General features: G+C 43.4%; 1 protein-coding gene across 1 annotated transcript; it reads right to left on the bottom strand.

The window, feature by feature from the left end:
• Positions 1–4,684: 4,684 nt before the first annotated feature.
• LOC143940232 (dehydrogenase/reductase SDR family member 4-like) lies at positions 4,685–80,823 on the bottom strand. The gene is made up of 8 exons (XM_077461404.1): positions 80,710–80,823; positions 78,845–79,022; positions 69,992–70,093; positions 53,866–53,936; positions 52,153–52,204; positions 48,989–49,123; positions 11,855–11,907; positions 4,685–4,849 (listed from the first exon to the last, which is right to left on the bottom strand). The coding sequence occupies exons 1-8, from the start codon at positions 80,805–80,807 to the stop codon at positions 4,735–4,737; spliced, it is 804 nt and encodes a 267-aa protein (XP_077317530.1). The 5' UTR covers positions 80,808–80,823; the 3' UTR covers positions 4,685–4,734.
• Positions 80,824–125,881: the final 45,058 nt, after the last annotated feature.

Genomic DNA, 125,881 nt, shown 5'->3' with positions numbered 1-125,881 from the left:
ATATGCCGGATTCGGAACTATACAGATTTAAGCAAATTTCTCACTATTTAAATTCCATTTGGATCTCTATGCCACTTCCCCCTTCTATAACGCAATACGAACAATGGTGTGCACAGGCTACGGACCAGAGGGGGGGCCATCTCATTAATCTACACAGCTCTTATGAAGACGGATAACAAGCCCCCTTATGCCCGGGCATGGGAAGCTGACTTGGGCTGCACCTGGGAGTTGAAACAATGGTTTGGGGCCTCGATGAGAGCTCACAAAGGTATCCTTAATGTTTCGCTGATCGAGGCAGGTATCAAAGTTTTATTTAGGTGGTACTATGTTCCTTCCAGGCTGGCTAGAATTTTTCCGGGCTCTTCGCCAGTGTGCTTCAGAGGCTGTGGTCTGGAAGGGGACATGTTTCATGTCTGGTGGTCTTGCCCACGCATTCCGCTCTTTCTGGCGGAAAGTATTTTGCACGGCTAGTACCATTACGGGGGTCACTTTAGTACCACACCCTGATATGGCCTTACTAAATCGTGTCATCCCGGCTCTACCCAAACATTTTCAGCAGCTGGCATTTTTTATCTTTCTTGGGGCTAAAGTTACAATAGCCAAGGCCTGGAAGAAGCATACGGTTTCCTTTAAGATGTTTAGAACTAAGGTAACTTGGATTATGGTGCAAGAACAAGTGGTGGCCAAATGGAATGACAAAACGGAGAGATTTCGGTTGATCTGGGAACCTTGGGCAAGGATGTGTAATATTTCTCTTATTCCGGGGGTGCAGCCTGGTAATCTGTCCTCCGAGGCAGGTAGCACTTGAATAGCACATTATACTCTCTCTTCTCTTCCCTCACACGTTTTCTCTCTTTCCTTCTTTGGCACCTCCCTTGGTGTTCCGTGATGTGTCCCTAATGGGGTCCTAAGCAAGACAGCAGCCATGCTATGGGATAGTTAGTCGCCCAAAAATACCTATCGGCATCCCAGGTTGTGTAACCCTGTGGGGATGGGATGGGAGTACCCTGGTTTTAGTGGGCGGGCCCAACCCCTGGTCAGCAGCTTGATCCCATTTGGGGCGCCAGGGGGACTGGGGCCCGAATGCTTCGACTGGACATACTCCTCTTAGAGGAATTGACTAGATGATAGGGGTGCACGACAATACAATTGATGTATCAATATAATGCCTGATTGTTTTACAGGCCTGTTATGTGATGTTATAGTCTAGGTCTATGTTTGTCTAGAATGGCTATATATATGCAAAGGTGGATATTGTCTGTTTGTTTCAAGGAATGTTCATCTTTATGGTTCTGCTGAAAATCTTCAATAAAAATTATTGAAATAAAAGATAAAGCCAGAAAGTGGGGGAAGGGGGGGATTTTTATTTAAAAATTAGTCAGAAAACAATTAAGATCCAGGTCAATATTTAGGCCTGCCAGCTGGAGTGTGTCTACGTTAAAAATCCATTTTGTTTCATTTTGTGACACTTTAACTCTTTTATCTTCCGCCCCCTCCCTCCAGTGTCCTTTAATTTTATCTATTGCATAGAAAGTCATGCACGTTGGGTCCCGGCCACGAAAGTCCCTAAAATGTCTGGAGACACTGTGTTTATTAAACCCATTTTTTATGTTAGTGATATGTTCTCTAATCCTAACATGTAATTGTCGTGTAGTTCTTCCCACGTACTGTTTGTGGCACGGGCACTCTATAACATAAGTGACGTAAGTCCTGTTGCAAGTGATCAACTCGTTAATTTTATATTCGTTTCCATTTGTGATTGATGTAAAGCTTAGTTTATTCTTGTTAGTTTTCTTCCTGGTTTTACATGGAAGGCATTTTCCACATTTAAAAAAAAAAACCTTTCAGACGTTCAAATATTTTAATTTGTTTCGGAGGATCTATAGCATTTTTCACCAATTTGTTCCTCAGAGTTGGTGCTTTTCTATAGATAAATGAAGGTTTATTTGGTAAAATAGTCCTCAGAACACTATCTGAGTGTAGAATGGGCCAATGTTTTTTTATTATGAATTCCAAGGCCTTGTGCTGTCTATTATTATACTAGGTGAGGAAGGCAACATCTAGCTTTTTATTCTTTTTCTTCCTACTTTCTGGTATCCCTTCTGTCAATCCGCTTCTTTCCATCTGTTTTACTTTTTCTTTTAAGGCAAGTAGCTCCTTTTTCTTTATACCCTTTCATTTTGAACCTCTTTATAATCACTTCAGCCTGTTTGTCAAAGTCTATATTATTACTACAATTTCTATACAGCTGCATGAGTTGACCCTTGGGTATATTCCTTATCCATTGAGGATGGTGGCAACTGGTAGTTGGGATATACCCATTGCGGTCTGTGGGTTTAAAGAAAGTGCGTGTGCTCAAAGATCCATTGTGTTTAAATATCTGTAGATCTAGATAATCAATACTTTGTTGGTTCCAATGGCCTGTGAAAGTGATGTCATATATATTTTGTCTGTTTTTCGTCAAAGAAGTTCTGTAGTTCATCAGGTGTACTGCCCCAGATGAGGATGATATCATCTATGTATCTTCGATAGGATTTGAGATTTTCTCTGGGTACACTATATATTTGCTCTTCCTCCCATCGGTTCAAAAACAGGTTTGCTACGCGGGGGGCATATTTAGCCCCCATAGTTACTCCTTTTGTCTGGGTATAATGTCATTGGTCGCAAAAATGTGTCAAAAGTGTCCGATTTGTCCACCACAATGTCGCAGTCATGCTAAAAATCGCAGATTGGTGCAATTGCTAATAATAAAAATGCCTTAAATCTTTCCCCTATTTTGTAGACGCTCTAACTTGTGCGCAAACCAATCAATATGATTTTTTTTTTTTTTTTTTTTTTTTTTTTTTACCAAAAATATGTAGAAGAATACATATTGGTCTAAACTGATAAGGAATTTTTTATTTTTTTGGGGATATTAAAGCAAAAAGTAAAAAATTATTTATTTTTCAAAATGGTCAATCTTTTTTATAAATATAAAAAAATGCAGAGGTGATCAAATGCCACCAAAAGAAAGCTCTATTTGTGGGCGGAAAAAAGGCCCAATTTTGTTTGGGTACACCATTGCAGGACCGCGCAATTGTCAGTTAAAGCTATGCAGTGCCGTATCACAAAAAATGGCCTGTTCATTAAGGGGGAAAATCCTTCCAGTTCTTAAGTGGTTAAAAATACCTTATTGGACCTGTTATAAATGTTTAATAATATATTACACCTTGTTTTGCTGTTTCAACTCAACCTGTATTTCATATACTTTCCACAAGATGTCGCCATTTCAAAATACTGCTGAATAAATGTAAAAAAAATTTTTCTTTATAACAATGCATTCAATTTTGTGTGACTATATTTTATGCATATTTAGGAATTAACACCTAGGGGTTTATTTACTAAAGGCAAATTCACTTTGAAATACAGGGGCTCTGCAAGTGCACTTGGAAGTGCAGTCACTGTAGATCTGAGGGGGGACATGCAAGGGAAAAAAAAAAACAGCATTTTTGCTTGCACATGATTGGATGATAGAAATCAGCAGAGCTTCCCCCTCATTTTGATCTTCCCCTCAGATCTACAGCTACTGCACTTGCAGTGCAAAATGGATTTGCCTTTACATAGTTACATAGTAGGTGAGGTTGAAAAAAGACACAAGTCCATTAAGTCCAAACTATGTGTGTGATTATATGTCAGTATTACGTTGTATATCCCTGTATGTTGCGGTCGTTCTGGTGCTCATCTAATAGATTCTTGAAACTATCGATGCACCCCCGCTGAGACCACTGTCTATGGAAGGAAATTCCATATCCTTGCTGCTCCTATGGTAAAGAACCCTATACGTAGTTTAAGGTTAAACCTCTTTTCTTCTAATTTTAATAAGTGCCCACGAGTCTTGTTAAACTCCCTTGTAAATTATCGGTTTATCTCTGGAATTAATCCCATTTTTAATGCCTGCCAATATTATGTTTGTTCAGATCTTTTTGCAAGGTTTCCACATCCTGCAGAGATGTTATTTCCCTGCTTAGCTTAGAATCGTCCACATATACAGAGATTGAACCTTTTACCCCATCCTCCAGGTCGTTTAGGAAAAAATTAAAAACAGGACTGGTCCCAGCACAGAGCCCTGGGGGACCCCAATACCCACCCCTGACCATTCCGAGTACTCCCCATTTATCACTATCTTCTGAACTTGCCCTTGTAGCCAGTTTTCAATCCATGTACTCACCCTATGGTCCATGCCAACAGACCATATTTTGTACAGTAAACGTTTATGGGGAACCCATCTCTCCTCCGTGTTCTTTGATCCTAAGATTTTATCCCAGTTTGTGCCTTCCAGCAAGGTTTGTAGTTTAGCGAAGTTGGCTCTTTTGAAATTCAGTGTCTTTGTATTCCCCTTATGTTTCCTATCTGTGTGACTTATACTGAAGCCAATTGTCCTGTGTTCGCTGTTAACTACATTGCCCCGTATTTCCACACCCGTGATCAGGTTTTTAGTAAATAAACCCCCTAATCTCTCAAATTGCAATGAGAAGATGTGCATATCAGTCTAGCCATTCCGGCATTCGAGCAAGATCTCTGGAGCAATATACTAAATCTATATAAAATTCAACAAAATGTAATCCTGATGTTTTCTTTTTCTTTATATGATGTAATAGATATGTTTTTTTTATTATTATTATTTTTTTACAAAGTCAGGCAAATACAGATTATAAAAATTTTTATTGCTTCATCATTTTCCCTAAAACACAAGGTTTAAAGCCTTCCAAGCATGCCACCAGTGACGCCAATATTTTCCCCATTGATGTAAGAAGCATCTTCAGAGCATAAAAATGAGGCAATCCCTGCACACTCTTCTGGTTCTCCAAGCCTGAAAAACAAATTATGAAAACACATAATACAGATAACCAGTTAAAAGTAATCTATCACAAAAAATACCAGTTTTGAAAATTCTGATTTAGTATAATTTTTGGGCTGTGCACAATTTGTAAGGTGCTGTCCCTTCTCACTTCACTGTCTTGGAGCTTTGGGGTTCATGAATAGTAAATACTGGGGGGAATGCAATAAAGCACGTATGGCATTTTTGTGGTGGTATGGCCTCTTTAAAAAGGACTTGAGGCAGATTAAATAATCCCTGTAACCAATTTCAGTAGTTTAGAGACATATGAGGCAGATTCAGGTTGTTAATAGCGCTACTATAAAAATTAGCACTATGGCTGCACTAAATTACAAAAGCATTACCCTCAGTTTGAAGATGACAGTAATTGAAACCAACTCTAACTAGGAGTACAGAGGCTGTGCATGTCTCTCTATGCTGTGTAGCAGAGTAGCATGTTTGCCACCTAGTGGGCAGTAATGCTGACAGCGGGAGGAACCTGATGATGGAGAACTAGGACCTGAGCTTCCCCTGCTCCCCATTCTCCTTGTGAGTGACAGCTGGCAGTGGAAGGATTCTACAGCCAATAGCAGGCTGTCTATTGATATGGATCCAACTACTGTCTGCTGTCAACCACAAAAGGGAGCAGAACTGATGGAAATCTACTTACTCCAAATCCTAATCAGGTTCCGCCCAGCCATTGACAAACTTCATTGGCCATAGTTGATCTGAGGATGGAATGTTTCTATGGACACTCTGGAATCAGTGCACCTCCACATGCTTGCCCCAAATTTATGTATCTGCTTCCAAAAGGTACATGAATCTGTCTCTCCAGGTCATAACTGAATTACAAAGAATGTCAAACACTTTTTATGAATTACTGTGATTGTGTTTTAAATTGTTTTCCAATTTGCTGATATGTCGTCTTTTATACACACATAAGAAGTGATGAATGGCAAATAATATTGCCAAGGTATTTTATGATTGGTTATTGAGCTGGTTGTTTTAAAAACTGTTACTCTGTGTATGTTCCTTTTAAATCAGATGAGATATATATATATATATATATATATATATATATATATATAATCTCTAAAAAGAATTTTGTTTAAAAAATGGCAAGTAGGATGTGCTTTTTTTTTTTTTTTTTTTGTTTGGATAAAAGTAAATGCTTCTGTCAAATGTTTTATTGTTGGTCATTACTATTTATGGAAGATTTCTCCTTTCTGTCCCTGTGAAAGCACAAGGAATTAAGGGTCATTTGGCACTGGGACAGGAATTATAACCTGACAGAGGTTTTAAAACTTCCCCATTTTACTGAAAAAAGTGTTATATTGCATTTTGGGTCTTTACTGGAAAGCAATGGCAGTCCGCCCATTTGGGGTGCAAGGGCACCCCTACCCTAATCCATGCACCCGGCCCCTAATCCACATGTAGGGTGCCAGACACATGGATTTCAATAGGGTTTTTTTAAGCATGTGATTAGAGCATGAGGCTCTAATTGACTTAAAAAAAAAAAAAATGTGAGCTCGGGGTGAAGAGCACTGTGCCTGGAGACCACCCAGCTGTGTGACAATAGCGAATTAATATTCACTATTGTCCTGATTCTCCTCCCTGACAATCAGGAAGCTGCTCCTGAGACCGATTGTCATAGGACTCTCGGTTCTCAGGCGGACCCATTTCCTATTCGGCCCTGGAGCAAGGCGCAGCATCGGCCTCCTAAGATAAGGTCACTAATCGCCTCCATCCATCTTTCACGGAGGGGGGGGGGGACTGTTTGCTGCCATCCATCTGCCATGGGGGAGGGTGGAATGATTGCCGCCACCCATCTCCCACATGTTGGGGGGGGGACACTGGCCCCCAAGTTTGTCTCCCGTGGGGGAGGCACCGATCACTGCCGGCTGACTCCTGCGGGGGGGGGGGGTTTGTTTGCCCCCCCCAAATATTAAGCACCACCCTCCACTGCTGGAAAGATATCCTATCTTTTCCTATCTCAATAAGAAAGTGAAGGAGATCTCCCTGGGCTGGGCTTATAATTATTAAGTAATCTGTTAAAAAAAAAGGATAGTAAGGAACAGGACCAGATGTTAGATAATGTATGGAAAAGTACATGAACCATTATGTTTAGTAACTAATAGAACTTCTGTTCTCATCAGGCTTTTTCTGGCACCTTTTGTTTACACGTTAAAACCAGTATTTTTTGCTAGAAAATTACTTATAACACCAAACATTATACAATTTTTTTTTTTTAAACAGAGACTCTATGGTAAATGTTGCAATTTGTTATGTTATTTGCACAGAGATTTTGCAACAGCAATTTTTTGAGAAAAAATACTTAATAAAAAAAGACACTATATTTACCCCAAATTTTTTGAATAATGTCAAAGCTGATGTTATACAGAGTAAATAGATACCTAACATAATACTTTAAAATTGCACATGCTCGTGCAATGGTGACAAACTATGGTACTTAAAAATCTCCATAGGGGACACTTTAAATGCCTTTATAGTTTACCAGTTTAGAGTAACAGAGGAGTTCCAGCACTAGAATTATTGCCCTTACTCTAATGTTTGCCTCGATAACTCACATGTGTGATGCGGATACAGTTTACATATGCTGGCACGACTTTTGTGTGCGCTTGTTTCTGCGTGCAAGCAAGGAGGGATGGGGTGCTTTAAAAATGTTTTTATTTTTACATTGTCCCTTTCTATTTATGTTTTTATTACTTTTATTCCTACTACATCCCTTGTAATAGAAATAAGGATGACAGGTCCTCTTTATGGATAGATCTGGGTTCAAAAAGACCCCAAATATCTTCTTTTCCTTTAAAAGCATAAGATCAAAATATTTTTTTCCTCTTTTTCACTTTAAAAAAAAAAATATATATATATATTTACTCCCAGCCTGGACCGGAAGTAACTGTCCTCCGAGGCCATAGAGTTGATCATAGAGTATCTACTCTCTGATCGCCTATAGGAGGAGGATCATTTTCTGGGGCGAACCGAGGGAAACGATAAGCTCGAGAAACACCACCACTTTGGAAAACTATGAGCCACTCTAAATGGTTTCATTAGAAAGCCGGCTGCTGGCTGCAAAATATGATACCAGGGTTATGGCTGATATCTTCAGCCATAATTCTGGTAAATCACTTGCAAACCGCAAAATATACAGTATATACTGTACACATTGAGGTTGGCAAGTGGTTATAACACTTTTTGTGATCCCAGTGATAAATCCTAACCAGTGATTAGGAGGTATTTTGCCCCATTTCTGCAACTGGTCTCTTTAGTGAGAAAGATCATAACCATATCTGACTAAAAGATCCGACTCACTGACTGAAATAACTGACCTACAATTACATTATTTTAAGATGTAATTTTCTTGCAAGTTCACATTTTTTTGGCCCTGAATTTTTATTTGTTAACTAAAGATATGTAATGTGTTATTTATTTTTATGATCAAAAAAATTTAAAGAGACAGTGTATAAAAAAATGTAAATAAAGTTTTAAAGCACCCCTGTTCCTCTGTGCTTGTGCTCAAAGGAAAATGATAATGGGGTACAAACTACCATTGTACAAAAGACAAGACACGGGGTGTCAGAGAAAGGCCTTGTGTGTCAGAGGGGGACGGGGTCACTCGAGAACGTCACCGTGTGACCCTGTCCTCAGATATATAAGAACTGTCAAAGCGAATAGGTGTCATACGTTGGGTGCCTACCATGGAGGCGGGTCAGTCGCAGCTTTTTTTATTTTTTTTTCAGTCTGTCGGCGGACCAGGAGAAGATGAATGGACTGTATGGGACATTTTTATGGACTTTATGGAATAAAGGACTTGTCCCAAGCTGTGTCTTATCTTTTGTACCATTTTGACACTTTTTGTGAAATGGGAGGGGTACATTGGTACCCCGTTACCATTTCACAGAGGGGGCAGGGTCTGGTGGTCCCCTTGTTAAAGGGGGCTTCCAGATTCCGATAAGCCCCCCGCAGACCCCCACAACCACCAGGCATGGGTTATGAGATTGGGAACCAGGTGCTTTGGGTGGCTACCCCAAAGCACCCTCCCCATGTTTAGGGCATGTGAGCTGGTACAGTTCCCATGCCGTTTTTTTTTTCAGTGACTTATTTTAGCTGTATTGCCGGGACCAACAATTCATTATAGCCGTGAGTACTTTTAAATGACTTTTTTTCCTTTTAGAAATGTCATTTTGTGCAGGGACTGTTCTAAACACGGGAAAAATTTGCCATTTTACAGGCATATTATAGAACCCCCCCCCGGTACAAATTTTGACCACTGGGCACTTAAACACCCTTAATAACCAGACCAATTTTCAGCTTTCGGTGCTCTTGCATTTTGAATGACAATTACTCAGTCATGCAACACTGGACCTATATGAAATTTTTGTCCTTTTTTTCACACAAATAGAGCTTTCTTTTGGTGGTATTTAATCACCGCTCGGTTTTTTATTTTTTGTGCTATAAAAGAAAAAATACAGAAAATTCTGTAAAAAAATGAATTTTTCTTTGTTTCTGTTAGAAAATTTAGCAGATTAGTAATTTTTTCTTCATAAATTTTGGCCAAAATTTATACTACTACATATCTTTGGTAAAAATAAGTACAAATTGGTGGATATTATTTGGTCTTTGTGAAAGTTATAGAGTCCACAAGCTATGGTGCCAATATCTGAAAATTGATCACACCTGAAGTACTGACGGCCTATTTCAATTCTTGAGACCCTAACATGCCAAAAAAGTATAAATACCCCCCAAATGACCCCTTTTTGGAAAGAAGACATTCCAAGGTATTTAGTAAGAGGCATGATGAGTTTTTTGAAGTTGTCATTTTTTCCCAAAATTCTTTGCAAAATCAAGATTTTTTTTACTTTTTTTTTTTCACAAAATTGTCATAATATCAGTTTATTTCTCACACACAGCATATGCATACCACAAATTACACCCCAAAACACATTCTGCTATTACTCCCGAGTATGGCGATACCACATGTGTGAGACTTTTACACAGCGTGGCCACATACAGAGGCCTAACATGCAGGGAGCGCCATCAGGTGTTCTGGAGCACCCAGGACAATTCTGACATTTCTCTCCTACATGTAAAAATCATCATTTATTTGCTAGAAAATTACATAGAACTCCAAAACATTATATATGTTTTTTTTAGCAAACACCCTGGAGAATACAATGGTGGTCTTTGCAACTTTTTATCTCGCACTGTATTTGCGCAGTAATTTTTCGAATGCTTTTTTTTTGGAAAAAAAACAGTTTTGTGCTTAAAAAAAAAAAAAAAACACAGTAAAGTTAGCCCTTTTTTTGCATAATGTGAAAGATGAAGTTACGCTGAGTAAATAGATACCTAATATGTCACTCTTCAAAATTGCACACGCTCGTGGAATGGCGCCAAATGTCGCTACTTAAAAATCCCCATAGGCGACGATTTAAATTTTTTTTTACTGGTTATATGTTTTGAGTTACAGAGGAGGTCTAGGGCTAGAATTATTGCTCTCGCTCTAACGTTCGCAGCGATACCTCACATGTGTGGTTTGAACACCGTTTTCATATGTGGGTGGGACTTACGTATGCGTTTGCTTCTGCATGCGAGCACATGGGGACAGGGGCGCTTTAAAAAAAACATTTTTTTTATTGTTCATTTTACTTTATTTATTTTAGTTTGACATTTTTTTCCCCAAAAATAATTTTTTTGATCACTTTTATTCCTATTACAAGGAATGTAAACATCCCTTGTAATAGAAAAAAAAAAAGATTCTGGCTTTGATCGTATTAGCGATTCGGTAGAAGCACCGGAGGGCGGCGGGAGGGGGGGGGGGGGGGGATGTCTATGGCTGGGTATGGCTGGGTATCACCGGGTATGGCTGGGTATCACCGGGTATGGCTGGGTATCACCGGGTATGGCTGGGTATCACCGGGTATGGCTGGGTATCACCGACTATGGCTGGGTATCACCGACTATGGCTGGGTATCACCGACTATGGCTGGGTATCACCGAGTATTGCGTTGCAGAGCATTGCAAGGTATTGGCGGGAGTTGCAGAGCATTGCAGGGTATTGGCGGGTGTTGCAGAGCATTGCGGAGTGTTGCAGGGTGTTGCAGGGTATTGCAGAGCGTTGCAGGGTATTGCAGAGTAATGGCAGGGTATTGCAGAGTGTTGGCAGGGAATTGAGGGGTTAATTTTCGGTGAGCAGCGATGTGGACACTGCAGATGCAGCCCACATCGCTGCTGACACCGATCTCTTCCCCCTCCGCTGTACCGATCGGTACAGAGAGGGGGAGGGAGGAACCGGCGTCATGTTATGTTAGGTTTGTTTACAAGTGATCACTCCGTCATTTGATGGAGCGATCACGTGGTAAACGGCTGCGATGAGCGGCCGTTTACGGTGATTCGTGATGCGCTGGGTCCACTGGACCCAGCGGTCACAGATGCTCTCGTGTGCGCGCCCCAGGGGGGCGCGCGAGAGCAGAATTCTGGGAGGCCGTTAATTAACGGCCTCTCAGAGTTAAACAACCGCCCTGAAGCCGTTAATCGGCAATGGGCGGTTGTTAAGTGGTTAAAGGTATATTTCACTTTTATTGTTTCACTTTAAGCATTCAAATCACTGCTCCAGAACAAAACGGCTGTTTTGAAAAATAAATAAATAATTCATTGATACATGTCCCCTGGTGCAGGACCCAGGTCCCCAAGCACTTTTTATGACAATAACTTGCATATAAACCTTTAAATTTAACACTTTTGATTTTTGTTAATGTCCCATAGACTTGAATTTGCCCCGAACACCGCATATTGTTCGGTGTTCTGCAAAACAAGTTTGGTCCGAACTTATGCACGGGCTGAACCGTTCGCACATCCCTAGTGCTGAGTGCATTCACTTTCACACTGAAGCTGGTGTTAGGATTTATTTTCTATTAGACATTACTTAGTTATTATATAACTTATTTATATATTAGTTATTATATAAAAAAATATACATACCTGTGAACCCCAAGAGGAATCAGTTTTGACTTTAATTCTGGAGTCTTTAGTATCTGTAAATGTTAAGCAGCTGTTTAGTAAATGTAATCCTTTAACATGTTGTTTGTATAAAAGGCAGCTATCATTAGATATCATTAACCACTTAACCACTTGCCTACTGGGCACTTAAACACCCCTCCTGTCCAGACCAATTTTCAGCTTCGGTGGTCTCACAATTTGAATGACAATTACTCAGTCATGCAACACTGTACCCAAATAAATTTTTTGTCCTTTTTTTTACCATAAATAGAGCTTTCTTTTGGTGGTATTTGATCACCTCTGGGTTTTTTTATTTTTTGCGCTATAAATGAAAAAATAACAAATTGTGAAAAAAAAACGCTTTTTCTTTGTTTCTGTGATAAAATTTTGCAAATTATTAATTTTTCTTCATAAATTTTGGCCACAATTTATACTGCTACATGTCTTTGGTAAAAAATAACCCAAATTAGTGGATATTATTTGGTCTTTGTGAAAGTTAGAGAGTCTACAAGTTGTGGTGCGAATCACACAAAATTGATCACATCTGATGTACTGGTGGCCTAATTTCTTGCGAGCCGAACAAGCCAGGAAAGTACAAATACCCCCCAAAGACCCCTTTTTTGAAAGTAGACATTCCAAGGTATTTAGTAAGAGGAATGGTGAGCTTTTTGATGTTGTCATTTTTTCCCACAATTCTTTCCAAAATTAAGATTTTTTATTTTATTTGAATTTTTTTTCCACAAAATTGTCACTGTAATAGATTATTTCTCTCACATGGCATCTGTATACCACAAATAATGCCCCAAAATAAATTCTACTCTTCCTGAGTATTACGATACCACATATGTGGGACTTTTCCACAGCCTGGCCACAGAGAGGCCCAACATGCAGGGAGCACCGTCACGTGTACTAGGAGCATAAATTACACATCTAACTTGTGGACTACCTATTACACTTTTGAAGGCCCTGGAGCACCAGGACAATGACACGTGACACCAACGTGGCACTGATGACACTGATACATGGCATTGATACCTGGTACTGATGACAGATGCCACTAATACGTGGCACTGATGACACGTGACACATACAGATGGCACTGATATGTGGCACTGATGACAGATGGCACTTATACGTGGCACTGATAACACATGGCACTAATACATGACACTGATGACAGATGGCACTGATACCTGGCATTGATGACACGTGACACTGACACGTGACACTGATGACAGATGGCACTAATATGTGGCACTGATGACACATGACATTGATATGGCACAGATGGCACTATGTGGCACTGATGGCACGTGGCACTGATGTAGCACTGATGGCAGATGGCACTATGTGGCACTGATGACACGTGGCACTGATGTAAGATGGCACTTATACGTGGCACTGGGGACAGGTGGCACTGGGGGCAGATGGCACGGACAGGTGGCAGTGGGGACAGATGGGCACTTTATTTTCATTTTATTTATTTATTTATTTATTTTTTTTACACTAACCGCTGCATCTCTGCAGCGGTTCATCTCTCCCTCCTCACACACTGTCTGTGTGAGGAGGGAAAGCCGGCGATGAGAGATGATCTCATATGTTTACATATGAGATCATCTCTCATTGGGCACGCTGATCACGCTGTAAACGGCCGCTGTGATTGGCCGTTTACAGCGATCTGTGACTGGCTGTGTCCGTGGGACACGGCCAGCACAGAACTTCCCCGATACACGCCCGCAGCGGTGTGCAGAGGGGAAGTTAAAGGGAGGATGTCCAGGGACGCCCTCCCGGCAGATAGCGTCTGCGCTGTAGCCGTCTTTTGGCTATAGCGCGGGCGCGAAGTGGTTAAGGACCAGGCCCTTTTCTGACATTTGTTGTTTACAAATAAAAATCTGTATTTTTTGCTAGAAAATTACTTAGAACTCCCAAATATTATATATAGTAGCTCACAACAGTGAGTACACCCATCACATTTTTGTAAATATTTTATTATATCTTTTCATGTGACACCACTGAAGAAATTACACTTTGCTACAATGTAAAGTAGTGAGTGTTCAGCTTGTATAACCATGTATAGTTGCTGTCCCCTCAAAATAACTCAACATGCAACCATTAATGTCTAAACCACTGGCAACAAAAGTGAATACACCCCCAAGTGAAAATGTCCAAATAGGGCCCAATTAGCCATTTTCCCTCTCCGGTGTCATGTGACTCATTAGTGTTAAAAAGGCTCAGGTGTGAATGGGGAGCAGGTGCATTAAATTTGGTGTTATCGCTCTCACCCTCTCATACTGGTCACTGGAAGCTCAACATGGCACCTCATGGCAAAGGACATTGAGGATCTGAAAAAAAGAATCGTTGCTCTACAGATAGATGGCCTAGACTATAAGAAGATTGCCAAGACTTTGAAAATGAGCTGCAGCATGGTGCCAAAGACCATACAGCGGTTCAACAGTACAGGTTCCACTCAGAACAGGCCTCGCCATGGTCAACCAAAGAAGTTGAGTGCATGTGCTCAGCATCACATCCAGAGGTTATCTTTGGGAAATATACCTATGAGTGCTGCCAGCATTACTGCAGAGGTTGAAAGGGTGGAGGGGGGGGGGGGGGGGGTGGTCAGACAGAGTGCTCAGATCATTCGCCACACACTGCATCAAATTGGTCTGCATGACTGTCATCCCAGAAGGAAGCTTCTTCTAAAGATGATGCACAAGAAAGCCCACAGTTTGCTAAAGACAAACCGACTAAGGACATGGATTACTGGAACCCTGTCCTGTGGTCTGATGAGATCAATATAAACTTATTTGGTTCAGATGGTTTCAAGAGTGTTTGTTGCGGCAAAGAGGTTAGGAGTACAAGGAAAAGTGTGTCTTGGGGGAACCATGAATGCCAACATGTACTGTAACATACTGAAGCAGAGCATGACCCATCTGGGCCACAGGGCAGTATTCAAACACAACCCCAAACATACCTCTAAGATGACCACTGCCTTGCTAGAGAAGCTGAGGGTAAAAATGATGGACTAGCCAAGCATATCTCCAGACCCAAACTCTATGGAGCATCTGTGGGGCATCCTCAAATGGAAGGTGGAGAAGCGCAAGGTCTTCAACATCCACCAGCTCCATGATGTCATTATGGAGGAGTGGAAGAGGACTCCAGTGGCAACCTGTGAAGCTGTGCTGGAAAATGATGATGGCCACACAATATATTGACACTTTGGGCCCAATTTGGAAATTTCCACTCACTTTTGTTGCATTTGGTTTAGGCATTAATGGCTGTGTGTTGAGTTATTTTGAGGGGACAGCAAATTTACACTGCTATACAAGCTGTACACTCACTACTTTACATTGTAGCAAAGTGTTGTGTCTTCAGTGTTGTCACATGAAAAGATACAATAAAGTATTTACAAAAATGTGAGGGGTGTACTCACTTTTGTGAGATATTATATATGATTTTTGCGCAGTGGTTTTTCAAATGCAATTTTTTAGGAGAAAATGTACTTTAATAAATAAAAAAAAATCTATATACCCCATTTTTTTTGTATTGTATAAAAGATGATGTTATTGCTCGGGGGCATGGCTAACCACAGAGAAAAATGGAAGCCTAAACCCACAGCTCCAGCGCTGAACGGAGAAATGATCAGCAGCACTACTAACCAAAGATGTCATCCACTGACCCCCCACACACTCGGACACCACCCCGGATCATCCAGTAAATAGAAAGAATACCGGCATCCGAAGAAATTACCAGATTTCTTCACAGTGCCGCATGGAGGTCGAATCCAAGATTGCGCCCGCGGCTCCTTACAGCACAGTGTTGTCGCTTGCACTGACCTCCCTGATGCAGATTTATATGAAATATCCCCATAAGATGAATCTCCAAACTCCCCTTCAACACCACAACCGTCCTCTGTCAGCAACAGCCCTGCTAAGGAGCGGATGAGCCTGGATTCTGACACACAGCCTCATGAGGTAAGTCCTGCTTTGGAAACTCATTACACAGCAGGCCCAGCCATCCCCCATAGCAGCCTTTCCCACTTCTAATCAACCAGTCCTAGATACCACTATGAAGGAGATGCTTATGTCTCTGCACAGCTCGCTTCATAATGACATATCCTCTATGCTCACAAAATTCAAATCAGAAATTAACTTTATGGATCAGAAAGTATGTCATCTTGAACAACAAATGACTGTCATGACTGAAATTGTAAATGATTAATAGATGTCCACTACTAAATAACCAAGAGGAACAACAATGGGTTAGAGCCAAGATGGCGGACCTGGAGGACAGGTCAAGACAAAATAATGTAAAAGTAAGGGGCATACCTGAAACAATCCTGCCATCTGACCTCAAATCATATATCAGAAAAATAATATCTACACTTCTGCCTGACCTGACACCAATGCAAACCATCATAGACCACACACACTGCCTTCCCAAGCCTACGACCTTCTCGCAGGGTCCCCACAGGATGTTTTGAGGAGAATCCACTTTTACCACACAAAAGACCTACTCCTGGCCAAAGCAAGACATATTGGGCAGTTACCAGACACCATACATGAAGTTACAACTATATGCAGATCTCCACCAGTACACTTGTCAACAGCGACGACAACTGAGCACCATCACTAAACCTCTCAAAAACCACAAAATCCCATAGCAATGGGGATTCCCAACCAAACTTTTAGTAAAAAAAAATGTAGTGAAACAAAATCTAAATACAGTTGAAGAGGACATACATCTGCTATGCACCTGGGGCATTATACCTGACCAGGTGACATCAGAATGGCCACTCCTCAAGGAGAAGGAGCAAGCCTCCGTCCACAGCCGTCATACAACCAACGCCAAGTCAGTACCAGGTTAGTGGTGTCAATACATTTATACCAATGTTGCACTCCATCTTGGTGCCTGCTCGATAGAGTTAGCTCACAAACTTATACCCTCAAACATCCAGCAGTTCCCTTAGACCACTGCTGATCCTTGGTACCCCTTACCCCTACTGTTACTTTTGTCTTAACCACCGACTTATAATTTACCTCCTTACCCACCTTCCTCTCTAAGGCCTGATTCACACCTATGCATTTTCAGTGCTTTTTGCATTTTTCAAATTTTCACTACAGAACGTGTTCCACAGGAAATCATGGTAAATGGATTGTGGTGCAAATCTGCAAAATGCACTAAAAATGCATAGGTGTGAATCAGGCCTTAGAGCACAAGAGGAAGCCCAGCTAAGATCTACTAACAACAGCACAACAAACCCGCCTACCCTAAGGAAGAACAAGTTCAACATCTACTAGACTGAACTGCATACCCACCTAGCTGTAAGTACTGCATAGTTAACACAACTTCAGCATCCTGCTACCCAAGATGCCAAAATTCTTATCGCTTAATGCAAAAGGGCTGAACCACCCAGCTAAAAGAACGGCCATGTGGTGTACAGCACAGGACTCTCACAGAGAAGTCTTATGCATTCAAGAGACTCACTTTAAACTAACTGTGGAACCCTTATGCACCAATAAATACTTCACCCAAATATTCCAAGCGTCTGGTCCCTCAAAGAAAAATGGGGTCATGATAGCCATTAAAAATACAATCGCCTTCACCCTACATAACAGTCTCATGGACACAGAAGGCAGATCTCTCGCACTTGACTGTATCCTAAACACCAGATATATGATAGTAAATATCTAAGCACCCAACTCTAAACAAATCAGATTCCTTTGCAGCAGAACAGGCAAACAATTTGTTCAAACAAGCTAAAGTCTATGGGACACGAACGTGAAAAATCAAAGGGGGGGGGGGGCGTGGCCGGAAGCCAAGGAGGAAGGACACGCTGGAGAGGAGCTCCGCAGATACCTCTCCCTATCCACCTCCATCCGCGCTCGAGGCTCCTCTATAAAGTCCCCAACCCACCCATCCTCCTTGCGGGAGACACCCGCTACATTCTGTGGTGATGCAGCAGAAGGCCCATCGCCCTCATCTTGCGGACCTACCCTCACTCCGTAACCCCCGTACACTAGTGCAGCGGACCCCAACATGGCATTCACCCACCACACGGACCGGAAGATACCCCCGCTTGAGACCAGGAGACTGTGGTCAATCGTAGGCCGGCAAGGAGGCGATCGGAGCACAGGGATCTCAGGTGAGCGCTGGCTGCCATCTTGGTACACCTTTGGCTGGTTGAAAGACTCCTTCCTCAGACTCCTCCAGCCTTAGTACCCCAATATCCTGGGGAAGGATAAGGCCCCCGCCACAACTGGGAACGATTACCCCCGGGAGGGATATCTTCAACCCCACAGCCACCACACCACTCAGGGACTGAGGCCTCGGCCTAGCCGGCGGCCATCTTGGGACTCCCAGGACCCTCTTCCACTCTCAAAGGCCTTCCTTGGCTCTCTCTCCCCCTGCTGATTTACCAAGTCTCCCTGCTGGACAGTGCTTTTGCTCCCGGAGTCTTATCGCACAGCTGCTTATTCTCCACCGCCCCCCCCTTTCCCCCCCTGTTGTCTTATGATCCACATGTTGCAGCTACCACCACTGGGGCCACGCATCGGGTCCCCTAAGATGGAAGCCATGTAACCATTCTACGTTGACCCTTGCCACCTTCCTATGCTCCTCCACAACGCACAATAACCACTTTCGCAAGGGGGGGGCAACGCATGTATCTAACTAATACCTAGTCCCAACACCTCATGGTGAAATACAGGCCAAAGCACCCTTCTTAGTCTCTGTCCCTGGATCTGCGGCCCTCACAGACTCTAGACCGCTTCCTGAGCAGACCTGCATCCCCATCCCTGTCTCCGGGCACCTCCACGTCCACACAGGTGGCCCCCCAAACAGTACAAGCCACTCCACAGACCCTGCTGGATAACCACTCAGACATAATGTCTGCTCCTGTAACAGTAGATGTACTGGATGACAAACCAGGGGCCCTCCTGCAGGATCTGACCAGCAATGTCTCCAAGGAGATGGGAAAACTTGCACACGAACTGCGGGGGGAGCTTGCTCAAATAGGTGAACGTACTGATGTCCTAGAAACTAAATTTGATGATTCGATACAATACGTGCATGTTTTAGAGGAAGACAATGCTGGTTTTAAACAATCTGTCTCCCAGCTTCTGTCCCAACAGGAGGACTTGGAAAACAGGGAATGCCGTCAAAATTTGCGTATCAGAGGAGTCCCTGAGGCCGTCAGCGAAGGGAATATCGGACTGTACTTACTCAGCCTCTTTAACGGCGTGGCCCCTCGGATCCTGGACATAGACTGGAGATTAGATAGAGCTCATAGATCGCTGGCTCCAAAACCCCTTGCAGGAGCTAACCCCAGGGACATTATAGTACGCTTCCATTACTATGATAGCAAAGAAGCTTTGACCGTGGCCACTCGCAATAAATCTCGGCTAGAATTCAAGGGGGCTAAGAGACAGATCTTCAGTGACTTATCTCCAATTACCCTTGCTAAACGTCGCAGCTTTCGTCCTGTGACCATGAGCCTGCAGATTCACCAATTCCCATACCGCTGGGGTTTTCCCTTCTGCCTGTCGGCCACTAAAGACGGGATCCAATACTCCATGAGAGACCTACAGGAAAGTGAAGCATTCATCCGCAACCTTGGCCTTCCACCGCTACCAGATGAAGATCCCACACCGCTTCTGATGACACCTAAACCCACGTCTATTCCAGGCCGGATTTGGACTCCTGCTCGTCAGAAGTAACAGAAATCCTTCTCCACCCCCAATGAAGTCCGTTCCCCAGACTCCCACCTTGAGGGGAACTCAGCCCCTACACCTGGCTAGATCTGGCTTCGGCCCTTATGTCACCATGTTTCCCCTAATTTGGGGTGTTTACACCCATACTCATGGGTTATCGTTTTTATTTTGCTTTTGGGGACTAAAGTATGACTTTTTTGCTAACTTCAACTGTTACTGGAAGGTGGCGGGGGTCACTCCAGATGATCTGGAACCCCTTGTGTGCCTCCTTATGTACCACAGCTGTGGACTCCTGGGTGGTTTTTACCCCCCAGGCTACTTTTCTTCAGTTTTTTGTTTATTTTTCTTTTTTATAGGCCTTTTTTTGGCTTGTTTTATTCACATTTTTCTCTGGTCTCATTGTTGATGTTGTATGTCACTACATGCTTTTCTTCCCCAGGATACACCATGGAACTCTTTGCTTATCTGGTTTGTACGGGTATCTATGGCCAGTATGTGTTTATTATGGTTACCTTGAGCTAAAGCCACTCTATAACAATGGCTTTACGGGTCCTTACCTACAATGTTAAGGGTTTGAACTCTATCCACAAGCGCTGGTTAGCTTTGAAGGAGTTCAAATCCTCGGCTGCGGACGTGGTCCTAGTCCAGGAGACTCATTTTCGCCCAGGGGGTTCCCTTAAATCCGCTGCTAAACACTTTCCAATTTCCTTCATGGCTTCTGACCCCTCCGTCAAAACAGGGGTCGCAATCCTGATTAAAAAATCCTGTCCGTTGAGGATAAAATCCTCATTTATTGACCCCCGGGCTAGATACATTCTCCTGGACTGCGACTACCTCTCCCGCTGTCTTACTTTGATCAATGTCTATGCTCCCAACTCGGGTCAAATTCAATTTCTCACTGAAGTCCTTGGGAACCTGGGCAAATATACCCAGCCCTTTATGATTATTGGAGGTGATTTTAATATGACCATGTCCTCCAGAAGGGACAGACAAACGCTATTCCCTTCTACCCCCTCATTTAAAACAGAACGTCAATCCACCGCATTCCGCAAACTCATTAGGTCTCACAACTTATTAGATATCTGGAGCATCAAACACCCCCCCACAGGGAATTTTCTTCCTTCTCCCCCCCACACAAGATGTACTCCAGACTAGATTATCTACTTGTAACAGCCCCCTTACTGACATCTGTGGTAGCCTCATAATTGAATCCCATAACGTGGTCAGACCATGCCTCTGTCCAACTTGACCTTGCACTTACCTCCTCCATGCCTAGAACCTGCCACTGGAGACTTAATGACTTCCTCCTACGCGATCCCGTCATTGAAACCCAATTATCCCAAAACTTAACCAAATTTTTCCAATTAAACAAAGGCTCTGTGTGACGGACGTGTCCACCCTCTGGGAGGTTCTTTAGAGGCCTGTGTATCTCAGCCGGCTCCCGCCTGAAGCGGGGCTCGGCAGCTCAGAGAGACTAGACCATCTCACAATTGCGAAAAGCAGAAACTTTTCTTCTGGCCTCCCCTACGCACAGTTACCTCCCTACATGAACGGTTAAAGTCCCTGGATATGCAAAAATGCTCCAAGGCCCTACTCTGGGCAAAACAGAAGTTTTATGAATTCGCCAACAAGCCCCACAGGATGCTGGTGAACCCCGACCATTCCACTCCTATCCTGAATTCCTCCTTCAGGTAGATGGTACTCCAACCCACTGCCCACTAACAATGTCTAAAGTTTTTGGGGAGTTTTATAATAAACTGTACAACTGCCTAGCCTCAGATCCCAAACATCTATTCTCACAAGAGGAATTTGACTCTTTTTGCGCCCCTTTAAAGTTACCTAAATTGTCATTGTCCCAAGTAGATACCCTCAACGCTGCTATCACATCAGAAGAGCTAGCGGCAGTCATGAAAGAATTGCCCTCAGATAAATCTCCAGGTCCCGATGGTTTACCTTATCTCTTATAAAACCTTCCTCCCGATCCTGAGTCCATATTTGCTAAACCTTTTTACTTACCTACAGAAAGGTACTATACCTCACCCTCAGTTTTTACACGCTCATATCACAGTCCTCTCAAAACCGGGCAAATCCCCATCTTTGCCGGACAACTACAGACCCATAGCCCTACTCAATTCTGATTATAAGATCTTTACTAAAATCTTGGCTAACAGACTCTCCTCTATGATTCCTACCCTGGTCCATAGTGACCAGGTAGGTTTTGTTCTAGGTAGACGGGCAGGCGATAACACCAGACGCACCATTGACTTAATAGAATTGCTCTACAAAACATCCCATTCAGCCCTTATCCTCAGCTTAGACGCACAAAAAGCATTCAATAGACTTGGTTGGCCCTACATGTTTGCCACACTTACGTGTTTTGGTTTTTCAGGCTCCTTTATATCGGCCCTCCAAGCCTGCTATTCTCTTCCCACATCCCAGGTACAATTGGCATCTTTTATTTCTCCACTGTTCACACATAGCAATGCACTAGACAGGGATGTCCTCTCTCCCCCTTGCTGTTTATATTATGCATTGAACCCCTAGCTGCAGCCATTAGAGAGAATCCGGAAGTAAGCGGGGTCTCCTTGAGACAGAAGGAATACAAATTGTCTCTTTTCGCAGACGACATACTTCTCACCCTGATGAAACCACACATCTTATTCCCCAAACTCCACTCCATCTTAGACACGTTCGGTTAACTCTCTGGGTATAAAGTTAATACAACCGAGACAGAAGCCCTCCCTATTCATATACCTCCTTCGCTTCTTGCTTCCCTACAAAACAATTTCCCCTATCATTGGTGTCCTGTGTCTCTTAAATACCTTGGCATTCATTTAACGGCATCTTATCACTCCTTGTACCAAGCTAACTTTCTCTCCCTAATCTCGGAAACACACAGCTTGCTCCATAGGTGGATGGACTGTCCTTTGTCCCTCCTGGGTAGGATAAACGTTCTCAAAATGGCTATACTCCCAAAATTCTTATATCTTTTTGAAACCTTGCCCTCCCTATGCTACAACTCAGGAATATTCAACAGGCCTTTACTAAATTCATATGGGGGAACAAATCACATAGAATTGCTCACACAGTAGTCTTCGCCCCACGCTCCCACAGAGGACTAGGAGCACCCAATATTGTAAAGTATTATTATTCTGCCCTCCTCTCGGCAACCATCTCCTGGTCATCATATGTTGCTACGAGTAGATGGTCAGAGCTGGAGATGAGCGTTACCAGCCCTGTCCATCCTTGATCCATGCTGTAGTCTGATTTATCCTCTTCCATGGCACAACTTAAAAGCATAAGCCTAGGACCTGTCACAGGAGGTTCTCTCTCTCTTCTCCATGCCCGCTCCTTTTGAATGTTATTTTCAATCCTGACCTACCAGACAGCCTTTCCTCTGTGAATATGTCTCCATGGTTTAGAGCAGGCATATTTCAACTCCGCCACTTAGTCCATCCGGTGTCCCGCAAACTACTATCCAGACTTTCCAGATCTCCATAACAAATTCGATATACCAAAACAGTTCTTTACTTACCTCCAATTTAAACACTATTTTCACTCCATATCACCTCATCACCCACGTTAGAATCTCATCTCTACATGCGGAGGTGGGCCAAGATTTTACCTACCCCTTTATCTCTTTCTCAATGGCAGGAGATTTGGACTTCCATTTCTAAAGCCTCTAGGTGCATGGAGGAGAGAGAGACGGCCTATAAGGTTTTGATGTTTTGGTACAAAACCCCTGAAGTGTTGCATAAATATGACTCTTCGCTATCCCGATTATGCTTGAGGTGTTTGCGCAATGTGGGTACACATTATCACATCTTTTGTCAATCAGTGTTGGAGACAGATATCCCATTGAACCCTACACACTACTTATTGAGCCTCTCGGTCCCGGTATACCGAAACATGCTAAGAAACTGATGGCATTTATTCTTTTAGCTGCCAAGAGAGTAATACCTACCCACTGGCTGTCTCCTGCTCCCCCTGCGTAATCCCAACTAGTTTCCACCATTGCGCAGATACGCAGGATGGAGCATATGATGGCAGTGGTCCAGGACTCCCTGCCCCAATTTTCTAAGATATGGGATATATGGGACAATTCCTCATTTAACCTAGAATCCGTATCCTGATACACTGCCATGTGCCCCAGGGCAATTTATTGCAGTTTCGTTTCAGTATTTATACCTCCTACCTCCAACGCATTTTTTTTATCCAGACCCCTGGTGTACCTCCACCCTCCCCCTTATTGTTATCTCTACGTGCCTTTCTTATACCTTAGTAACATGAAACTCACTCAAGGTTGATTCCTATGCTGTAATTGTGATGACAATAATGATTGTTTGTAACATATTTGTTTTCTTTATGTTTTGAAAAAACTTTTTCAATAAACACACAAAAAAAAGAAAAACATCAAAAGTGCTAATTTTAAGTGTCAATATACATGGCTTTCCCGGGGTGTCAGAGGGGGTGGGGCCACCTGTTTACGTAAATGGGTGGCCCACCCCCCTCTGACGCCATGAGAAAGCCATTAGGAAGTTCCTGTGCATCAGAGGGGGGGATCACCCGGGTATATCACCATGTGGTCCCTCCCTTATAAAAGAACTGTCACCTGAGAGGACGGTCATTACGCCGGGTGCCGCCCATGGAGGCGGATCGCTGGCGGTGTGCAGGGTTCTTCTTTTTTTTTGGTTCATTGGTGGAGCGAGAGAAGAAGATGAATGGACTTTGTGGGAAATGTTTATTTTTTAATAAAGGACTTGTCCCAAAGCGTGTCTTGTGTTTTTTTTTTAAATTGACATTTTTTTGTGAAATGGTACGGGTACATTACCATTTCAAACAGGGGGGCCAGGATCTGGGGGTCCCCATGTTAAAGGGGGCTTCCAGATTCCAATAAGCCCTCCGCCTGCAGACCCCCACAACCACCGGGCAAGGGTTGTGGGGGATAAGGCTACCCCAAAGCACCCTCCCAATGTTGAGGGCATGTGGCCTGGTACAGTTCAGGAGAGGGGGCGTTCTCCCCCCCCCCCCTCTTTTTCTGGAGCCTGCCAGGTTGCCTGCTTGGATAAGAGTCTGGTATGGATTTTTGAGGGGACCCCATGCCATTTTTCTTATTTTGGTGCGGGGTTTCCCTTAAAATGCATACCGGCCCTGAAGGGTCTGGTATGGATTTTGAGGGGGACCCATATGCCATTTTTTTAAAAACATTTGGTGCAGGGTTCCCCTTAAATATCCATACCAGACCTGAAGGGCCTAGTATGGAATTGGGGGAGACCCCCATGCAATTTTTTTGTTTTGTTTTTCATTTTGTTTTGGGGTTCCCCTTAATATTCATACCAGACCCAAAGAGACTGGTAATGGACTGGGATGATCCCATGCCTTTTTTTTAATGACTTTTATCTGTATTGCCAAGACCCAACAATTCACTATAGCCACTATTATATTATAATACTTTATGCATTATTAAAATCACTGCTCCTGAAAAAACAGACATTTTTAAAACTTTTTTTTGCATTGATACATGTCCCCTGGGGCAGGGCCCGGGTTCCCACTTTTTATGACAATAACTTGCACATTAACCCTTAAAATTAGCACTTTTGTTTTCTCCCATAGACAATTCACTATAGTCGCTATTACTTTTAAATTACTTTTTCCCTTTAGAAATGTCATTTTGTGCAGGGACTGTTCTAAACACGGGAAAAATGTGCCACTTTACAGGCATACTATAGACACCCCCCAGGTACAAAATTTAAAGGAATATTTCACTTTTATTGTTTCACTTTAACCACTTTCTGCCCGCCCTATAGGCAAATGACGGCTGCAAAGTGGTTTCAAAATCCTGACCTGACGTCCTCAGGATTTTGAGCTGCTGAGCGCCCCCGGGGGTGCGCATCGTGGCGATCGTTTTTGCGGGGTGTCAGTCTGACTCCCCGCAACTACGATCTCGGTAAAGAGTCTCCGATGGAGACTCTTTACCACGTGATTAGCCAAAGTGTTAATAGGAAGAGCCGGCGATAGGCTTTTCCTCACTCGCGTCTGTCAGACGCGAGTAGAGGAGAGACAATCGCCTGCTCCTCTGACGGGGGGGTCTGTGCTGATCGATTATCAGCACAGCCCCCCAAGGATAGCCACACTGGACCACCAGGGACGCCACCAGACCACCAGGGATGCCCAGCACCAGGTATGCCACCCTAGACCACCAGGGATGCCAGTCAGTGGCCACAATGGATGCCAATCAGTGCCCACAATGGATGCCAATCAGTGCCCACAATGGGCATCACTGATTGGCATGCATTATTGTTTGGTACTGATTGGCATGCATCAGCACAAAACAATACAATACAATGTCGCCTATCAGTGCCCAATCATGCCACCAATCTGTGCCAGCTATCAGTGCCACCTATCAGTGTCCATCCGTGTCGCCCATCAGTGCCACCTATCAGTGCCCATAAGTACCGCCTATTAGTGCCACATATCAGTGCCCATCAATGCCACCTCATCAGTGCCACTTCATTGGTGCCACCTCATCAGTGCCCATCAGTGCCGCCTTATCAGTGCCCGTCAGTGCAGCCCCATCAGTGGCCATCAGTGAAGGAGAAAACATACTTATTTACAAAGTTTTGAAACTGAAACAAAAAAGAAAACATTTTTTCTCAAAATTTTCAGTCTAAATTTTTGTTTAGAAAAAAATAAAAAGCATAGAGGTGATCAAATACCACCAAAAGAAAGCTGTATTTGTGGGAAAAAAATTATAAAAATGTCATTTGGGTATAGTGTAGCATGACCGCGCAATTGTCATTCAAAGTGCGACAGCGCTGAAAGCTCAACATTGGTCTGGGCAGGAAGGTGTTTAAGTGCCTGGTATTGAGGTGGTTAAGCATTAAAATCATTGCTCCCAAACAAAACGTCAGTTTAAAAAAAAAATATATATATCATTGATACATGTCCCCTGGAGCAGGACCCAGGTCCCCAAGCACTTTTTATGACAGTAACTTGCATATAAGCCTTTAAAATTAACACTTTTCATTTTTCATGTTAATGTCCCATAGACTTTAACAGTGTTCCGGCGGCTTTCGAATTTTTCCCCGAACACCGCATATTGTTCGGTGTTGGATAAAACATCCGAACAACCAAAGTTCGGCCCGAACCATTTGCCGATCCCTAAACACATCTATTAGACTCATTTGAAAAAGCTCAAACATGTTTCAAGGCTAAACATTATTCCACAGTAGGGATGAGCTTCAAGTTCGAGTCGAACTCATGTTCTACTCGAACATTGCCTGTTCGCCTGTTCAGCGAACAGTAAACAATTTGGGCTGTTCGCAGAAAATTCGAAAAGCCGGAACACCCTATACAAGTCTATGGGAGAAATCTAAAGTGCTCATTTTAAAGGGTAATATGCAAGTTACTGTCCTAAAAAGTGTAAGAGGACCCAAGTCCTGCCCCAGGGGACATGGATCAATGCAAAAAATTGTAATGAAAAAATGTAATTGAATTTAAGGGAACCCCCACGCTTTTTTTTTTTTTTTTTCTATCAATGAATGAATCAATTTAGCCGCAAGTGATTTTAAAAGACTTTTTTTCCTGCACAAATGACACTTTGTGCAGGGACAGTTCTAAGCACCAGAAACATGCGCCCCTTCACAGGCATACTATAGATACCCCCCAGCTACGAAATTTAAAGGAATATTACACTTTTATTGTTTCACTTTAATCATTATTAAAATCACTGCTCCTGAAAAAACTGCCATTTTTAAAACTTTTTTTTGCATTGATCCATGTCCCCTGGGGCAGGACCCAGGTCCCCAAACACTTTTTAGGACAGTAACTTGCATATTACCCTCTAAAATGAGCACTTTAGATTGTGAACGTTTGAGTCCCATAGACTTTAATAGGGTTCTAAAGTTCACACAAAGTTTAGGTCTGTTTGCAGGTTCTGGTGCGAACCGAACAGGGGGGTGTTCGGCTCATCCCTATTCCACAGGCAACAAGGCAGGGAAAGCTATGGCCAACAGATTAAAAGGGCACTATACTAAAACTAAAATCACGCATCTATAAAACCCTACCACACAAAATAAATTAGTAGAACCACAAGCTATTGCAGATGCATTCAGTCACTATTATAGTAAACTGTACAACCTAAAAGATTACCCATCTGTCATACAACCATTCACATAGGACATAGAAGCATTCTTACAAGAAATAAATCTTCCTAAATTATGAAAGGAACAACTCACTACACTAAATGCACCATTCTCACCACCAGAAATTATGAATATAATCTCTGCTCTACCATCTAATAAATCCCCAGGACCAGATGGCCTCACTGGCGAGTACTACAAGCAGTTTGGAACAGTGCTAGCACCCCTTTTGTCAAAAGTCTAACAACGCTACCTCTTCCTCCTCTCACCCACCAAAAATGTTTTATGCATTGATTATAACACCCATGCCAGGGAAGGATCCTACCTCACCACAACTTCCGACCCATATCACTTCTTTAATTAGATACAAAAATATAGGCAAAACTCATAGCCACAAGATTGGTAAACTTAATGCCCATATTGATTAATCAAGACCAATCAGGGTTTACAAAAAGGGAGGCAAACATTCAATGCAGCTTAACATAATTTACACTTCTGAGACAACTTGAATGCCTTCTCTGCTCCTATCTCTGGATGCAGAGAAGGCATGCGACAGGATCCACTGGTCTTACCTAAAAGTGAACCTTTGCAAATTTGGATTTCAGGGACACATTCTGTCCGCTATACAAGCGTTATACTCAGCTCCAACTGCCCAAGTTTACACATCTGAGCTGCTATCCAAACCATTCCAAATCACTAATGGCACCCGACAAGGATGCCTATTATCACCACTTATCTTTAACCTCATGATGGAACCCTTAGCAGAACACATGAGATTGAACACTACAATCACAGAATTAAAAAATCGGCACCATAGAACACAAAATTAACCTATTGTGATTAGAGATGTGTTCGACTCGAACACTGGCTGTTCGCCTGTTCGGTGAATCCAGAACTTTGTGGGCCGTTCGCACCATATTCATGTGACGCTCACGGCCCACAATGCACTGCCCCATCTCAGTACATTGCTGGCTCATGATTGACCAAGCATGCACTGTGACCCCGCATGCTTGCCCAATCACAGCGCCGGCAGTAAGGAGAGCCATAATTGGCCACAGGCAGGATGCCTGTAGATGATTATAGCTCAGGGCGGTTTAGTACACGCCCCACACTATATAAGGCCGCCAGCGTGGTGGCCTTGTGTAGTGTATTGCGGCGGTCAGGGAAAGAACACGATAGGCAGGGACAGTGTCTTTGTTGCTTGGGAACCTAGCGCTTGTTCAGTGGGTGTTGTGTGCCTCCTGCACAGTATACACCTGAAGCTACCCCTCATTGCTGGTGTTGTTCTGTTTCTGTAACACAGGCATCTGCAGCAGTTACAGTGGGTGTTGTGTGCCTCCTGCAGAGTATACACCTGAAGCTACCCCTTATTGCCGGTGTAGTTCTTTTTCTGTAACACAGGCAGGCAGCTCCAGTAATTCGTCGGTGTTCTGTGTCATCTACTCAGTGTGCACCTAAAGCTACCCCAATTGCTGGTTTTCCCATCTCCCTGCAGGCCATTACTATGTCTGGAAGGCCAACAAGGAGAGGCAGACAGTCACAAGCCAATAAAAGAGGGCAAGCAGGCTCTGTGTCTAGAGACAACAGTGCCGGTCGTGGATGGGGTGCATCGTCATCAGCACGTGGCCATGGGACATGCTTGTCCTTATTTTCGGCAGCTGGACGTGTTGAGCAGCATCATGCTGAAGACTTGGTAGAGTGGATGACCAAGCCCTCATCATCCTTTCTCACCCAGGCTCAGGGTACTAGCAAAGCAGCTGCCAACGTGTCCTCGTCCCTCGTCTCAATGTCATCAATCAATCCTTCCCTAGACCCACCATGTCCTCCTGAGGAGTCCCCCTAGGGAGAACATGGTGGGTACATGCTCCAGGAGGATGCCCAGCGTTTTGAAGGCTCTGATGATGATACCCAGCTAGAGGAAGACAGTAGTGTGAGCACAGAGAGAGGAGATGCTCAAGAAGGACAGCAATCTGGCAGTCATGTTCCACCAGCTGCAGCATACTGCCAGGTTTGCTCCAGTGATGAATAGGGAGGAGATGATGAGGTCACATCTCCAATGAGGCATAATTCCCTCTGGGGCCAACTTAAGGGCAGCACACCGACTGAATCACACCGCAGAGCTCCGCCTGTGCAGGGTGCTGCCTCTGCGCGTTATTCCAAAATTTCTTTGGTGTGGGCAACAAATGTCTCAAGTGTATCTCGCATGGCCAAAACATCAGCCGCTTAGGCACCACATGCTTGACCAGACATATGTTGACCTGCCATGCAGCTCGTTGGCAAGCATATCTTAAAGACCCACACCAAAGAACAAAGAGGACCTCTCCTTGCTCCTCATCAGCTGGGATCTCCAACCCCACAAGACCTTCAGTCCTCTTCTGAAACCTGCACTGAGAGGAATGAAGGTGTAGAATTAGGTGTGTCACATCCAAGTACTTGCGGGCACTCTGCTAGCAGTAAACCAACGTCCGATTGTAGCAGGAAAATTTCCCTGCTCCAGCTGCTGGACCGTCGAAAGAAGTTCACTCCCAGCCATCCACATGCCCAGCGGTTGAATGTTAGCTTGGCTAAATTGCTAGCACTTCAACTGCTGTTTTTTCAGTTGGTAGACTCGGCCAAATGACACTTTTTCTCACGGAAGGCAATTCCGGGTCTCTACCGGTATGTAGAAGGCAATGTCCATGCCTCGCTGGACAGGGCGGTCAGCGGTAAGCGGTAAGGTGCATATTACCGCTGACTCATGGTCCGTCAGGCATGGACAGGGAAATTATCGGCCCATTGGGTCACTCTTCTGGCAGCTGGGAAGGATGCAGGACAAGGTGCAGTAGTGTGTTGGAGGTTGTTCCGCCACCATGCCTCCAAAATGCTTCTACTGGTTGTGACACACCTCTCTCCTCCACCCCCTCTTCTTCTTCCTCCATGGCCTCTTCCAGTGCTTTGTCCTCGGAACCAGCAGTGCTCTATAGGCGTTCAAGGAACTACACAAGTACGTAGGCAAAAAGATGCCATGCCGTGCTTGCGCTGGTTTGTTTGGGGGGGACAGGAGCCACACTGGGGTAGATATTTTGTCAGCTCTGCAGGGGCAGGCCGAGAGGTGGTTGACGCCATGCCAGCTTAAGCCAGGAATGGTGGTTTGCGACAATGGCACCAACCTCCTCTCGACCCTCTGACAGAGACAACTGACCCATGTGCCCTGTGTGGCTCACATCCTTAAACTGGTGGTGCAGCGGTTCTTGGGCAGGTACCTGGGCTTACGGGATGTCCTGAGGCAGGCCAGGAAAGTCTGTGTGCATTTCCAACGGTGATATAATGCCAGTGCTCAGCTGGCTGAGCTCCAAAAGGAGTTGAACCTGCTCAAGAACTGCCTTATATGTGACATGCCCACCAGGTGGAACTCAACGTTGGCCATGTTGCAGCGGCTTCACGCGCAGCAGATGGCCATCAATGAGTACCTGTGCGACTACGGCACCAAGACAGGGTCAGGAGAGCTTGGTTTTTTCTCACCACACCAGTGGGGCATGATCAGGGATGCATGCACTGTCCTGTCACTATTTAAAGAGGAAGTAAACCCTGATGAGTTTGCTTCCCCTTTCATTCCCTGCAAAGGTAAAGCATAATGGACTACTATGCATCGCATAGTAGTCCATTATGTGTCACTTACCTGACACGGGAGCCAGCGTAGTCACCGCTGTCCCCTGTAGTCCGCCGGATCCATCTTCTCGGTGGGTCTCGCTTCTCCGCCGCTGTCATTCGGCGAAGCCGCGATGACATCACTCCCGCATATGCGTACGGGAGCCGCCACTCGCGGCATATCGCCGTTGACCGCGGTACTCTCAGTGCGCCTGCGCACCGCTGCCCATGGTGCATGCGCCGTAGACAGCGGTGCCTGTCTTTCAGCAAATATCTCCTAAACTGTGTAGGTTTAGGAGATATTTTTTGGACCTACAGGTAAGCCTTAATCTAGGCTTACCTGTAGGTCAAAGTGTGTTGTAAGGGTTTACAATCACTTTAAGGAGGCCACAAGGATGGAGAACAGTGACAGTGCATGCATCAGTGACACTGTACCTCTTGTCCACCTCTTGGAGCATACGCTGCATGGAATAATGGACAGGGCACTTGAGGCAGAACAGAGGCAGGAAGAGGAGGACTTCCTTGCCTCTCAAGGCCCCGTTTATCCAGACAGTGTTCCTGCTGTGCCACCCATCACACAGGAAGAGGATGAGGAGGAGGAGGAGGATTGTGTCAGCATGGAGGTGGAGCCTGGCACTTAGCATCAGCAGCAGCAGTCGTTTAGGGATGATTTACAGTCCCAAGAAACCAGTGGACTTGTTCGTGGCTGGGAGGAGGTGGCTGCGGATCATGTTGTCCTTAGTGACTCAAAGGACTCCGGACCGAGTGCCTCAGCTAACCTATGCTGCATGACCTCCCTGATCCTGCAAAGCCTGCGGAAGGATCCGAAGAATATGAGGGACCATTACTGGCTGGCCACTCTCCTTGATCCACGGTACAAGGGTAAGGTTGCCGACCTTATCTTGCCATCGCAGAGAGAGCAGAGGATGAGACATCTCCAGAAGGCCTTGCAGAAAGGTCTGTGAAACACGTACCCAGAGGCTGGGAGGTTACAAACTCCTGGTCCTGGACAACGTGTTGCTGAGGCATCAGTCAGAAGGAGCAGTGGAGAAAGTGGCTGTCTAATCGATGCGTTGATGACAATTTTTTAGTCCGCAGCCCCAAGATATGATCGGTTCCAGCAACCATCGCCGGCGTCTGTTTTACATGGTGCAGGAATACCTAGGGGCAAGGTCAGACTTGGACACCTTTCCCACTGAAAATCCTCTGCCTTACTGGATCTTGAGGATGGATCACTGGCCAGAGCTTGCACAGTATGCAATTGTGCTACTGGCCTGTCCTGCATCCAGCGTTCTTTTGGAATGCACCTTCAGTGTTGCTGGAGGCTTTGCAACCGATCACAGGGTGCGCCTGTCCACCGATTCAGTTGATTGACTGACCTTCATAAAGATGAATCAGTCTTGGATCACCACCAGCTACCAAGCACCTGAAGCTGATGTAACCGAATAATGTTTTTTGAAATCTCACATCCCTTCAAGACTGCCTGTGCTGATGCTGAGTGACTGTCATGTTATGTTGACTGACTATCCTCTTCCTCAATGATCCTGCTGATAGCTTGGAAGAACATTTTTGGTTCTGGGTGATGCCACCAGTGGCTAAGGCCTAATATTTGAGCCCCTGTTTAACAGGGGCGTGTAAGTACAATTTTTGATGCAATGCTTTGCAGCAGGGCTCATTCCTGCACTCCAACTAAAGTATCTGAGAGAGGTTGCAGTGTCGTGGCACCAGCACCAGTGCCTACGGCCCAATTTTCAGCCCCTGTTTAACGGGGGCATGTAATTACAATTTTTGATGCAATGCTTTACAGCAGGGCTCATTCCTGCACTCCAGCTAGAGTATCTGGGAAAGGTTGCAGTGTCGTGGCACAGCACCAGTGCCTAAGGCCCAATTTTTCAGCACCTGTTTAACAGGTGCATGTAATTACAATTCTTGATATAATATTTCACAGCAGGGCCCTTTTCTGTGCCCACCGAGAGTAACTGTGAGGACTTACAGTGTTGTGGCACCAGCACCACCACCAAAGGCCCATTTTTTCTACCACTGTTCAACAATGGCATGTAATTACAATTCTTGATATAATCGTTCACAGCAGGGTGCTCCAGCGCCCATCAAGAGTCACTTTGAGAGCTTACAGTGTTGAGGCAACACCAACACCTTAGGCCCACATTTCTGCAGAGCATATAGGGCAGACAGGCTTTCAAACATCCAAATTACAAACGGAAGGAGACAACAGGAAGGGAGATGAAAAAAGACGGACGGCAAAAAAAAATATATATATACAGGTGTGATATCCCTTTCCTATGTTTTTCAAAAAGCTTAAAAATAGATTTTTTGACTGGAGCTACACTTTAAAAATGTACCAGTTCAAAATTACAAACAGATTCAACTTAACACAACAAACCTATACACCCTGTCTTGTTTGCACCGCCTGTATACTGCTGTTCTGAGTATATAGGGCCTGGGGGCCCCACGCCTTTCCTTTTTTTAATTTAGGTACGGGGTTCCCCTTAATATCCATACAAGACCCAAAGGGGCTGGTAATGGGCAGGGGGGGCTACCCATGCCATTTTTTTCTCAATGATTTTCATCCGTATTGCCGGAACCAGACATGACATTAAAACCGCAAGCAGTTTTAAATGATTTTCCATTAAATGTCATTTTGTGCAGGGACTGTTCTAAACACAGGAAACACGTGCCACTTCACAGGAATACTATAGACACCCCCAGGCACGATATTTAACCACTTAATAACCGCCCTATAGCCAAATGACGGCTACAGGGCGGTTTCTCTGTCATATGACGTCCTCCCAGAATTCCGCTCTCGCGCGCCCCCTGGGGCGCGCACTCGAGAGCATCTGTGACCGCCGGGTCCACAGGACCCAGGCGCATCACGGATCACGGTAAACGGCCGCTCATAGCGGCCTTTTACCACGTGATCGCTCCGTCAAATGACGGAGTGATCACTTGTAAACAAACCGGCGTCATGTTATGACGCCGGTTCCTCCCTCCCCCTCTCTGTACCGATCGGAACAGCGGAGGGGGAAGAGATCGGTGTCAGCAGTGATGTGGGCTGCATCTGCAGTGCCCACATCGCTGCTCACCGAAAATTAACCCCTCAATTCCCTGCAAATACTCTGCAATACCCTGCCATTACTCTGCATTACTCTGCATTACTCTGCAATACCCTGCAATACTCTGCAATACCCTGCAATACTCTGCAATACCCTGCAATACTCTGCAATACCCTGCAATACTCTGCAATACTCTGCAATACTCTGCAATACTCTGCAATACCCTGCATTACTCTGCAATACCCTGCAATACTCTGCAATACCCTGCATTACTCTGCAATACCCTGCAATACTCTGCAATACACTGCAATACCCTGCAATACCCTGCAATACCCTGCAATACCCTGCAATACCCTGCAATACCCTGCAATACCCTGCAATACTCTGCAATACTCTGCAATACTCTGCAATACTCTGCAATACCCTGCATTACTCTGCAATACCCTGCAATACTCTGCAATACCCTGCAATACTCTGCAATACCCTGCAATACTCTGCAATACACTGCAATACCCTGCAATACTCTGCAATACTCTGCAATACTCTGCAATACCCTGCATTACTCTACATTACTCTGCAATACTCTGCATTACTCTGCAATACACTGCAATACACTGCAATACACTGCAATACTCTGCATTACCCTGCATTACTCTGCAATACCCTGCAATACTCTGCAATACACTGCAATACCCTGCATTACTCTGCAATACCCTGCAATACTCTGCAATACCCTGCAATACTCTGCAATACTCTGCAATACTCTGCAATACCCTGCATTACTCTGCAATACCCTGCAATACTCTGCAATACCCTGCATTACTCTGCAATACCCTGCAATACTCTGCAATACACTGCAATACCCTGCAATACTCTGCAATACTCTGCAATACTCTGCAATACCCTGCATTACTCTACATTACTCTGCATTACTCTGCAATACACTGCAATACACTGCAATACACTGCAATACTCTGCATTACCCTGCAATACCCTGCATTACTCTGCAATACCCTGCAATACTCTGCAATACTCTGCAATACCCTGCAATACCCTGCAATACCCTGCATTACTCTGCAATACTCTGCAATACTCTGCATTACTCTGCATTACTCTGCAATACACTGCAATACTCTGCAATACTCTGCAATACTCTGCAATACCCTGCAATACCCTGCAATACTCTGCAATACCCTGCATTACTCTGCAATACCCTGCAATACTCTGCAATACACTGCAATACCCTGCAATACTCTGCAATACTCTGCAATACTCTGCAATACTCTGCAATACCCTGCATTACTCTACATTACTCTGCAATACTCTGCATTACTCTGCAATACACTGCAATACACTGCAATACACTGCAATACTCTGCATTACCCTGCAATACCCTGCAATACCCTGCATTACTCTGCAATACCCTGCAATACTCTGCAATACCCTGCAATACCCTGCAATACCCTGCATTACTCTGCAATACTCTGCAATACTCTGCAATACTCTGCATTACTCTGCATTACTCTGCAATACACTGCAATACTCTGCAATACCCTGCAATACCCTGCATTACTCTGCATTACTCTGCATTACTCTGCAATACCCTGCAATACCCTGCAATACCCTGCAATACTCTGCAACACTCTGCAATACCCTGCAACGCTCTGCAACACCCGCCAATACCCTGCAACACTCTGCAATGCTCTGCAACACTCTGCAATGCTCTGCAACACCCACCAATACCCTGCAACACTCTGCAATGCTCTGCAACACCCGCCAATACCGTGCAACACTCTGCAATGCTCTGCAACACCCTCCAATATCCTGCAATGCTCTGCAACACCATACTCTGAGATACCCAGCCATACTCTGAGATACCCAGCCATAGTCGGTGATACCCTGCAATACCCAGCCATAGACACCCCCCCCCCTCCCGCCGCCCTCCGGTGCTTCTACCGACTCGCCAATACGATCAAATCCAGAATCTTTTTTTTTTTTTCAGGCTTCCCAGCTTAGAGATGAGATGCGGGGTCTTATTGACCCCATATCTCACTGTAAAGAGGACCTGTCATGCCATACTCCTATTACAAGGGATGTTTACATTCCTTGTAATAGGAATAAAAGTGATCAAAAAATTAATTTTTGGGGAAAAAAATGTCAAACTAAAATAAATAAAGTAAAATGAACAATAAAATATATATATTTTTTTAAAGCGCCCCTGTCCCCATGTGCTCGCATGCAGAAGCGAACGCATACGTAAGTCCCGCCCACATATGAAAACGGTGTGTTCAAACCACACATGTGAGGTATCGCTGCGAACGTTAGAGCGAGAGCAATAATTCTAGCCATAGACCTCCTCTGTAACTCAAAACATATAACCAGTAAAAAAAAAAAATATCGTCGCCTATGGGGATTTTTAAGTAGCGACGTTTGGCGTCATTCCACGAGCCTGTGCAATTTTGAAGAGTGACATATTAGGTATCGATTTACTCGGTGTAACTTCATCTTTCACATTATGCAAAAATTGGGCTAACTTTACTGTGTTTTTTTTTTTAAGCACAAAACTGTTTTTTTTTCCCAAAAAAAAGCATTCGAAAAATTGTTGCGCAAATACCGTGTGAGATAAAAAGTTGCAACGACCACCATTGTATTCTCCAGGGTGTTTGCTAAAAAAACATATATAATGTTTTGGGATTCTTTGTAATTTTCTAGCAAATAAATGATGATTTTTACATGTTGGAGAGAAATGTCAGAATTGTCCTGGGTGCTCCAGAATGCCTGATGGCGCTCCATGCATGTTGGGCCCCTGTATGTGGCCACACTGTGTAAAAGTCTCACACATGTGGTATCGCCGTACTCGGGAGTAATAGCAGAATGTGTTTTGGGGTGTAATTTGTGGTATGCATATGCTGTGTGAGAAATAAACTGATAATATGACAATTTTGTGAAAAAAAAAAAAGTAAAAAAAATCTTGATTTTGCAAAGAATTGTGGGAAAAAAATGACAACTTCAAAAAACTCATCATGCCTCTTACTAAATACCTTGGAATGTCTTCTTTCCAAAAAGGGGTCATTTGGGGGGTATTTGTACTTTTCTGGCATGTTAGGGTCTCAAGAATTGAAATAGGCCGTCAGTACTCCAGGTGTGATCAATTTTCAGATATTGGCACCATAGCTTGTGGACTCTATAACTTTCACAAAGACCAAATAATATCCACCAATTTGTACTTATTTTTACCAAAGATATGTAGTGGTATAAATCTTGGCCAAAATTTATGAAGAAAAAATTACTAATCTGCTAAATTTTATAACAGAAACGAAGAAAAATTAATTTTTTTACAGAATTTTCTGTATTTTTTCTTTTATAGCACAAAAAATAAAAAACCCAGCGGTGATTAAATACCACCAAAAGAAAGCTCCATTTGTGTGAAAAAAAGGACAAAAATTTCATATAGCTCCAGTGTTGCATGACTGAGTAATTGTCATTCAAAATGTGAGAGCACCGAAAGCTGAAAATTGGTCTGGTTATTAAGGGTGTTTAAGTGCCCAGTGGTCAAGTGGTTAAAGGAATATTTCACTTTTTTTCACTTTAATCATCATTAAAATCAGTGCTCCCGAAAAAACTGCCGTTTAAAAAAAAAAAATTGCCATTGATCCATGTCCCGACAATATCAAGAACAAGGACAATATCTTGCATATTAGCCTTTAAAATGAGCACTTTTGATTTCAAACGTTCAAGTCCCATAGACTTTAATGGGTTCTAAAGTTGGTACGAATTTTCGGTCAGTTCGAAGGTTCTGGTGCGAACCGAATGGGGGGGGGGGGGGGTTTGGGGTTTTGGCTCATCCCTAATTGTAATAATAATGATTATCAACCCCCTTAATTCCCTGGTTTCGGTACACCTATTGCTACAAAGATCAGTACCATATCCTACTATAAGGTAAATGAAAATAAATCGTACATATTAGACCTAGTATTAGATGCTGTGACCGGCAACTTACTTAGGAATCGCTTCACATATCCATGGACAGACCCTGGAATATCCTATCTAGGAATCACCCTTACTAAATCTACAAGAGGTCTATTCACCAATAATTATACTGAAGTCAAATAAATGCTTACAAGAGAAACAGCCAAACTCTCCAAACACGAACTCTCATTGGTCAGGACGACTGGCAGCATTCAAGATGCTAGTCCTGCTCAAATTGCTTTATCTATTCCGAACATTGCCGCTGCCACTTTCACACTCATATCTCCACTCTCTCCAATCCATCCTAAGCCACTATGTGTGGCAAGGGAAAAAACCCAGGAGCAACCACACAAAACGTATTAAAACCCAGAATCGCAGGTGGGATAGGCTACATTGACCTGAAAGATTACTACCTAGCTACCATACTATCACAACTTAAAGACTGAATGAACACAACACCCACCACACTCTGGGGTGATATAGAAAACATGACACCAGGGAACAACCTTAAAAATTGGTTACTTAGCACTTCGACTAGAAATATACACTTGACCCACTATTCCCCAACCATCTGATCATCTATCAAAGCATGGAAAACATTACACTACACTAAATGTTCACAACTCTTGACCAAAACTGTCCAATACCCTTGCACACAAACAAATTCCTATCTCAGGACTTTAACATACCCTCCTGGTTAACAGAACAGGTGAACCACATATCAGAAATCTGCACCAAGGTGACAAGCAAACCCATCACACAAATTCAAAGAGACTACAATGCACCTCCAAAGACTACTTCATATATTACAGGTTGCAACAATGTCTATCATCGCATCCCCTTTTAGAAAGAACACTGCCTACAAAGATTCGGAACTTCCTTTTCACTGAAAACATGGATTCCAAAGGAATCTTCCCTGTTTTACTCTACACTACAAGAAAAGACTGTTTCACAAATCCAAACCCATTAGTGATTGGGAAGAAGATTTACAAACATGCTACAAAAAGTACTACATCTTCCAATCACCCTTACATACTGCTGGCAACAAAACTCCTAATAACTAGAAGATGGAAGACAAAAGATGTTCCCCAAATTGCAGAAGTAATTGCTCTAGTGCAAACACACTACACATATGAAACCAGGTCCGTCTTTAAGACAGGGCAAAAGGGGCATCTTCCCAGGGCTCCATCACTGTTGTGGGGCCCAAAGCAGTTGCCTCATACTTGTCAACTATCCCAGTTCAAATTCCCTTGTCCCTTGAAGTTTTAGTCCTGTACTGTGTCCCAATTAGGGATGAGCTTCGAATGTTTGAGTCAAACTGCCTTTTCGCCTGTTCGGTGAACAGTGAACAATTTGGGGTGTTCGTGGCGAATTCGAAAAAGCCGCTGAACACCCTGTCCAAGTCCATGGGAGAAATCTAAAGTGCTAATTTTAAAGGCTAATATGCAAGTTACTGTCCTAAAAAGGGTTTGGGGACCTGGGTCCTGCCCCAGGGGACATGTATCAATGCAAAAAAAGTTTTAAAAACTAATGTTTTTTTCAGGAGCACTGATTTTAATAGTGCTTAAAGTGAAACAATAAAAGTATAATATTCCTTTAAATTTCATACCTGGGGGTGTCTATAGTATGCCTATAAAGGGGCGCATGTTTCCCGTGCTAAGAACTGTCCTTGCACAAAGTGTCATTTCTGCAGCAAAAAAAGTCATTTAAAATCACTTGCGGCTATAATGAATTGTCGGCTCCCCGTAATACAGAGAACAGTCATTGAAAGTCACTGATATAAAAAAAAGCGTGGGGTTCCCCCAAATTCAATTAACAGGCCCGGTTATTCAGGTCTGGTATGGATATTAAGGGGAACCCCGTGTAAAATAAAATAAAAAATGACATGGGGTTCTCCCTAAATATCAATACCAGACCCTTCAGGTCTGGTATGGATTTTAAGGGAAACTCCACGCCAATTTTTTTTTTAAAAATGGCGTGGAGATCCCCCTAAAAATCCATACCAGACCCTTTATCCGAGCACGCAACCTGGCAGGCCCCAGGAAAAGATGGGGGGGACGAGAGAGCGCCCCCCCTGTCCTGAACCGTTCCAGGCCACATGCGCTCAACATTAGGAGGATGCTTTGGGGATCACAGACCCCTCAAAGCACCTTCTCCCCATGTTGATGAGGACAAGGGCCTCATCCCCACAACCCTGGCCGGTGGTTGTGGGGGTCTGCTGGCGGGGAGCTTATCAGAATCTGGAAGCCCCTTTAACAAGGGGACCCCCAGATCCCGGCCCCCCGTTTGAAATGGTAAAAGGGTACAAAAGTACCCCTACCATTTCACAAAGAAAGTGTAAAAGAATGTTAGAAAAGACCCTTTTGAAAAAGTCCTTTATTAAAAATAAAAATAAATAAAAAAGATTCCAGTGGTGGTAATCCACTCTTGCTATCCAGCGACAGATGATCATCTCTCTGGGGTCCAGCGATGGCTGATCTGATCCAGGGACAGGTGATCTCTCCCTCCGGTCCAGTGCAGCGCAGTTTATCCATCCTCTGTCTCCACTGGCGGAGACACTGCGAGGATCCCGGCAGCCTGACTTTTCTTATATGAGGAGGGCGGGGCCACCAGTCACCTGACCCCCCCCTCTGACGCAAGTGGGAAAGCCTGGCTTCCCCAATGACGTGGGTGACCCCGCCCCTCTGATGTAACGCAGGTTTCTGTTACATCAGAAGGGGGCGGGGTCACCCACACATCATTCGGACTGCGTTGCGCTGGACTAGAGGGAGAGATCACCCGTCACTCTGTATCAGATCAGCCATCACTGGACCCCGGAGAGATGATCATCCGTCGCTGGATAGCAAGAGTGGAATACCACCGCTGGAATCATTTTACATTTTTTTTTTATTTTTAATAACGGACTTTTTCAAAAGTGTGTTCGTCTTTTTTAACACTCTTTTACACTTTCTTTGTGAAATGGTAGGGATACTTTTGTACCCCCTTACCATTTCAAACAGGGGAGCGGGATCTAGGGGGTCCCCTTGTTAAAGGGGGCTTCCAGATTCTGATAAGCCCCTTGCCCGCAGACACCTGCCAGGGTTGTGAGGATGAGGCCCTTGTCCTCATCAACATGGGGACAAGGTGCTTTGAGGGGTCTGTGACCCCCAAAGCATCCTCCAATGTTGAGGGCATGTGGCCTGGTATGGTTCAGGAGGGGGGTGCCGCTTTCTCGTCCCCCCTCTTTTACTGTGGCCTGCCAGGTTACGTGCTCGGAAAAAGGGTCTGGTATGGATTTTTAGGGGGAACTCCACGCTATTTTATTTTTTTTTGTCGTGGAGTTCCCCTTGAAATCCATACCAGACCTGAAGGGTCTGGTATGGGTATTTAGGGGGAACCCCACGTCAGTTTTTTGTTTTTGACGCGGGGTTCCCCTTAATATCCATAACAGACCTGAAGGGCCTGGTAATTGAATTTTTTTTTATCAATGACTTTCAATGACTGTTCTATGGCCGCGTACACACGCGCGGACTGTTCGCCCAACTTTGTCCGTCAAACAGTTTCGGCAAACAGTCCACTCAAAATTAGCATGGACGGACATGGCCACACATGACGAACGAACAGTTTGCTGAAACCGTGCGCGATGACGTGAACGGCACGTACGATGGGACGAAAAATACGACGTCCTATACACTGCATTATAACTTTCGGCGTGAAAATCCTTTCTGAGCATGCGCGCAACTTTGTTTGACGAACAAGCCTACACACGAGCGGACTGTTCGCTGAAACAAGGTTTCAGCGGACAGTTTTACGGAATTTCCGAAAAACCTTGTTCGTCAAACTGTCCGCTGAAACTGTCCGCTGAAAGCCCACACACGAGCGGACTGTCCGCCCAAACACTGTTCAGCGGACAAAGTTGGGCGAACAGTCCGCCCGTGTGTACGCGGCCTATGTATTACGGGGAGCCGACAATTCATTATAGCCGCGAATGATTTTAAATGACTTTTTTTCCTGCAGAAATTACACTTTGCGCAGGGACAGTTCTTAGCACAGGCAACATGCACCCCTTCACAGGCATACTATAGACACCCCCCAGGTACGAAATTTAGGAATATTACACTTTTATTGTTTCACTTTAAGCATTATTAAAATCAGTGCTCCCGAAAAAACTGACGTTTTTAAAACTTTTTTTTGCATTGATACATGACCCCTGGGGCAGGACCCAGGTCCCCAAACACTTTTTAGGACAATAACTTGCATATTAGCCTTTAAAATTAGCACTTTAGATTTTGAACATTCGAGTCCCTCAGACTTTAATAGGCTTCTAAAGTTCACACAAAGTTTAGGTCTGTTCGCAGGTTCTGGTGCGAACTGAACCAGGGGGTGTTCGGCTCATCCTTAGAGCTGATTCACACAGGGGCAACTCAGATCTGACTTCAGGTCGCCCCTAGTCGCATCAAGTCGCGCTACATGTAAAAATCAATGTAAGTGAATGAGAGCCGTCTTAATGTACACTACTAAAGTCGCTCCGACTTCAGAAAAGGTTCCTGTACTACTTTTATCCGACTTCTAGATGACTGGTACCCATTGATTTCAATGGAAGTCACCTCCAAGTCGGATCTCCATCTATACTGAGGTGACTCTCACAGAATTATCAGCTCTCGAGAGGGAACTCCACGCCAAATTTATTAAAAAAATATGACGTCACGTCCCGGGCATGCTGGGACTATGATGTCATGAAGGGGCGGGGTCACAGCGTGACATCATCTGGTGACCACGCCCCATACCTATATAAGTCGCCGCGCACGTTGCACAAGCCAGTACAGTGGAAGACAGAGCCGGGTCAACATCGGAAGAAGAAAGAAGAGAGAAGAAGGACAGAGGGTGGAGGAGACCGGGCTCCTCCGCTAGTAAAAGAGCTGCAAGAAGACAGTGGAGGAGCCCGGGAGATGTCGTCAGAAGCCCCCCCCCCCCCGACGTTGGAAGAAGACCGCCGGAGCTGCTTAATAAATGACTTTTAAAACTTGTGTTGTGTTTTTTATTGACATTTTTTCCCCAGGTGAATGGGTAGGGGTACGATGTACCCCTTACTCATTCACATAGGGTGGGGGGCCAGGATCTATTAAAGGGGGCTCCCGGACTCCGATAAGCCCCCCACCCACAGACCCTGACAATCAACGATCAGGGTTGTGGGGAAGAGGCCCTTGTCCCCATCAACATGGGGACAAGGTGCTTTGGGGTGGGGGGGCCGCAGGGAGCCCCCTTCTCCCAAAGCACCCACTCCCCTATGTTGAGGGCACGCGGCCTGGTACAGTCCAGAAGGGGGGCCGCCCGCTCATCCCCACCCTCTTCCTGACCAGCCAGGCTTTGTGCTCGGATAAGGGTCTGGTATTGATCTGGGGGGGACCCCCACACCGTTTTTTAGGCGTAGGGTGTTCCCCTTAAAATCCATACCAGACCTAAGGGCCTGGTATTCTCCCGGAGGGGGAACCCACACCGTTTTTTAAAAAAAATATTTGGCGTGGAGTTCCCCCTTGAGAGGTCATTCTCTGATTAGCCATGGCAAAAGTCGCCTGCCCTGGGGCGACTTAAAGTCATGTTGTAAGTCGCCCCACGTCGTATTGACAAGTCGTGTCCAAGTTGCCTCCAAAAGTTGCATTGGAAGTCGTGTTGCCCCTGTGTGAACCGGCTCTTAGTCCCAATATCTCAGTGTGAAATTGTTACTAATGTTGCTCAGCTCTGCCTATTGGTGTGTACAGCTGACTCACCTGCAGACCCTGTGTTTACATGTAAATAACCTGCATTGATATGTAAATAGAAATGGCATTAAATGTACACATAGCCACGGAATGGCTGCATTGAGATGTAAATAGAGTCAGCATTCATATGTATATCATGCCCCCCTGAGGTCATATCCACCATCACTTCTGCTGAATGTTGCCCACCGGGGAGGTTAAGGGGCATGCTTGAAAGTCCTGCCTACAACTGTGATTATTAAGACTAATACCAGCCTTGTCTGCAAAGGTAAGAAAATCAAGGGTGGAACCCTTTTTCAAAATAGCATGGTGCCACAGCCCCCTGAATTTTGGTGCAAGTGAATATGCACATCTCAGCAGATGCATGAGGGTGTCATTAATGATTGATGGCACCGCTGTGTATCTGCTAAAGGGCAGCTCATTACTGTTGTATCAGAAAAGCGATTTTGCATTTATTCCCGACAAACACAAATGTGAATGCAGGCTCAATGTCTCAGTTACATTAGTGGTCAGTGTAAATCTAATCATTACATTGGAGCTTGGCGTACACTCTTTTCATTCATCCACACTAGTGGCCAATGTGAATGTCCCCCTTACATTGATGGTCAGTGTAAATCCCTCCTTACATTAGTGGTTCCTGTAAATGCTCCTTGTTATGCAGTAATCTTCCTCTGTTTGCCTACCTCTCCTCATGTGTTCAGACTAAGAGGCCAGCCACTTCCACCTGGTGGTTTTTATAACCTCTCCTCTAAGCATGGCTCCACCCCAGGCCCTATCAGGGAACCCTATATTAACCTGTGCACTGCAAGCCAGCGGTGCTGATCAACCATTGTGTGTTTGGCTTTCTGTTTCCTGCTTTCCATGTGCTCTATGTTTGTCTCTGTTATTGACCTTGGCGTTTTCTCAACGATTCCTGTCTGCTTGTGACCTTGACCTTTTGGCATGTCCCCGACCATCCCTGTCTGCCTATGACCCTGAACCTTTGGCGTGTACTCTGTTGTTCCTGTCTGCTAGTTGCCCTGACCTCTGCCTTATCCCCTTAGGCCACGTACACACGGGCGGATTGTCTGCCCAACTAAGTTCGGCAGACAATCCGACAGACAGTCCGTTCAAAATTAGCATGAACGGACTTGACCACACACGATGAGCAGACAGTCCGCTGAAAGCGTGCGTGATGACGTGTACAGCACGTACGACGGGACTAGAAAAACGACGTCCTATACACTGCAATGCAACCTTCGGCCGTGTAAACCCTTTCTGAGCATGCGCCATACTTAGTCTGTCCAACTTGCCTACACACGAGCGGACTGTCCGCTGAAACCAAGTTTGGATGGACAAAACCAAGTTTGAACGGACTGTCTTACGGAAATTCCGTAAGACTTTGTTCGTCAGACTGTCCACTGAAAAAGTCCGCTGAAGCCCACACAAGAGCGGATTGTCCACTGAAACACTGTTCAGCGGACTAAGTTGGGCAGACAGTCCGCCCGTGTGTACGCGGCCTTACTATCCTTGTCGTTCCAGCCTGCTGCTTCCTTCTCCTTTAGTCTACTGTGAGCGTGAGACCCTAGGGGTCACAAACTGGAGCCAGACTGCAGCGAAGTCCATCCTCACCACTGGAAGCTCTGGTGAACACCTGCTGGCTCTTAGACTCCTCGCCCTGGGGAATCTATGCTCCAGCTCCCATTGGGATCTGTGTTAGTGATCCTGTACTCCTGTGTCCGGAATCTCCCTGGGTACAATCCGCAGCAGTCAGTCCTAAGGTCCACTACCTAGCGGTGCATTTCCGACTCCTACGGAGTGCATCTGTCACCTGGTCTCAGGTGACCTGACACCCCCATTACATTAGTGGTCAGTGTAAATCCCTGTTACATTAGTGGTGAATGTGAATCCCAGTTACATTGGAGTTTTCTCTCTATTGATGGGTCCCGCTCATTGATGTACAGTAATATCTAGCAACCAAATAAGCAGAAGTCATGTGCTGTAACCTCTAACAAATAATCAGTGAGCCATAATGTGTGCTGTAACCTCTAGCAGCCAGCGGTAATGATTGCATGGGGGAGCCCAATCAATATTAAAGATGGCCCTGTATGAAACTATACTTTCGCGAGGTAAACCCTCACACTCCGGACTTCATGAATTATGGCTCCCTTGGGAACATTGGTAGGTAAAAAGTCATATTTAGAATATTGTGAAAACCCAAATGATTACTTATTACAGTAAATTTAACCTGTTGTGCTCTCTCTTTGCTCTCTTTCTCTCCCTCTCTCTTCCTTCCTCTCCCTCTCTCCCTACCCCCTTGTCCCTTCCCTACTCAACCTCCTCCTCCTCTCCAAAGTAGTATATATCCTACTTTTTATGTTATGCAAAGTTATCTGTATTGTTTATTGCCTTGCATATACCTGATTTTGCATCTGTATCACCAAAAAAAAAACAAAAAAACAATTTGCATTCGCAAAACTATGGAAAACTATGGTACTTAACAATCTCTAGAAGCAACACTTTAAAAATGTATACAGGTTACCATTTTAGAGTTACAGAGGAGGTCTAGTGCTAGAATTATTTCTCTTACTCAGGCATTCATGGCCATACCTCACACGTGTAGTACAAACAGCCATTTGCATATATGGGCGTGACCTACAGCGAGTGAGCATGCAGAGGCGTGTTTACAAGTTAAAATATTTTTTTTTGCTAGAAAATTACTTAGAACCCCCAAACATATACATATTTTTTTCAGATACCCTAGATAATAAAATGGCGGCCGTCGCTATACTTTATGTCATACCGTATTTGCGCAGCGGTCTTAAAAGCACAATTTTTTGGGAAAAAATACACTTTTTTGACTTAAAAAAATAAAACAGTAATGTTAGCCCAATTTTTTTATATTGTGAAAGATAATGTTATGCCGGGTAAATTGATACCCAACATGTCACGCTTTAAAATTGCGCCTGCTTGTGGAATGGTGACAAACTTTTACCCTTAAAATCTCCATAGGCAACGTTTAAAAATTTCTAAAGGTTACAAGATTTAGAGTTACAGAGGAGGTCTAGGGCTAGAATTATTGCTCTTGCTCCAACGATCGCGCCAATACCTCACATGATTGGTTTGAACATAGTTTTCGTATGTGAGCATGACTTACATATGCCCTCTCTCCTGTGCGCAATCTCAGTGAGACGGGGCGCTTCAAATATATATTTTTTTATTATTTATTTTAATTTATTTTTACACTGGCCTAAAAAAAAAAAAAAAAATGGGTCACTTTTATTCCTATTACAAGGAATGTAAACATATTTTGTAATATAAAAAAGCTGAGTGGGGGCCATCTTTCCCTCACTCGGCATCCAGACAATGAGGAGAGCGGACGCAATCGTATCGATTGTGACCGGAGCGAATATTAGTGATCCCCCAAGCCCCCGATAATAGGGATCTTGCGGTGAATCCACTGAGACCACTTTTAACCTAAAGAGGATAGTCCGCCATTTAAAAAAATACCAGGGTTATAGCAGCTAGCTGCTGCCATAACAATGGTATTTAACGTCAAAGTAGTGATGTATAATGACGTCAGCTGGTCCTTAAATAGTTAAAAAAAAAAATATATATATATATATATATATATATATATTTAGATTATTTTTAAATTGTAGTTTAAAAAAAAAAATCACTTTTATTGCTATCGCAAGGATTGTAAACATCCCTTGCAATAACAATACAGCATGACAGGTGCTCTTTATGGAGAAATCTGGGGTCTGAAAGACCTCAAATCTCTCCTCTACCCTTGAAAATCAAAAAAATGACTTGCAATAAGATCTTTTTTATTAATTTTGAAAAAAAGAGAAACATCATTACAAGACAAACTTAAAATAAGAAAACAATACAAGACAAATAATCACATTCCACATGTACACCTAGATTATACATACAGAACATTCTTCGAGCCTGAGATACCTACTAACCACTATTTCACCAGTTCCACCCAAAGGAAGGAGGAAAAGAACAAAAAAAAAGAAAAAAGGAGGGGGGGAGGGGGGTCTTTGAGACTAGTCAAGCAAAACATAGGTTTTGAGTGGCTTATATCACAATTACATCTTTTATTGACTAAGCTCAATAATTGTTTTAGAAATAATTTTAAATTAATACATGAAAGCTTTAGAAAGTTTGCACAGGCATCTGCATTGCACCTAATCCTTGTCATGATTTCAATTTTAGTGCCTGTTAATGGATTAGTAAAAAAAAAAAATGTATATATATATATATATATATATATATATATATATATACATATATATATATATATATATATATATATATATATATATATATAAACAAAATTTAGCACAGCCCTGGAGCCACACTACTTCCAAATGGGTAAATCAACTTTATTGGCCAGCACAAGCACAGACGTTTCACCCAGGATCTTCCATCTAACATGGTTCACCCCATACTGGTGCTTACCCTTTTAGGAATGGTTTTGATATCTCCTGGTTGTGTTACCTATATATGTTCTCTCTTATGGTAGCTATCCATCACTGAGATTTAATTCCTAATTTTGGGAGGATGGATTCAATGACAGATGGGATGCCAGGTGGGAACCTCTTGGATGGTACCTAGGGTCTATCCCCAGGGGCCCTTTCTCCTTGTTAATAGAAGCTAGCCTTGACACTTCAGTGACACGTTCTCTATCTTGTTACAAGCATTAACAGAGAATATATTCCGTTTCAGAAATTAGCACCTGTGATCTGGGAATGGCTTAATCTTTTCTGAGTAACATCCTTTAATCAAACATGAATTGCTCTTTCCCTGTTAACCCAAATTGGTTTATCCAGTATATGAATTATAACATTATTACCATTAAATATTTTTGACTTACCACTTTGCTGAAATTGGTATTGATTACACCCAGTGCCAGGCTATTTACTCTGATGTTCTTGAAACGCAAAGCTTGTGCCAAAATATTGGTTAATCCAAATATCGTTGTCTTAGTTATTGCATATGGACCAATATACTGGAAAATAAATATTACATATTCTTTATTATATATTTCTGTATGTATTTCTATAGAGAGACAGAGGAGAGTTTACACATGGTAACTAATTACAGTGTATGGTCCTCAGATCTTTAGGCCGGGTTCACACTGGTACGACACGACAGTCATACCACTTTGGATCCGACTTTGCCCTGCGACTTGAAGTCCGACATGTGTCCAACTTCAATGAACAGAGATCTGACTTTGATCCCCGACAATGCCAGGCACTGTGTCTGGTATGAATCTTTAGGTGGAGAATATCACGCACATGTAAAATCTAAAATGAAACCAGAGGAAGCTGTTCACATGGCACGAGGCAATGATTTTTGTTTCAAGTGCAGAAAACTTCATGTGGCTTGCAGAGTTGACAGACGACACCACCTGTCAAACTCAGCTATTCAAGTTAATTGGCTGTGCCGCAACTACAAGCCAAATGCTTGGCTCGCATTTACAGCACATTGGCCCTATTATAAAATGGCATTTGGCCTAAAAAAAATAAAAAAATCAGGTATTAGGGAGGCTGCATTCATGACAATGGCTGCTTAGCCGCACTATGAAAAGAAATCCACCGCAAAACCCTTTTCAGAGCATGGGCTAGTGCCACTGTCATTTTTACAAACTGTCATATTTGCTTTAAAAAGTAACTTGATTCTATAAACCATTTTTATATTACCAATGGTACCAGACAGAGGTGTCCTCTGTCTGACATTATATTTGTACTCCTTATCGAACCCCTAGCTGACAAAATTAGATCAGAGCTCCTAATATTGTGTATTTTGTATCAAGGGACTGAACACAAGATCAGTCTCTTTGCAGATGATAGAATTCTAATAGTCACTAACCCTTCCCAATCCCTCCACTCCATTCGATCTATCTTAACCCAATTCGCTGAAGTCTCCTACTACAAACTAAACAAATTGAAAACCTTGATCTTAAACCTCCATATGCCTTCTAAAACACAGGTCACGCTAAGCAAAATGTTTCCATTTGTTTGGGAAAAAAAACTCTATCCCCTACCTGGGCTTCAACCTGACACCTCCCTTCCACTACACAATTGTTCGAGTACAACCATAAACCATTCCTACTATCTCTACCAAAAGATCTATTATTGTTCGGTACCTTTAGTATGTGAAAACTGGGTCAGATCACAGCTATTAAAATGTTTGTACTTTCTAGACTACTGTACCTGTTTAGAATCCTACCCATACCCCTCCCTTCTAAATTTTTCCATAACCTTCAGAGTCAACTAACCCAATATATCTGGGAATTCAAGCACCCTAGATGTTCCTGCCGGCTCCTAATAAACCCACAAAAAAAAAAAAAAAAAAAACGGGGAACTGGTCTTCCAAATATACACCACTACTACAGAGCCATCTTACTTGACCAGATTTATTTCTGGCTACATCCTACTGGGGAAAAAAAACTTGGTCCTTGATAGAATCTTCCCTATTTCACCCACTTACTATGCACAATTTTCTTATCCTGAGCTCGGTATACCCCAAACCCTATACCCCAAAACATCCCTGAATTAAAGCATCCCTCAAGGCTTGGACCTCACTATTGACTTATAAAGTCCAGAGGTCAGGTCTTTCCTGCTACCTATTGACACTCTTAGTGCTTTAATACCCAAGTTAAACATATCACCTTGGAAGCACTGTGAGCTTCATATAGTACAGGACCTCTGCGAGGATGATAATATAATACTCTTTTTATATCATACAAAAGAATTACACTCTACCTCCCGCTGATAGATAGAGATATCTATCTATGTGAATTTGAAACTGTCTATGGGCATGCAAGAACCCTCCCAGCTCTACCCTACCATCCTCTATCCTACAATTTTATGATAATCCTAAATATTTGGGGCATGGGATCTCTAACTTCTATGCCTACCTTATTAACATAGAATTCCCCATGAGAACCCCCTCCTTACATAAATGGGAAACACCATTTAGAGATATTATTTCAGACCTTAGCTGGCAGAAAACCTTTTACGTACACCATTAATGCGTAATTAATGGTGCAATGGTGCTATAATTAGGCTTACCTGTAGCTGCACTGGATATCGCCTAAACCTTTAGGAGATATTTAGGTTTAGGAGATATTCCTGTATTTGCATGTGCCGACGTCATGAGGCACATGCGCACTTAAGCCAACTGAAGCAATGGCACGCACATGCCATTGCTTCAGTTGTACTGTGTCGTTCCCGATGGCTCCCGCTCATGCAATCCAATCACAGTGTTGGAGCCATGATAACCAGAAGTAACCTCCGGGATAGATGTTTTTTCAGGAGGGTTTACAGCCATTTTAATTAGTCACTATTAAGTAGTTTAGAGCATTTACTTTTTGTGATTTAAAAAATTTTCTTGTTATAAAATCAGCACGCTCAATTTCTTTGAAAACATTTTTCGGCACACTGTTTTCAAAAGTTTGCCTACCCCTGGTCTACCCTGACATGGAAAGCTGGTCCACCCTATCTAGAAAGTTGCTTTAAGAAGTCTGCTGTGTATGGATTCCCTGCCTATCATCAATTATTAAGCTTCCATTATAGCTATATATTTTCACAGGTTTAATGAAGAAATTAATCTACTGTGTATCATGTTATGTTTATGTGGCGTGTCCATAATTTTTCTCACCACCCACTATCCCTTTATCATGCATTGTGCAATTCCTTAACATATAATCTCCTTGTGAAGTACGATGAAATCGGATCAATGCTGGAGGCAATTTACAGAACAGGCCAAATTTGGTAACATAAATTATTAATGTGCATTGTACGTTCCTTACTATAGAACATTATGTTCTATCAGGTTGTTATAGGTAAAGTTCTGCTTTAATGTTCATCATTCAGTCATATACAAGAGATAAATCTTTCATCATGAATACATTTTTCTTGTGCATGCACTCCCTTGCATATGTTTGGGTATACAAAGTTCTAAATCATTCCCTTCTAAGTACAATTACAGCGAAATATAGAATTTTTTTTGCATATTGTTTAAATAACTTACTGGTTCAGGTATGTATCCAATGAATGAAGAGCAGATTATTATTGATCCACGCCTAATTGATATAAAACAGAATATTATGTGCAATGCTGCTTGCAAATGTATGATCATTAAGAAATGTATAAATCTTTGTTACTGGTTAAAAATATTTGCAAAATTGGTTAAATAAAATGACTCATATTTGGGGGTGGGCAAACGGTTCGGCCCAAGCTTTGGTCATTCGCTGAACACCCCAATTTGCAGGGTGTTCGTCCGCAACAAATATTCTGCAATGCACTGAGCGCTGCACAGTGCATTGCAGTGCCCTGATTGGGCAAAGCTTTGTCCAATCAGGGTACAGTGTAGGCTGATAGTTAAGGAACGGGGTCGGGAAGCCAGCTGTCCTTACCAACCAATGAGTCATCAGCTGTCAATGGGTTTCTCCACTGAAATCTGAACAATAAAAAAATAAAAAATAAAACGGCATGGGGTCCCCCCCTCAGTCCATACCAGGCCCTTTGGGTCAAAGCCAAAACAATATATATATATATTATGTTAGGCCCCCCTCAAAGTCCATACCAGACCATTATCTGGACATGCAGCCTGGCAGGTCAGGTCACCAGGTCACCCCAACGCACCTTGTCAAGGGCCTCATCCCCACAACCATAGCTGGTGATAGCGGGGGTCAAAAATCCCTCTTTAACAAGGGGGCCCCCAGATCCCGGCCTCCCATGTGAATGAGTATCAGGTACATAATAATCCTACCCATTCACAAAAAAAGTGTCAAAAAGTAATAAACACAAGGGAAACGTTTTGACAATTCCTTTATTAAAAAATAAATAAAAAAAATAGTGTCCCTCGATGTATTCCATCATCCATCACCCCCCCCCCCTTACCTGCCAGGCTGAATGCCCAGATAAGGGTCTGGTATGGATTTTGGGGGGGACCCCATGGCCTTTTTTTTGGCATGAGGTTTCCCTCCAAATTCATACCAGTCTCGGACGGTCTGGTATGGACTGGAGTGGGACCCCACTCCTTTTTTTCTTTATTTTTTCAATAGCCGGGTGCTAGCAATTGACAATCTTTTTTTTTTCTTTAGAAACGTCATTTTTGCTGCAGCATGCTTTATGCGTGCTACAGATGTGCCACTTTACAGGAAAAATAGGGGGACCCGCCCAGGCACTATATTTAAAAGGAATTTTTCATTTTTATTGTTGCACTTTAAGCACAATTAAAATCACTGCTCCTGAACAAAAAACAATAGTTTTTAAAAATATTTTTTTTATTGATACATGTCCCTCAGGGAAGTACCCAGACTTTATAAGCCTTCAAAATAGAAACTTTTTATTTTTCTTATTCAGCTCCTTTAGACTTAAATGGGGTTCGCCATTGGGGTTAAAGCATTTCCCCTATTCGGTTTGCAGCAGAAATCCCGAACAGGGGAGTGTTCCTCCCACGTCTACTCATATTCCAAAAGAAATAAAAATGGCAGACCAAGCAATCGTGCACTGAATAAAATAAATTTGCTTGTTATTTTTCAAACAGGTTATTTGTAAAAATATAGTTAACGTTATAAAACAGAGATGATGATTTTACTGGAGAATTAAATATGATCATATGATAATCTGTTGTATTTAATAGTTACTATGTATATATTCTAATAATAAAACTAAATATATAAACCACAGGTTTTCAAGTGGAATTATTAAAGAAAAGAAAATAATGAAAAATTGTTACCCTTGTTTCTGGATGTGAGGTACAACAAGTTTTATCAAAAGGAATATTGATATTACATTGACATCGAAAACCTAGCAAATGATATAGAGAAACTATCAGTACATTTTCTTTCATGAATTATGTTTAAATTCAATGCAATCTTTACCAATATTAATTATTTCTATAGCCCCAATATTAAAGTAGAAATCCAGGATTTCACCCCCACTACCACCACCAGCACCTGTAATTTTATTAAGCCCCCTTCACATTGGAGCAATTTGACAGGTCAAATAGCATGACAAGTTGCATCCTATTGCCGGAAATGGCAGTGTTAAAATAGATTTGCCGCTGACTTTGCATTGCTGCAGGAATTTGAAAAAGTAGTACCTGCACTACTTTTGGAGATTTAGGGAGCAACTTCAATAGACATTTGTGCATGAAGCCGCACAGATATCTTCAAAGTCGCACAGAAATGGAGCTTTGAAATTGTGCAATTTCAGGTGAAGGTCACACAATTTCAAAGACGCAGTCAATGTGAACTGGGGCTTAAAAGAATAAAATAAAAAACTTTTATTTCTAGTTAGGAAAGGGATGGATTTTAACCCCTTGTTGAGCCTTGCTGTTATCATGGACCCCATTAGAGAGATTTCCCCTTACTTACCTACCCCACCCTATTAGATTGTAAGCTCTTCTGAGCAGGGCCCTCTTAATCCTCTTGTATTTTATTGTATTGTAACTGTATTGTCTCCTTTTATATTGTAAAGCGCTGCGTAAAGTGCTGGCGCTAGGAGTGCGCATGCGTGGGACTTCTGTAACGCCACGCTAGCTGGGAGCTCCGCTCCGCTCCGGTCTTCTATGGCGCCCAGATCGAGCTAACATTGGCAGACAAAGCGGGTGAGACCCCCCACGATCTCCGGACACAGCAGGGAAACCTCCCGCATGTCGGGACCACCTTCTAAAAGAGAAGTTAGCCGGCATCTGAACTTGGGCCTGGTCCCCTCTGACCCTCCCAAGATGGTGGCCGCGCTGAACCCATGCGGAAACACAGCCACAGACTCCATCGCAACGGACCCTCCTGTGACTCCTCATCATCCTGTGAGTACCAGCCAACACCCCTTTTCTTCTCCGGCATCTATGGAGTCACTTTTGGGCAGACTGCAGGCCGGCATGCCTTACTCCCTCAGCAATACACCTGGCAGCATTCCTCACCACAGGCATCCCCCATACAACCTAACTACCCCCCTGACATGGCCGAGCTTTTAAACAGCTTCTCTGACATGCTGGCAGCGGGTCTAGCTCAAAATTCAGCACAGATCACCACCTCAATCAAAGCTGACATTCAGAGCCTGGGGGCCAGGATAGATGCGATTGAGCAAGCTGTTGATGACTCTACTGCACGAACAAATCAGAATTGTGTATTCAATCACTTCAGGACCAACTTGAAACTGCGCAATCCAAACTAGAAGATTTGGAAAATAGGAGCAGACACTACAACTTCCGTGTCAGAGACATCCCCGAATCTACTTTAGACATGCATGACACCGTCAAAGCCCTAATTAAAGAACTCATCCCAGACATTCCAGACCACAGGCTGGAATTGGATAGAGCACATAGAGTTCTTAAAGCTCCTCGCCAAGATGGCCTCCCCCAGGGCATTGTTGTTAAGCCCCATTTCTATGGGGTCAAAGAGGAAATTATGAAGAGATCTCGTAATAAGGACAGCATATCCCTGCACGGCAATAAAATCCAAATCTTCACTGACATCTCCCCTGCCACTATGCAGAAAAGGAGATCCCTCAGACCATTCCTGGATATCCTCTCCCAGAAAATGATCAAGTACAGCTGGGCCTTTCCCTTTCGCCTACAATTCCAGTACAAAGAGAAATCCTACAACTTCACAAATTTCCAAAATGGCGAACGCCTACTTCTCCAACTTGGACTCATCACTCAGGAAAATCGACCACCACCAGATGGAGACCTGCCCAAGTTCGTCCAAGAGACCCCCACCGTCTAGCCTGCTTCCCCCGATGTGGATGAAACAACAATCAAAGAAACACCGCAACTCCATCCCACCAAGATGATCCCCTTGGCCTGCTTTCCCTGAGGGGCATGGTCCCAACCTTCTGATTAGGCCGGATTCCTGGATGGCCCTTTACACACCCAGTCGTTTACAGACTTGCTGAACTCCCCCCCCCCCCGTTTTTTTTCTTTTGTCAGAGACTGGAGGTTATCTGATTGATTCTTTTGCTTTGATGGTCCGCCATTTACAATTGGACCCCTGGGGGTCCCCCCGTGCTATCCTTACGCAAGACGCCTTGCGGCCAGAGCAGAACCTTTTGCCGCTCCTCCTGTTGTAGTCTTGAGGGTTTTATATTCTTCCCTCATGACGCCACCAGTACTGCATCCCTTTTTACGGATGCCCTCTAACTGATCCCTGTACAATTTAGGGAATCGGAGCAGGTGTTGGCCATCCAACCCTGCTGACATGCAGTCCAGGATACTTCCTATCCTGGACTTGCTCTTCTTCTACCCCCTTCTCTTCCTCTTTCCTCTCTAGTTCTCCCTCTCTATCTTTGCTCTTACCCCCTCTCTTCTCCAGGTGCCTTCAAGGGGAGCTCTCCATCTGACCTCTACGTGGTTCCAGGGGCCAGCTTCACATATTTCCACCAAAGGACTCTCCTCAACTGGATCAGGTGAGAAATTCTAGCCTTTATTCGCTTCAACACCCTCTTATCCATGGCTGACGATATCCCCACACTCCCATCCCTCAAAATAGCGACACACAACACGCAGGGCCTGAACTCCCCAATGAAAAGACGCAAAGCTTTTCATAGTTACCACTCGAGAAAAATTGACATCATTCTACTTCAAGAAACCCATTTCCCGAAAAGCTTCAAACCTACCTTTTTACACCGAAACTACCCTACCTTCTTTCTTGCTAATGCAGAGGACAAGAAAAGGGGTGTAGCCATCCTTATCTCCAAACATATTCCTTTTACCCTCTCCAAGATAGTCAGACGGAGAGGGGAGATTTCTCCTGGTCAAGGGTTATGTGAATGGAACATTGTTCTCCTTCATATCTTACTATGCCACAAATAAGGGCTAAGCCCACTTCTTCTCCTCTATGTTAACATCTCTCTCTCCTCACTCCAACGTCACCTTTGACCTTCTCTTGGACATATCATCCCTACACAAAACCCTCCTCATAAGGCCACCCAAACAGAGCCTAAACACAGCTCTTACCTCTAACGCAGAACAGCATCTGCGATGGGTAAGTGGTAGATTCTACCTTAACTCTGATAAATTCGGCCCCCATCTCGTGGCAAAACTTTCCCCAAAATATAGAGTCCATGCTCTACCAAAAATCAAGTCCCTGTCTGGATCACTGACCCAAAATCCCAAACAAATTTTGGAAGCCTTCCACACGTTCTATCCAAACCTCTACTCTGGATCTAGTCCAGGAAGCAGCCAATCAATAAACTCATTTCTTGACAGTATCCCCCTCCCCAAAATCTCTGATGCCCACCGCTTAATTATGGACGCCCCCTTTTCCGAGGAGGAAGCCAGAGGAGTAATTAAGGCTCTTAAAAAAGGCTCTGCCCCTGGCCCTGATGGATTTTCCAATTGTTATTATAAGTCCTTCATGGAGGTCCTATCTCCTTATCTGGCTCGTGCCAAGTGAGCAATTATAGACCCATCTCCCTAATCAACAATGACCTCAAAATAATGACAAAAATCCTCTCTAACAGACTGGGATCTTTTATAGGGTCCTATGTTCACAAAGACCAGGTAGGCTTTTTCCCGGGGAGACAGGGACCAGACCAGATAAGGAGGACGGTGGATATAATCTCTCTGCTTAAGGCTCAGTGGTATGGGAACCGCCCACAGGAGGGTTTCCTCCTATCAGTTGACTTACAGAAAGCCTTCGACACAATTACCTGGCCATACATATTTTGTACCCTGGAGAGATGGGGCTTTGGCACTCATTTTATGACCCTCCTTAGGGCCCTCTATTCCCAACCCAGGGCTCAAGTCAGACTCCAAGAGCACCTCTCTGACCCCTTCCCAATTTCGAAAGGTGCCAGACAGGGCTGCCCTCTATCCCCCCTCCTGTTTGCTATAGGAGTCGAATTGCTAGCAATTGCCATTAGGAATCACCCAGGCATTCATGGAGTCAAATGTGGCCACTCCATACACAAATGTGCATTATTTGCAGACAACGTCCTTCTCTTTGTCACTTCTTCCCTCATATCTACACCTAATATTCTCCATCTCCTTCTTAAATTCAGTCAGGCTTCGGGGGTTACAGGTTAAATTGTCCAAATCCATTGCCCTCAATATCTCCTACCCCCAAGCTCTGGTTGACAGGTTGAAAGAACACTTCCCTTTCTCCTGGAGCTCTACATCCATTCACTATTTAGGCGTCCACCTCACTCCCAACTTCGGCCAACTTTATAAACACAATTATCCCCCCAATAAGATTGACCTTGATCAATGGTCACTTCACAAATTGTTGTGATTGGGTAGGGTCAATGTGGTCAAAATGACCTTCCTTCCTAGGATACTATACCTATTCCGCTCACTCCCCATTTTTGTTCCTAAATCCCACATTCAAAACCTACAATCATCCATTAACCGATTTATCTGGGGTAATTCCAAACATAGACTTCCCAAAAACGCTCTCTTCAGACCCTGACAGAAAGGTGGCTTAGGACTACCTAACCTCCGGTGGTATTACCAAGCTGCTCAATTAAACCAAATATCAGCCATTTATTCGAGAGGACCTAAACCAGACTGGATTGAAATAGAAAGACAGGCAATCCCCAAGTTCACCATTGACTTCCTTCTTTGGTGCCCCCCGAAATCCAGGCCCCCGATCATGTCCCCCACCCTCTCTCACTCCTTTGCGATTTGTGACACTTTATACAAACTAAACAACAACATTACCTCCAGCTGGCATCCCCTAGCCCACATCTTTAATAATCCCTCCTTTCCCCCAGTGTTGAATATCTATCATATAAATGTACTCACCGAGGCCAAGATGCCGAGAGTGGTCGCTGTTGCGACTCGGCGCAGACCACCCCTGAAGGTGGCACAGAGGGTGGTTGCACCAAGAGGCACAAGCTACCAGTAGGACAGTCACTTGCTAGCAGATCAGCAGGCAGCCTGAGCAGAGCTGAAAGGTGATGTCCCGTGGGAAGGTCCAGAAGCAAAGGTAGCAAGTCCGTAAGGCAAAGACAGAATCCAGGAGACAGGCCAGGGGTCAAACACAGTCCAGATCAGAAGACAAGTACCAGGAACGCTGAGACAGAAGGATAATCCAAGACAAGCCGGGGGTTGAACACAGGAGACAGCAGGTAAGTCCAGATGCAGGCTGATGGTCAAACACGTTTAGAAAGCAGGAGTCCAAGATCAAGCCAGAGGTCGGGTCAGGAGAAGATCAGCGAGGTCGATAAGGCAATCCGGGTCACAACGGGTAATACAGATAACAGGAGCAGACGTGGGAATCACAGGAAGCTGAAGACAAACCAGTAGTGTGTTTGGATGACCTCACTTCCTTTATAGGTCAGCGAGGGGTCACACCCTGTGTGTGTGTGCTTGTGTGCTTTCGTTTATTCCTATTGCACACAGCTGTGCACCAGAGCGCTTTACCCGTGCGCATCCTATGACAGTGCCCCCCCCCCCCAGGGGGGCGGCCTCCGGACGCCCAAGCTAGCCATCAATTCCGGATGTTGCTGATGGAATGTCTTTATTAATTTGGGAGCGTGAAGGTTCTTGGATGGTTCCCAGGAGTTATTTTCTGAAGGATACCCCTTCCATTTTACCAGGTATTGTATTTGTCTACCGACTTTCCTGCATCCTAGTAAAGCTTCTACTTCGAATTCATCTTCTCCATCGATCTTGATGGGTGGAGGAGGAGGCACTTCCCTTCCAGGAAAAGGACTAGGAACCAATGGCTTCAAAAGGGAGGCATGGAAAACAGGGTGTATCCTGTATGATTCAGGGAGAGCTAGTTCAAAGGCTACAGGATTTATTACCCTTTTGATTTTGAATGGTCCTATGAATCTGGGACCCAGCTTGCGTGTGGGACAAGGAAGTTTGAGATTAGTGGCAGATAGCCAGACTTCCTCGCCAATTTTAAAGGTAGGGTTCTCCTTCCTTCCCCTATCATGGTATTTCTTGTAATCATCCTGGGCCTTCTGTATGGTTTCCTGGATCCTTTGGAAATTAGATTGGATGGCGGCTATCCGATCTTGGACCGCAGGAACAGTGGATTCTGGGATGGAGTTGGGGAGGAAAGAAGGGTGAAACCCACAGTTGATCCAAAAGGGAGTCTGGTTGGTGGTTGTATGAATTGAATTATTGTAGGCAAATTCTACATATGGTAATAGGGCCGACCAATCATTTTGAGATCCTGAACAAAAGCAGCGAAGATACTGCTCAAGGGTTTGGTTTGTCCGTTCAGTTTGCCCGTTACTTTGGGGATGATATGCCGATGACAAACAGATCTTGATTTCCAGTATCTTGCAGAGTTCTCTCCAAAATCTAGAGGTGAACTGTGGACCTCTATCAGACGTGATACTGCTGGGAACCCCATGGAGCCTGACAACCTCCTTAATAAAGAGATTGGCAGTTTCCAGAGCAGAGGGAGTACCGACCATAGGTAGGAAATGGGCCATCTTTGAAAGACGGTTGACTACTACCAGAATTGTGGTGAAACCTTCCGAGGGCGGTAGCTCCACAATAAAATCCATTGACACGTCTGCCCAAGGTCGGTCAGGAATGGGCAAAGGCCTTAACAGGCCCCAGGGCTTGATCTTGGGACCCTTGCTACGCTGGCACGGTACACAAGAGGCAATGTAAGTTTGGCAGTCCTGTCTCCAACCTGGCCACCAGAAAGAACGAGAGATCAGTTCCGCTGTTTTCTGTGTCCCAAAGTGGCCGGCCAATTTGTGATCATGACAAGTCCTTAGAACTTGAGTCCTAATCTCAAGGGGAACGAAGACCTTGTTTCGGGCCCAAAACAGATTGTCACGTTTTTCCAAGGTAGATAGGACTGGGTCATTGCAATGGACTGAAGCTGTTTTGATGGCCGTAAGTAAGTCAGGCTGTGGGAGTAGAAGGAAGTTGTGAGGAGACAAGATCGTACTAGGCTCCGTTACCTGGGAAGACTCAGGGAACATGCGCGAGAGCGCATCCGCTTTGTTGTTCTTGGATCCGGGCCGGTACGAGATATGGAACTGGAATCTTGAAAAGAAAAGCGTCCAACGGGCTTGACGGGGTCTTAAGCGTTTGGCAGTCCGCAGATATTCAAGATTCTTGCGATCTGTGAATATTGTGATGGGATGAGTGGCTCCTTCCAAGAGGTATCTCCACTCCTCCAGAGCGAACTTGATGGCCAATAGTTCTCAGTCGCCCACGTCATAATTCCTCTCTGGTGGGGTTAGCTTCCGAGATGCGAAAGCCACCGGGTGTAACAAAGCTTTAGGCCCTTGTCGTTGTGAGAGGATGGCTCCTGTGGCTGTCTCGGAGACATCTACTTCCAGTACGAATGGTAATACTGGATCGGGATGCCGTAAAATAGGAGCTGAGGTGAACAAGGTCTTTAGTTTGGTAAAGGCTACTTGGGCTTCTTGAGACCACTGAAATCGGGTGTGTTGGCGGGTCAGCTGAGTAATGGGGGCGGCTATTGAAGAGAACCCGGCGATGAATCTGCGATAAAAGTTAGCGAAGCCTATAAACCTTTGCACGGCTTTCTTATCCCTTGGAGCAGGCCATTCCAAGATTGCCTTGATCTTTTGGGGGTCCATGGAGATGCCCTCAGTAGAAATGATGAATCCTAAGAATTGAACTGTAGTTATCTCAAATTCACATTTCTCCGCCTTAAGGTACAGCCGATGTTGTCGGAGGATGGTGAGGACTTTCCGCACGTGGACCCTGTGGAGTTCAAGAGAAGCAGAGAAAATAAGGATATCATCTAAATATACCACTATAAAATCATCAAGATAGTCTCTGAAGATGTAATTTACTAGATGCTGAAATGTGGCCGGGGCATTGCACAGGCCAAAGGGCATAACAAGATATTCATAGTGGCCAAATCTCGATCTGAAGGCTGTCTTCCATTCATCCCCAGCACGGATTCTAATGAGATTGTAGGCCCCCCGCAAGTCTAGTTTGGAAAATACTTTGGCAGATCCTAAGCGCTGGAATAACTCAGGGATGAGTGGAAGTGGATAGCGATTTTTGATTGTGACTTTATTAAGTTCCCTGTAGTCAACACATGGCCTAAGGGATCCGTCCTTTTTTCCCACTAAGAAAATACCTGCCCCTGCTGGCGAAGAAGATGGGCGAATGAACCCCTTTTCAAGATTTTCATCATTGTAGGCTTTGAGAGCCTTTAGTTCAGTCTCGGATAAGGGGAATATTCGTCCAAAAGGGATCTCAGAGCCAGGTAACAGTTCAATGGGGCACTCATATGGTCTGTGTGGTGGTAGACGGTCAGCCTTCTTTTTATCGAAGACGTCCTTAAACTCGGAATAGACCTGAGGAATGTGCTGAAGGTGATTAGTGGTGGGGGCCACGGTCATACAAGGAGCTGGAACAGAATCAAAACAATGCTGCATACAGTAGGCGGATGTAAAGGACACTTCCTTCTTGTTCCAACTGATCTGGGGATCATGAGCCTGCAACCAAGGAAGTCCCAGGATGATAGGGAACATGGGAGATGATATTAGGTCGAAGCGTAGAAGTTCTCTATGGCCAGAGTCTGTAATAGTGAGCAAAGGTAGTGTCTCCTGTGTTACTGGACCTGAGAGTGACAGATATCCATCTGCTAAATGGACTAGAAGGTGTGTTGCTTTATTCTGACTTGGAATGCGTAGTTGCTGTGCAAGGGAGATGTCCAAAAAGCAACTACATGCCCCTGAATCAATCACGGCTGGGAGTGGGATCTTCTCTTCTGCCAGCTGTAGGGAAACAGAGAGAGTCACATAAGTTTGAGCAGGACCAACACTCTGGTAGTTCATTACACAACGTGGGGGCAACTTACGGGGTCTCACGGGACAGCTGTGAATGAAATGTCCAAGCCCCCCACAGTATAAGCACAGATTGGCTTGGCGTCTTCGTTGTCGCTCTTCTGGGGTGAGACGAGGACGGACCAAACCTAGCTGCATGGGCTCCCCTTCCGAAGCTGAGGGACCCGAAGGAACCGGGATGGGCTGATACGGGACAGTGGCCTTAGGAAGCATCCAACTAGGCCGAGGGGCCTGGAAGCGTTCGGAGCGCCGCTCGCGCATCTGTCTGTCCAGTTTTGTAGCCAACTGGATTAGTTCCTCCAGGGAGGCAGGAGTCTCTACTCGGGCCAACTCGTCCTTTAGGTTCTCGGAGAGCCCTAACCTGTATTGATAACGCAAGGCCGCCTCGTTCCAGCCGGTGTCAGCTGACCACTTGCGAAATTCAACGGTGTAATCCTCCACCGGTCTTCTCCCCTGTGAGAGAGCATGCAGGGTAGCCTCAGCCGTGGCAGTACGCTGAGGGTCATCATATAATTGTCCCATGGCCTCAAAGAAGGTGTCCGTGGAGTTTAACAAGGGGCTTCTCTGTTCCATAAGGCTATGGGCCCAGGCCTGGGGTTCCTCAGCCAAAAGAGAGATAAACCCGACCTTGACAATCTCTGAAGAAAAGGTCCTGGGTTGCAAAGCCAAGTACAAGGAACATGCATTTTTAAAGGCTCTGAATTTCTTTCGGTCGCCTGAAAATCGCTCAGGCGTGAGTACTCGTGGTTCGGGTACTGCCATCATCATACCGGGTGGAGGCTGGACATGAGGTGTGGAGGCATCGCTGACTGAGGCCTGCGTAGGATTTGTGGGTGCCGGAGCTGTGGCTAGTCGCTGAAGCCTGCTGTCGATCTGCGCATAGCCATCCTGTAGTCTCTGTACTGCTTCTGTGAGTGCAGAGACTTGTTGGCACAGGACTTCTGTTGGCCTCTGTCATGGCTGGTTTGTACTATCATATAAATGTACTCACCGAGGCCAAGATGCCGAGAGCGGTCGCTGTTGCGACTCGGCGCAGACCACCCCTGAAGGTGGCACAGAGGGTGGTTGCACCAAGAGGCACAAGCTACCAGTAGGACAGTCACTTGCTAGCAGATCAGCAGGCAGCCTGAGCAGAGCTGAAAGGTGATGTCCCGTGGGAAGGTCCAGAAGCAAAGGTAGCAAGTCCGTAAGGCAAAGACAGAATCCAGGAGACAGGCCAGGGGTCAAACACAGTGCAGATCAGAAGACAAGTACCAGGAACGCTGAGACAGAAGGATAATCCAAGACAAGCCGGGATTTGAACACAGGAGACATCAGGTAAGTCCAGATGCAGGCTGAGGGTCAAACACGTTTAGAAAGCAGGAGTCCAAGATCAAGCCAGAGGTCGGGTCAGGAGAAGATCAGCGAGGTCGATAAGGCAATCCGGGTCACAACGGGTAATACAGATAACAGGAGCAGACGTGGGAATCACAGGAAGCTGAAGACAAACCAGCAGTGTGTTTGGATGACCTCACTTCCTTTATAGGTCAGCGAGGGGTCACACCCTGTGTGTGTGTGCTTGTGTGCTTTCGTTTATTCCTATTGCACACAGCTGTGCGCCAGAGCGCTTTACCCGTGCGCATCCTATGACAATATCAAAGCCTTTCAATGGTGGCTAGATAAAGGCCTTTATAGAATTGGGCACTTTTTCAACCTAAATGGCCCCCTCACATTAAGCCAATGCACCTCACAACTGGACATGCCCTCCTCAGAACAATTCCATTTTCACCAGATAGCCCACTTCTTACATACACTCTCTTCCACAAACTCAGACCCCCTAGCGGTCACCCCCTATGAACAGTGGTGCACGTCAGCCATGGACATGAGGAGAGGAATTTCCCTGATTTATTCGGCTCTGTCCACTCCTTTGGAGAAAACAAGATATATGCAGAACTGGGAACGGGACCTCGATTTTGAGTGGGACTTGGACACCTGGCACTCCTACTTCACGAGGGCCTTCAAAGGGATCTTAAACGTCTCTCTAATCGAAGCAGATATCAAGGTCCTCACCTGTTGGTATTTGGTCCCAACTCGCCTAGCAAAATTTTACCCTCAATCCTCTCCTCTATGCTTTAGAGGTTGTGGCCATCTGGGTTCCCTCCTACACATTCTTTGGGAATGCCCTCGGATCAGAAGCTACTGGAACAAGATCTTCACCCTCATCCGCAAAGTCACTGACATTGTGATTCCCCAAAATCCAACCATAGCCCTCTTGAACCAGACGATCTCTAAAATTCCCAAACACCATCAATGCTTGATCCACTACATACTCATAAGTGCCAAAATGACCATTGCTCGGTCTTGGAAGTCCCCAAGGGCCTCTTTCCCAGCAGCCAAACAAAAAATCTCCTGGATCATGTTCCAAGAAAAAACCTCTAATCTCATCCTTGACAAATCTGAAAAATTCAAAAAAGTATGGGAACCTTGGGCCCACTACATTGCAGTGCTCCTTTAGACCTGGACCTGAACATAGACTTGACGACTAGTCCTGAAGCGAGCCCCCCCCCCTCATTCGGGAGCTCCCCTTGACACAGGAACCTCTCCTACCCCACTCTTCCTCTCCTACCCCCTTCCCCCTCCCCTTTCTCTTACTTGTCTGTCTACCCCTTCCTGATCCACCCCTCCCTTCGACAGTTTTCCTTGGGAGGAAGTGGGTACATGGCACAAGGTCAGAACTTAGCTTGAACACTGGTGCAACTCTTTATTTATCTGTCTGCCATGGCACCGCTAATCTCTTGCCCGTCAGGCTGAGCCTACTCTATACCCCTTGTAGGGGTGCAGAGTTGGCTCCCTTTAGACAAACCATTCAATTTTTCCTCAGGTTGAGCTAAGGAAGTTCCCCCCCCCCCTAGTCTTCCTATTCTAGGATTGATGCACACTAAACTCTTGGAAGGTCTGAGGGTCGGGGGGCTTTGGGTCCCAGGCACAGTTTGAGCCCAATAGGGGTGTCGGGGAGCCAGGTCCTCCGGAGAACCTCTTTTTCTTGTTTGTCCTTCTTTTTGTTGTTGACCCCCCTGTGCATCATTCCTACCTCATTGGTAGGAGCCCTGCACTGTTAGCCTCTGACCGCATGGCAACTATACGCAGGCACTGTTTTCCCTCACTATATTGTCCTGTTTGTACACTATTCCTTTCCTCATTAACCTGTACCTTTAAGCTGGCTCTCCTACGTGAGAGACGCATTTGTTCCATGTACTCTTTTCTTTCAATAAACATTTATTTGAAACTTAAAAAAAAAAAAAGCGTGCCCCCCCCCCCCCCCCTCACAGGGCCCGGTATAGATTCTAAGAGGAATCCCACCCCAAACTTTTTAAAAAAATGGCTTGGGGTCCCCCCAGAGTCCATACCAGACCCTTATCCGAGCATGCAGCCCAGCAGGTCAGGAAAAGAGGGGGGGGTTTAACGAGTGCCCCCCCCTGAACCATACCAGGCCACATGCCCTCAACATGCATGTGGGAAGCCCTTTTTGCTAGGATAAGACAGTAGTTATTGCTGGCATCTATAGCAGCCAGGGGAATCCGGCAGGCTGGTTGTACCCAAGAGGAACGATCAATTTGGTACATTTAGCCTGTCCGTTAATGGTTCGAATCATGTATGGCCAGCCTATGAAACCTCTGTGAATGGGCTTACACAGGCAACAAAAGGGCAGATAGTGAATAAAATTACTAACAGAGAAACCTTGGGAGCAGTTGGACATGAATCATAGCCAAGCCAAGTTTGGCTTGGCTATGATTCATGTTTTCATGACTATTTTAATACATTTTGAGACTACAAAAAAAAATAAAAAATTGCTGGTGCTATGTAAATCCTGAATAATAATAATATTAAACTTACTGTCATAGTGACAACCATTTTTAAATGAAATTGAGAAAAAAAATCTTCAGACACAGACAACAGTACAAAGCTGATAGGGTTTCCTTTCTTCTGATACCCAATTAAAGAAACAATTTTATTTCTAAAGTTAGAGTTGCAGATCTTTCCTTACTGTCTGTCTGTTCTAACCATTGTCACTGGGTCTGAGATGGCAGTACAACTCAAAAGTAGGGATGAGCTTCGAGTTGTAATCAAACTCATATTCGACTCGAACATTGCCTGTTCGTCTGTTCACCGAACAGCAAACAATTTGGGGTGTTCGCGGCAAAATCGAAAAGCTGCATAACACCCTGTACACATCTAGGGGAGAAATCTAAAGTGCTAATTTTAAAGGCTTATATGCAAGTTATTGTCAAAAAAAGTGGTTGGGGACCTGGGTCCTGCCCCAGGGGACATGTATCAATGCAAAAAAAGCTTTAAAAACTGAATTTTTTTCGGGAGCAGTGATTTTAATAATGCTTAAAGTGAAACAATAAAAGTGTAATATCACTTTAAATTTCATACCTGGGGGTGTGTATAGTATGCCTGTGAAGGGGCACATGTTTCCGGTGCCTAGAACTGTCCCTACACAAAGTGTCATTTCTGCAGGAAAAAAAGTCATTTAAAATCACTTGCAGCTAAAATGAATTGTCGGCTCCCCGTAATACAGAGATCAGTCACTACATGTCCCCTGGGGCAGGACCCAGGTTCCCAAACACTTTTTATGACAATAACTTGCAAATTAGCCTTTAAAATTAGCACTTTTGATTTTGAACGTTTGAGTTCCATAGACTTTAATAGGGTTCTAAAGTTTACACGACGAAGGTTCTGATGCGAACTGAACTGGGGGTGTTCGGCTCATCCTTACTCAAAAGGGGTTTAAACCCTTTTCCACTCATAATTTGGGCAAAATACAAATACGATACCTCTTGATTTTTTGCATGTTGGTCTTTTGAGGAGTGTTTAAATGATACAGTATCTCACAAAAATTAGTACACCCTCACATTTTGTAAAGATATTATTTTATCTTTTCATGTGACAAAATTACACTTTGCTACAATGTAAAGTAGTGAGTGTACAGCTTGTATAACAGTGTAAATTTGCTGTCCCCTCAAAATAACTCAAAACACAACCATTAATGTCTAAACTGCTGGCAACAAAAGTGAAAATTTCCAAATTGGGCCCAATTAGCCATTTTCCCACCCCGGTGGCATGTGACTCATTAGTGCTACAAGGTCTCAGGTGTGACTAAGGAGCAGGTGTGTTAAATTGGTGTTATCGGCCTCACTCTCTCATACTGGTCACTAAAAGTTCAACATGGCACCTCATGGCAAAGAGCTCTGAGCATCTGAAAAAAAGAATTGTTGCTCTACATAAAGATGGCCTAGGCTATAAGAAGATTGCCAAGACCCTGAAACTGAGCTGCAGCATGGTGGCCAAGACCATACAGCGGTTTAACAGGATAGGTTCCACTCAGAACAAGCCTCTCCATGGCCGACCAAATAAGTTGAGTGCACGTGCTCAGTGTCATATCTAGAGGTTGTCATTTGAGATAGACAATTGAGTGTTGCCAGCATTGCTGCAGAGGTTGAAGGGGTGGGGGGTCAGCCTGTCAGTGCTCAGACCACACTGCATAAAATTGGTCTGCATTGCTGTCATCCTAGAACGAAGACTCTTCTAAAGAAGAAAGCCCACAAACAGTTTGCTGAAGAAAAGCAGACTAAGGACATGGATTGTAGTCTGTAGTCTGATGAGACCAAGATAAATGTATTTGGTTCAGATGTTGTCAAGTGTGTGTGGCAGCAACCAGGTGAGGAGTACAAAGACAAGGGCGTCTTACCTACAGTCAAGCATGGTGGTGGGAGTGTCATGGTCTGGGGCTACACGAGTGCTTCCGCCACTGGGGAGCTACAGTTCATTGAGAGAACCATGAATGCCAACATGTACTGTGACATACTGAAACAGAGCATGATCCCTTCCCTTCGGAGACTGGGCCACAGGGCAGTATTCCAACATGATAACAACCCCAAACACACCTCCAAGATGACCACTGCCTTGCTGAGAGTAAAGGTGATGGACTGGCCAAGCATGTCTCCAGACCTAAACCCTATTGAGCATCCTCAAATGAAAGGTGGGAAGAGTGCATTGTCTCTAACATCCACCAGCTCCATGATGTCGTCATGGAGGAGTAGAAGAGGACTCCAGGGGCAACCTGTGAAGCTCTGGTAAACTCCATGCCCAGAGGGTTAAGGTAGTGCTGGAAAATAATGGTGCCACACAAAATATTGACACTTTGGGCATTTTCAGTTAGAGGTGTATTCACTTTTGTTGCCAGCGGTTTAGACATTAATGGCTGTGTTTTGAGTTGAGTTATTTTGAAGGGGCAGCAAATTTACACTGTTATACAAGCTGTACACTCATTACTTTACATTGTAGCAAAGTGTAATTTCTTCAGTGTTGTCACATGAAAAGATAATAACATTATTTACAAAAATCCGAGAGGTGTAGTCACTTTTGTGAGATACGATATAGGCCAGTGGATGCTGTCAACTAGCGTGTTTTGTATGCATCGTCGTACCTGCAGATTCGCCATTGCGTGGTGCTCGCTAATGTGTGTGTGCGCGCATTAGCGCGGCCATATTGAATATTGGCATACTTGCCAGGTCTTCTCGGAATTCTTCCCTAACAGCTACTGTCAGCAATGACAGAGAAACGTTTTCCTTGTCACAATCCTCATAGCTGCTGGCAGCTCTGCTTCATCTATCTGACCCTCTGCTGCCCCTCTCAGATGCATACCTCCTAGTGGCTAAGGAGTTGAGGACACTATCACAGTTTTGTGCCTGCTTGAACGCCAATGTAGTTCTGCAAGGCACACCAATTTGTTACACCCTCTGTGACTTAGTGATTCCCTGTGGATTCCTCCTCCTGGCTTCCAAATAGGGGATCTTTTTTTTTTAACTGGCATATGCTGATGTCAATGGGGGTTTAGATACGATTATATCACCCCAGGAACAAGGAAAATGAATATAGTATGACCACCTATACATGGGAAAAGGAAAAGTTTGGTGCAAAGAAATGAGTAGCCCAGAGTTCAGCTTTACATCCAAGCTAGAGAATTTTCTCAAAATTAAAATGGGTGATACCAGACATTCAAACTAAAATATATAAGGACTAATCTTAATGTTACCATTTTAGCCCCAGTCCTTTTTCTTGTCACTCACCTTTTTCCACATTTCCTCAGTAGTTTCAAAAAGTGGACCAACGAAAGGATTCACAGCAGCATTACAGACAAGGATGTCAATTTTCCCATAAGTTACAAGTGCCTTAAATAAACAGGGATATTATGTTGTAAAACATTTATGTTCACTAATAATGAGAAAACTTAAATTTGTAGAAGGTTCATACAAAAAAACAAAAAAACAACAAATACACACCCCTACTAAACCCCAACATAGCACTTTTTTTTTAAATACAAGTTTGCAAGATTTTGTTAAAAGAATGGTTGTATAGCTGGGAACTTCCATGGGGGACTTGTACCAATGCAAAAAAAAAAAAAAAACACTTTTATTATTCATTAACGTTCAATGGAGAGAACATTAAAAAAGGAGAAGCTTTGGGTTTGGATTGAAGATCGGTTTGACTAGAATGCAGCCTATTTGCAGTTTAGCAAAAAGGCAAATTTACCACTTTTGGCAAATTCACCTGCCTGTTTGAAACTCCTGTTGATGCAGCTGGAAGTCTGTCATTTAGCAGCAGTATCACTACTGCCTCTAAATGACAGATACCCACCAGCTTCAGTTTGAGATTCTAATGTCACTTTGGCATTTAGGTTTCCCGATGCCATTGTATCATAGTTGTAGTGGGTTGTCAGTCAATACTCATTATTGATGCTGGATCTACATGGCTTGACATTGGGGAGGGAGGATATTGGGAGGTGTGGGGGGGTTGTTTTGGCGCCCGCTATCATGCCTGAAAAAGGGTGTCTTTTATGAATTTTTGTATTAGTGCACATTCACTGTGATATATTGAAGTGCGTTAGTGCACGTTTACTGCAGTATAATTAAGTGTGTGGGCAGTATAGTACAGTGGGTTAGTGCACGTTTACCATAATATAATAATTATTTAAGATACGCGCAGTGCCACTAATCTCTCACGTGAATAAATATTATCCAAAATTCAAAAATTTTGTGTGCTAATCATATTAAATAATTAATGAATACAATTACATATAATACATCTCCTATTAAATATAGTTCACATATAAAATGAGTGGAAATAAAATTATGTGAATCCTTGATTTTTGCAAGTTCTAATTAATGTAGTATCAAGCGAATTTTCATTGAATATCCTCTAATTGTGTTTTTATTGGGGCATTTTAATAAATATCGCAAACAGAGAGCACTATGTATCTTCTATTTTTTTTGCATGAATTTGGAGCCATATCCTAAGAGGAAATATCGAGCGGTATTGCTGGAGTGAAGGAAGGAGAGAAGTAGCGGGGATTTGTATATGAGAGATCATTATCACGATCCATGGGATTCTTCCGGGAGGCTGCTTATTTGAAAGTGGACACAGAGTAGCAGGTCGGATGTGGAGAAGTGAGAGCATAGCTGAGCGAGTGTAAAGAAATTGTTTCGGAGTCTACCTAACTCATTGTTGAGCAGGCATAACAGCTGGTGTTGGTGTGCACATTTTGCCATTGTCTGTAGAGAACATTAGGAGCACAGTGGTGGATGACACATGAATTAGAACTCACAACACTCAAGGATTCCCAGAATTTTATTTTCACTCATTTATATGTAGTGGATCCCATTTTTAGAGGAATAGAGTATTAGGGGAATATATTGGGTTTTTGTGAGTATAGGTCAGATGAAGGTAAATTTCGGGGGCCTAGTTTGTTTATTTGGGGATGAGAGTGTTAGTATAGAGTGGGGGGTGACCACATACATTTGGACTCAGGGATACCTCTTCTACTGGATAGAGGGCAGGACTACACAGAGAGGAAGGACTGAGGTCTGAGTGGCAGGAAACCCATGTGAAAGAGTGGACCAATGGTTAATTTCCTTGCTCAAAGGGTATCTCATATAAAAAGGGGGAGTCACATGCTCAAGGTTTTGGAAGTTGGAGGCTGAAAGTACTGAGAAAGGAGAGGCGGGCCGGGGGTTCAGAGACCCCGGAGCCACCAGACGGAGGTTTGAAGGCCTGGGGGTTCAGAGACTCAAGACCTAGATAACCAGAAGAGTAGGAGTCCCGGGGACCAACATGCGGGGATACACCGGACCTAAAATGGAGGAAGAAGTAGGAGTCAAGCGGATGGAGAAAACTGGGACATTGGCTTTCTGTGAGTAACATGGACTGTTGATTGGGAGTGAGCAAAGGGAGTGCAACCCAATAGTCCTATTCCGTGAACACATTATATGTCCAAGGACTGCAGTGATACACAAATTCTAGGACTTTACGGAGGAAAGACAGGAAGGATCATGGAAATAGGCAGCGCGGCCTGTGACTGTCGTCTGATTCAACGCATTATTCAGAATGATGCTGGTCAGTCCATACTGGAAGTGTTAAGTGCTAAATGAGCCAAAGTATAAGTACAGGAGGGAGTCACCAGGAGAAAAGATGTAACATGCCAATATGATAAATTAACAGGGCATCTCATACCATCTGCTTCAGCATTCATTTTAATACCCCAGAATAAAGCATTATCAACTTTAAAGTCATCTGGTGTGTAAATTACATGGGGAAGGGGCTAACTGACAAAAAGGTAATGAACAACATTGCAGCTCCCAAGGGAGTAGTGCACTACATATATATGAACTATATTTAAATAGGAGATTTATTATATGTAATTGTATTAATTATATAATATGATTGGTTTATATTTTGCATTTTTGGTAATACTTATTTTTGTTTCAATATTTTTTATGGAATATATCAAATATGAACATGTTACAAATAAGACAAGACAGTTCGATATACACAGTACACATTGGTATAAGAATTTTTGGATAGATTGATAAGAACAAAACATTAGGTAATCAGTTGAGTTGAGCCAAAGCGCAGGATATGCAACATGTCAAAGGACCTTCATGGGCGTTATTGCCGTTAGGCCAATATTTGTCAAATCTGTCGCATTGCATAGACTTGATTGCAATTAGACGCTCAAACGTATAGTTTCTGTGGACTGCTTCCTTAATGTCTGATAAATTTATGTAGTATCAGTATGCGTATTTCTAATAGAATGTGTGAAATAACTGGCCTGAAGTCATGAGGAAGTTCTCTATGCCCAAGTGAAGGATAGTTAATGCTGGGTCCGGAGTGTTTAATATTCCTGTTAGGGAAGAAATCAGTCAGAAAATGTGGTTCCATAGGCTTTTTACGTTTGGGCACAGCCAGGTTTCCTTTTTGCCCACAGTCCCTCCAACAGTATGGTGAGGTTTTTGGGAAATAGCTTGCTATTCTATATGGGGTGTAATGCCACCTCTTTTCCATTTTGATCATTAGTTCCCAGTGCTTGACACAATGTGAAGCTTTATGTATTTCTCTGATTGTGTGTTGCCATCAGTCATCTGAAAAGGATGCGCCTAATTCAGTCTCCCATTTCTCAATAGCTTTAGTTTTCTTAAATATAAACGTTTGTCGTGAATGATGTTATAATAGTAATATTCCTTTTTTGATAGTAATATTTATTCATGTGAGAGATTAACAGTGCTGCACTTATCTTAAGTAAGTATCACTCTGTATGGTGAGGTGGATACACTAGAAGTATACAGCAGCTGCAGTTATTTGGTTGTACTTTTGCAGAGGTACAGTATCTCCCAAAAGTGAGTACACCCCTCACATTTTTGTAAATATTTTCTTCTATCTTTTTATGTGACAACACTGAAGAAATGACACTTTACTACAATGTAAAGTAGTGAGTGTACAGCTTGTATAATAGTGTAAATTAGCTGTCCCCTCAAAATAATTCAAAACACAGCCATTAATGTCTAAACTGTTGGCAACAAAAGTGAGTACATCCCTAAGTGAAAATGTCCAAATTGGGCCCAATTCGCTGTTTTCCCTCCCCAGTGTCATGTGACTCAGTGATACAAGGTCTCAGGTGTGAATGGTGAGCAGGTGTGTTACATTTGGTGTTATCGCTCTCATCTCTCATTCTGGTCACTGGAAGTTCAACATGGCACCTCATGGCAAAGAGTATCTGAAAAAAAAAAGAATTGTTGCTCTACATAAAGATGACCTAGGCTATAAGAAGATTGCCAAGACCCTGAAACTGAGCTGCAGCACAGTGGCCAAGACCATGCAGCGGCTTAACAGGACAGGTTCCACTCAGAACAGGCATCGCCATGGTTGACCAAAGAAGTTGAATGCATATGCTCAGCATCATATCCAGAGGTTGTCTTTGAGAAATAGACGTATGATTGATGCCAGCATTGCTGCAGAGGTTGAAGGAGTGGGGGGGGGGGGGGCTTAGCCTGTCAGTGCTCAGACTATGCGCTGCACACTGCATTGGCTGTCATCCCATAAGGAAGCCTCTTCTAAAGATGATGCACAAGAAAGCCCACAAATAGTTTGCTTAAGACAAGCAGACTAAGGACATGGATTGGTGGAACCATTTCCTGTGATCTGATGAGACCAAGATAAACTTAATTGGTTCAGATGGTGTCAAGTGTGTGTGGTGGCAACCAGGTGAGGAGTACAAAGACAAGTGTGTCTTGCCTACAGCCAAGCATGGTGGTGGGAGTGTCATGGTCTGGGGCTACATGAGTGCTGCCAGCACTGGGGAGCTACACTTTATTGAGTCAACCATGAATACCAACATGTACTGTGACATACTGAAGCAGAGCATGATACCCTTCCTTCGGTAACTGGGCCGCAGGGCAGTATTCCAACATAAGGGCCCCAAACCTCCAAGATGACCACTGCCTTGCTAAAGAAGCTGAAGGTAAAGGTGTGATGGACTGGCCAAGCATGTCTCCAGACCTAAACCATAGTGAGCATCTCTGGGGCATCCTCAAATAGAAGGTGGAGGAGAGCAAGGTCTCTAACATCCACCAGCTCCTTGATGTCTTCATGGAGGAGTGGAAGAGGACTCCAGTGGCGACCTGTAAAGCTCTGGTTAACTTCTTGCCCAAGAGGGTTAAAGCAATGCTGGCTACACAAAATATTGACACTTTAGGCACAATTTGGACAAATAAATAAATATATATATATATATATATATATATATATATATATATATATATATATATATATTAGTAATTTGCACTTAGCACTTTGGTAGGGTGGTGTTCATTGCTTTCTATACATGATAATTTAGTTTACCATAATATATTGCGATGCGCTAGTGCACATTTACTGTGATATAGTGCAGTGCATTAGTGCATGTTTACTGGAGTATATTGCAGTACACTTGTGCACATTTACTGTAGGATAGTGAAGTGTGTTACTGCACATTTACTGTGGTATATTGCAGTGTGTTAGTGCACATTTACTGCAGTATAGTGAAGTGCATTAGTGCACGTTTACTGCAGTATATTGCAATGTGTTAGTGCACATTTATGCAGTATATTGCAGTGCATTAGTGCACGTTTACTGCAGTATAGTGAAGTGTGTTAGTGCACATTTACTGCGGTATAGTTAAGTGCGTTGAGGTAATTTAAGATTTCTTGGATATACTATACAGCACTGAGAGCACTTTACAGCACCTGAATTCAAAGCATTGTGTTAATTGATTTTGACCATTGACAGATTTAGCGTTTAGACACAACACCTTTAATCACTTGATTTCTCATTTTTTTTACTTTGAGATATATTATATATATATATATATATATATATATATATTATTGAATACAAGCAAAGCGCCACATTAATTAGGAACTTTAATTGCTTATTTTATGTGGGGACACATTGCAGATGGGAGCAGCTGCTGAAATGTTTACATTTTTCTCTAGTATACAGTAGCGTATAGGAATTGCCATGCTTTATTTGTGAACAGATATGGAGAATCTTCCAGTTGACAATTCACTGGGTTATTAGGTCATGAGAAAAAAAAAAACACTGGCTAGAACTTGCTCAGTATGCAATTGAGCTGCTGGGCTGCCCTGCATCCAGCATGCTTTCCCAATGGGCATTCAGTTCTGTCAGTTTTTTTGATAGATAAAAGAGTATGTCTGTCCACAGACTCTGTGGACTAGCTGACATTTATCGAAATGAATCAGTCTTGGATTAGCAGCAGCCCCTAATGCAGATGTCACTGATTAAGTGTTTTCTGGATCTGGATCTCTGAAAGACTGTTTAGGCTGTCTAGCTTTGTGGGTGTTCATTTAAGCTGAAATACATTTTTGGTGTAGGTTTCATGGGCACAAATAACACCCCTAGGGCCAATTTTTCCACACCTGATTGACAGGTGCATATCATTTAAATTTTTGACAGCAAGGCCAGTTCTTGCTTTCATCAAGAGTACCTCTATAGGGTTATGGTGTGAAGGCACCACCAACACCCGAAGCACAATTTTTCCATACCTGTTACTTCTATCCACAGTCTGTGAAAGAGACACCAGAATGTATCCAAAAAAAATCTCTACACTTGTTCCGAGCGCACTAAATTGTGGGCTCATCATACAAGCCGGCTCCCCAGGCCATTGTTTATAAAATAAAGAAAGCTTGAAGGGAAAATGTAATTGTGGGTCCCTTTATAAATGCCATTTTTGCTACAGCAGGCTCTGTACACTTTAACTGCTTAAGGACCGCCTCGCGCCGATATACGTTGGCAGAATGGCACAGTTGGGCACAATCACGTACCGGTACGTTATTCTTTAAGTGCCCAGCCATGGGTCGGGAGCGTGCTGCCGGTGCCACGCTCCTGACCCAGTCCTGAGCTCCGTGACCGTGGGACCAGCGGACCCGATCGGCGCTGGTGTTCCGCGTTCGGGTCACAGAGCTGAAGAACGAGGAGAGGTCTGTGTAAGCAAACCTCTCCCCGTGCTTTCCTGTGTGGCTGTCACCGATCGTCTGTTCCCTTTCATAAGGAAGGACGATCAGTGACGTCACATGCCAGACCACGCCCCCTACAATAAAAAAAACACATAACGTCATACATAACACCTACACTGCTCCCTAGTGATTAACTCCTTCACTGCCAGTGTCATTTACACAGGAATCAGTGCATTTGTATAGCACTGATTGCTGTATAAATGACAATGGTCCCAAAAATGTCTCAAAAATGTCCGATGTGTCCGCCATAATGTCGTAGTCACAATAAAAATCGCTGATCGCCGGCATTACTAGTAAAAGAAATATTAATAAAAATGCTATAAAACTATCCCCTATTTTGTAAACGCTATAACTTTTGCGCAAACCAATCAATAATCGCTAATTGCATTTTTTTTTTACCAAAAATATGTAGAAGAATATGTATCGGCCTAAACTGAGGAAAAAATTATTTTTTTTATATATTTTTTGGGGATATTTATTATAGCAAAAAGTTAAAAATATTGAATTTTTCAAAATTGTTGCTCTATTTTTGGTTATAGCGCAAAAAAAACCCGCAGGTGTGGAAAAAAAATGACGCCAATTTTGTTTGGGAGCCACATCGCACGACCGTGCAATTGTCAGTTAAAGCGACGCAGTGCCGAATCGCAAAAAGGGGCCTGGTCCTTTGGCTGCAATTGGTCCGGGGCTTAAGTGGTTAAAGGCATTTTTATTGTTTCACTTTAAGCATTGGTAAATCACTGTTCATTTAAAAATTATGTTTTTTTACAAATGTTTTCTTCATTGATACATGTCCCCTAGGGTAGTACCCATACCCCCATAACCATTGTATGCCCAAATACTTGCATATAAGCCTTCAAAATGGGCTCTTTTGATTTTTCCAGTTCGGATCCCATAGACTTTAATGGGGTCCGTTATTCGGTTACAAATTTCCCGTTGTTCAAAGGTTCTGGCGCAAACCAAACTGGGGGGTGTTTGGCCCATCTCAAATGGGAATAAAAGCTTCATACCCACATCCTGTCCCCCAAACAATGTGAATTCTGAAAGCCCCCTAAAAGAAGGGACCACTAGATATCTCCCCACAAATGTAAAATAATACCCCTTTTTATTAATTTGTAAACAGCAAATAAAACACTAGCAGCAAAAATAAAAACTTCCTTTACTAAAAAGAAAATCCTAGCTTCCAATAAAAGAAATGTCCCACAATATAAATCCAAAGTCAATCGTCTCATCCAGCAAATTGGATGCAGAGTCAATCATGATGGCAATGCCTGAAGACCTGCCGCCACCAGCACACACTGCTATGACAAAGCTGCCAGCATCTACTTCTGCTGCAGATGACTGGTCCCTGTAGCTGCTGGGATGTAAACAACCTCATAAAATCTGGGTGATATCAATAATCAAATATGGTTCGGACTATATTTGATCCACCTGAGATCCCTCCTGGCTTACAATGTGAAATCTAGTGGGAAGTCCCTTACTAATACCACAAATAAAATGACAGACTTCCAGCTGCATCAGCCAGAGGTTCAGGCCGGTGGGAGAACTGACCAAATCTGGACAGATTATTCATCTATATGAGAAATTGTGAACAAGCTGAGTTTGGGTTGAACTCATGTTCAAGCCAAACCCAAAGATCATCCCTACTTTTCACACTAAAAACAGTGAATAATTTGTGGATGTCGGAAAATATTTATAGAATATGCAGTTATTTGTTATTGCATGTGGGTTACACAATGCAGAAAATAGAATATTGCCATAATAAATAAGCTTCTTATATAAAGTGGAAATAAATGTACATTTTGGCATACAAGTAAATTATGAAAATATTTTATACAGTGTTACAAATGTAGATTTTTCTAAAATGACTCTCTAATCCATGCATATAATTGTTCTGAATACCACTTTTATATTCCTGTGTTGCTTTCTAACAATTACATTAAAGCCACATTGTATAAATATTTTTTTTTTTATTTCTGATAACATTCTATACTCGAAAACAGGTTTATGCAACACAGAACATATGACTCATTTAGTAAATCTCTCCTTATTCATTTTTCTACCTTGTATTTCTCTTACCATTGCCACCAATTTCTCCCGATCTTTTTCATTGCCCACATGACATTGAATTCCAGAAATGCTTAGACCTTCTTCTTTCAGCTGTTGGATGGCTTTATCCACATTTTCTGTCTTACGACTACATAAAAGCACGTGAGCCCCATCTTGTGCCAAACGTCTTGCTATAGCAAAGCCAATCCTAAATACAAATAAATAAGGATAGTGAAGGTGACCTTGCAGGTGAATTCACCACTTTAACACATACACCAGGAATGTTCACCTACAGTGAAGGATTAGTGAATGTCACATTATTTGTTTTATGATTATGCCCCCATAGTGTATATTAAAGCTCATACAAAAGTAACATTCCCAAAAAAGATTCTCAGTTAACTAACAACTGATGCAGGTTATAATTCAGGCTGGGTTCACACTAGAGTATGCATCAGGCTCACAGCGGGAGTTTGGTGCATCTCAATTAGACATGTGCACTGCCACAAAATGTGTTCAATTTAGTTTCATTTGTTTTTTTATGGGGTTTTTTTGGGGTTAATCGTTATGTAATCCGTTATTTTGAATAAACGAGCAAATTAGAAAAAAAAAAATCCGAAATAACGAACTAACTACTAATAAATAACTATTAGATTATAGGTATTGGAATTTCCTTTCAAATTTGGCTGTTAATGAATGTAAAGAATACAAATTTATCCGAAATTATGAATTATCTGATAATGCCGCATCTAAATGAATGGAACGTAATCAAATAATAAAAAGTTTTTCATGTTATTAGTATAATTATTTATTAATTCATTATGCTCCATTCATTTAGATGCAGCATTCGTTATTTCGGATAATTTGTAACTTCGGATAAATTTGTATTTGTTACGTTCACTAACAGCCAAATTTGAAAGAAAATTCCAATACTGATAATTTAATAGTTAGGAATAGTTATTATTTAAAATTTTCTAATTTTCAGGTTTTTAAATTTTCGGCTTTTCATTCTTATTTTCTGAATTTAAAATTTTTTGCATTTTTAATTTCGGAATAGTTTGTTAAATGGGTTTCCGTTAATTCTAATATTTCCGAATTACCAGATTTGACGAATTTAGACGAAAAACAAATTGCACATGTCTACTTTCCATTCACCATTTCAGGTAGAATTTCAGCATGAATTTTTGGCTGAATTCGGACCTGCCACAGACCAAAAGAGGCACAGGGCTCCTGTGCAATTTGCACCGAAGCCACTGCAGAGATGTGTGAACCAGCTCGTAACAATCTGCTATGTGAGCCTCTTTCTGTGTGTCCATTGACAAACAGAGTGCTGCTTGGCCCTGCCCCCCAACTTTCTCTTCACTTGCTGTGATTGACAGCAGGAGGAGCCAATGGCCACTGATATCTCTGAGCCAAAGGGGAAGGACAAAGCAGAGGGAGCCACTGCTCTTGTGCACAGCACTGGATCAAGATCAGGCTCAGATAAGTATAGCAGGGGCTGGGGGGAGCTCTTCTCCAAAAGTTTTTTTATCCTAATACAGAGAATGCATTAACGTAAAAAATTAGAACAACTTTAAAGCCCAAATTCAGGCTGCGTTTGAATGTAAAACTGCAGTGGAATTCCCAATGTTAATACAAAATACAATCCATTCCCCTAGCAGGTGGCACTTTCCTCTGCAGTCTGACATTATGGGTTTGTGGATGGGCCCTCTTCAGCCCTTCAACCCTTCTTACAATGCAGGACTTCTGGTCCTGCATTGTATGTGAGGAAATCAGAGAGCTGCGACTGACTCGGGTGCAAAGTGAAGCACCTTCTGGGGGGCTGCTCACATGAAGAGGAGGCCACCCCTTTAATAATAAACTACTGATTGGATATTTTTAGAATGTCTTTAACATACCCATATGTTGACCCAGCAACAATGGCCACTTTATCTTGCAAGGGTTTTTGATTTTTCATACTTGCATTTGATTTGATCACGTAATTTTCTGAAGACATTTGCTAACAGCTGTCAAAATATCTGTAAAAAAAAAAAAAACTGTATCTGCACATCAAACTAGCAAAAAAATATGTTTTGCTTTAGTTATAGCTATAATTTAGGAAAAAAATGTTCTTGGTTTGGTAATCCTATGGTATTTTGGAAAACAGTCATACATAAAAAAAAATAAAAAATTAAATAACCTGTAGTCTTACAATTTTTAACATCACTACACTGTTCTTTATTGTCTTTTTAGCAAAAACGAAACTTAATATACATCACTATTGCAGGTAGAAATAAACATAAATAAAAATAAAACTGAACAATGAAACTAACAATGCATGCTAAAACAACATTATCATGAATAGCAATAAATATTAATCATTTAAAAGTTATATACAGGTACAATACCTTTATGCGTGCATATATTTAGCTCCAGACGTCTTTATTGTTCAAAAAGTAAATGAGAAAATCCCCAGCTGTTTACTTAAGTAGTAAATAAGGAGCTGAATAAAAAAAAAAAGTCTCTTCACCTGCCAAGACGAAATAGCCCACACCCTAACTGTTTCTGTGCCAATTCTGACACTTCTAATCTAATTTTTTTTTTTCCTAGAAAATGACTTGGAACCCCCAAACATTATTTATATTTATTTTTAGCAGAGGCTCTATAGAATAAAATTGTGGATGTTGCAATTGATGTCACACGGTATTCGTGCAACGGTTTTTCAAGCACATTTTTTTGGGAAAAAACAACTTTCATGAATTAAAAAAAAAAAAAAAAACACTAAAGTTAGTCCAATTTTTTTGTATAATGTAAAATATGATGTTACGCTGAGTGAAAAGGTTTATGGGTGATTCCGTGCAGGGGAAAGTACATGCAGATAAACTTTTGAATGAACTGCTCCCCCTACAAAAATACTATCACCTGAGTAAAATACACTAATTGGTTTGGAAAGAGTGTAGGTGTGGTGCTGTTCCAATTAGAAAGCACTAAGGCCTCTTTCACATGAACGATCCGTTCAGGTCCACCTGTCAGTTTTTTAGGCAGACCTCTATGGAGCGTCGGATGTCAGCAGTGAGCAGAGCGGGCTCCGTACACGGACACATCCATGTGAAAGAGCCCTTAGATGTATGACTTTTAAACCTGATAAAGTGGTACTATTGTGTAGCACTAAATGAATAAACCTTTAAGGGAAGAAATTTCCTATAACAAGTATATTTACTGAATTAGTTATTTAATTTACAAATTTTCAGTGTGTTACACCCTCCGCAAGGTACAACACCAAAAAGGAAATGGCCTTTAAGTGTGGAGATGATCTAAACGAGTAGATGTATAAAAAGCCAAGGTAATAAAAGGTAAGAAATGTGACCCCTATAATGGGAGTGTACTACTGTGTTACACCCTCTGTGCAGTACACCTCTGAACCAGTGTAATTGCGTTTGGTATGGTAAAAACATTCCTGTAAGGATTGAAAAACGGGAAAGGTGTGATACTAGAACCTTATTATCAAAGTGCCAATTCTTGAGGTGTTATACCCTTGGCCGGTCTGGCATGTAAATCCGTGATGTGATATATGGCCACCTTAGACAGAGAATAATAAAAACCCTCTGCTGGGTGTGATTGATAATCAATGTAACTGATACCAAATTGCTTCTATAGGTGTGTTACACCCTTTGAAAATGTAGTGCTAAATTATTTATATAATATATATATATATATATATATATGTATGTATGTGTATATATATATATATATATATATATATATGTATATGTGCTAGTACAATTTAATGGGTTTATATGTAAACTAGACATGTGCATTAGTTTTCGTCCAAATGCATTTTCATCCGAATTTCTGGTATTTTTGTTTTCGTTTTGACAAATAATAACGAAAGCGCAGAATCCGAAAAACGAAAGATCCAACATAAATAAATGCTTTATTTTCATTTTCGTTGTTACAACAATTTGATATAGAATAGGAGATTTGACGTGACTCTGACAATAACAATCTATGTCTATTGAACCTGTGGTCGAATGTGCCTAACCTTACCTCTATTAGTCCAAGATTATATAAAGAAAAAATTTGACAGAGAGAAAATATTCTGGAATTGGATGGGGGAAGTAAAATAAAAATAATGATGATGAATGTTATTGGCTGATTGTAACCACTTTCACTTACGATTGCTAGCAGAAAGACACATACACACTGAATTATTTCAGAAGACAGTCAATCTTAGCTGGTCCGTATGAATTGTCACTTGTCAGAGAACCAGAATTATTATTAAGCATAAGCACAGCAGGAGAACAATAGTGAAGCAAGCTACAGTTCAACTTACTGTAGCTTTTTCTTAATAATCTGCTGCTATTGTGTTAGTGTGAGAACCTTATAGTGATACTAGTGTTGCTCCTAGTGTTGTTGTGATAGCCTCAGAGGCTGCCTGTGTTGTGGGGGGGATTTATTATTATAGAATCTTGTTACCTGTCTGATCAGTGATCGCTATCACCAGTTTCCGTTTGAACGAGTAAATTATATATATATATATATATATATATATATATATATATATATACACAAAAACACGTGTAGATGGCCCAGGAACGTCCTCCAATGCCTCCATGTTGCTCTCACAATGGGTTACCGCCATATTTGTTATTATCGGTCACTCACTATCTGACACCTGACACTGAGACTTAGACTATTCATTCAACATGAATGATGGAGATTCGACAAAGCAACGAAAAACACACACGTTTATAGTAATATTCGACGGAGCATCAAATCTGTACAACGCTGCAATCGTACATTTCCGGAGTCAAATGCTCCACCTATAGGCTATATAGAGTTTAGCAGCTCTGTCAAATCTTCTTTATACATTCCACAGACACCATAAGCCTTCAAAAACAGATTTGACCGTAATTCATGTGGATTTTCGGATGAATGCAATTTTTTAATGAAAAACAAAATAAATAAAAACTAATTTCAGGAATAACTAAATAAATGTATTTTCTGGACGAAAACGAAATTCCGAAACAAAATATTTCACTCTGCACATGTCTAATGTAAACCTGTGAACATTTTATTTGTTATTTTGTATGTTGTAACCTCTGGCAGGGCCGCAAATAGGATTTTGACGGCACCCATTTATTTTTCATTTTTTGCTTTAAATCTGCAAAATGCGAAAAGCACAAAAAATCCATAGGTGTGAATCCAGCCTTAAAGGTCATTTCCTTTTTGGTGCTGTACCTTGCAAGGGTGTAACACACCAAAAATTTGTAAATTAAATAACTAATTCAGTAAATATACTTGTTATAGGGAATTTATTGCCTTAAGGGTTTATTAAGGGTTTATTCATTTAGTGCTGCACTCTGCAAGGGGTGCAACACAATAGTACTACCTAATCAGGTTTAAAAGTCATACACTTAAGTGTTTTCTAATTGGAAGAGAGCCATACCTACACTCTTTCCAAACGCTGAGTAAATGGATACCTAAAATGTTACGCTTTAAAATTGCATCTGCCTGTGGAATGGCAGAAAACTATGGTGCTTACATTTTTTCATAGGCATGGCTTTAAACGCCTTTACAGGTTACCAATTTAGACTTGCACAGGAGATCTGTTCTAGAATTATTGCGCTCGCTCAGATGTTCGTGAAAATACCTCACATGTGTGGTGCGATCGCTGTTTACAAACTGTATGCATTGCGGGAGTAACGTATGCATTTGCATTTCCGTGTAAGCATGGTGGAATAGGGGGCACTGTACATTTTATTTTGGTTTTTACACTTTTTTTTTTCTAATTAACTTTATTGCTATCACAAAGGATGAGCAACATCCCTTGTAACAGAATGAGCCATGACAGGTAATTTTTATGAAGAGATCTGGGGTCTATTAGACCCTAAATCTCTCCTCTAGCCTGCCATGCAGCCGATCAGACACAGATCACTGGAGGCCAGGTAAACAAGAAGGCAGAACAGGAAGTGATGAACTGTTTGTCGTTCTTGGTTTCTGGTGAACTATTTGTTGTTCTTGGTTCCTTTCTCTCTATTCGGGTGTTGTTTAGACATTTTGAATGGCTTTTTTCAGGAGACGTGCCTTAATAAGACAGGAATGATACTAATTTCCTCTAAGTAATACTCTAAAATGCACCTAGCTTCCAACAACAAGAAAATTACAGGATTAGCCATCCTCTTTAACCAGTTGCCGACCGCCGCACGCCGATGTACGTCGGTAGAATGGCACGGGCAGGCATAAGGACATACATGTACGTCCCTTGCCTCCCGCGGGTCGGGGGCCCGATCGGGCCCCCGCCCGGTGCCTGCGGCGGTCGGTTTTCGTCCGGGAGCGATCCGGGATGAGGGGGCGGCCATTCATTCATGGCCACCCCCTCGCGATCGCTCCCGACGAATAGAAATCCCCGGTGACATCACTTCCTCTCCTGTAATGTAAACACAGGAGAGGAAGTGATGTATTCTCTCCTCCGTGTCGGTATTTTTTGTTCCGACACGGAGGAGAGCGGATCGGTGAGTTGCACCAACACTCTACACACACAGTAGAACATGCCAGGCACACTCACACCCCCCCTTTACCCCCCGATCACCCCCCCAATTACCCCTGCCCCCCAGTCACAGTGACACCAATGTCATATTTTTTTTTTTTTGCATTGGTGTCATTTGTGACTGTAATAACTGTTAGGGCAGTTAGGGTTAGCCCCCTTTAGTTCTAATGTACCCCCCTAACCCCCCCAATAAAGGTTTAACCCCGTGATCACCCCCCGTCGCCAGTGTCACTAAGGCTGGGTTCACATTGCAGCGGTTTATGAGAACGAATGTGATTCGCACCGCACTGCAGTGCAAATCACATCCGATCTCTGTGCGATTCGAGTTCAGCCATTCGCCGCACCCGCCGCACCCGCCGCACCCGCCTTTTTTTGGCCCGCAGCAGAATCGGATCGCATGGGTGTTCACACCATGCGATCCGAGTTTGCAGATCGCACTGCGATATGCGAACTGATCTGGGGGTGTCAGTAACATTTCACTGACACTCCCAGCAGTTCGCATAGGGCAGTGTGAACTGCCGCCGGGAGGCATGCGATGCGGGAACCCGCCGCGGATTTGCGGCGTTTCCGCATCGCTCCAGTGTGAACCCAGCCTAATAAGCGATCATTTTTCTGATCGCCGTATTAGTGTCACAGGTGACGCTAGTTAGGCAGGTAGGTATTTAGGTTCGCCGCAGCTTTTTATAGCGCCAGGGACCCCCATATACTACCGCATAAAGCCCCCTGATTGCCCCCTAGTTAACCCTTTCACCAGTGATCACCATATAACTGTTACAGGTGACGCTGGTTGGTTAGTTATTTTTTTATAGTTTCAGGGCACCCGCCATTTATTACCTAGTCTCACTAGTGTACCCCTAAATTTAGGGGTGTCTACTTTCCAAAATGGGGTCATTTGGGGGGGGTTTGTGCCATCTTGGCATTTTATGGCCTTCAAAACTGTAACGCCCTTAGAAAGCCTGAAGGCGGTGCTTGGTTTTCGGGGCCCCGTACGCGGCTAGGCTCCCAAAAAGTCCCACATATGTGGTATCCCCGTACTCAGGAGAAGCAGCAGAATTTATTTTGGGGTGTCATTTCACATATGCCCATGGCATGCGTGAGCAATATATCATTTAGTGACAACTTTGTGAAAAAAAAAAAAAAAAAAAAAAAGTTTGTAATTTTCCCGCAACTTGTGGCAAAATATAAAATATTCCATGGACTCAACATGCCTCTCAGCAAATAGCTTGGGGTGTCTACTTTCTAAAATGGGGTCATTTGTGGGGGTTTTGTGCCATCTTGGCATTTTATGGCCTTCAAAACTGTAATAGGTAGTGAGAAGTGAACTCAAAAATTTACGCCCTTAGAAAGCCTGAAGGCAGTGCTTGGTTTTCGGGGCCCCGTACGCGGCTAGGCTCCCAAAAAGTCCCACATATGTGGTATCCCCGTACTCAGGAGAAGCAGCAGAATTTATTTTGGGGTGTCATTTCACATATGCCCATGGCATGCATGAGCAATATATCATTTAGTGACAACTTTGTTAAAAAAAAAAAAAAAAAAAAAAAGTTTGTAATTTTCCCGCAACTTGTGGCAAAATATAAAATATTCCATGAACTCAACATGCCTCTCAGCAAATAGCTTGGGGTGTCTACTTTCTAAAATGGGGTCATTTGTGGGGGTTTTGTGCCATCTTGGCATTTTATGGCCTTCAAAACTGTAATAGGTAGTGAGAAGTGAACTCAAAAATTTACGCCCTTAGAAAGCCTGAAGGCGGTGCTTGGTTTTCGGGGCCCCGTACGCGGCTAGGCTCCCAAAAAGTCCCACATATGTGGTATCCCCGTACTCAGGAGAAGCAGCAGAATTTATTTTGGGGTGTCATTTCACATACGCCCATAGCATGTGTGAGCAATATATCATTTAGTGACAACTTTGTGTAAAAAAAAAAAATAATTTTTTTTTTTGTCATTATTTAATCGCTTGAGGCAAAAAAATAAAATATTCAATGGGCTCAACATGCCTCTTATCAATTTCCTTAGGGGGTCTACTTTCCAAAATGGGGTCATTTGGGGGGGTTTTGTACTGCCCTGCCATTTTAGCACCTCAAGAAATGAGATAGGCAGTCGTAAACTAAAAGCTGTGTAAATTCCAGAAAACGTACCTTAGTTTGTAGATGTGACAACTTTTGCGCAAACCAATAAATATACAATTATTGACTTTTTTTTTACCAAAGACATGTGGCTGAATACATTTTGGCCTAAATGTATGACTAAAATTGAGTTTATTGGATTTTTCTAATAACAAAAAGTAGAAAATATCATTTTTTTAAAAAATTTGCGGTCTTTTTACGTTTATATCGCAAAAAATAAAAATCGCAGAGGCAATCAAATACCATCAAAAGAAAGCTCTATTTGTGGGAAGAAAAGGACGCAAATTTTGTTTGGGTACAACATTGCATGACAGCGCAATTACCAGTTAAAGCAGCGCAGTGCCAAAGTGTAAAAAGACCTCTGGTCATTTACCAGCAAAATGGTCCGGTCTGAAAGTGGTTAAGACAGGTTTCCTTTTCCAGTTAAAGAGCTCCTGCATTGATCTCATGAGCCCCCATATTAATATTAGAAGCACTTGGATATACACCTGTAGGTGGTGCTCCTCTACAGTGGCAATGCAGGTGGGGAGGAAGTCGAGAGTAACCTAGTTTCTTTATGATCACAGAGACGCAGCATCCAATTGGATCAATCCATTGGATGTGACTGCGGTGGCTATCTTGGTCAGGCAGAGTCTATTTAAGAAAGTGGCTCCCAGATTTAGCGAGCATTGCATGTGTGGCTAGAGTAGGGGCAGGTCACTCCTATGTTGGGGACAGTGATTAGCATCATAGTGACATTCCAGATGAGTAGGGAATGTGAAGGGACATGCCATCCTTCCTTGATGCCTTCCCACTTGGGTACAGACCACCCAGGCTATGTGTGGCTACAGTAGAGACAGGTGATTAATCTATCAGGGATAGTGCTTAGCATCAGGGAGAGGTTGCAGACAAGTAGGGCAAGTGCAGGGACACGCCATCCTTCCTGGTAGCCTTCCCACTTCCATACAAACTGGCCAGGCCACATTTGGCCCCTCAAGACAGACACTGTCAGTGCACTTGGGACCTACTGCTATTACTGATCGCTGTACATGCTGTGAGTGTGGGCGGCCAAGTTGTCTTGACGCAGGGTTTATTGTGCATCACTGAACTTCAATTTCAAAACAGTTCTGTTTTTTGCGACTGGACTCTAAGTGTTTACCACAGTGCACCTACCCACACTTGGCAGCAGTCTGCAGGATATATCCCTTCTTGCAGAGGGTGCAGAAGGAGGAGTGGAAACCATCATGGCACCATTAGGATCGGCCTTGGCCCTGGTGCCTTAGTTTAACAGCTCCAACATTTCCCTGGCTGAGTGAGAGGAGAGACTGGGGAGTGCTGCTGCCTGTATCAGGTTCCCCCTGGATGATCACAGGGCTGGCTATCAGCTCCCTGGAGGGTGATGGCGAGTGGTGATGGTGCTACCAAAAGATGACCAGGCCAGCCTGGAACAGATTGTAGCATGCATGGAGGTCAGAATGTGATGGTTTCGGAATTGAGACGGATGTTCTTTGTCTGGAAGAAGCAGGAGGGCAAAAGCCTCACCCACTTTGTGGTAGCACTCCAGAATCTCAGAAAACATCTGGACAAGGATGTACACTGCTGTGCCGATATATCTACCTCAAATCACCAACTGGAGGGACCAGTTTGTGGTGTGAATGAAGGCCAGCCCAGTCAGGTAAGCCCTACAGGAGCGAATCAAAGCGCAACCCGCCATCTCCTTTCAAGACACTGTTGTAGACACGTTTGCTCAGGAGCAGGCAGATGTGGAAGCAAATGTAGCTTTGACAAAAAGGTATGATATACACCTGAAAGGGGAGTCCCCTTCACCTCTGTCGGCCATACAGGAAACTTGCTCCTTGAAACAATAAAATGTCCACATTAAAACAGGGTTCCACCCACTCCACTAAAGGTGAGAATCTATTACATAGGGATCAGGAGTAGGACAGGAAGTGTAGCTGCTTTGGACATGTAGCCAAGAACTGTGGACAGCCTGAATTCACAAGCACACACAGGCCGACGTTTAACTAGTTGCTCCCCTCAAGAGCTAGTTCTGGCCAGCTCAGTAGATTTCTTTAAAAAAGGCCTGGATTCTTTCCTGAATGTCTATAATATAATTGGGTACTAACATTTATAGGTAAAGTTGATCCAGGGAATATCGGAATGCCTCTCAGGAGATCAGGAAGGAATTTTTCCCCTGCTGTAGCAAATTTGATCATGCTTTGCTGGGGTTTTTTCGCCTTGCTCCGACTCAACTGTGGGTATAGGATTGCATATATGGGATTGTATGATTTTATTTTATTTTCTCTTTTATTGGTTGAACTAGATGAACGGGTGTCTTTTTTTTTTTCAACCTGACTAACTTTGTAACCAGTGTAGTAAATGTACATGTCTCACATGCAAACACATCCAGCATGGTCAAAGAGAATGCATCAGCAAAGGCAAAGCCTACAGTATATACAAGAAAAGTTCTATAATGCTCTGTGTGGGACAGACTACTAGAACCCTTATACCGCGTACACACGACCAGACTTTCTGGCAGAAAAGGTCAGATGGAATCATTTCATCGGATATTCCGATCATGTGTGGGCTTCATCTGACTTTTTTTTTTTTATTCTGACGTACCTAGAAATAGAACATGTTTTAAATCTTTCCGATGGAATCAATTCCTATCGACAAAACCATTCGTCTGTATGGTATTCTGACGGACCAAATACGACACAAGGGCAGCTATTGGCTACTGGCTATTGAACTTCCTTTTCTAGTTCCATCGTACGTCATCGCGTTCTAAACTAACGGACTTTGGTGTGATCGTGTGTAGGCTCTTCAGGTCTGGTAAGGATTTTAAGGGGAACCCAGCGCCAAAATAAAATAAAAAATGATGCAGGAAGAAGAAGATGGAGGAAGAAGAAGATGATGATGGAGGAAGAAGAAGATGATGATGGAGGAAAAAGAAGAATATGGAGGAAGAAGAAGAAACACCGAAGGAAGACCAGAAGAAAGAAGATGGAAAAAGAAGAAGAAGAAATTAATAAAGGACTTGTCAAAAACAGTCTCTTGTGTTTTTTTATCCTTTTTGAAACTTTTTTGTGAAATGGTAGGGATACATTTGTACCCCATTACCAATAAACACAGGGGGTCCCCTGGTTAAAAGGGGGCTTCCAGACTCTGATAAGCCCCCTGCCCACAGACCCCCACAACTACCGGGCAAGGGTTGTGGGGGTGAGGCCCTTCTCCCCATCAACATGGGGACAAGGTGCTTTGGCTACCCCAAAGCACCCTCCCAATGTTGAGGGCATGTGGCCTGGTACAGTTCAGGAGGGGGGACGCTCTCTCGTCCCCCCTCTTTTCCTGTGGCCTGCCAGGTTGTGTGCTTGGATAAGAGTCTCGTATAGATTTTTGGGGGGAACCTTACACCATTTTTAAAAAAATGTTGGCACAGGGTTCCCCTTAAAATCTATACCAGACCTGAAGGGTCTGGTTTGGGGTTTCCCTGTGGGGAAATTCCATGCCGTTTTTATCAATGAACTTTTATGTGTATTGTCGGACCAACAATTCATTATAGCCACAAATAGTTTTAAATTACTTTTTTTTTTCCTTTTAGAAATGTAATTTTGCTGTTCTAAACACAGGAAACATGCACCCCTTTACAGGCATACTATAGACAATTTTTGTTTTACAATACTATAGACACCCCCCAGTATGAAATTTAAAGGAATATTACACTTTTATTGTTTCACTTTAAGCATTATTAAAATCACTGCTCCTGAAAAAACAGCTGTTTTAAAAACTTTTTTTTGCATTGACACATGTCCCCTGGGGCAGGACCCAGGTTTCCAAACACTTTTTATGACAATACCATACATATAAGCCTTTAAAATTAGCACTTTTTATTTCTCCTATAGACTTTTAAAGGGTGTTCGACGGCTTTCGAATTTGCTGCAAAAACACCCCAAATTGTTCGCTGTTCAGCGAACAGCCAATGTTCGAGTCTAACACTAACTTGACCCGAACATAAAGCCCATCCCTACCTGCAAAGAACGCTAGCCTGTCAGAGTTACAGATGATAGCCATTGACATTAAATCCACGCTATCAGTAGCAATCACAGACCTCAGAGCTGACATACAGGCTATAGCATCCATGATGGGTACAGTGGAGCAGGCCTCAGCACACCTTTTGGATGCCATCAGGCAAGTTCAAAAATCTTCTGACATGCATCTCTCACACATCATAGAGATCTCGATAATCATGGCCGTCGCCACAATATTTGCATTAGAGGAGTCCCAGAAGCATTGAGGTAAAATTTCAAATGCAGTACTGATTTTCGTTCAAGTGCAACTTCTATCGGTCTGGGTGCCCCTGTGGGAACCTGCTGCGCCCCGAGACTGAGAAAATCAATGTGTCTACACTGAGCATTGTGAGTTATCAGAACAATAGTGTTGGCATACTTTAAAGTTTTTTGTTTTTTTTGGGGCGAAAAGCCAGTGGCGTGTCAAACACACCCAAAAACTCCACCCAGTGGCAAAAAAAGTACACACACATAAAGAGTGAGACACAAAACATGCAACGGGTGTTATACAGTGTTCCACTAGGGAAGGACCTTACCCTGATCCCCCAGGGCGTTAGGCTCCAGATGGGGACTGTTGTACCCTTTCTCTGGAGGGTCTGCAGAAACAGACCCACCCAAGTACTAGGTGGGGCTCTCCCGAAGGGAGACCCCATGAGAGAGAGCGAAACAAGCCAGAAGGCCTATGTCCCCCCCCCCCCCCAAGACTTTCAGGGTAGGCCCAAGGACCCATACCCTAATCATCACACTGTGACAAACGTGAACACCAAACAAAAAATACATAAAAGTGACAACATAGGGATAAATAAAAAGAAAGTGGGGAAGAAGGAAGTGGGAGAAGTGAAAAGTGGCCTTTCGGCCAGGAATCATAAATTCCTCTGGTCCTAGCCAAAAAGCTAGGCCCTAGAGCAGGGGTGCTCAACCTGTGGCTCTCCAGCTGTTGTGAAACTACAAGTCCCATCATGCCTCTGCATTTGGGAGTCATGCTTGTACTTTTCAGCCTTGCCATGCCTCATGGGACTTGTAGTTCCGCAACAGCTGGAGAGCCACAGGTTGAGCACCCCTGCCCTAGAGGCAGGTGTGAAAAAAGTGTGTTTAGTGAAGCGACCAAGGTGCCAAATCTCAAAGTGCCCCCCCCGAAAATTTGTGTGAGCTATGGCAACCCTGGACTGCCACTCCAGGGGCACATTCACCACAGGCTTTTCGTCACAACCCTGACCAACAGCCCAGACCGATACAGCCCCTTTCCCCACCAGAAAGGTATAGAGCTCTGGAAGCTCAGGAAGAGCACTCTTCACTATACTCCCCCCTTGCTCCCATTACACCCACCTAATTATATTCAGGAAGAACCAGCCCAACACCCCCCCCCCAATACTAGTGGGGCTGGCGTGCTCTCCTGAAAAACTGGCAGGTCTAGGGACTGCACCAATTCTAGGCCAGGGACCCAGCCCTTCAGCCGGACCCAGTGGTTCTCCATCCCCATCAGAAGGCTTCCCTTTTGTCTATGAACCACTCCAGGTTAACTTTACACCAGCATGTTTTGCATAGCCACCGCCACCCTTGGTCCACTTTTCCGTAAAACAGGGACAGAAGCAAGCGCCACCCCCTGGTAACTGAAAAGAACAGATTCTACACTTGATCTTAATCAAAAGGCTTTCAAGTTCCATGAGTGATTGAAGTACTCATATTGAGGAGTTAAAATACACTTGGTTTTGTGGTATGGCTATATATAGCCAAAAAAAGATATGTTAGGGAGAGATATAAGCAATATTATAAGGGGGGAACCAGTTAAGTAGAAGGGAGGTTGTAGGGGTAGAAGGGGGGAGGGAGGTGGAGAGACTCATCTTAATAGGGGGTTATCCATCCAGGGCGCAAGATCATCATTTTGAGGTTAGCCTCTCAAGGATTATTCGCCAATGAGAGTCTTTGCTTCCGTTTATCTGAGGTACAGTAATGGCTCCAGATACTCCATAAGGATAATTTAGCATTTTTGTCTGGGGATTTGGCTTGCATTTCCTCCATAACTATAATGTTGTTTATCTCGTCGACCCATTCTATGACGGATGGTGAGGAGGTAGTTCTCCAGTGTCTAGGAATTAGTTGCCAACCTGGAAAAATTTTACGAGGTTATGTTTTTGAGATTTAACAGTAAGGCCGCGTACACACGGGCGGATTGTCTGTCCAACTTAGTCCACTGAACAGTGTTTCAGAGGACAATCCGCTCGTGTGTGGGATTCAGCGGACTTTTTCAGCTGACAATCTGACGAACAAAGTCTTACGGAATTTCCGTAAGACAGTCCGTTCAAACTTGGTTTTGTCCGTCCAAACTTGGTTTCAACGGACAGTCCGCTCGTGTGTAGGCAAGTTGGACGGACTAAGTATGGCGCATGCTCAGAAAGGATTTACACGGCCGAAGGTTGCATTGCAGTGTATAGGACGTCGTTTTTCTAGTCCCGTCGTACGTGCTGTAGACGTCATCGCGCACGCTTTCAGCGGACTGTCTGCTCATCGTGTGTGGTCAAGTCCGTTCATGCAAATTTTGAACGGAGTGTCTGTCGGATTGTCTGACGAACTTAGTTGGCCAGACAATCCGCCCGTGTGTACGCGGCCTAACAGGTAATATGGAAAGGAGGGCAATGGAAGGGGGGGGCGTGAGCGGTTTGTCATAAATTTAAGTATAAATGTGAAATATTTGCATCCAAATTTGGTGAATCGCATCACATTCCCACCAGATGTGGTTGTACATACCTTTTGCTGAATTACATCTCCAGCAGATGTCGGTGACTGATGAGAATATGATCTTGAGGTTGGTTGGCACACGACTTGACCTAGACACAGAGTGCAGCTTGTAATAGATGACTTATGGGTAAAGAGAAAGGCCTTACCCCATTCTGCCTCAGATATGTCTCTCCAGGCTTTAGTGTACTTAGGTAGGGTACCATGAGTGTGATCCAGAATCAGTTTGTAGATCAGTGATAGGGGGTTTCAGAGAGTGTGCATAACTGTCTGTGGATCTCTTTGAAGTTGTGAAGTTTCTTACAGTAGGAGGTCAAGTGTAGATGACTGAACCATGTTATGTTGGAGGCTGTAGTGGTGTGGTTTGTCACAAAGGTACCATGGGTGTTATTGACATATTGTTGTGCTGTGGGCCAGGTGGTTCTGTTGTAGTTACAGTATCTATGGTATGGGTTGATCTGCCTTCTGGGAGTGCTGGGTTATCGAATATGGGGGGTGAGAGAGCTTAGTTCAATGGATAGCAAGTAGCTCTCCTTTCTTCTGTACCAGATTACTAAAGCATCTCTGGTGAGGGTGGACAACATTGAAAGAGATTTGTTGGTCTGACCATAGTCCCAGAGAAGTGCTAGGAGGTCAACTAATGACAAATCTTGTTCCACCAAGGTGGAAGCTTTGATCAGAGTATGGGGGAACCACTCTAGGACTCAGGAGACCACTGCTGATGTGTGATAGAGCTCAAAATCTGGTAGCCCTGTCCCACCTTTAGAGGTGGCAGAGCATAAGAGCTTATGCATAGTTGGATAGTTGCCCCGCCATACAAATCAAATGGTCATGGACTGAAGAGTATGAAAGAAGGCAGATGGAAATGCAATTGGCAAGGCTTGAAATAAGTACAATAGTTTTTGTTCATTTTTAGTGTGTTCATGCGACCAAACCAAGACATTGGTAGGTCCATTCTGTTTTCAGTGAGACGTCTGAGTTTTGTAAGTAGTGGGCTAAAGTTTAGGGCACATATATCTGACGTGTGTTGGGATGGCTGTTCCTAGGTATGACATGGAATTTGTCTGCCATTGAAAGGAGAAATTCGTTTTAATGGAAGAGAGTGTAGGCTATGTTAGGGAAAGTTTCAGTGCTTTCATTTTGGAGATGTTCAGCTTATAGTTACTGAAACGGCCGAACCAGTTGATCTCTGTGAGTATGGATGGAATGTTGATATGGGGTTGAGTTACATAGAGGAGAAGATCATCCACATGTAGGGAAAGTTTACATTGAGAGGAAGGGGTTTGTATATCATGTATGTTTGTGTTGGCTTTGAGGGCTTGGGCTAGATGTTCAATTACTAGGAAGAACAGGAGTGGGGAGAGGGGGAAACCCTGCCCGGTGCTGTTGTCGATTTGTACGTTTTTGTGATTGGGTTCCGTTTACTAAAATCGTGGCTGAGGGTTTGGATTATAGGGATATAATGCGTGAAAGCATTTTCGGGCCAAATCCTATCTGGGAGAGGGTGGTTTGGAGAAAGGGCTAGCTGATCATGTCAAAAGCCTTCTCTGCATCATAGGAGAAAAGGCAGGCCAGTATGTGATTACGTTGAGCATATGCAATGAGGTGTATGGTCTTGGTGGTGTTGTCCCTGGCTTCACGACCAGGGACAAAACCCATCTGGTGTCTATGAATTGTCTCGGTTAATAAGGGTGAAAGGCGAGTTGCTAAAAGTTTGACGAATAGCTTTAAATCTATGTTTAGGAGGTATATAGGTCTATAATTGGAGCATAAAGAGGGGTCTTTACCTGGTTTTTGAATAACTATTATTTGTGCTTGAAGTAGAGTAGGGAAGGGGGCAAGGGTCCCGTCTATGGCATCAAATGCTTTTGCCAGGAGAGGTGCTTTTATGAACCCAAACGTTTTGTAGAAGCGTGAGGAGAACCCATCTGGACCCGGGCTCTTACCATTTTTCAGACTTTTAATGGCATGTTGAAATTCAGCTTTGGACAGGGCGGATTCTAAGTCTGCTGTGTCAGAAGCTGGGATGGTTGGAAGTGCAGTTTCCTGAATGTATGAAAGCAGGTCTTGTGTCGGTTTATCCGTTTTGGGTAAGGATGGTGGTGTCTGGGGTGTGAGATTATATAGGGTGGAGTTAAGGTCCCGCACACACCGGGGAACAACATTAAACTTTTTTGTAAAAATAACAGCTAAGGATACTGCATTGCTGTGTGCATTTTGTATACCTGCAAGTCCTGGGAAGATACATTGTAAACCTGACAGCACACAGCATCCTTTCACTGTCTCTAGATATAACAGTACATTATAATGAGGAGGGGGGGGGGGGCAGAAGTGGGGTAAAAATATCAAACAGGGGGTAAATCTCATTTAAGAGGAGATCACAGTTCTAAGGCCGCGTACACACGGGCGGACTGTTCGCCCAACTTTCTTCGTCAAACAATCCGACAAACAGTCCGCTCAAAATTTGCATGAACGGACTTGACCACACACGATGAACGAACAGTCCGCTGAAAGCGTGCGCGATGACGTGAACGGCACGTACGACGGGACGAAAAATATGACGTCCAATACACTGCAATGCAACCTTCGCCGTGTAAATCCTTTCTGAGCATGCGCGAAACTTAGTTTGTCGAACAAGCCTACACACGAGCGGACTGTCCGCTCAAACCAAGTTTCAGCGGACTGTCTTACGGGAATTCCGAAAAACTTTGTTCGTCAGACTGTCCGCTGAAACTGTCCGCTGAAGCCCACACATGAGCGGACTGTCCGCTGAAACACTGTTCAGCGGACAAAGTTGGGCGAACAGTCCGCCCGTGTGTACGCGGCCTAAGGAGAAAGTGAGTAATGTAGTTAGGCTGGCTAATGCAAGCACGTTATATACCGCTGATCTTTATATGTTCTGATGTTGCCCTGTAAGTAGACTACAATACATTTTTAAAGTGTTTTACCCTTACAGGCTTCACTAATGTTGCTCCTTTTCTTTCGTTCTGGCGATGATAGTTTAAATCCATACCCTGTGTGAGTTCTGATGTTCCATCTGATATTGATGTACCTGGTTAATCCTATGATCCATCTATCAAGTTTGGAGTGTGCCATCCAAGTTTATTATTTACCATCTGCATCGTATGATTATATGCCTGTTTTCTTTTCATTTTGGTAAGCAGATTGAGAGCACGTGGGTGGGGTGTGCTTTATATATGCACATCTTGGTGGAAGATTCACGTCACCTGTCTATTAGACATGTGCAATTAGTTTCGTATGAATCTCAAATTCGTACGAATTTCCCTAAATTCGTACGTTCGGGAGGATCCAAAATACAAATTGCCATGCGTCCGAATTTTGTACGAAATACGAACTTTTTGTTTACGAATTTCGGATCTGTCGTCGTCAACAACTCATTATGCTTATTATGAGGGGCTCCCACCATCCCTGTGCTATGCTGACTTCCTCCTGGGGCTATACCCCTACTGTGCTCATTATGAGGGGCTTCGACCATTCCTGTGCTGTGCTGACATACCGACCACAGCAGGGGATAAAAACCAAACTTCCATCAGCATCGACAATCATATTGAGGTATATATATTTTTGCCTTTAAATTCATCGTAAAGAACGTTCGTACAAGTTAACGAACCTAACGACAATTTGTATTTCGTACAAATTGAAATTGAATTTCGGACGCGAATTACGAAGTACGAATTAATTCTAATGCGAACCGTAACAGAACGAAACAAAACAAATTTATTGACGGCGCCCATGTCTATGGACAATCACGTTTAAGTGTTTTTGTTCACATTTGTTTTTTATGGACAATCACATTTAAAACGTTTATGTACCGCTGCACTACTGGACTTTATATTTATTGTTTGATGAATCAGCAAACTGTGCTGGCCGCTGTGTGTGTTTATTTTGGGTTAGCACAGATATTTGTTCACCTCGATTTACTAGTAGCATAGTGTCCCAATAAAACTGAAATCAGGAACGACCTTACAGGTCTGATGTATGTGAAAAAAAAATTAGTTAATCAAAGTGTAGGCAGTGGAGATTCCGATCTGGAACATTTGTTCTTCTTGGATTGTTTTTGCCAGCCTGTGGCACTGGCTACAGGAAATCCAGGAGTGGCTGCATGAAGTAGCCAATCAGTAGACATGTGCAGAGTAAAATATTTCGTTTCGGAATTTCGTTTTCGTCTGAAAACTTAATTTATTTAGTTACTCCCGAAATTCGTTTTTATTTATTTCATTTTTCGTTCAAAAATTGCATTCGTCCGAAAATCCACATGAATCACGGTCGAATCTGTCTTTGAAGGCTTATGGTGTCTGTCGAATGTATAAAGAAGATTCGACGGAGCTAGTATATAGCATACTTTAGAACCCTATTAAAGTCTATGGGACTCCAACGTTCAAAATTTAAAGTGCTCATTTTAAAGGCTAATTTGCAAGTTACTGTCCTAAAAAGTGTTTGGGGACCCGGGTCCTGCCCCAGGGGACATGGATCAATGCAAAAAAAAGTTTTAAAAACGGCCGTTTTTTCGGGAGCAGTGATTTTAATAATGATTAAAGTGAAACAATAAAAGTGTAATATTCCTTTAAATTTCGTAGGGGGGGGTTGTCTATAGTATGCCTGTGAAGGGGCACATGTTTCCCGTGCTTAGAATTGTCCCTGCACAAAGTGTCATTTATGCAGGAAAAAAAGTCCTTTAAAATCACTCGCAGCTATTATGAATTGTCGGCTCCCGTAATACAGAGAACACTCATTGAAAGTCATTGATAAAAAAATAAATAAATAAATAAAAAAAAAAGCGTGGGGGTCCCCCAAATTCAATTACCAGGCCCTTCAGGTCTGGTATGGATATTAAGGGGAACCCTGCCTCAAATTTAAGAAAAAATTTGACGTGGGGTTCCCCCTAAATATCCATAACCAGACCCTTCAGGTCTGGTATGGATATTAAGGGGAACCCCGCGTCAAATTTTAAAAAAAATTGACGTGGGGTTCCCCCTAAAAATCCATACCAGACCCTTTATCCGAGCACGCAACCTGGCAGGCCGCAGGAAAAGAGGGGGGGACGAGAGAGCGGCCCCCCCTCCCTCCTGAACCGTACCAGGCCACATGCCCTCAACATTGGGAGGATGCTTTGGGGGTCTGTGACCCCTCAAAGCACCTTGTCCCCATGTTGATGAGGACAAGGGCCTCATCCCCACAACCCTGGCCGGTGGTTGTGGAGGTCTGCGGGCGGGGGGCTTATCAGAATCTGGAAGCCCCCTTTAATAAGGGGACCCCCAGATCCCGGCCCCCCCCCTGTTTGAAATGGTAAGGGGGTACAAAAGTACCCCTACCATTTCACAAAGAAAGTGTAAAAAATGTTTAAATAAAACAAACACACTTTTGAAAAATTCCTTTATTAAAAAAAAAAAAAAAAAAAAAAAAGATTCCAGCGGCGGTAATCCACTCTTGCTATCCATCGACGGACGGTCATCTCTCCAGCGATGTCTAATATCATCCAGCGCAGCGCAGCATCCTTCTTCTGTCTCCGTGGAGGAGACACTACAGACATTCCGGCGGCTGACGTTTGTTATATACGGAGGGCGGGGCCACCCGTCACCTGACCCCGCCCCCCTCTGACGCAAGGGGAAACCCGGGGTTCCCCGTGACGTAGGGGTGACCCCGCCCCCCTCTGATGTAACGGAAACCTGCCTGTGTTACATCAGAGGGGTGCGGGTCACCCCTACGTCACAGGGAACCCCGGGTTTCCCCTTGCGTCAGAGGGGGGCGGGGTCAGGTGACGGGTGGCCCCGCCCTCCGTATATAACAAACGTCAGCCGCCGGAATGTCTGTAGTGTCTCCTCCACGGAGACAGAAGAAGGATGCTGCGCTGCGCTGGATGATATTAGACATCGCTGGAGAGATGACCGTCCGTCGATGGATAGCAAGAGTGGATTACCGCCGCTGGAATCTTTTTTTTATTTTTTTATTTTTAATAAAGGAATTTTTCAAAAGTGTGTTTGTTTTATTTAAACATTTTTTACACTTTCTTTGTGAAATGGTAGGGGTACTTTTGTACCCCCTTACCATTTCAAACAGGGGGGGGCCGGGATCTGGGGGTCCCCTTATTAAAGGGGGCTTCCAGATTCTGATAAGCCCCCCGCCCGCAGACCTCCACAACCACCGGCCAGGGTTGTGGGGATGAGGCCCTTGTCCTCATCAACATGGGGACAAGGTGCTTTGAGGGGTCACAGACCCCCAAAGCATCCTCCCAATGTTGAGGGCATGTGGCCTGGTACGGTTCAGGAGGGAGGGGGGGCCGCTCTCTCGTCCCCCCCTCTTTTCCTGCGGCCTGCCAGGTTGCGTGCTCGGATAAAGGGTCTGGTATGGATTTTTAGGGGGAACCCCACGTCAATTTTTTTTTTAATTTGACGCGGGATTCCCCTTAATATCCATACCAGACCTGAAGGGTCTGGTTATGGATATTTAGGGGGAACCCCACGTCAAATTTTTTCTTAAATTTGAGGCAGGGTTCCCCTTAATATCCATACCAGACCTGAAGGGCCTGGTAATTGAATTTGGGGGACCCCCACGCTTTTTTATTTTTATTTATTTATTTATTTTTTTATCAATGACTTTCAATGAGTGTTCTCTGTATTACGGGAGCCGACAATTCATTATAGCTGCGAGTGATTTTAAAGGACTTTTTTTCCTGCATAAATGACACTTTGTGCAGGGACAATTCTAAGCACGGGAAACATGCGCCCCTTCACAGGCATACTATAGACAACCCCCCCCCCCCCCCTACGAAATTTAAAGGAATATTACACTTTTATTGTTTCACTTTAATCATTATTAAAATCACTGCTCCCGAAAAAACGGCCATTTTTAAAACTTTTTTTTGCATTGATACATGTCCCCTGGGGCAGGACCCGGGTCCCCAAACACTTTTTAGGACAGTATCTTGCAGAATCTTTTCTCTCTGTCAAATCTTTTTTCTCTGTCGAATATTTTCTCTATATAATCTTGGACTAATAGAGGTAAGGTTAGGCACATTCGAACATAGGTTCTATAGACACAGATTGTTGTCAGAGTCATGTCGAATCTCCTATTCTATATCGAACTGTTGTAACAATGAAAACGAAAATAAAGCATTTATTTATGTCGGATCTTTCGTTTTTCGGATTTTGTGCTTTCGTTATCGTTTGTCAAAACGAAAACGAAAATAGCTGAAATTCGGACGAAAATGCTTTCGGACGAAAACGAATGCACATGTCTACCAATCAGGTATAGGGATCTGTGGTAGCTCAAAGGTCCAGAGGAAGTTTGGGAGGTCACCCAGTGTGCGGAAAATGTTGCCGACTTCCCATCACAAAATGCAAAGAGGTTAAATGGGAAACCCCAACGATATTTCATTTGTTTTGCTTACAGGGCTACTGTAAGTGGTTTCAGGGTCAGCTTGGAGAGGTCTGGAAGTAGGGATACTTGGGTGGCATTAAAGTAAATTGTCTCTTGCATGCGTGCTGCTTGCATTATGTCAGCTTTAATAGCATAGAAGTGTACTCTGCATTTTACGTCTCTGGGGTGTTCCAGGTTTGGATTTTTGGGGCCCAGGGCTCTGTGTACACGATCAAGTTCCAGGGGGACATCTTTGGCTTTTTGGAGCAGTTTGTTAAACATGCCGATGATGGCAGGGGCCAGGTCTTTAGTTTCCATAGATTCTGGGAGTCCACGGATGAGTATATTGTTGCGTCTGGCCCTATTTTCCTGATCGTCTTGGTGGTACATAATTTGTTGAATCTGCAGGGTGTGTTAATGTCAAATGACTTCATGTGATTGTAATGTGGAGACAGTCTCCTCTACATTGTGTTCCACCTCTTCCAGCCTGTTTGTAACATCTCTGAGCAGCTCTGATATATCTTGCTTATATGAGTGTTCAAGTCTCTGCACACAGGCTTCAAAATCATGTCTGGTTGGCAAGGCCTTAATGTAAGCCTCCATGTCCCAACTACTAAAAGCCCAGTGTAATTCAGGGGAATGACAGGTAGAACAGATGGAGCCATTTTCAGAGTCTGCAGGGGACCTGGTGCACTGTGTGGTTCTCCTGTGTGGTGTGGAGTGCTGTGAAGCAGCTCCCTGTGAGGACACGTGTGTGCCTGAGGATTGGGTCGGTGCCATCTTGGATGAGGGGGGGGGGGGGCGTGTTGATTCGGCCCTAATCGGGTGAAATAGCGGCCGATTTTCCCCCTCTCTGTGTGAGTCGGAGGTCTGGTGTCCTTCTCCCCCACCTCTCTTCCCAATTACTGACCTGTGCTGCGGTTTCAGGAAGCGCTGGGAGCTTTGATTAGTCCGGCATGTGCGGAGGCTCCAGGAGGACACATCCTACTGCTCCATGTGCTTGGCCATGCCCCCTCAACTATATTTAATGACCTGTTGGACAGACCTGCAGACTTCCCTACAGAATTTGAAAAAATTCACAGAGCCCTTAGATCAAGAGGAAGGTACACAGATCCCCCCAGGGACATTATATGCTGCTTCATTAATCTTCCCTTAAAGGAGGCCATATTAAAAAAGAGAAAAAAAATTGCGTCCTTTTAATGGGAATGAAATCAAACTGAACCAGGACCTTTCAAACATAACGCTTCAACAACGCAGAGCACTACACCACCCATTACTGGAACAACTGAGAACCAAGGGCATACCATACTGATGAAAGTTTCAATTTTGCCTCTCCTCCACGTGGAGAGGCCATACCATAACATACATGCTGTGTATACCTGATGACCCGCAAGTATTCTATGAAACACTGAATATACCAACCATTGATGTGCCTGAATGGTATAATTCATTCCTGATTAATAACACGTTGATAGAAGTCACCAAAAACTGGACACTAAGAGCTCAAAGAAACCGTGACCATCATCACAGATTTCCATCAGCTCAGCACAATAGAAGAGAAGGACAAGGAAGCCCAGGATTTTCCCTTCCTCAACACAAAGATCGCATGGACTGCCTGGAAACTTGATCCTCCTGCTATACCAAAGCCACTTGAATGTAAAAGAAAAAAATATGGTATATAGACAGCTGAAAAAAATACATTTCTTAGTTTGGAACACTATATCCTCAAAAGGGTATATATATATATATATATATATATATATATATATATATATATATATATATATATATATATATATATATATATATATATATATATATATATACCCTTTTGATGATATAGTGTTCCAATTACCAAAGGGTCTGCACTTCCCATTCGATTTATTTCAGTAAGTGGTATCACCAAATATTGAACGCTCCTCCTAGGGCTTCTGTCCTGGCTTGCTGTATTAGGCAGAGGTTGCAAGACTCTTATTAGTACATGGTTTATCGGATCTTGCAGAGGATATACATATTGTTCTTTGGTATAACTAGATAGTGTATATTCTACCACTTTTTATATATATTATATATTTAAGTTCTGGATTTTAAAGTTTGAACAATTGCAACCTGCAGAGGGTGCACCACAGAACTATCATTAAAATAGGTTCAACAAGGGGACCCCCAGATCCCACCCCCCTGTTTGAAATGGTAAGGGGGTACAAAAGTACCCCTACCATTTCACAAAGAAAGTGTAAAAAATTGTTAAATAAGACAAACACACTTTTGAAAAATTCCTTTATTAAAAATAAAAAAAAATAAAAAAAAGATTCCAGCGGTGGTAATCCACTCTTGCTATCCAGCGACGGACGATCATCTCTCCGGGGTCCAGCGATGGCTGATCTGAATCAGCGCAGAGAATCCATCCATCTTCTGTCTCCACGGAGGAGACACTGCGGGATCCCGGCGGCCTGACGTTTGTTAAATGCGGAGGGTGGGGACACCCGTCACCTGACCCCGCCCCCTCTGACGCAAGGGGAAATCCGGGCTTCCCCGTGACGTATGGGTGACCCCGCCCCCCTCTGATGTAATGGAAACCTGCCTGTGTTACATCAGAGGGGGCGGGGTCACCCATTGTTGCTGACCTTTTCCATCCCTTTGTGACCACAGTGTACTCATCTTCTGATAGTTACTTCCAGCAGGTTAATGCACCATGTCGCAAAGCTCAGCTCATCTGACCACTGGTTTCTTGTACATGACAATCAGTTCACCGTACTCCAATGGCCTCCATAGCCACCAGATCACAATCCAATCACAATCCAATAGAGCACCTGTGGGATGTGGTAGAATGGGAGATTTTCATCATGGATGTGCAGCCAGCAAATTTGCGGCAACTGCATGATGTTATCATATCAATATAGACCAAAATCTCTGAGGAATGCTTACAATACCTTGTTGAATCTATACCACAATGAATTAAAGTAGTTCTGAAGGCAAAAGGGGGTCCAATCCAGTACTAGCAAGGTGTACCTAATAAAGTGGCCAGTGAGTGTATACTTTATCATCCCCTTCATTATCTATATTCCAACATTCCGAAATTTCTACAAATCAGGTGTTGTGAACAGCACTGTGGTCTTCTTTCAGTGCAAAGCAATCAGGCCGTCCCACAGGCCTTATATAGAAAAAGTCCAGAGGGATTGCTGCACATAAAATGTATTAGATAAATCAATGTTATACAAACATATCCAGAGTATTCCAGATGACTGTTTCAGGCTAACATGATTACGCCCTTCTTCAGAAAAGAACACATCAAAATATTACTACATGTAACCGATTAAATACGGTACATTTTGCATACATTTAGAACAAATTAATCAATCATAAATTAAGATAGTGTCCATATGTTGAATGCATTATTTATAAGGAAGTGGTTTAGCAGAACAGGTCCATTCTCCAACATTTTGTTAGAAGCATCAAAGTATTAACCTATTGCTGGTAAAATACAAAAAAGTTTTTATTTTTTATTTTATTTTTTTCAATAGATTTCTATTGAAATGTATCATATAAGTCAAGACTAAGTTGACAAGTAAACATACAGATAAACAATTAAACAAATTACAGTATCTGTCGAGCAATACTAGATTGTATCAAATACCATCTATATATATACCTGCATATGGGGTAGTATAGTGACGTCAAGATGGATAATATTTTTGTTATGCCATTTATTAGACAAAAGGAGAAAATTTCCATCAGGGGTGTGTGAGTTGAATCTGTAAGAATTCTTCCTTCTTTTTTATTATTATTATTATTATTTATTTTATTATTTGTAAACATGCTGCTTGTTATTTCTCCTTTTTATGCCCACTAGGTGGCTCTACACCATGTGTCTTCCCGGCCTGTGCCCCTTTTCGCTGACACCCGGTGGTTAAGCACACCCGATGCAGGCTGAGCAGATGATGGAGGATCCGTCTATGACTTGGCCTATATGCACTGGGGGGGGGCTTTTTGATGTGTCTCCGCTAACGTAGATTATGACCTATGCTGAGAACTCCCCCCGCCGGTGACGCTGAGATGTGTGGTGCTGTCCCGCCCCTCTGGGCGTGGCCGCGCCACGCACCACCACGTCAGAAAGATGTCATGTGCTGATTGATCATCAGCATATGCATAGCTGATGCTATGCTTTTAAGCAATGCCCTGTGTGTTATGATGAGCTGTCTGTGTACAGCTGATCGCTAATTGCCACAATCGGCTGTGTTCACTACTCCGCAGCTGATCAGTGGCATGATCAGAACCACCTCCCCCTTACTCTCTTTTGCAGATGATTGGTGGATGCCGTGACACAGTCGGTATATACCGTATTTATCGGGGTATAACACGCACCGGCGTATAACACGCACCCCAAGTTTAGGAGGGCATTTTAAGGAAAAAAGTTTTAGGTGGGAAGTTTAAGGGGAAAAAAACTTACATTTAAATGCCCGTCAATGCAGCCTTATCAGTGTGCATCTGCAGCCTTGTCCATCATTGCAGAATGATCAGTGTCATTTGCAGCTTGCCCAGCATCATTTGCAGCTTGCCCAGCGCTGTTTGCAGCCTTGCAGAGTGTCATTTGCAGCTTGCCAGTGTCATTTCCAGTCTGCCTAGCGCCGTTTGCAGCCTTGCCCATGTTTAAATATCCCGCCGCCGAGACAAACCGAGCGAGCGCCGCCGAAAAAGACCGAGCGCCGCCGAAAAAGACCGAGCCGTCTGCTCAGCTCCGCTCGTAGTCCCGCCTCCCTGCTGTTTCTGGAGAAAGCGCTGTCGAAAAAGACAGAGCCGACTCTACTGCAAGCCAAGCCGAGCCGAGTACACAGTACAGTCGGCTCGGTCTTTTTCGGCAGCGCTTGCTCCAGAAACAGCAGGGAGGCGGGACTACGAGCGGAGCTGAGCAGTCGGCTCTGTCTTTTTTGGCGACACTCGGTCTTTTTTGGCGGCGCTCAGTATTTTTGATTTACAGACAGTGGGGATCGGCGTATAACACGTACCCACGACTTCCCCCCGATTTTAAGGGGGAAAAGGTGCGTGTTATACACCAATAAATACGGTATGTGCTGACTCACACTTGGTAATGTCAGTTTGCCGGCTGATGTCCCGACGTCCACATCTCTGTGAATTTAAAGGTAACACTCTGGATATTTTATTACTACCATCCTCACTACCTTCTTTCTCTTCATAGAAAATATACTGGGGAATGTTTAACCACTTCAATACAGGGAACTTAAACACCTTCCCGCCCAGACCAATTTTCAGCTTTCAGTACTCTCACACGACAATTACTCTGTCAAGCTACACTGTATCCAAACAAACTTTTTATCATTTTTTTCTTACAATTAGAGCTTTCTTTTGCTACTATTTAATCACCACTGGGTTTTTTCTTTTTTGTTTGTATTTGTTTCATTTCTATTGTAAAATTTTGCAAATAAGTAATTTTTATTCAAAAATTTGGGCCAAAATTTATACTGCTACATATCTTTGGTAAAAAATAACCCAAATTAGTGGATATTGTTTAGTCTGTGTGAAAGTTATAGAGTCTACAAGTTAGGGTGCAAATCACTAAAAAATGTATCACATCTGATCACACCTGATGTCTTGAGACACTAACAATCAAGGAAAGTACAAATACCCCCCAAATGACTCCTTTTTGGAAAGTAGACAGTCCAAAGTATTTAGTAAGAGGCATGGAGAGTTTTTTTAACTTGTAATTTTTTCCCACAATTCTTGGGAAAATTAAGACTTAAAAAAAAAATTCGACACAAACGTATTGTATTGACAGGTTATTTCTTGAACACAGCATGCGCATACTTGCAACAACACCCAAAAATACATTCTGCTATTCCTCCTGAGTATGGCGATACCACATATGTGAGATTTTTACACAGCCTGGCCACATACAGAGGCCTAACATCCAAGTAGCACCTCCAGGCATTCTAGGAGCAAAATTACACATATAATTTCATGATGACCTAGCTCATTTTTGAAGGCCCTGGAGCACCAGGACAATATAAACGCCCACAAAATGACCCCATTTTGGAAAGAAAACACCCCAACGTATAATCTATGAGGCATAATGAGTCTTTTGGATGGTTAATTTTTTTCCAGAAGTTTTCGGAAAACGTGGGAAAAAAATGAAAATGCATTTTTTTTACACAAAGTTGTCCATTTATAAGATATTTACAACACATAGCATGTACATAGCAAAAATTACACCCCAAAATACATTCCGCTACTCCTCCTGAATATGATGATACCACATGTGTGAGACTTTTACACAGCCTGGCCACATACAGAGGCCTAACATCCAAATAACACCTCCAGTCGTCCTAGGAGCATAAATCACACATATAATTTCCTGACTACCAATCACATTTTTGAAGGCCCTTCATATTTCTAACACATAACATGTACATACCAAATAACAAAAGATTACCTGTGGTTTTAGTAGTGTAGTGGTCCATAGAAGAGAGCATCGGTCCAGGCAGCAGGCAGGGATGTGGTCAGCGACAGCAAAAGCAATCGTCCAGGCAGCAGGCAGGAATACTGTCCATAGTTAGTTCAGGCAGGGATACTGTCAGCACAGCCAAAGCATTGGTCCAGGTAGCAGGCAGAGATGTCCAGGCAGAAATACTGTCTATAGTCAGTAGAGGCAGCAGGCCAAGATATGGTCAACACAGCCAAATTATTGGTCAAGGCAGCAGAAAGAAACACAGTCCATAAAGTCCTTGGTCATTACAGGCAGCGATATGGTCAGCACAGCCAAAGTATTGGTCCAGGCAGCAGGAAAGGCCATCAAGCTTAGGGACAGGGGTAGAGGCTTCTCCCATCCAAATCTCTTTGAAGCCTCCGGGCAACCAGACCCTGTTCTGGGAGCACAGAAAACCAAAAACTGATTTTCTCTACTCAGAATGCTATTCTGAAGACCCTCACATATGTGAGACCCCTGTGTACTGAAGTAGAAGAGCAAGCAAAAGATCAGTCCAAGTGGCAGGCAAAAACATGGTCGATTTAACAGGCCGAGGTCGGTGCACGTGGAAATTAGAAACGTGGTTAAAGCGGCAGGCAAAGGCATTGTCAGTAAACAGGCTGAGGTCGGTGCACGTGGCAGTCAGAAACATGGTTTAAACAGCAGGCAAATGCATCGTTGGTAAACAGGCTGAGGTTGGTGCATGTGGGAGTCCAGAAACGTGGTTTTAAAACGACAGGCAAAATCATTGTCGGTAAACAGGCCAGGGTCAGTTAACATGGAAGGTAGAAACATGGTGGCAGGCAAATGATGCACACAGGTAATTGAAATGGGGAAATGGCAGTCTGTTACTAATAAGGGGAACTAATATCTGAAGGATGTGTGATACTTTTTGAAGCAATCACCGATACACAGGCCAGGTTGGGAGGGACAATCAGGTCAATAATAACTTGTATCTCTTCTAGCTCCTCCACTTGAGCATACACAACATCTCTTTTGGCGTCTTCTTCCGGATTCTGCAGGTGGAATGTTAAAGGGAAAATGTTGCTCATGAAGTCGACTCTGTCAGAGCGAATGCTTCCTGGGGCAGGTCCTTGCTGGTAAATAAGGGCAGTGATAATGTTTTCAATATATTTGAGGTAGCTGATGGGTTGGTTTTGGGGTGATTTTTGATAGCAGAGAAATGAATTGAACATGGCCATATGAAATGCGACTTTTTTATACCAATAATTGGACTTGCGGGTTGACAGATATGGTTGCAGCATCTGATCATTTAAATCCACCCCCCCCCCCCCATATAAAGATTGCAGTCATTGACACATTCAGGCTTTACTACGGGGCCACGTCTTCTCTGAACTTCCACCAAGGTGTCATTGTGAATGGTAGTCATCATGTGAACATCCTTCTTGTCCCGCCACTTCATGGCCAACACCTCCTCATTCCTCATGAATGCGGCTTCCCCCTTTTGTAGCCGTTTTGATAATAAATTCTATGGGAAGCCCTTCCTATTTTTTCGGAAGGTACCGCAGGCCAGGGTTTTTTCATGATACAGGTGACAGAAAAGGGGAAGGCTGCTGTAGTAATTATCTACATATAAGTGGTAACCTTTTTTGAACAGGGGGTATGCAAGGTCCCACACAATTTTACCACTGGTTCCTATATATGTGGGGCACTCATGGGGCTGGAGCTGGGAGTCTTTTCCATCATAAATACGAAATGAGTAAACATATCCAGTGGCTCGGTCACATAATTTATTCAATTTCACACCGTACCTGGCTCTCTTACTTGGGATATACTGCTTCATATGCAGCCGGCCAGTAAAATGGATAAGGGATTCATCTACACAAATATTTTGGTCGGGGATAAAGACTTCAGAAAATCGTTTGGTAAAAGAATTTATTAGAGGGCGAAGCTTATATAATTTGTCGTGGTTGGGATGATCTTGGGGAGGGCACTGCGAATTGTCATTGAAATGTAGGAAGCGCATAATCATTGTTGCTGACCTTGTCCATCCCTTTGTGACCACAGTGTACTCATCTTCTGATAGTTACTTCCAGCAGGTTAATGCACCATGTCGCAAAGCTCAGCTCATCTCACCACTGGTTTCTTGTACATGACAATCAGTTCACCGTACTCCAATGGCATCCATAGCCACCAGATCACAATCCAATCACAATCCAATAGAGCACCTGTGGGATGTGGTAGAATGGGAGATTTTCATCATGGATGTGCATCCAGCAAATTTGTGGCAACTGCATGATGTTATCATATCAATATAGACCAAAATCTCTGAGGAATGCTTACAATACCTTGTTGAATCTATACCACAATGAATTAAAGCAGTTCTGAAGGCAAAAGGGGGTCCAATCCAGTACTAGCTAGGTGCACCTAATAAAGTGGCCAGTGAGTGTATACTTTATCATCCCCTTCATTATCTATATTCCAACATTCCGAAATTTCTACAAATCAGGTGTTGTGAACAACACTGTGGTCTTCTTTCAGTGCAAAGCAATCAGGCCGTCCCACAGGCCTTATATAGAAAAAGTCCAGAGGGATTGCTGCACATAAAATGTATTAGATAAATCAATGTTATACAAACATATCCGGAGTATTCCAGATGACTGTTTCAGGCTAACATGATTACGCCCTTCTTCAGAAAAGAACACATCAAAATATTACTACATGTACCCGATTAAATACGGTACATTTTGCATACATTTAGAACAAATTAATCAATCATAAATTAAGATAGTGTCCATATGTTGAATGCATTATTTATAAGGAAGTGGTTTAGCAGAACAGGTCCATTCTCCAACATTTTGTTAGAAGCATCTAGGTATTAACCTATTGCTGGAAAAATAATACAAAAAAGTTTTTATTTTTTTCAATAGATTTCTATTGAAATGTATCATATAAGTCAAGACTAAGGCCGCGTACACACGGGCGGACTATCCGTCCAACTAAGTCCGTCAGACAATCCGACAGACAGTCTGTCCTACTTTTGAATGAACGGACTTGACCACACACGATGAACAGACAGTCCGCTGAAAGCTTGCACGATGACATGTACAGCACGTACGACGGGACTAGAAATACGACGTCCAATACACTGCAATGCAACCTTCGGCCGTGTAAATCCTTTCTGAGCATGCGCCATACTTAGTCCGTCCAACTTGCCTACTCACGAGCGGACTGTCCGCTGAAACCAAGTTTGGACGGACAATATTACGGAAATTCCGAAAGACTTAGTCCGCCAGACTGTCCACTGAAAAAGTCCGCTGAAGCCCACACACGAGCGGACTGTCCGCTGAAACACGTTTCAGCGGACCAAGTCCGTCAGACAGTCCGCCCGTGTGTACGCGGCCTTAGTTGACAAGTAAACATACAGATAAACAATTAAACAAATTACAGTATCTGTCGAGCAATACTAGACAGCGCTCGCTCCAGAAACAGCAGGGAGGCGGGACTACGAGCGGAGCCGAGCAGTCGGCTCTGTCTTTTTCGGCGGCGCTCGGTCTTTTTCGCCGGCGCTCAGTATTTTTGACTCACAGACAGTGGAAATCGGCGTATAACACGCATCCACGACTTTCCCCCGATTTTAAGGGGGAAAAAGTGCGTGTTATACGCCGATAAATACGGTATGTGCTGACTCACACTTGGTAATGTCAGTTTGCCGGCTGATGTCCCGACGTCCACATCTCTGTGAATTTAAAGGTAACACTCTGGATATTTTATTACTACCATCCTCACTACCTTATTTCTCTTCATAGAAAATATACTGGGGAATGTTTAACCACTTCAATACAAGGCACTTAAACACCTTCCCGCCCAGACCAATTTTCAGCTTTCAGTACTCTCACACAATTACTCTGTCAGGCTACACTGTATCAAACAAACTTTTTATCATTTTTTTCTTACAATTAGAGCTTTCTTTTGCTACTATTTAATCACCACTGGGTTTTTTCTTTTTTGTTTCTATTTGTTTCGTTTCTATTGTAAAATTTTGCAAATAAGTAATTTTTATTCAAAAATTTGGGCCAAAATTTATACTGCTACATATCTTTGGTAAAAATAACCCAAATTAGTGGATATTATTTAGTCTGTGTGAAATTTATAGAGTCTACAAGTTAGGGTGCAAATCACTGAAAATTGATCACATCTGATCACACCTGATGTACTGAAGGCCTATCTCATTTCTTGAGACACTAACAATCAAGGAAAGTACAAATACCCCCCAAATGACCCCTTTTTGGAAAGTAGACAGTCCAAAGTATTTAGTAAGAGGCATGGTGAGTTTTTTTAACTTGTAATTTTTTCCCACAATTCTTGGGGGAAAAAAAGACTTTAAAAAAAAAAAAAAAAAAAAAAATTCGACACAAACGTATTGTATTGACAGGTTATTTCTTGAACACAGCATGCGCATACTTGCAACAACACCCAAAAATACATTCTGCTATTCCTCCTGAGTATGGCGATACCACATATGTGAGATTTTTACACAGCCTGGCCACATACAGAGGCCTAACATCCAAGTAGCACCTCCAGGCATTCTAGGAGCAAAATTACACATATAATTTCATGATGACCTAGCTCATTTTTGAAGGCCCTGGAGCACCAGGACAATATAAACGCCCACAAAATGACCCCATTTTGGAAAGAAAACACCCCAACGTATAATCTATGAGGCATAATGAGTCTTTTGGATGGTTAATTTTTTTCCAGAAGTTTTCGGAAAACGTGGGAAAAAAATGAAAATGCATTTTTTTTTTACACAAAGTTGTCCATTTATAAGATATTTACAACACATAGCATGTACATAGCAAAAATTACACCCCAAAATACATTCTGCTACTCCTCCTGAGTATGATGATACCACATGTGTGAGACTTTTACACAGCCTGGCCACATACAGAGGCCTAACATCCAAATAACACCTCCAGTCGTCCTAGGAGCATAAATCACACATATCATTCCCTGACTACCAATCACATTTTTGAAGGCCCTTCATATTTCTAACACATAACATGTACATACAAAATAACAAAAGATTACCTGTGGTTTTAGTAGTGTAGTGGTCCATAGAAGAGAGCATCAGTCCAGGCAGCAGGCAGGGATGTGGTCAGCGACAGCAAAAGCAATCGTCCAGGCAGCAGGCAGGAATACTGTCCATAGTTAGTTCAGGCAGGGATACTGTCAGCACAGCCAAAGCATTGGTCCAGGTAGCAGGCAGAGATGTCCAGGCAGAAATACTGTCTATAGTCAGTAGAGGCAGCAGGCCAAGATATGGTCAACACAGCCAAATTATTGGTCAAGGCAGCAGAAAGAAACACAGTCCATAAAGTCCTTGGTCATTACAGGCAGCGATATGGTCAGCACAGCCAAAGTATTGGTCCAGGCAGCAGGAAAGGCCATCAAGCTTAGGGACAGGGGTAGAGGCTTCTCCCATCCAAATCTCTTTGAAGCCTCTGGGCAACCAGACCCTGTTCTGGGAGCACAGAAAACCAAAAACTGATTTTCTCTACTCAGAATGCTATTCTGAAGACCCTCACATATGTGAGACCCCTGTGTACTGAAGTAGAAGAGCAAAAGATCAGTCCAAGTGGCAGGCAAAAACATGGTCGATTTAACAGGCCGAGGTTGGTGCATGTGGAAATTAGAAACATGGTTTTAAAACGACAGGCAAAATCATTGTCGGTAAACAGGCCAGGGTCAGTTAACATGGAAGGTAGAAACATGGTGGCAGGCAAATGATTCACCCAGGTAATTGAAATGGGGAAATGGCAGTCTGGTACTAATAAAGGGAACTAATATCTGAAGGATGTGTGATACTTTTTGAAACAATCACCGATACACAGGCCAGGTTGGGAGGGACAATCAGGACAATAATAACTTGTATCTCTTCTAGCTCCTCCACTTGAGCATACACAACATCTCTTTTGGCGTCTTCTTCCAGATTCTGCAGGTGGAATGTTAAAGGGAAAATGTTGCTCATGAAGTCGACTTACACTGTCAGAGCGAACGCTTCCTGGGGCGGGTCCTTGCTGGTAAATAAGGGCAGTGATAATGTTTTCAATATATTTGAGGTAGCTGATGGGTTGGTTTTGGGGTGATTTTTGATAGCAGAGAAATGAATTGAACATGGCCATATGAAATGCAACTTTTTTATACCAATAATTGGACTTGCGGGTTGACAGATATGGTTGCAGCATCTGATCATTTAAATCCACCCCCCCCCCCCCCCCCCCCATATAAAGATTGCAGTCATTGACACATTCAGGCTTTACTACGGGGCCACGTTTTCTCTGAACTTCCTCCAAGGTGTCATTGTGAATGGTAGTCATCATGTGAACATCCTTCTTGTCCCGCCACTTCATGGCCAACACCTCCTCATTCCTCATGAATGCGGCTTCCCCCTTTTGTAGCCATTTTGATAATAAATTCTGTGGGAAGCCCTTCCTATTTTTTCGGAAGGTACCGCAGGCCAGGGTTTTTTCATGATACAGGTGACAGAAAAGGGGAAGGCTGCTGTAGTAATTATCTACATATAAGTGGTAACCTTTTTTGAACAGGGGGTATGCAAAGGTCCCACACAATTTTACCACTGGTTCCTATATATGTGGGGCACTCACGGGGCTGGAGCTGGGAGTCTTTTCCCTCATAAATACGAAATGAGTACACATATCCAGTGGCTCGGTCACATCATTTATTCAATTTCACACCGTACCTGGCTCTCTTACTTGGGATATACTGCTTCATATGCAGCCGGCCAGTAAAATGGATAAGGGATTCATCTACACAAATATTTTGGTCGGGGATAAAGACTTCAGAAAATCGTTTGGTAAAAGAATTTATTAGAGGGCGAAGCTTATATAATTTGTCGTGGTTGGGATGATCTTGGGGGGGCACTGCGAATTGTCATTGAAATGTAGGAAGCGCATAATCATATCGTACTGTGACCAGGACATAACAGTAGAATATATGGGCATGTGGTGGATGGGGTGGGTGGACCAGTAGGCATGCAGTTTGTTTTTCTTTGTAAGCCCAATATTAAAAGTAAGGCCCAAAAACAATTTGAATTTGTTTAGTGTTAGACATCGCCATTGGAACATACGGGCGTAGTACGAACTGGGGTTGGCAGCAATAAATTGCTCTGCATAGAGATTTGTTTGGTCCACCATGTATTGCAACAAATCTTCGGGGAACAACAAATAGAAATAGTCCAAATGTGCAAAATTTGAAGTGTTGGGCTGCACACCTGGCTGTGCAGTGAAAAGGGGGATTGTAGCAGATCCTGAGTTGGCAGGCAACCATAAGGGATTTGCCAGGGCATCGGGAAGGTAGGACTGGGCCTGGATTCTTTGGGCTCGATGTGCAATTCCAGTACTTCTACTGGGTTCCTCTTCTTGGGGTCTGGCGCTGCTGGTGGTAGGCAGGTGTTCTGATCTTGGTCCTGATCTAGGTCCTGATCGCCTTACTCTTTTAGGAGGGGCGGTTTCCTCCGCTGACTCGGACGCCGATCCACTACCCTCCACTGGCTCATATTCCGAACCAGAATTGGATAATGAGAGCTCCCCGCTGCTCTCATCATCCGACATGGTGAGGATGTTATATGTCTCCTCAGCTGTGTAAACTCTTTGGGACATGATGGTGGTACTTTTGGTGGGCTTGTGTGACAGAACTGGTGGTGGTACTGACAGCTTAATGATGGCCTGTGTGATGGTACTTATGGTGGGAGTGTGAAGCGGTAGTGATGTCGGGCCTGTGAGACAGATGGGCTGTCAGATCCAGATGGTTCTGATGGCGGCACTGATAGCGGTACTGTTAGTGGTACTGATGGTGGCCTGTATGACAGATGGGCTGTCATATCCAGATGGTACTGATGGTGGTACCGATGGCGGGCTTTGTGATAGATGCACTGTGACAGATGGGCTGTCAGATTCAGATAGTACTGATGGCGGTGCTAATGGCAGTGGCTGTGCGGATGGCAGTACTGATGGCGGTGCTGATGGTGGTGGCTGTCCTGATGCCGGTACTGATGGCGGTGGCTGTGCTGATGGCAGTACTGATGGCGGTGCTAATTGCGGTGTCTGTGCTGATGGCAGTACTGATGACAGTGCTGATGGCGGTGGCTGTGCAGATGGCAGTGCTGATGGCGGTGGCTGTGCAGATGGCAGTACTGATGGCGGTGCTAATGGCAGTGGCTGTGCGGATGGCAGTACTGATGGCGGTGCTGATGGCCGTGGCTGTGCTGATGGCAGTGCTGATGGCGGTGGCTGTGCTGATGGCGGTACCGGTGGCGGTGCTGATGGCGGTGGCTGTGCTGATGGCGGTACCGATGGGGGTGCTGATGGCGGGCTGCGACAGGTTCTGATGGGCTGCGACAGGTTCTGATGGGCTGCGACAGGTCCTGATGGGCTGCGACAGGTGGGCTGTGACAGGTCCTGATGGGCTGTGACAGGTTCTCTTCATTGGCAAGGGGGGATTTGTGTTTTGCGCAGTAAATTTATGATAAAAAAAGGTGCTTAACCACTTGACCACTGGGCACTTAAACACCCTTAATAACCAGACCAATTTTCAGCTTTCGGTGCTCTCACATTTTGAATGACAATTACTCAGTCATGCAACACTGGACCTATATGAAATTGTTGTCCTTTTTTTCACAAAAATAGAGCTTTCTTTGGGTGGTATTTAATCACCGCTTGGTTTTTTATTTTTTGTGCTATAAAAGAAAAAAGACCGAAAATTCTGTAAGAAAATGAATTTTTCTTAGTTTCTGTTTTAGCAGATTAGTAATTTTTCTTCATAAATTTTGGCCAAAATTTATACTACTACATACAGTGGTGTGAAAAAGTGTTTGCCCCCTTCCTCATTTCCTGTTCCTTTGCATGTTTGTCACACTTAAGTGTTTCGGAACATCAAACCAATTTAAACAATAGTCAAGGACAACACAAGTAAACACAAAATGCAATTTGTAAATGAAGGTGTTTATTATTAAAGGTGAAAAAAAATCCAAACCATCATGGCCCTGTGTGAAAAAGTGATTGCCCCCTAAACCTAATAACTGGTTGGGCCACCCTTAGCAGCAAAAACTGCGACCAAGCGTTTGCGATAACGTGCAATGAGGCTTTTACAGCGTCCTGGAGGAATTTTGGCCCACTCATCTTTGCAGAATTGTCCTAATTCAGTTACATTAGAGGGTTTTCGAGCATGAATGGCCTTTTTAAGGTCATACCACAACATCTCAATAGGATTCAGGTCAGGACTTTGGCTAGGCCACTCCAAAGTCTTCATTTTGTTTTTCTTCAGCCATTCGGTGGTGGACTTGCTGGTGTGTTTAGGATCATTGTCCTGCTGCAGAACCCAAGTTCGTTTCAGCTTGAGTACACGAACAGATGGTCGGACATTCTCCTTCAGGATCTCTTGGTAGACAGCAGAATTCATAGTTCCTTTTATCACGGCAAGTCTTCCAGGTCCTGAAGCAGCAAAACAGCCCCAGACCATCACACTACCACCACCACCATATTTTACTGTTGGTATAATGTTCTTTTTATGAAATGCAGTGTTCCTTCTACGCCAGATATACTTGGACACACACCTTCCAAAGAGTTCCACTTTTGTCTCATCGGTCCACAGAATGTTGTCCCAAAAGTCTTGGGGATCATCAAGATGTGTTGTGGAGAAATTGAGACGAGCTTTGATGTTCTTTTTGCTCAGCAGTGGTTTTCTCCTTGGAACTCTGCCATGCAGGCCATTTTTGCCCAGTCTTTTCCTGATGGTGGAGGCATGAACGCTGACCTTAACTGAGGCAAGTGAGGCCTGCAGTTCCTTGGACGTAGTTGTGGGGTCTTTTGTGACCTCTTGGATGAGTTGTCGCTGCGCTCTTGGGGTAATTTTGGGTGGCCGGCCACTCCTGGGAAGGTTCACCACTGTTCCATGTCTTCGCCATTTGTGGATAATGGCTCTCACTGTGGTTCGCTGGATTCCCAAAGCTTTGGAAATGGCTTTATAACCCTTTTCAGACTGATAGATCTCAATTACTTTCTTTCTCAATTGTTCCTGAATTTCTTTGGGTCTCGGCATGATGTGTAGCTTTTAAGGATCTTCTGGTGGACCTTACTGTGTCAAGCAGCTCCTATTTAAGTGATGCCTTGATTGTAAACAGGTGTGGCAATAATCAGGCCTGGGTGTGGCTAGAGAAATTGAACTTAGGTGTGGACAACCACAGTTATAGTATGTTTTAACAAGGGGGGCAATCACTTTTGCACACAGGGCCATGATGGTTTGGATTTTTTTTTCACCTTTAATAATAAACACCTTCATTTACAAATTGCATTTTGTGTTTACTTGTGTTGTCCTTGACTATTGTTTAAATTGGTTTGATGTTCCGAAACACTTAAGTGTGACAAACATGCAAAGGAACAGGAAATGAGGAAGGGGGCAAACACTTTTTCACACCACTGTATCTTTGGTAAAAATAAGTACAAATTGATGGATATTATTTGGTCTTTGTGAAAGTTATAGAGTCCACAAGCTATGGTGCCAATATCTAAAAAATGATCACACCTGAAGTACTGACGGCCTATTTCAATTCTTGAGACCCTAACATGCCAGAAAAGTACAAATACCCCCCAAATGACCCCTTTTTGGAAAGAAGACATTCCAAGGTATTTAGTAAGAGGCATGATGAGTTTTTTGAAGTTGTCATTTTTTCCCACAATTCTTTGCAAAATCAAGATTTTTTTTACTTTTTTTTTTTTCACAAAATTGTCATATTATCAGTTTATTTCTCACACACAGCATATGCATACCACAAACTACACCCCAAAACACATTCTGCTATTACTCCCGAGTACGGCGATACCACACGTGTGAGACTTTTACACAGTGTGGCCACATACAGAGGCCCAACATGCAGAGAGCACCATCAGGCGTTCTGGAGCACCCAGGACAATTCTGACATTTCTCTCCTACAGGTAAAAATCATCATTTATTTGCTAGAAAATTATATAGAATCCCAAAACATTATATATGTTTTTTTAGCAAACACCCTGGAGAATACAATGGTGGTCGTTGCAACTTTTTATCTCGCACGGTATTTGCGCAGCAATTATTCAAATGCTTTTTTTTTGGAAAAAAACTATTTTGTGCTTAAAAAAAAAAACACAGTAAAATTAGCCCAATGTTTACATAATGTGAAAGATGAAGTTACGCCGAGTAAATAGATACCTAGCATGTCACGCTTCAAAATTGAACACGCTCGTGGAATGGCGCCAAACGTCGCTACTTAAAAATCCCCAAAGGCGACGCTTTAAATTTTTTTTACTGGTTACATGTTTTGTGTTACAGAGGAGGTCTATGGCTAGAATTATTGCATGTGTGGTTTGAACACCGTTTTAATATGTGGGCGGGACTTGCGTATATGTGTTCGCTTCTGCATGCGAGCACATGGGGACAGGGGCGCTTTAAAAAAAAAAATTCTTATTGTTCATTTTACTTTATTTATTTTAGTTTGACATTTTTTTCCCCAAAAATACATTTTTTGATCACTTTTATTCCTATTACAAGGAATGTAATCATCCCTTGTAATAGGAATATGGCCTGACAGGTCCTCTTTACAGTAAGATATGGTGTCAATAAGACCCCACATCTCACCACTAAGCTGGGAAGCCTGAAATAAAAAAAAAAAAAAAAAAAAAAAGATTCTGGCTTTGATCGTATTGGCGAGTTGGTAGAAGCACCAGAGGGCGGCGGGAGGGGGATGTCTATGGCTGGGTATTGCAGGGTATAACCGTGTATCTCCGAGTATGGCTGGGTATCTCCGAGTATGGCTGGGTATCTCCGAGTATGGCTGGGTATCTCAAGTATGGCTGGGTATCTTGAGTATGGCTGGGTATCTCTGGGTATGGCAGGGTATTGCAGAGTATTGGCAGGGTATTGCAGAGTATTGGCTGGAATTGTACTGCAGAGTATTGGCGGGTACTGCAGAGTATTGGCGGGTACTGCAGAGTATTGGCGGCATTGCAGAGTATTGGCAGGTACTGCAGAGTATTGGCGGGTACTGCAGAGTATTGGCGGGTACTGCAGAGTATTGGTGGGCATTGCAGAGTATTGGCGGGCATTGCAGAGCATTAGCGGGTATTGCAGAGTATTGGCGGGCATTGCAGATTACTGGCGGGCATTGCAGAGTATTGGCGGGCATTGCAGAGTACTGGCGGGCATTGCAGAGTATTGGTGGGCATTGCACAGTACTGGCGGGCATTGCAGAGTATTGGTGGGCATTGCAGATTACTGGCGGGCATTGCAGAGTATTGGCGGGCATTGCAGAGTATTGGCTGGGAATTGAGGGGTTAAATTTCGGTGAGCAGCGATGTGGGCACTGCAGATGCAGCCCACAGCGCTGCTGACACTGAACTCGTCCCCCTCCGCTGTACCGATCGGTACAGAGAGGGGGAGGGAGGAACCAGAGTCATAACATGACCCCAGTTTGTTTACAAGTGATCACTCTGTAATTTGACGGAGCGATCATGTGGTAAACGGCTGCAATGAGTTGCCATTCACCATGATCCGTGATGCTCCGGGTCCTGTGGACCCGACAGTCACGGATGCTCTCGAGTGCGCACCCCACGGGGCACGTGAGAGCGGAATTCTGGGAGGACGTCATATGACGGCCTCCCAGAGTTAAACAACCTCTCCCTGTAGCCGTCATTCGGCTATGGGCCGGTTGTTAAGTGGTTAACTCACTGATCAGATCTCTCCTTCTCTCTCCTAACGATCGGTGTGAGGAGAGAGGAGAGATCCCTGGATACCGCTGCAGTGTTTATACTTGTGACCGGCTGTGATTGGACACATCCGATCACGTGGGTAAACAGCCATTTCATTGGCTGTTTACCCTGATCGGGATGGGGCTATGTCCAAGGGACATATGCCATCTCCGATCGGCGCGCTGCGCGCGAGCCCGATTTGTTTTGACATGTGACCGGCTGTTATTGGATACAGCCGATCACATGGTAAACAGCCAATTTAATTGGCTGTTTACCCTGATCGGGTAGGCGTTGTGTCCGAGGGACAAGTGTCATCCCCGATCGTCGGGGTGCGCTCCCCCGGGGGCGCTCAATGGCATTGCATCCTGCAGGACATCATATGACGTGATGTCAGGATAATCAAACCACTTTGCAGCCGTCTATTTGTAATAGGGCAGGCGGAAAGTGGTTAAACATGTGGCAGACCCCCTTGTATTGAAGCTGCAACACTATACACTATGTACTTGTATAGTTGTGCATTTAGGGATTAATTTTTTTTATCAAAAAAAAATTCTCTTTTCCCTTTATATGATTGTTTTCACAATATGAAACTTCTTCTGCGGCACTTATCTGGCATCTTTTGTAGATGTGATTTGGCGCCTGAGCTGGGGATCCATGTGGTACCATCTTTAGTGTACGGTTATGAGGAGTCATGCAACCAGCATGTACTGTATCATCTGTATTGTTTTTATCGTTTCCAATGAGTCTGATATGTGAGTACCTTTGAGGTGAAAATTTTTTATAATGGCTTGTGCGTTGTTGTTTTTTCTGATATTGCTGTATATCATAATGCCGCCACCATTATACAATTTCTCATATTTGTACAGATAAAAAAAACAATATCCCAACTTTTCTTTATAATAAACCACCCCTGAAGAAGGAAAATGCACAATAATGCAATAACTTCCTAAACATGTTGGGTTTATGGTTGAATATCCAATCTGCTGACCTTACTGTTGTGGATGGCACTTTGGAATTGCAAGCTTGGGTTAATTTTTGATACTTTATATATGTCTACTCATTGATGTATTATTGCAATTTATGATTGTTGGATATCTGTATGCTAATATATTATTGTGTATATTAATAAAGTTGGCAGTTAATATGCCTTTTAATTAATTATCTGATTTATATATACAGTGGTGTGAAAAAGTGTTTGCCCCCTTCCTCATTTCCTGTTCCTTTGCATGTTTGTCACACTTAAGTGTTTCGGAACATCAAACCAATTTAAACAATAGTCAAGGACAACACAAGTAAACACAAAATGCAATTTGTAAATGAAGGTGTTTATTATTAAAGGTGAAAAAAAATCCAAACCATCATGGCCCTGTGTGAAAAAGTGATTGCCCCCTAAACCTAATAACTGGTTGGGCCACCCTTAGCAGCAACAACTGCAACCAAGCGTTTGCGATAACGTGCAATGAGGCTTTTACAGCGTCCTGGAGGAATTTTGGCCCACTCATCTTTGCAGAATTGTCCTAATTCAGTTACATTAGAGGGTTTTCGAGCATGAACGGCCTTTTTAAGGTCATACCACAACATCTCAATAGGATTCAGGTCAGGACTTTGGCTAGGCCACTCCTTTTTCTTCAGCCATTCGGTGGTGGACTTGCTGGTGTGTTTAGGATCATTGTCCTGCTGCAGAACCCAAGTTGGTTTCAGCTTGAGTACACGAACAGATGGTCGGACATTCTCCTTCAGGATCTCTTGGTAGACAGCAGAATTCATAGTTCCTTTTATCACGGCAAGTCTTCCAGGTCCTGAAGCAGCAAAACAGCCCCAGACCATCACACTACCACCACCATATTTTACTGTTGGTATAATGTTCTTTTTATGAAATGCAGTGTTCCTTCTACGCCAGATATACTTGGACACACACCTTCCAAAGAGTTCCACTTTTGTCTCATCAGTCCACAGAATGTTGTCCCAAAAGTCTTGGGGATCATCAAGATGTGTTGTGGAGAAATTGAGACGAGCTTTGATGTTCTTTTTGCTCAGCAGTGGTTTTCTCCTTGGAACTCTGCCATGCAGGCCATTTTTGCCCAGTCTTTTCCTGATGGTGGAGGCATGAACGCTGACCTTAACTGAGGCAAGTGAGGCCTGCAGTTCCTTGGACGTTGTTGTGGGGTCTTTTGTGACCTCTTGGATGAGTCGTCGCTGCGCTCTTGGGGTAATTTTGGGCGGCCGGCCACTCCTGGGAAGGTTCACCACTGTTCCATGTCTTCGCCATTTGTGGATAATGGCTCTCACTGTGGTTCGCTGGATTCCCAAAGCTTTGGAAATGGCTTTATAACCCTTTCCAGACTGATAGATCTCAATTACTTTCTTTCTCAATTGTTCCTGAATTTCTTTGGGTCTCGGCATGATGTGTAGCTTTTAAGGATCTTCTGGTGGACCTTACTGTGTCAAGCAGCTCCTATTTAAGTGATGCCTTGATTGTGAACAGGTGTGGCAATAATGAGGCCTGGGTGTGGCTAGAGAAATTGAACTCAGGTGTGGACAACCACAGTTATAGTATGTTTTAACAAGGGGGCAATCACTTTTTCACACAGGGCCATGATGGTTTGGATTTTTTTTCACCTTTAATAATAAACACCTTCATTTACAAATTGCATTTTGTGTTTACTTGTGTTGTCCTTGACTATTGTTTAAATTGGTTTGATGTTCCGAAACACTTAAGTGTGGCAAACATGCAAAGGAACAGGAAATGAGGAAGGGGGCAAACACTTTTTCACACCACTGTACTCCTTATTCTGCCATATAAAAAGTCCAAAGGGGCTTCTCCCAAATGCAATTGTTGCATATTTTCTCTTCTGCCATTTATTAGGTTTTTGGAGGCATTTATATGGAGGCAGAAGGGCCGACTGCCATCCCGGACACTTCGGTGGGTGCAATACTGTAGCCATTTTGGGGCAACCCCATTCCTATTATAATGTATACCTGAATCAAAAATCTATGTTTTCAAAATATGTGTGTATCACTAACCCCTGAAGGAGCTGCTGAATTATTCTGGGCTTACCGATTACCTCCTCCAGCTCGTACTCGTTGTCCTTGTCTAGGGGTTTTCAGGGTTGATAACCCAATAATTATAGAGACCGACACTTGAATTCCTTGTCAGGATTTTTATTTTGCATAAAATGGTTAAACAAACTCAGTCCCTAAGTTGGGAATAGAGCAGTGGTTCTTAACCTTGTTGGAGGTACTGACCCCCACCAGTTTCATATGCGCATTCACCGAACCCTTCTTAATTTGAAAAATAAAATATGATTTATTCAACTTCAAAACATGGGTATATATTTATACTTAGGTATATTTTTATACATAGGTGCACAAAATGAATAAGACCATTAAGAACAAAGAACAAAACCATCAAACTATTGAAACATGATTTTCTCGTTCAAAATTTTTTATTTTATGTTAAAATAAATTACATGTACAGAATATAAGACAAATTATGTGATACCAGAAATAAAAAGTAGACATATTGAAGTACGGATGATACAAAGCAAAGAAGAATTTCAAGATATTCTCGTGGGAATGACAATAAATGGCCTTATATATTTTAGAATTTGAAAACATTCTTATAGCTGAGTTTTAAACATTTTAATCCCAAGAAAATATAAATATGTCTAAAAGAAAATATATGATTTTAAAGTTTTGACCATAACTTCTAAAGTATGTTTATAGTAAGTATTATATAGTAAGGGAAGAACATAAAAGGTATATAGGAGGGGAAGGGGAGGGAATAATTCTCCAGAGGAGGTTTTATATATCAGCTAATGTTGTAATTCTATAAAAAATCTTAATCACCATAACAATAAAACTTGATTGTCAATATTATCTGACGTATAATATTTAATCCAGGGTTTCCATATGATATCAAACTTTGTCATCTGGTTTTTATCTATAGCGTCCATTTTAACATGGATGAAAGATTGATTCATTCTACGTTTGGTTTCTGCAATATTCACCACATCTGTTGAAACATGATTTTCACACAAAAACAAAACCATAATAATGAATATTTACTGCAAATCAGTGCGACTTCTGCTGTTGCCTTTCAGAGACCTGTTCAGAAATGCGCGGCTTTACCTTGGCAAATGCCACTCTCATGTCATTTTCGCAACAAAGTCTGTTCCTTTTCTTCGTTTTTACGTCCAGCATCCTCGAAAAGGATTGCTCGCAAAGATATGTTATAACAAACGGTATGAAAATCTCCAGAGGTTTCTTAGCAATAACAGGGTACTTTACCATTTGTTGACACCAAAACGTTGAGAGCGTTGTTGTCCTGAAGAGTTGCTGTTGAACCTGGCTTTGCTGAATTTCAATGATTTCATAAAGGTATTCATCATTGACATCTGTTGTCTCACCACTAAACGTGAACAGCTGTCTCACCCATGCTGGATATGACTCTCTTGTAGGAAAGTATCCTTCGAGAGACTTTGCAAGCGAATCTAAGTGCGTGGCAATTGCTTGCTTCAGTTCCGCGGGTACAGAAATGTCTCCGATTCCAGATACATCTTCGATCTTACTTACACAGTCATCTAGCAGGGGAAAGTTTGCAAAGTTATCGTTCTCTATTCGTCGTTTCCATAACGGTAGCTTTTTTTGAAAAGCCTTCAGGTTTTCTTCCGCTTCGATGATGTTGACTCCATCGCCCTGCATCTGTTGATTGAGATTATTGATAGCTGCGAAGATATCAGCCATGTACACTAAAATGAGAATTAACTCTGAATTTTTGAAGCAATCTGCATGACAATGTTGGTGCTCTTGCAAAAACAGGGCTAATTCCACACGCACGGCAAAAACACGATTCAGCACCTGTCCCCGGGATAACCACCGAACGTTAGAATGGTACAGAAGTACCTCGAATTCAGATCCCATTTCTTTACACAGCTCCCTGAAGATGCGGTGCCTCAGAACACTATTTCACACATTCCACTACAATTTTTAATACTTCTGCCAGTTTTAAAGGCAAGGTTTTT

The sequence above is a fragment of the Lithobates pipiens genome, unplaced genomic scaffold (genome assembly GCF_037356315.1).
Source record: "Lithobates pipiens isolate NorthernLeopardFrog02 unplaced genomic scaffold, aLitPip1_a1.2 Scaffold_3, whole genome shotgun sequence".
NCBI classification, from domain to species: Eukaryota; Metazoa; Chordata; class Amphibia; order Anura; family Ranidae; genus Lithobates; species Lithobates pipiens.
Note: the sequence above shows the minus strand (reverse complement) of the source record. Positions and strands in the feature narration are given on the sequence as shown.

Bases quoted from the DNA above. Each gene is read 5' to 3' on its own strand.
- LOC143940232 (XM_077461404.1), bottom strand. From the start codon at position 80,807: ATGTCTTCAGAAAATTACGTGATCAAATCAAATGCAAGTATGAAAAAT. The intron at 53,937-69,991 runs GTGAGTGACAAG...ATCATTTGCTAG, and splicing joins CTGAGGAAATGTGGAAAAAG to GTTTTCGATGTCAATGTAAT. The intron at 49,124-52,152 runs GTAAGTTATTTA...TTTATTTTCCAG, and splicing joins TTGGATACATACCTGAACCA to TATATTGGTCCATATGCAAT.